This window comes from Cupressus sempervirens, chromosome 11 (assembly GCF_028749045.1).
Source record: "Cupressus sempervirens isolate cs-2001-9-10 chromosome 11, ASM2874904v1, whole genome shotgun sequence".
Lineage (NCBI taxonomy): Eukaryota > Viridiplantae > Streptophyta > Pinopsida > Cupressales > Cupressaceae > Cupressus > Cupressus sempervirens.
The window spans coordinates 464,064,699-464,208,877 of NC_143128.1; positions in this window are offsets into that span (position 1 = coordinate 464,064,699).

Here is a 144,179-nt window from a genome sequence, read left to right on the forward strand (position 1 = left end):
ACTCAGGGGCCTTCCCCTTCAGTGTCACTTTTTTTGAGATTCTCCTCATAGAATCTCCTTTGCGATAGTCATTGGTCATTCTGGCTATGTTTTCCTACTATTGTTAGTGTCACTCTTTTTGAGATTCTCCTCATAGAATCTCCTTTGGGACAGTCACCAATGATCCTGACTGTGTCTACCTATTGTCACTAGTGTCCCTCATTTTCAAGATTCTCCTCATAGAATCTCCTTCGCGATAGTCATCGGTCATTTTGGCTATGTCTACCTACTATCACTAGTGTCACTCTTTTCAAGATTCTCCTCATAGAATCTCCTTTGTGACAATCACTAGTAATCCTCACTACGTCTGCCTATTGTTGCCAGTGTCCCTTATTTTCAAGATTCTCCTCATAGAATATCTTTCGCAATAGTCACCAGTTGTTTCAGTCATGTCTACCTACTATTGCTTGGGTCATGTCTCTAGATTCCTCTATTTAAGATTTCTCTTGCATTAGTTACCAATCATCCTAGCTGTGTCTATCTTTTGTCACTCAGTCCTTCTTAGGTTCTTTATCATGAAGTTTCCTCTTTGACCTTAGTCACCAGTCATTCTAACTGCATCTGCCTACTATTGTCACCCTACTGAAGAGATTTCTTTCAAACATGTTCTGGACACTGACACTTGACATCAATCATGTAACATAAAAATGAACTCAAAATGATATACTTGTTTGGATATGCTGAGCATTTTGCTTTGTTTTCTTTTTTTTGCTTTGTCATATCTCCTCTAGAAACTTGATGATGTCATCTTTGACTAGAGAAGTAATGACTAGGGGCATCATCTTTTCTTTTCTTTATGTCTATGGTTTAGTTCCAATAAGTTGATATATTCTTATAAAAGGGGTGTCCACTATAAGAGCCTCCATCTCGTATTGGATGGCCGTGTGTACCTCGACTCCTCTTATACGAATAAGTCAATAACATTGGTTCTTCTCCTTGTTTGTTGGAGTGAACTCTTCATGCTATAGTAAATACTGATACTCGTCCTACTAAGTGAATGTACGAGTCACTGCGAGTATGCTTAACACATTTTAGTCTTAGGTTACAAACACAAGGGTTGTTGCAGATAGAATACTTACTTAATACTGAGTATAAGATGGATCTCCCATGTGTTTGGTGTGCCTGTCATGTAAGCAACATTTCAATCATCCTAGCATTTATGCTTTGATGCTTATGTTAACTTGCTACATTAAAAGGGACAAATGTTCTAGTCATTCTAGCTTCTTGTGCCTCAAATGCTTACATTTAATCCTAACAAACCTATAACATATGTTCTATTCATATTCTCATGATTGTAATGTCTATGGGAATTGTATAACATATGAGTTTTGTTCTATATCCAGTGATGATAAATTTTCAAGGCTTGGTATCTAGACCTAGGGTTGCATTTAATATTATCTTGCATTACATAATTCACATGCATAAGCACACAATTTGGTTGTGATTCTATTTCTCCACTGTGTGAGGAATGATTGGGGGCATCTTCAAACATATCAAGTCTCTCCACAAATGCACAAGTGTTTGGTTCATCAATTTGCGCTCCTCAATGGAATACCTATCACTATCAAGTAAAAATACGCAACACTATATGAGATGTCAATCCATTTCCATATGCATTGCATCCATATACTCATAATATCAAATCTACATGCTCATAATCACATCACATCACATCAAAATGCATACGCATTCATATCAAAGTACAACATACATCTCATAATCATCATATTGACATCTCATGTACATCAAAGTGAAGCAGACACAGATAATGACATGTACACACTAATACTCAGCTCAAAAATCTCGTATGTATATCTCTCAAAAAAATGAGGTCAGTACAAAAATGGCACTACTTGAGTGCTATCAATCAAATAGATACAAAATGGTGCTTGCACACCAATAAATACATAGCCAAAGGTCAAAAATCAAGAACCAGACACATAGCATCTAACTCTACCCTATGCTTTCATCTCCGGGAGGAGTAGGAGTAGGAGCCACAGGTGAAGGAGGAGGTGGTGGCATATCAAGTCTAGCAAGTGGTCGAGTACCTCCTGATTCTCAAGCATACTATGAAACTTGCTACACCTACACAGCCTCATTAGGCACCACTATTGAATATGCAGCAAAGTAGTAAGCTGCCCGAGCTGACTAAAGGCAGATCTCCTCCTGCACAACCTCCAATCTCTACTCAGCAATCTCGGCGTGCTCTCTCCACCAATCAATCTCTTGCTTCTACTCCACTAGCTATGAGTCCTAGACAGCTACTTGTATCTATAGATCCTCCAATTTTTGGGAGGCCTAATGAATCAACTCTTAGTAGTGTCATACTGTGTCTTGCACCCCAGCCGTAAGCTAATCTAGCATATCCTCATCAAGCATCTTAGGTGCCTGCCACTATGGTGGTGCCTACTACTATGGTGGCACCTATTGTTGTGGAGCCTCCTATTGTGGGGCCTTCTCCTCTATCCTCTGCCTCCATTGTTGACCATGTCCTATCCCACTACCCCCAGCACTTGGGTCTGATCCCATCTATCATGGGAGAATTTGCAACTATTGTACCTAGTGCCAAACTTGTGGCTGCACCTATGGCTGTGGCTAAGTCTCTTGCTGCTTCTAAGGAACCTATCCTTGTGCCTAACCTTCCATCCCCATTGGATTAGTAAAATGTGGGAATGAATGGCTAATCAAATAAGCCTAATAAGTAGGCGTCATCCCTACATCTTGTACATCTGGAAGGTAGTCCCACTAAATCACAGCTAGGTTGCACACATCTATCATGGATTGGCCTGGATCCATATGTGGAGGCAATCCCCACCCTACATCTCTCACCAATCTTGTGTATGCACAGTACTCTTGAGAAATATCCTATGGATGGTTGTACTGCGGCCACACCTATGAAATCACAAAGTGCTTTGTGATCTGCATCATCCTCCCCAATAGTGGTTGCGAGCTAAATACCTAGGGTAGCTCTCTAGGGGCATCATCTTAGTCCTTAGTCTCTCACCAAGGTCACCATATGATGGAGACCAAGTTATCAAGATGCATCCTCCAATGCTCTATCTTACCCAGGAAAACTTGGGTAATTATGTGCCCTCGATATCGATAGATGTAAGGCTCCATCGGCTCTCTGGCATCCTCAAAAATTTCCCTACATATGGAAAGATGTTCCTAGGCCTATATCTAATGCATGTATACTCTGGAAACCATAGTCTTCTTCTCATGGAAGAATATGTTGTGCATCTCATGGTATAGGTGGGCCAACATGCACTGACCCCACCCAAAAATCTCCAGTTCCTCCATCATCTTGTAGAGCATGACACCCCACCCACTCTCCAAACTGTGTTGTCCTCTATTAGGACACAAGAAATAACTTAAGAATATAGCTAGCATAGATGCCAGCCTATGTGTCAGCCCGTATGTATGCATCAGCTCATCCCAACTGATGGCTCTACCTCACTATAGCTCTCTACCAAATACAGTAAACAATCCCTCTGTAACTTCTCAGGGCACTGTATCATACACCACTTGAGCTCCATGGAAAGGAATCTACAAGATCCTCCAAATGTCCTCTGGGGTGATCGTCATCTCCCCCACTAGAAAATGAAAGGTGTTCATCTCCAAATGGAAATGCTCCACCAAAGCTATGAGTAAGTTGTGATTCACCATCATGGCTGGGATCTAGCATAGAGAAGATAAACCCAATCGCACAATGTGTGCCTGATTAGCATCATTGAGACTCTGCAACAACTCTCCATATGGCAGATAATGCGATCTGAATGAGACATTTTCAAAGACCTCCTACACACACAAGCAAAAATGACAAGCAAATGATCAGTACCAAAATGAAAGAGCGAAACAAAGCTAATAAAAATGCAAGTTTTACGTACAAAATTGAAAATTTTCAACCTTGCTATTACGCATTCTCACGTGAAGATCTTCATATCTCATGCAAAGAACTCATGGTCTCACGTGAAGTTTACCTCTTTCGCACAAAGAATCTCTTTGTCACATGAGAGACGAAGTTCTCACATGTGAAGAATCTCATTCTTCATGTGAAAGGTGGGTATCTCTCACATGAGAAACCTCATCGACACATGCAAAGAAATAGTGCACCTATTTCTTTGTGCGAGAAGAGATTATCTTTGCATGAGAAAAGATAATCTTGCACAAAGACCATTTTGAAAACTCTAAAGCATGTTAAAACACACAATAAATGACCCCAAACTACGTAAAAATGAAAGTACAAAGATGGGAAATTGATGACTCACCAGTGGTCTGTAGTCTATTGGTCGACTGTGTCATTTGGAGTGCTCAAAATGAAGATATCTCATGTTCACTACCATGTCTCTCTTAGAGCTCAATTCACTACAAGAAAAAAGCACAAATGAATTAAAAATGACCCTTTGGGCCCTTATATAGCTGTTGACCAAATTTTTCAAAGTGCTCCAATTTGCGCAAAAATTAGTAATCACCCCCTGGCTAATTTGACCATTTTGAATCCATTTTCAGGATCGAATTCAAAATCTAACACACCTTAGTGCCTCAAAAATGCATTTTAAAATTTTGGGGACTGACGCGATCGAACGCTTATGCAGCCCAAATCTTTCTAATACTTTGTGATTCTTGGAATTCTTTCAACTCAAACTTCATCATATTTTCAAAATCCATTTTCAAAATTTATAATTCAAGTCAACTGTGGTCAAAACTAGCCAACTTTTGGTCAAACTTGGTCTTTGGGACCTCAAAATCATTGCAAATTAACTCTGAATCTTCTTCTAGTTTCTTCTACATTCTGTTGAATCTCAAATTTCTTCTACTGCTTTATGTCACATTTCTGGTGTGTCATCTTTCAATTTTGCTCCCGAGGGGGTAGGATGATTACATCATTGAACTTGAATTTCAAATCACTCTAAATCTTCATCACTCATGGCATCTCGTTCCCATTTTATGTCCTCATCACTAGGGGCATTTCACCACTCGAGAAATCTTGTTCCCTTCTATCTAGCATCTTTGTTATCTATCTTATCTTTTCATCAATTGATCAACCTTATAACAGCTCTTCTCAGAGTTCGATGGACAAGTATTGGGATAGTCTAAACCTTGACTCCTAAGGATCATGCCTTGTTTTGGGGATGATTATATGATGTATAATTTGATCTTGCTATATTTTATTAATTTTAGGTATCTAGGTGTTCTATCTAGATCCTTAAAGGTTAAGCTCCGTTCTAGAGATAATCTTTTAAATGCTTTCAATCTCAGGTATCTAGGTGTTCTATCTGGATCCTTAAAGGTTAAGCTCTATTCTAGAGATAATCTTTTAAATGATTTCAATCTCAGGTATCTAGGTGTTCTATTTGGATCCTTAAAGATTAAGCTCTGTTCTAGAGATAATCTTTTAAATGCTTTCAATCTCAAGTATCTAGGTGTTCTATCTGGATCCTTAAAGATTAAGCTCCATTCTGGAGATAATCTTTTAAATGCTTTCAATCTCAGGTATCTAGGTGTTCTATCTAGATCCTTAAAGATTAAGCTCCATTCTAGAGATAATCTTTTAAATGCTTTCAATCTTAGGTATCTAGGTGTTCTATCTGGATCCTTAAAGATTAAGCTTCATTCTGGAGATAATCTTTTAAATGCTTTCAATCTCAAGTATCTAGGTGTTCTATCTGGATCCTTAAAGATTAAGCTCCGTTATAGAGATAATCTTTTAAGTGCTTTCAATCTTGGGTATCTAAGTGTTCTATCTGGATCCTTAAAGGTCAAACTTCTTTCTAAAGAAATCTTTTAAATGCTCATTAATTTTGGGTATCTAGGTATTCTACTTGGATTCCTTGGGATTAAGCTCTATTCTAGAGATAGTCCTTAAAAGCTTATCAATTGGTCTCCATATCATCAATTTCAAAACCAATCTCATTTCTTGATCTTCGCATCATGCTTTCTAATTTTCTTTGAATTGAATGTGCTACTTGCACATTCATTCAAAGAGGGGCAAAATGTAATACCCCAAAATTGGCTCATTGCCATGATACCAATTCTGGTCTATTTGGATCAATTCTAAGACCTATTCTAATAGAAAATTCTCATTTTGCTACTCGCTACCTGAATTAATTGTCAGATACAAAAAACCCTAATCTGCATTCATCATACTCATTATTTATTCCCTATAGTATGCACTCATATTACCCACGTTAAACCTATTTGATTTCAATTTAATTTAATCTAAAGTATTCATACTTTATTAAATTAAATTATCTCCTAAGGCTAATGTACTATGGAATTAAATTTATTTAATTTAATAAATATGCCTATTTTGATTAATTAAAAAAATTATTTAATTAAATAGAAAAGCTATTTCTAATTAATTAAGAAAAGTTATTTAATTAAATAGGAAGCCATTCCTAATTAATTAAATGGAGTTATTTAATTAAATACGAAAAGTGTCTCTAATTAATTAAATAAAATTATTTAATTAAATAGAAAAGGTATTTATAAGAGCATATCTCATTTTATTAAATAAATATTCTTTCTAATTCTTATCTTCAATTCAAAAATAGAAATTCCCAATTTACTGCTGATCAAATTAGAAGTGACCCAGATCACTTTCTTTCACACTAAAGTCTATCTAAGCTAACTGACTCGTACACTCAGATCTGAGTTAGTTAACTCCCTCTAATTTGGGAATCTTCCACCTTAACTGAACCTCATCTTCAATCCTGACCATTGATTGAAATTGATCTCAACCGTTGATGGATTCCAGGAAAATCTATTTAAGAGACCCTCATTTCTTGATTTTGGGAGGAGAAATTTGAATAGACATCGAATTGCTACTGCATTTTGCACTCACTTAGCTCATTGCTATCTTTCATACATTTCTTAGCTTAATTCCATATAGTTTTAGAAATGCATACATTTAGCGTAATTTGCTTTACATGTTCTTAGATTAAAATGCATATCTCATTCTAGATTACTTTGCATTTTCATATAAATTAGTTGCATATCAAATCCTTCATTCTTAGAGGGCCTGGTTGCCTGCACCTTGATTTTGAGGATATTAACAGGCAAAAATCCCTTTAAATAGAAGGAAACAAGTCGTCTTGCAGGGCTAATCTTGGGTGAACAATCTCATGTTCATTCCAAGATGAATCTGCATACAAAGATCATGTTGAAGTGTGTGTGTTAAACAGAGGCCACCTATTCATGCATACACATACCATGTCCTTTTGTTATATTAAAGTAAATCCTTCAAGTTGCTCAATGTGGACTTCTTCTTCAAGTTCTCTATTCAGAAATATTGAATTTACATCTATTTGATAAACTTTGAATTTCTTATTTGTTACATACTCTAAGAAAATCCTTATTGCTTCTATTCTAGAAATAAGGGAAAATATATCTTCATAATCTATACCTTATTGTTGTGAATAGCACTTGCATACCAATCTTTCTTTATGTCTCATAGCCTCACCTTGTTCATTTATCTTGTTTCTAAAAACCCATTTAGTTCCTATAGCATTATTTTCTTTAGGTCTAGAAACCAATTCCCATGTCTTATTCTTCATGATCTAATTCATTCTTCCTTCATTTCTTGAATCTAATGATCATCCTTTCATGCATCATCTATATTCTTTGGTTCAACTTGTGAAATCAAATATAATTCTTCATGTACTCAATTTCTTGTCATAGCTCCTTTTTCTTTTCTTTCAATAATATGATTAATAGGGTAATTCTTTATCAAATTCTATTTAGGTGTAGGTGTTACTGACTCAATTCTTACTTCTTCTCTAGGTTTAGATCTTGTTTCTTCTCTTTGTTCAATCAATTGAACATCATTCTATAAATCATTGTTAGTCTTGACAAAAAATTCAATATTTTTCTATAACAGGTTTAGGTTTAGTTTCTTCTTCATTAGAATTATAATCCAACATTCTTTCTTGAACTTCAAGATTGTTATCCACTTTTACATTTGTACACTCAACAATATTGTTAGTTCTTTGATTAAAACACCTATAAGCTTTTATTTTCAATGAATAACCAAGGAACATACCTTCATTGCTTCTTGCATCAAACTTGCCAATATCATCATCTATATTTATGTAATACTTCCAAAAAACTTGAAATAATTCACTGAGGGTGCATGTCCAAACCATAATTCATAGGGAGTCTTCTTTGTATCTTTTTTGATTTGCACTCTATTCATTGTGGGTACTATTGTGTTGACAACTTCTCTCCAAAAATTCTTTCATACACAATTCTCAAACATCATGGATCTTGTTTATTTTATTACAAACCTATTTCTTCTTTCAAAAATACTATTTTTATCAAGGGTCTTAGGTGTTGATAGTTATCTCTTTATGCCATTTACTTCACAAAATGTGTTAAACTCATTCGAGGTAAACTTTCCACCTCTATCTAATCTTAAACATTTTATATTTACTCCAGATTCATTCTCAATTATATTCTTAAATAACTTAAACTTTTCAAATGCCTTATACTTTTCTTTAAGAAATGCTACCCACATCATCAACAAAATTTATGAAGTACCTTTCACTATAGAATCCTCTTGTTCTAATAAAACCACTCAAATATATATATGGACAATCTCCAATTTCACTATGATAGTGAACTTCTTGCTAGGAAAGGAAACTTTCTTCTACTTAGCCATAACATATTCTTTGTGAACAACATTAGTGGGCTTCACAATTTTATGTAAACCTCTCATAGCAAATGTACTACTAGTCTTTAAAATATTATCAAAGTTTATATGAAAAAATTTGCTATGCCACAGCCAACTTGTATCCACCTTTATAACCAAACATGTCATCTTTGTATCTAGTTCAATTGAAAAACATTACCTCTAGATCTTGTACTAGTTCCAATCAACTTATTGTCTTTATCCTTGATAATGCATGTCTTCTCTGTGAATTTTAACTAATAACCTTTATCAACCAAGTGTCCAACACTTAATAGGCTATGCTAAATAATCCTTCAACAAAATAGAAATCATCAATATTAGTCTTTGCATCAAGAGTAATAGATCTCATTCCCTTGATATGACAAGTTGCATTGTTAACAAATCTAACAATTCCTCCATTATAACTATTAAACTTAACAAATTTATTTATGTCACCAATCATATGATTCAAGAAACCACTAGCTATGATCCAAACAATTTCTTTTCAACCTATGAAACTGGGGCCTTTCTCTTCTCTAACTTCCTTTTCAAGGCTTTCTTCTTTTATTTTCACTTTGAACTCTTTTTTTAGACTCATCATCTTCATTTCCATACGAACAATCTCTGGGCCTTCTAGACTTGAAATTATTCTTATACTTTTTCTCTATTAGGACACTTAGAAACATAATGGCAAAATTTATTGTAAGTCCAACATTAAAGATTCTATTATGATATGGTTCTCTCCTTACAAGAAGAGAAATTCCTTCTTCAATTCTTCTATCCTCCTTAGATCTGGATCTATTACTAATAACATAGTCTCCACTAGTGCTTGCACTTCTTGAAAATGAAGGGTGAATAGTTAACATAGAAAAAGTTGTTTCCACTTTAGGAAAATCTCCAAATTTCTTCAAGCTTTCTTTGGTTGCTTCCAATCTTCCAAGTAGAGTTTCTCTAGTAAACTTCTTAGTGTAGGGTGTCACTATCTCAATCATTTGCATTGTCTACTTGAATGGCGCTGTCAAAGTTTTCAAGATCTGCCAAATAATCTCATCTTCATTTTTTGATCCATTACAACACTTTATTCCTACAGCAATTTCTTATATTCTACCAATATAGCTTCTTACAAATTCATCTTCCATTATCTTAGAATCTTGAAATAAACAAATCCAATTCTATAATCTGATTGTTTTATCATGTTTATCACCTTCAAAATTATATTCTAAAGCTTTCCAAATTTCATAAGATATCTCTAAGGATTTTGCCTAATTATATTCATTTTGTAGAAGAGATGACAATAAAGCTTCTTTGGCAAGCATATTCCACATAAACAAATCTCTTTTGACTTCACTGCAATCATCAAGTTTTCTTTCCTCCAAAATATTCTTTCCATTCTTTGTCATTAGCCAATACCCTAGACCCATACATAGATATGAGTCTTCATCTTCTCCTTCCAGCTATCATAGTTAAATCCATCAAATTTATGACTTTCTTTTATGAGGTTACTCATTATTGATATCCTTAAGTTGTTAATATTTTCCTTCAAGGACTTGATGCTCTGAAACTAAATGTTAGAAAGTAAAATCCACCAAGATAAATGAGAGGGAGGGGCATGAATTAGTTATCTAGCTATTAAAATTTTTATCAAACTTATGAATCCTTAACCATGTGAATAATATAACTAGCAACCATAAGAAGATACACATGCACAATAAAACTAAATATGTTAACTAGGGAAACCCTTGATCCCAACTCTATTAGGAATTTTAGAGGTAGAAGGCCCCAATGTCCAAACAGTTTTAGGGGCAAGATCACTGAACTCACTATACAATTGGTCTTTGTATTATTCCTTACAAAATAATATAAATTAATAACCTAAACTCCTTGGTCCTCTTGACCAAACCAATCCTCTTTCATATCTCAATACCAAATCACCAACTTCACATTCAATAATCCCTCAGATTGCTTACATACATTTACCAAATTCACATATACACTTGAATTTGTGCTACCTTGCTCACATCATGATGATGAGAATAACTTTCCTCTAGACCACATTCTCAAAATAATTTCTTGAGTCGGCCTTGAGGATTTCCCAATTAATTATAATAGGACCTCATTAAGATATTATAATCATTTTACAACTACACAACACTGCCAGCTCACAATCTTTACAACTTCTTACATGTGTGACCTTTGACCTTGTGCACTATCTAATGTCATCATTAAGCTATCTACTATGACTATCATTTTTCTCTTATCATGATTCTATCCATGTTACAAGATACAATTCGAACACCAAAAAGTACTTATTAGGTACTCTATCTGCACATTGTCCTTTGTGATTCTTCAATAACTTTTGCATGGCTTTGATTCTTTATACACGCACTTTTGAACTTCATCAAGATACAATGTAGAATATATCCCTAACAAAACTTGACCTCATACTCAATACATAGTCCATATGACCTCATTCTATGTTTTCTACTATGTCAGTCTTCATAGAAATTATACTATGTTGACATCAATGGAAAACATAATCATGAATGCAATATGTCAATCATGATAACCATCTCTCCAATGCTTATGGTACTCCCCCAAAGGATTAATATTAACATTCATGCTAAAAAATCCACAAAAAATAGCATAAATTACTTTCCAACATAATAACATTGCACTCCTATAGGACCACATAAATTAGTATGTACCAAATCCAAAATATCATTAGAAGAATAGGTCTTGCTCTTAAAACTAGAATTTATCAATTTTCCCATTTGACATTGTTCGCACATCATTTGATCAATTTTTCTTAATCTTGTTAATCCTCTTACTCTTTAGATCTTACTAACACTTACCAAATTATCAAAGGTCACATGACATAACCTCTTATGTCATGACCAAACATTTTCAAATTGTGCAAATAATCATGCATTTTAAGATAGGTCTAGATAGAAAAAGTTACCTCTTGTTTTCTCTCCACTTCCAATTAGGTCATCAGTAGCATCATAGATTTTTTCCCTTTTTGTTTGAAATTCAACTCAGTATCCTAAATGTTCTATTGTACCACATTCAAAAAATTATATTTCAATCTATCAACCCAATATGCATTTTCCAATCTAATCTTTTCATTCAGTATAATAGATCTTTTACCTTTCACATAACATGGTGCATAATTTCCAAACTTAAGAAAACCTTCATTATAGTTGACTAGCTTTTCAAACTTACTTGTATCACTAGTCATATGATGTGAGCAACCACTATCAATTATCCTTTTATCATTCTTACTCACATGTGAAATAAGATAAATTTTCTCAAACTTTTTATCTTCATCAAATTCATCTTTCATTGCAACATAAACAACTTGTTCATCATGTTCATCATAATCACTTGAACAGAACCATCTTCTTTAGCAATGTAACAATATTTTGTACCTTTTCCCTTGTAGTCTTTCTTACATCAGTTGTCTCTTCTCTCTCCTTCCTTTGTATCTATTTTCTTTCCTTTCCTCCTCATCTTTTTTCATGGTACCTTGCAATAATATGACCAACTTTGTAACAAGTAAAATAGATTATAGGAATTTTACCTTTGTATCTATCTTTTCCTCTCTGTAGCCTTCTTGTAAATAATTCTTCTATATCATCAATTTCACCTTCTAATTCACTATCATTATCCCTAGACATACTTTTTGAACTTTTCCTTCTTTTACATCCATCAAGGTTTAGTTGAAACCTGAAAGAAAATTCAACACTAGAGTTGTATAATTATCAAAATTTGACAATTCAAATGCAGTGAGTCTACCAATTAGACTATCTAGGGTTAGATTATTACTAGGTGTACATATCAATTCTTGTATTGTAGATACTCTAATGGCATAAATAGGAAGTAAAATCCTTAATACATTTCTAATCACAATTTCTTCAAATATGTCTACTCCAGCACCTCTAATTGCATTCACCACTTATTTGATTTAGCCACAATACTATTCAATAATTTCTCCTTCTTTCATTCTCATGTCATCAAAATTGCCTCTCAAACTTTCAACTTTAGCCCTTAACAATTTTTTGTCTCCTTCATGAATTTGTGCCAACTTATCCCACATTATCTTTGTAGTAGTGCAATCCTTCACATTATTAAACTCAATATAACTCAAGGAACATGTCAAATTTATCATTATTTGATTATGCTCTTTCTTTTCTTTTATTTGCTTAATTGTCATGGGTCTATGCACTTCTATGTATTCATTATCCAAGTAGTATAGTTAATAATCTTCAACTCTCTGTATAGATACAATCTCATCAAATTTTTCCATGTTGAGAAGTTGTCTTTGTTTAGTTTGGGTACCTCTCTCTTGTATATCTTGATCTTTAGCTTAAGTCCCTTCAAAATTTCCTTACAAGCACCAAAGATCTGATACCAATTTTTAGAATGATCATAATAACTACAAGGGGGTGAATCAATTATCCTCAGGTCCATATATCTACCAATTCAACTTTTAACAAATTAATCAAACTCGTAAATGCATTTAGTCCATACACTAGTTTATTAGTGATCCAACTTATCATATCATCACTTAGCTCTTTGTTTAATGTATGTTGAATAAAAGAAACATATAACACTAAATAGCATGAAACATGAAAATATTATTCACACAATTATAATGCCAAGATTTAACATGGAAACCCAATTTGGAAAAACCACCATGTAACATGCTACCACCTGTTATTCTTTTGAAGTGAGCTCAATTAAGAGCCAACCCTATTAAAGGTTACAAAACACAGTGTTAGGTGTGACCGTGTTAAAGGATTTAATCATCCTACTAGGAGTGGTCTTGTTAGAGGTCTTCAAAACATCCTATTAGAATGTCACCTTGATTAAAGGATTTATAATATGATTGTTAGGTCAACCTTGATTATAGGATTTTACTTCCAAAATGGTTAGCAAATAACAACTAGGTTTATTTGATCAAATATAATTTGCTTTGCAAATTCAAATCTCCATTTGGCTCATTCCTAGTTCATTGATTGCACATCATCACATTCTTCATCTCAAATCTACTTAACAACTCTTCAAGAAATCTCACTTCACCAACTTCCCACTTTTCCTATGCAATTCTATTCCTCACTTGTTCATAAATTTTTTAGTACAACAACCAACTATAAAACATCTATGTATCTCCTCAAATAGATAAGTTTAATCTTTTTCTGCTTAAACATAACCGTAGATCTTAGGGTTTGATCAGATTCATTAAATCTACCCATTGTTTTGTCCTTCTAATTTTTTCTTTATTTTTTTGGAAAATTCTCATTGAATCCTCACCTTAGATGGTTTAAAAAACTCAATCCATGAATTAAATAGGTCATCGCATCAATCCTTATCTTGTACAAATTTTGACTAATCTATAAATTCAATTGTGTTAGCCACAAATCTTGATCCTTTCAAAAATTGTTAATTTATTGACACTTATTCATCACTATGTTCTTGAACTTAATCATCAATGTGTATATCAATCAGTATTGATCTATCTTGCTCGGCTTACACTAGATCACTCAACCTTTACTGTGCTCGCTCATTACTTTACTTTACCTTTCATCTTGCTCAATCTCTACTATCATTCGGCTAATACTATTTTTCTCAAAAATAACTGAAGTTCCTTAATCTTCTACTTCAACTTCTTCATTGACCTAGTAACCTATTACTTGGTCAAGCTTAGTGTTTTACTCAGCTCATTGACTTCTATCAATCATTTCTTCTACACTTGAACTCGTCTTTCTTCTTCATGTAATAAAATGATCAAACAACACATTATCTTGCAAATTCTAACTGATCAAGTGTCCATTGTAATTCCATCATACTTACTATTCTTTACTCAAGAACCTTACTAGTTCATCTTATTATCTCTTTTTTCAAATCCTCTTCATCAATCAACTAATATGGTACTCTACATTGCTAGAAAATATCTTACCAGTAAGGTTTGACATCAATGACAACATAACAATTTCCCCATTTATAGTTTCAAATGCACTAGTGTTATCATTTATATTTATCAAACTAAAATGCCAACATAATATATCCACCTATCGTTGCCAAGATATTGGGAGCCAAAAATAATAACTATTATTGATGCATATCATCATGCAAATAATCACATATAAAAAGAAAACTATGTCTTGAATCAAAATAATCATGGAACCAAAATGCAAACACAAGAGGCATTACAATCCTAATGATACACATCCCTCTAGTTTTCCCTAAGTGCACCATAGATATAATAAAAAGTAATACATTATAAGCATCATACAAGGTTTACAATACCTTATTCAAAAAACTACAAAGGATTCAAGGTAAATGAGTTGAATTCAAATTTTCAAAGAAAAATAGAGATTGTGTGTTAGTTAAGGGATGCCTTATAATTTGACACAAAAAGATTTAAAAATATTTGGGCTACGCATAAAATATCTAAAATATTGAAGGGAAGCATGATGAGATGGCTAAACTAAAGAGCTTGGTGAATAGAATTTTAACTTGACTTGTACACCAAGTTATTAGGGGTAGGTGATTAGGGTTTTGATAGGAGAGTTACCAAAGGAGAACCAAGTTTGATACTCTAATGAGAAAAAACATTTCAATGGATTAACACATTTTAGAGTTTGGACTATTAGCTTTACAACCACAACATGCTTTGTAGGCCAAAAAATTATACACTTACACAAATTTTACAAACTTTATTGGATGGATTATTGGGATCAATCAAAATCATATGCCATAAAGATGAAACTTGGTAAATTGATAAGTAGAAGAGAAGTGGAGTTGAGAAGGGTGACATATCGAGAGGGTCAACAACCCCATGGTTTTGAAACTTAAACAATGTTACAACCCATTTAAGCATATGGTAAATAAAGAACATTTTTCATTTCTACATGGATTAATGTTAGAGGTAAACAATGTTGTTTTCGAATACAAATTCTATTATATACTATGGATCATGCTTTTTGTAAAGGAGATATATCTAGAAACAATGATCTTGGATTGAGGAAATTTCAAAATAAATGGTGATCGATATATTGGGAATGGGGGTAAATAAGATTAGAGATGGAGGAAGTGTTCAACTATGTATAACAAAAGGAGGGATAAGGAATTTCCTTTTACTTTTAGGGAGACTTGAGAGGTAGTTGGGCCTTTTGAGATCATCTAGCTGCTCTGAAGAAAGCAAATTCTTTAGATTCTCAAGATGAATTGTAGATTTCATTTAAATGGATAATGGATCGTTGATATTTTAAAAAATCTTCTCTAATTTTAATTATTAAAATGTTAATATCACTTGGGGCCTTAATTATTTGGTTCTAAAATCTTTCAGATGTTCCTACATTGAGAATCGATGGGTCAATCTGAAATTTAAAACTAGTCTTGGTCTCCTTACCCATATTGTTTTCAATAACATTTTTCTTTATTTGTTTTTATGGAGTATCATCAATGGTGAGCTTAAAAGTGGTATTTTTCTTTTGGAAATGGCTCTCTTAACTTAACTTTACTTGGAATCTTCACTATTATTTTTCTTTTAACATTGCATGTATTGGAGATTTCTTTAGCACTAACTAAAGTTTCTCTCTTATGCAATAGTCTGATGGTGGCTGGAAGTGACATATTTGGTATCAATTTCTTGTTGTGATTAACTTTGGCACTAGCCACTATAAATTTTCCTTGACACAACATTTCCATCTTGATGTAAACTTACCAAATCTCTTATCACTGCTAGTTTTGGACTTTCTAAAGAAATTGATTCTTTTGAATTAAGTTTTGAATGATGAATCTTCTTAGAGTTTCCTCCTTTAACCCTTGTACCATGTCAACATTGTCAATTCCCCCTCCTCTTGTAAATAAATCTTTTTCTCATTTTAATCAAGAAAACATCACTTGGATATAGTTGCTTTCATTCCATTTTGTTGATTGTTATCTTACTATTGTGCTGACAGGCACCTACAACTTTTACCTTTCCCCTATCATCTTTGGTAATCACTAATCCCATTGGAGAATTGTATGTAAGTTGTTGTTTAATTACTTTTTTAATGCCTTAATCATGTTATTCTTCTTCTCATACATTATTGTGAGAAATAAATTGCAACCTTTAATAATTTCACTTGGCACAAGAAAATGTCAAGTGAAAGTTTTCTTGAAACAAAAAGGATGTTGAGTGATAGGCAGTAGGTGTCAAGTATGCTCATTATATGAAGGAGCCAAGTAGCTTAGCACAAAAGAGAAACTTGACATAGTGTATGTCAAGTGAGCTCTATAATATAGTTTTTTAGTGGGGTCAGTTACCACTGTAAGTTGGAGCTTAGCAATAGGATATCAAGTGAACTCGATAGGTACAACAAAGAGAGAAATTGGTTCAAGAACAAACTGAGTGGGTTGTATTATAGACTTATAGCCTAGATATTTCCACCATTAGAATGCATAGAGCCAAAGGATGAAGCTTTCAAATATGAACTTCTCAAATGCAAAATACCATGCAATGATGAATAGAAGAAGGGAACAAAAAGGAATTTGTATGTTTTCTTGCTTGCTTGCTTACTATTCAAATAAGATAAAACTATTACAAAATCTGAGAGCATTTGGATTCAACCAAAAAACTCTAGAAATTTTCAAATTGATAAAAGTTCAAATTTTAAACTTACAGAACTAATGGCTGCATACAACAATGCCTAGAGCAATCACTACTTCATAGGACAAATCAAAAATGAACTTAAAAAATAAAAAAAGGATACAACATGTGCAACTACAAACACGAAACTAAAACTTACTTTTGTCTTTTGAACTTTGACTTGATCTATTGATCAACTTCCTTCTTTGCTCTATGCTCTTACACTTCTCTCCTCTATTCTACAACTAATCCAATCTTTCTGCTCTGATTGAATGAATTATATTCATTCCTTTTTGTCTCTTTGGCAAGGATAGTTTCCCTCTTATTTCAAATTTTAACTCACCTATCGAGTTGAAATCTATTAGGTAGGTAGGTGGACATTTGGCTCCAAGGGCAACTGACCTACTACATTAAATTTTTGACACTCCCCCTTTATCTTGAGTCAAACAAACAAGGATCACTCATGATCCAAATCAACAACACCAAGACTCTTTCTTAGGTACACAAAAGATCCAATGCCTAAGGGTGTAGTAAACATGTATGCTAGTTGCTTCTTAGATTTGCAAAATTCCATCTTGATATCCCCATTCTTCACCAACTCTCTAATGAAGTGATATCTATCTCTATATGCTTGCTTCTCCCATGGAAGATTAGACTCTTAGATGGTGCAATTGAGGAAATGTTGTCACAATAAATTGTGCTTCTATCCTCTTTTCTTTCATTCAAATTTGTCAAGATCCTCCTTAACCAAATATTTTGACATACTACTACATTCACTACTATGCATTCAACCTCTTCTATAGATTGAGAAACAATAGGTTGCTTCTTGGATGCCAATAAAATTGCACCTGATCCCATATGAAACATGTACTTGGAATTTCTCTTCCTATCATCTAAACTTCTAGCCCAAACACTATCCATGTAACCAGCCAACTTAAAATCATTTTCTGCAATATACAAAATCCCAAATCCTTTGGTACCATTCACATACCTTAGGATTCTCTTTCTTGCTTGCCAATGGGAATCCTTTGGTGTTTCCATAAATATGAAAATCAAACTTACTACATGCATCATGTCTGGTCAAGTTATAGTCAAGTACATCAAACATCCAACCATACTCTTGTATAATGTTGGATTTATACTTTTTCTACAATCTTCCTTGCTCAAATTTAGACCTACTATTGTTGGTGTTGGGGCTACTTTGTTTTTCTACATTTTGAATCTCTCCAAGATCTTCCTTGCATTATTTTCTTGAGAGATGAAGATGTCATTGTCATGCCCATAATTATAGGTCAAAGATATGACTTTTTTTTTTTGAAAGCTAAAGTTAAGGTATCACAACTTGATGTATGCATATTGTAACCATGTTATCAAATAGTTTAGTGACATTGTCAAATGATTCACTCATTTGAATACTTATGTATCACTACTTAGATAACTTAATGGAAGATCATACATCCTTTATTCAAGTTTAGGTTATGACCCATGGATCAGATTATAATTGCTTCTTAGGCAATAGGTTTTCCCTAAGGCCTTGTTGTACATGTGTTACTATGTGATATCACTTTAATTTCATAACCTATCTTGAAAGTAGCATTGTATTCATAAATGTGGGATATCAAGTCTTTATATAGATTTAGAACTTAATAAATGAAATGTATTGAAGATAATCCTATTCATTCTAGTATATATATATATATATATATATATATATATATATATATATATATATATATATATATATATGTTTCCAACATTTTTAAGGAAACCTCAATTCATTATTTTTCCATTCCAATTTTCATATCTTAGAATGCATGCATAAATGAACTCTTATATTCTAGGTACACATTTTTTAGGTTATTTCATGTATAGTATTTGCATGTAATTTTAACATTACGACACTAAAGTATAGAATAATTATCATGACAATATAATATAACCCTTATGTTACTATAGTGTTTTTGACCCTTTTATTATGTACTACTAACATTTAATAGTATTGATACACTTACACCTTATTATTTAATGAGACTCTAACCACCCTAATAAACTACTAGCTATGCAATGGAAGTTATTTACTAATTATTTCACAACAACTACTCCTAGCATTATCAACTAGCAAAATCCAGTTGTTGATTGACACATAATTATTAACTATGTTGTGCATTTAATATCAAGGAAGTATAATTTTATTTAACTATGAATACAAAATATTAAATGTATTCAGAACAAGTTGGAGAAATATTAATTGTTATGCAACATATACCTTATACTACAATAAATTACTAAACATCCTAAACCTTGTTTAAATCATATTAGTCATTTACAAATATTATACTACTAAAAGTAAACCTAACTCTACTACTAACACACTCTTCAAATAAGAATACTTATCACTTTCTAAACGTGATTAACTATTCCCTAAGCATTAACTTTATTACATACTAGCTAACCCTTAAAATTTGCCTCCTAACTACACTAATGATTTTCCTACTTTACTAACCTTTCCCTCACCACCACCCAAACCTACATTAAGATTTATTTCTAAATGATATAATATCCAAACCCTCCCCTTACCCATGTTTTTTATTTAACTCCCTTTTGGCACATGAGTGGTGGGGGGTGTTTGGGGAGATGGGCCCATTTATGGCAACCTTGGGAAAAGTTTGGTGGGGATTTTCTTACTTGTTTGCTTTGCTTTTCACCAAGCTTCCCTCTTTTTCACATTTGTTTTAACCATGCACTTTTTGAAGATGGGATCCCTCCCACTTGTGAGGCAAGGGTGTAGGAGGTGGTCAGCCCTAGTGGAGAGTCTTTTACTTTTTAGAAAGTTTGTGATTGAATGGGTTTCTTTCAAACTTTATGTTGTTGACTATGTTTTTGAGTTTAGTGATATGTTTTGGGTGTGATGGACACACCTTAGGCTAGGTTTAGTTTTATAGGAGTTTTCCATTATCATATTATTATTATTTATTATCTTTCTTAACATAGGTCTACATATCCTAAGAGAGTTTAGGAGATATAGGGTTTAATTAATTTTAAAACAAGGAAGCAGGGTCTCCATCATTACTTGTTCATATGATTAGTATGTCCTTGTTTTATTGACTTGACTTAGTTTTAGATGTTTATGTTATAAGTATTATATATAGGGAAGATTCCAATGAGTATCTCCAAGAATAAAATATTGAACTCTAATTGGGAGAGAATTTATTTGCCTCTCCCATACAAATTCCAAAGAGTAAAATGTGCATGTACAGGCTTATTTACTCATGGTAATTTGTGACATGTGATTGATTTGAGTTATCTCCTTTGCTTATCTATGAGCTTATGAATATTGGTTTGATAGGGATTGGAGGTTACTTATAATATTCTAATATAATTTTCAAGGATTATGACCCTATTTAAAATCACCCAAACAATGAATTTGACACATGAACTATATTTGAAACAAGATCAATATGAACTAGTAGATCAATTTTTCCTAATCAAACTTGAAATGAGATTGTTTATTAAACCAATACATCATGAAATTACTTTATGTGAACAATCTTTGGAAACATACTTTCTTATTTTGAATTGTGAATCCAAAATGGATAAGATCCTACATTTCCATATTCATCTTGAATACTATAGAACAAATTTCTTATGAGAAGAAAACTCTTATGCATTTAACCACAATTATCTTCCATTTTACTACATCTAATACATGACATTTAATCTTACAACCCCAATACATACTATACTATCCAAATCTCTTCATTTCCTTCATGAATCCATTTCTCACAACAATGCATATAAAATGAAGGTCTCATTTTTACCATTCAATACACAATGACAAAATAGAATGGTCCAACTCTTACAATGCAATATACAATTACATGGAGGAGGATTCTATCCCTTCCAATACATTATAAGATTTCACATCCCTTCCTTTCTACTATGCAATCATTCATTGTAAAAACATATAATAAGATGGAGAGAGATTCTCCAATACATGTACAATGCACAATGATAAGTTTTCTCCTTGAAGCAACATCTACAAGATGATCTTTCCAAGCTTTTTTCATTGCTTCCTTGAGCAAAAAATTTGTAACTAAATCACAACAAATAGCAAAAACCATGGGTAATCTCCTCCCAACCATAGGCCTCCAAAGAGACCACCCTTGAGGTAGGGGTACAAGACTCAAACTAGGTTTTTTTCCAATTTTAAAAATGCATACACATCACATTACAAAGTTTAACAATTCCATCCCAAGGATAATTCACAATGGTTCACCTATGGAACCATGAACATAGGGTGAAGGTGTGATTTTAAAATGTAGACTTTCCATATCACAAAAATACCTACAATAAATAATTTTCATACCCTTTCAGGGCTTTCACAAAATCAACAATTCCATGTCCTTTTGGGGCTTTCAAAATCACCCTCCAAAATACACTACCATCAACTCTAGCTCCCTTGGAGCTCATATTCCATAAAAATCCCTTTATACACCATACTTCCTTGATCACCCCCTGTAAGATATGAATGAATATGGCATACAATGGGGCCCATGATCCAAGGTTCTCAATACATTTTCAAGCCCAACTAACCCCTTCACCCTAGACTTCTCTTCCCTTCCTAAAGGGTGAGTGAAGTCCTTACACCCATAAACAACATACATAGCAAAATGGAGAAACAAAGAGAAAATCAAATGAAACAACATATTTCATCTCAACCCCACAATACCACAATCTTCCCATAACATGGAGCATCATTCAAACATTTACATGAATACTACATCACAATACAACACCATGAATTCTACTTACAATATGAGCTCTCCTTCATGCTCATGAATGCAATGCCATTATGCAAGTTTGAAGAAAAATACTACATCGGCAAAAAAACCAACCAACCTTGAATCCTTTTGCAAAATGGTAATGAATGGTTGTAGAAGAGCTCCCTCCTAGCTTCCAAACTCTAAGAGTCTCTAAAATTATAGAGTGGGTAGACAACCCACAAATTTCATCCCAGGTCCTCTAAAAAGGATCCCAAAACCTCAATATCTAAAAATGGTCATAACATGAGCTGCATTTTTCTTACCCTTGTCTCCTTTTAAAAATGTAGCCTTGACCAACTAAGAGAGTGTGGAAGAAGTCATATGACTCTCAAATTTCGAATTTCTTTGAAAGTGACTTGTTTGGAGGGTTCTCGAGATCATCTAGGCCTACTAAAGGTTAAACTTAGACCCCCCAACCATACTACTATCATGTGAGAACATATTTTTCACCAAAATGATCACCTTGGACCACTTTTTGATCCCTAAAAGCTATCAAGAAGTTGGAATTCGAATTTCCCTTGATGGAGACTTCTCCTAATACTCTACCATAAGAGGTTAATTTCGGTACTGCATTGGGTTAGGTTTAGGTTAGGTGACTTTTTCCCAAAACCCTAAATGACATGTCATCAACACATGGACAATACAAGTGTCAAGTGACACAATAAAAGAATGCACTAAATTTATAATAACATGTCTCTAATTATATATATATATATATATATATGAATTAGACTATTGCACACACATACAATTCACATTTATGAAACAAGACACATTTCAATGAGGTTTGAATATTTTCCACCAATTCAACCTTGGTTATGTCATTTTATTAGTGGTTTGAGCCTTGGTTCCCTGTTAAACCCCATGGTTAAAATCCTACACACTACACTCGAGCATTAGTAGCTCAAGAAAACCATATAAGCAATATATAAATAAGTGCAATAAATCACTTTCGCATTGAACATTAGGCTTGCATATTTTATCATTTCCAATTAACTTTCTCTTTTCTAATCATTTTCATATAAGATATTCAAAACATCAAAATATTAAATCTACATATCCACTTTCATTAACACATTTAAGTCCACATTCCTAAACATAATACACCATGATTATTCTTACGTACTCCAAATGTAAAATCAACTTACATAAACCAATGTAGGATTTAAATGAAAAATAGATAATTAAATTACTTCACATTAAGAATAATGATATATGAATTATAACCCCAAATGCACAAGTATGCTAAAATATAAATAATTAACATCACTTGGAAACCATGTCTAATAACCAAATTATCACAATTAATATATCAAATTAGCATCATCATGGTCTATAGAATATAAGGTAGTTGGATAAGCATATCTTAAATATCATCACATGAAAGCATCACATAATCTAGAGGATCCAAAATATCAATTTCTATAAAATTTACTAAACAAAAACACATGAGATCATCATGTCATCCAAATGAGAAAAAATATCACTTCCCTCCAATAAAAAAATATGACATAAATAATTTATATTGGAATCTCACATAATGTTGAATTCCTTGCCATTTTAGAATCCTTCAATCTAGTGCACACTCTTCTTGTCATACTCCCTTTCCAAATTAATTATTTATGATAATATTACTAAATCATCTCATTATTATCTTGAGATGAGGCATAACCCTAAATTTACTTAAGTCAACTAATCAAATTTCATAATATTTGTGTCATCATTGATTTTGTAATTGTTCATAACATCTAGGGTAGATGAGAACAACTTCGACCAGCATATCTAGCTTGACTATTTATTTTAGTTAAACTCTAGTTCAATTTCTATCAGAATCAAATCATCTATTCGCCCGAGCATGTATGAAAGTAAACTAAAATTACATTTGTTTTTAGTTATCATTCCTATATAGATAATCCATACTTACCATAGTATATTACTATAAAATTTTACCACATGTAGCCCTACAAATTTTATGCATATTAATTTATCTTAACACCTAAGATTATGTTATTTCATTATGGTGTTTTAATTCCTCAATGAAAATTCCCATGAAGGTATGTGTAAGACCATTGTTACCAAAATCATCCTTTGGATTTGAAAAACTATGGTTTTATTTAATGCATAAGAGTAGGGGTCTTACAACCATTATGCATTTGTTTTACTTCTATGACTAGAAAATACTTCAAGAGACCTAGGTCAGTCATTTCAAATTCATTCTTCATAGCCTTTTTGAACTCACCAATTAGGAAATTATCATTTCCAATGAATATTAAGTCATCTACATAGACGAAAACAATCAACACATTACCATTTGTTGCCTTAATATAAAGTGTGGGCTCACCGTTGTTTTTTCTAAGCCATTGCTCATCAAATATGAGTCAATCTTGTTGTATCATGCCTTGGAGCTTGTTTGAGCCCATAAAGAGCTCTCTTCAATCTGTACACTTTGTGTTTTTCACCTATAACTTCATAACCAAGTGGCTACTCCACATAAACCTCTTCTTTCAACACTCCATTCAAGAAAGCAGACTTCACATCCATTTGATATACCTTCCATTTTTTTTGGACTACAATTTCTATGACAACATTCATAGTTTCCATTCTTTCAATTGGGGCATATGTCTCATCATAATCTCTACCATGTATTGCTACTTGTACCCCTTAACCACTAATTGTGCTTGATGCCTATCTATTTTTACTTTAGCATTGCACTTGGTCTTGTGAACCCATTTCAATCCAATTACTTGTTTCTTGGGAGGTAAAGCAATTAACTCCCATGTCTCATTTCATTCAATAGCATCTATTTCCTCATCCATGGCATTACACCATTTTTCTTCATTCACAACTTCATCAAAATAAATTGGATCACTATTAGAAAATAATGTAAAATTTACACTCTCATCATAGTCATCCTCATACCTTTCATCTTTGTATATCTCCCTTAGACTTTTAGTCTTTCTTGGAAAAAGGGAGGTAAGAGTGGGATCTAAATTCTTAGTATTATTGTTGTTATTGGTTTGTATACTAGCTTGGGGTTGTGCTCGGAGCTGTTGCTCGAAATGTTAAGGGTTGCTTTCCTTTCTTCCTTTGTCTGTAATCCATGTTTGCTGCTCCATCTTCATGTTGATCACCAACATCATCTTCTTCCTCATTAATGGTAGGCACCTTAGTAGAAGTGCTTGAGGATTCATCTACCAAGGCATCCCATGACTAATTTTCAAGAAATTTCATGACTCTTGAAATGATGATCTTCTTATCAATTGGATCATATAGTCTATAAGCCTTTGATTTTGAGCTATAGCCTATGAAGATGCACTTCACACCTTTTTCATCCAACTTTTCCCTTTTTTCTTTAGGCACATGTGCATATGCTACTGTAGATGCTCAAAAATGGTTCACATCTATGATTTCATCACTTCTTCATACTAATTCATCCCATTTTTTCATTCCACTAAACCCAATCTTTTGGCCAACTTGATCATATCTCAACAGTGTCTATCATCATTTATATCCTCTTTTACATTAATTTCATATCAACTTGAAATCATATTAAACCAACTCTGAATTATATCAAACCAACTTGAAATTAGACAAAATCAACTCAAAATCACCTAGAATTAGTCTTAATCAACCTAGAACATGTCAAACATCCCAAATCTATCATCATTTGTCTAATCATAGGTGTTGTTGTGGCTTTTAGTGCCTTGGAAACCTATCAATTTATCAAATCTTATTAATCTAACCTTAGTATTGTTATGGTTCTTAGTGATAGGTCAAACTGTCATTCATGTCATCCGATCTTTGACATTGTTGAGTCTCCTAGTGTTGGATCATAGCATTATCAACCATTTAATAGTATTGACAGTGTCCGTCGATGTTATTATGATCAACATTATCAACCAATCTTGATCCTATAGTATTTTAAAATGTTAATTACATGTTACATATCTCTAATTCATGTCATGTGTCTTTGGCATGTTATCAATTTTGATCATTTGATCAATTTGACCATGGCTTTGGTTTACCTATAATCATTCTAGTCAATCTCCATTATCGTCACACTTCATCAAAGGATATTGTCGCACTTATCAAATCAAACTAGCCAATCATCTCCTAATTGTCTCTATAGGATTAAACAACCCATAATTTAATCCTATGTCATTACTAATTATTATTTCTAACTAATCTCCTCAATTAATTGATATATTATTAATTAATTGGTTCATCATTCAAAAACCATGGGAATTCTCAATTCCTTAAGTCATATTTTCCTCCATTAATTCCATTTTCACTAATTTCTATTTGTGTGGAATAATGGATTTTTAATTCAAATATTTCACAAAATATTGACATCATCATGACACATGGGTGTGACACCTTACAAATTCTCCATCAACACTTGGTTAAGATATGTCATTCTCCATATATTCTTATTCTCTTACACACATCCATATTTGACTTCCATTGTCATAGATTCTTGGCTTTAAGTGGGTTTGAGGTGTCATATGATGCATCATAGATCCTCTTCCATCTTTAGACAAGTTTTACTTCCAAGTGTCATACAATCATACACTAAGCATCTTGTGTCATATGTTTCATGGGTTTTGAAAGAAATCTCTTGCCATGTCACATATCCAAGGTGACAATTCCAATTATCTCATCTTCCATGTTGATTATAAAATGAGCATTCTTTCTCTCATTTTCGGTCTTAATTCTTAAGTCTTTTGAAGTCCCCTAGTTTCTCAGATTTTCACTCTTGATCTCACACTAAAATCACATCTTCTAGTATTCTCCTGACATTATCACCATCCTAGGCTTTTGCTTCAAAATTGTGTGCACTATAGGCAATTTGGAGCTACATCATATAGAGAAGAAAGAAGGACATGGGAGCAACAAATGAAAGAGAGAGTTTTAACTTTGTTTTCTTCTTGTATTCATTTGGTTTTCATGGTAGACTAGAGGGTGTCAATGTTTGCTAGTGAGTTTGTGATTTTCTCATAGTATGTTAGACATTAGCCCATTTTTTCTAGTCCTAAAATTGGTGAACCTAACGTGAACATGCTTAACTAATTTGGTTTTCTTATCTTTGTGCTTCTAGGTGCAAGGAGGAGCTCACTTGGAGTGATATAATCCTTATTCTCTCTCCTTTATCACACTTAGTCTAATTAGGCTAATATGGTTTTATTCTCTTGTTTTATGCATTCTAATAGCTTGTTGTCCTAGGGTGCACTTGGGACCCCTAAGAGGTAATTTTAGGACTCTAGGAGTGACCATAACTCCTATTTGTTGTTCCTAACTTACCAATTGTTCTTAGAAACCACCAATTATGCCCTTCTAGGCCCCAACTACACAATGGGCATAGTTTGCACTATATGAGCACACTTGGGAGGTAGAGTTCAAAAATTTGGTTTCTGGGTATTATTCAGGGCATAATTCCCCATAGTCTACGCTTGGGCTCCCAACTACACCCAAAAACTACCAACTGCACCCTTATAGGCCCCAAGTGCACCATGGGTGTATTTAATACTATTTGAGTGCACTTGGGGGCATTTTGAGCCATTTTGGCCTCCTGGGGCATAGTTTGCTCTATCAGAGCACACTTTTTTCATAAAAAACACATACATAACTCAAAATCTGCATCTAAGGCTTCCATTTGCTTCTAGCGCATAGGTTAGATATTTTTGTCTTACTAATGGTCTATTTGTAGCATGTGGTGATTGTTAGATGAAGACTAATCATTGAAAAACTAATAATGCTTATTTGCAAGACGTTGTCAAAGACCTTGTGTGTTTGTCAAAATGATGTGTGTGGATTTCCTAGATTAGATAACACTTTTTTTGGTGCATAAAATGAACTTTTCCTTTTCTTCTTGGCATGTCTATGGTGTTTAAAACCCTAGGGGTTACATGGACATACCCTCTCCCCTTTCCATTCATGGATCTTTGGTGTAAGAGAAATCTATGTGACTTCAATAAGAAGCATGCCTTGGACAAAGATACTCGATATTGGGTATGCCAGGGGATGACTTCATAGTGATAATAGGCCAAAAGCCAAGTCCACATTCTAGTTTATATATAAAGCTCAATTATGTTGAAATTTGTCTTGACAATATTATTGTGTGATAGCTCTCCTCTAGTGCCCTTGTGGTGCATCAAACCCTAGTTCTCAAGGCTGGGAGACCTTCTGAGGAAATTTATCATTCACTTGCCAAATAGAATGCCCTTACTAAAAAATATGTTTTAGTGGCCAAAATCCTTTCTATCCACTAGCTCAAGGGGTCACCTATGCTCATGAAGACATCCTACATTCTTGTAGTCCTTAGTAGAGACAATAGTCCCTTGGGAAGTCGTGCTCCTTAGCAAGCATATCTTGGTAGCCCTGAGAAGTGAGTGCACTATAAGGGGGAGCCTATGGTGCCAAGATCCTAGGTTGTCCACTTTGGATAAGTGCAACTGAACTTTTATTCAAGTAGGAATTTAGTGGATATAGTCTTAAAGCCTAGGTTGTGGTGTGTTTGTTCACTTTTAACAATAACTATTATTGTCTTAATGTTTCTTGTGTGTGTGTAAAACACTAATCAAGATAAATGACAACATTCAAATTTACACCTTGGATATTGTTAAAATCTTGTCAAAACATCAAACACTATCTAAACATATAACCTTGGTCAAAAATTTGTAAACTTTGGTACAATACATTCAAGGCTTAGAAAACATGGCAACTTGTGATCCTAAACATGCTTGGCATGACATAGGTTTCATCCTTGCATAGAACCCACTTGCATTCACCCTAGTTTAAGCCTCATACTTGTATCATCTAGGCTTCATCTTGCATCTTTTAGTCCTTACTTAGTATCCCTCATATCTCATATTACATTCATTAGGGTTTAACCTACATTCTTTGCATTTCAACCTCAAAATCTGCACTTTTCATTATCTATCTTGCATCTTTGTGATTCAGGAGCATCCTAGGTTGCCTTGTTATCCTACTCATTTTTGTTCATTTTGCATATGGATATCAATTTATTATAGCTCTAGTGGATGTCGAGTTACTATAGCTCTAATGGATGTTGAGTTACTATAGCTCTAGTGGATGTCAAGTTATTGTAGCTCTAATGGATGTTGAGTTACTATAGCTCTAATGGATGTTGAGTTACTATAGCTCTAGTGGATGTTGAGTTACTATAGCTCTAATGGATGCCAAGTTACTATAGCTCTAATGGATTTTGAGTTACTATAGCTCTAATGGATGTCAAGTTACAATAGCAATCTAGTGTTGACCAAGCATTCCTTCATGTATTGAGTTACCCAATGTATGCCAAGTGACCCTTCATGTGTCGAGTTACCTAGTGTATGTCAAGTGACTCTTCATGTGTCAAGTTACCTAGTGTATGCCAATTGTCAACATTTGGACATGATTTTTGTGGCTAGCTTGCAAGATTTATTTTGATCATGACATTTATGTTAAGATATTTTCTTAGGATGCATCCATACTATTGTTGGGTCAACCTTTCTCTTATGTAATGTTCTAGAATAATATGTAAGCCATTTTTGGTAAGTATATATAGTGTTTAGGCTTAGATTTAGGTAAATTTTTTTTTGGGGGAGGAAGAGGAATTCTAAGAGCAGAACTAAAAGTGCAAATTTGTAGTTGGAGCTTTGAATGTGAATGTATTTGTAATTGGTTGTAACCTAGAAGGCCTTATAGTTGGGCATGTATGAAGATGTTTTGATGAATCAATAAAAGTATTTCTCTCTCTTCTTCCTTTGGTTGTTGTTCCTTGTGTTTTCTTTCATTGTGTTAACTCTTGCAAGGTGGTTTGGATAGTTGGATGAACCTTTGGCCCTAGTTATTCACCCTTTTCCTCATCACTTTGCATACCCAACCCTCATCTTGAATAATTTAACCATCATTCTAGGTGTCTTAGCATTGTCCTCTGCTATCTAGCTCACTGTGACATCAATCTGGAAACCATAGCACCTAAAATTGTCTTAGTTTCAACCTAGCTTCCCAACTATGTTCTAAAACTACCAACTACACCCAAATTGGCCCCAACTACACCATAGGTGCATCTAGTATTATCTAAGCACACTTGGTAGTCTGAGAACCTAGTTTGAGCTTCTAGACAACATTTTGAGGCTTTAGAGGTGTTCATAGGTACCTGTATAGGTCCCCCTGTAGTAGCATGCCTTGATTTACATTCTGCACCCCATAACCTTCTTTGTCTTCACTTAGGACATCATTCCCTACATTACTTCATTCTACATCTCCTAATCCATCATAATATCAACTCGAGCATCCTAGCTTCCTAGCATAGCAACTTGACAACCACCCCACTCAGAATTAGTAACCCTTCAACCTAGTCTCCCAACTACGCCATGAAACTACTAACTATGCCCAAACTTGCCCCAACTACACCATAGGCATAGTTGGTACTATTGGAGCATATTTGGGCACCTGTATGACCATTTTGTGCATCCAAATTGAATTTTGGGACCCTACAACTGTATTTAGATGCCATTTTAGGTCCTTATTCTACATCTCACCCAAAAATGACATCTTGCACCCAAAATCCCATTTTGCATCTTAGGAACTTTGCATATTTCCTATTTTCTATCATCATTTTGAGCCCCCTAAAAGTCATTTTGAGCCCCAAAACCTTTGAATTTAGTCAAAAATCTAAACAACGTATGAGTCCTAAAGTATCTCCTAGAGTTGATGGATGATGGATCTTGACTAGTCCTTTTGTCTTTTCTTATCATTTTCTTTGGTCAAATTCTATCTATGTCTTGATATATTTTACCTTGTCATCTTTATCAATTTTATATTTTTGTCTTTTATTACTTTTTGGTCAAGATCCAAAGTCCATTCTCACAAGGTTAAACTCCTAGACAAAATACTTGCTAAAGATTTCACCTAAGTTCAAAACCTTGCATATACCCTTATCATTAGCATAATAATATTCCTAGTCCCCCTAAATGTCATTTTTACTTACCCTAGTGGCATATCTCCTCATCTTGCATTGTTCAAAATCCTAGCATAATTTCCACTACCAAACTCTATCAACTCACATATCAACCAAGTTATCTCCTTGGTCACTTATCCTCATTTGGCATATCCCAAATGTCATTATCAACCCTATCATAGCATCCCTTGCTTAGTCCCCCTCACATAAATCAACCTCTAGCATTATTACCAAGTCCAAAATCCAACCCTAACCTTCATTTTTCATACTATAGGGTCATTTTCATCTACTCTAGTCAACCTCCAAAACATCCCTTTGCATTTGCATTTGCATAATTTCCCTAGGACATTTTCACCTTTCATATCAAAACCCTACTTCATTTGGCATTTTCCTAGGTTGCATAACATCCGTAAACACATAAAATTCCCAAAAAAACACTCATATCTTGCATACCCACATCCTAAGTATCAAGTATTGACCTATTTTACCAACTGCACACTTCAATTGCATAGTTGGTAGCTTTAGAGCACACTTGGTAGTTTCAGAGTGCACTTGGTAATTAGTGGTTTCATTCTAGGTTTGAGAACACTAATACAAACTTCCATAGCCCTTATAGCATCCCAAAACCTTAGAAAACACTTAAAATCACTCAAATAATCCATATTCTACATTTTAGGTACCCTAGCATCTCTATTTACCAACTACATACCTTTTGCTTACCAACTACTTACCTTCAGGGCTCCAAGTGCACCAAGGGCACACTTGGTACTATTTAAGGATAGCTGGTAGTTTAGGTGTGCACTTGGGAGTCAAAAAGTCCATTTAGGTTTCTGTCCACTACATCTGCATCCTTAGGTATCATGTCAGCACTTACTAGGACACAATCAACTCAGAAACTTGAAGAACTTTATCAACCTTTATTTTTTGAGGCACCAACGCAACCAAAACCTCATCCAAGAAAAAAAAAAGAGCAAGATAAACCAACAAACATTTGATGAAGATCAAATTGAGGCATCACAACCTTTACTGGCAGACCCCTTAAACATGTATCTGCAAAATCACCATAATCAAGAGATGATGCAAAAAACCCTAAGCAATGTGCTTACCATGAGGTTTCCTTCAAAAACTTCCCCAACACATGGGTTGGTTCAATGTAGCCCTAAATTTGAACCTATATTTGTGCCAATAGCACCCAGAGGTGGAAGTATACCAACCACACTTGAGGATGAACAAACACATTCCTTTGAATTCAACAAACCCAACATGAGTACCTTCAACCCTAATGCATCAAATAAACAATAAGGTATTGTACGGCTAAGTGATGACTCTGACACTAATTATAGCATCATTGACTAAGAAATGGCTAGGGCATGTCAAGACAAAAATTTCCACAAGAACTTCAAACTTTTGGCAACCTAAGAAATTGTCAAATTCAACCCAAACTTAGAGGGACCTAAGTCCAAACATCAAACCAACACAACAATTGAAAACATACAACCCATGATCAATTTGGACTTAGATAAGGGGAAAAAACCTTTGGACTTTTTGAACACAATAATGGTGCCTATAAGGTCCCATCAAGAATCAACCATTGAAATCCTCAAAATTACATTTGAACACATCAACTTTAATCCCTTGTTTGATGAACCACAACCAATGAAAGGAAACATGACTCTTCCTAAGTATCCCAAAAGGACATTAAGGCATGATCTCAATCACATGGTGCAGCAACAAGACATTTCTAAAGGGACTTGTGCTTTAGGGATGCCAAACATACCTCCTTTAGAGGCAAATCAACAAAGTACACCTTTGCTCCTAACTCTACCAATTGTCATGACGTCAAATGTTATGGAGCCTCCCACAAGTACACCATGTGAAACATCAATTGCAACAATCCCTAATGATGCACAAAGGAAAAGTTTTATTGACATTACACCTATTTCCAAAATAAATGTGCCTCATTGTCAAGTCAACATGACATCCCAAGGGGAAACCTCTAACACACAAAGGTGCTGAACTAACAATACCAACATGGTGATCAATTCTCAAGGACATAACCAAATACCCTAACAACATCATCCTACAATAGTCCAAGGACTTAAAATTTCCAATACATATTTGACATACCAACAAAAACATCAACCACAACAATAGCCTCAAGTGGTGCAAAGATCCAATGTCCCCAACACACAATCTAATGTAAACCCACTTGTATCAACAACAATTCCAACAACAACAAGCCATGTTTTCTAAACAACAAGAGTTAGAATATCAAAGATTCCTTGAGCAAAAAATTGCCTACCAAAATTTGTTACAACAACATCATGTGCCACTACAATCACAACAGATATGTCTACAACAACAAACCCATAAATGGCCTCACATGCAACCAATAGAGGTATTGCAATAACAACTACAACAAATGGCACAACAACAATGCATGGTACATCAATCACAATAAATATCACAACAAGTACGACATCAAATACCACAAGTCCCCCAATATGTATCACAATAGGAGCCTTTTTGTCTTCAAGGTGCTAACATACCTCCACCACCTAGTGAAACATCACCAAACTCATCAAATATAGAAATATAAGAATTAAGTAGACATACTTCTCGCCATAGAAAATGGTCTACTCATAGGCACAAAAGACTTGAAGAGAGGACTATCATGCCAAAACCTAATGAAGATCTATTACAACAATTCAAAAAACTTTCCAAACAAGTCAAGGCATTAGGAGTCCAAAAGAAACAAGCTCTATATACAAAAAGGGACCCACACCCTAATCCATTTGATAAAAGTTTGTATATGCCTCCATTTCCATAACACTGTGAAGCTCCAAGATTCAAAAAATACCAAGGAAAAAGAAACCCCATCGATCACATTTGAGAAATCTATGCCTCTTGTACCAAACTTAGTAATGAGCCCACTTACCTCATGAGATTGTTTTCTTGTTTTCTAGGTGGGCCTACACTTGAATGGCACTCCAAACTTCTTGGTACTATCATATCTTGGTCAGAAATTGCAGAAAATTTCATCTCCCACTTTGCCTTTAACATTACAATTGAGGTGACGCTTTTCGATTTGTGCTCAACCAAACAAAAGATGGGAGAATCATTCATCACATTCTTACTACGCTAGAGAAGCTTGGTTAGTCAATGCTCACTAGACATTCCTAAAGAACAACAAGTTAACCTATGCATTGAAAACCTAGTTCTCGAACTAATGTATGAACTCAAAATCAAAATTCCAAGCATCATTTCTAAATTGATGAAAAAAGGGGCTAGTATTGAAGATGCACTTATCTATAAGGGAATCCTCAAGACAAACAAGGAAAACACAAACACCAATTCATCTAATGACAAGGAAAAAAATTTCTCCAAAAACAAGAATGTGACTAATGATGGCATTGTGGATGCATGTATGATTAGCACAACACAACCTCAGCTAACTTTGAAAGGTGCAAACCCTACAAATTCACAAATTCCTAATCAAACACCACCTCCACAATAGAAAACTAAGACTTCCATGCAAGATGGACCTCATAGACATCCTAGAACAAAAGATAGAAAATCCACACCACTGGGGATACCTCTTGAAACTACACTTAAACAATTAATTAGTAATAACTTCCTATAATTACCCCCAATCAAAGATGAGCTACTAACTAAAGCTTCTTGGTGAGATGACAAAAAATTCTGTGATTACCACTGCACCAAAGGACATAAGACCTCATCATGTTTCCAACTAAAGCATGCAATAAAAGACCTCATTGATGATGGTGTAACCACAGTTGATCCATCACTGGTAGCATCCAACTCTGATCACACTATCTTCAAAGATTCTTTGGGTAATCATGATAAAGAGAAACCCTCTAGTTCAAAATCAAACTCACAAGGTAATGTGAATTATACGCACACTGGATATGACTACACCATCAACTATTTCAATGAGTTACATTCTCACATATCCACATTCACCTTAAAGGTTGAAGACCCTTGTTGTGTTGTCACCACATGCCATACCAAGATCACCCTACCTAGAGCTCCATCTAGACCTACTACCTCTACTATACCTATACCCCCTAGTAGATCTATTGCTCCTACTTCATCTTATTATAGCCTTGTTGAATAGATCAGAAAGACCCCTATGAAAATATCCATCTTGGACCTATTGTGTGCATCTCCCCAACACCAGAAGATCTTGGATCAAGCCCTTAAAGAGTTAGTAGTTTCAAATAACATTGACGTTGCCCAGTTCTAAGCCATGGTGGGGAACCTATCTGCATCACAATAGATCACCTTTTCCCCTCAAGGTATTCCTAAAGATAGACCCAACCACAATGATCCTCTTCACCTTGAAGTCTTTGTCCATATTGTTAAGGTCAGACGTGTCTTGATAGATCAAGGAGCAGGATTGGATATCTGTACACTTAAATTTGTCAAGGGTTTGGGTTATTCTAAGGATGATGTGGATCCCTCTTGAATAATAACAATAAAATCCTATGATGATGGTGAATGCTTCTCCAAGGGTTTCATCATATTACCCATTAGAGTTGGTCTAGCTACTGAAGATACATTGTTCTAGCTCCTAGATATTGAATTGAAGTACAACATGATACTAGGATGCCCTTGGCTTCATGCTATGAAAGTAGTTCCATCTACATATCATCAATGTCTAAATTTTTCCTATAAAAATATGGAGGTTACCATCCTTGGCTATCTAGACCCTTTCCAGTTTTGTGCTAATCTGAGAGATGCTACTGCATACCAAATCCTAGTAAACAATGAAGCACAACCCATAGATTCCTCTAAGTATGTGGATATTGATATACTCCTCAGTAAGGCCAAAGAAAATATGAAGATTGAAGACAATAGGTGTGGAGAATACTTTATGTCTCAAGTATCCCACATTAGGGAGTCACCAATTTCTCCCCAATCTCATGGTAAATCACAACCATTTCAAGCACAACATTTAGATATCAATACACAAAATACCACTTCTATCAATTAGAATACATGTGTATGTATTGAGAAAGGAAAAGTAGAACAAAAACCCACTTTAATATATCCTAGCAAGTATGGACTTGGGTTTACTATCATGTAGAAACAAGGCTATGATGGCTATAGTCTTGGATATTAGAAACAAGGAATAATTGAGCGTATCACTGCAAAAGGACAACCTCCTAGTTTGGGGCTTGGATTCAAACCATTACAAATAGGTTCTCCTAGTACTACGGTACCTATGTGTAAGACTATGGATGTTTTGAACGATGAAAAGGAATCTAAGGATACTCCACCTAAAACCAATAGTCCTCCAACTTCTAAGAATAACCCCAATTATTCCATTGAATTAGATACCCATATATCTACCTTCATACAAAATTTGTTCAACACTGATGATGACATCCCCTCAAGATATCTTGAACTATTGGATTGGGACCAATGTGGACCATTGATCTTTGATCGATTTGAAAATGATGACGCTCTTGTAATAGACTTTGAAATCTATGAAGGCATTAAAATTGGTGATCATAAAGAAGCAATTTCTCCTAAAGTGAACACATTGGCATATTTTGGAGAGCCAACTCTACCTTCTAGTTGCAAAGCAAAAAGAGAAAAAAATGACAAAAGTAGGTCTCTTGGTGAAAACTGAAAGGTGTCATTAGACCGTGAAAAATCAAAAGCTAAGCAGCTTCCAAGGATACAAGATAACCAAGATGATGCCATGAATATTGGTGTTCCAGTATTCAGCATGCCACAAAGACTTTTTGAACTCTCTTGATCAGCCTTCATGTGGGAAGTTGTTGGTCTCAATCCTCCCAATCCTTCCTTATATCTAGCTATTTATCCCCCAATCCTACTAGCTAATTTTTCCAATAACCCAAATACAACCTCTATCCAACAAGCCTTTGAGCATGTCATCATCAATGACATCCCACACAACATATTTGTTGACCCATTTATCCTCAGATGTCTTGATTTGCAAGAGGCAGGCACAATCTTACATATGGTACACAATGGTATATCTCAAGGCCTTTCTAGTAGTTTAACTTTAGCTACGGACTTGGAACGAATCCTATGTAGTTGTGGTCAATCATGGGTCCAAAAATCATCAACTAGCAGCACCAACAGATTTCCTCTTAACATTCATCAATAGCATTTGTGATTCCATCTTTAAGAGTCCTAAAAAAATCAAAAAAATTGAAAAAGGTCCTAAAAAATATCAAAAATAAATAGCAAAAAGTCATGAAAAAAGACAAGAAAAAAATTGAAAAAGTCTTGAAAAAATATCAAAAAATAGCAAAAAGTCATGAAAAAATGGATGCCTTGATGAAAACCTGGCACATAAGCATCTTGGCACAAAAATTTGAGTCAAGAAAAAAATTTCATCTAAAAGTGAAAACTTGGCAAATAGGCACTTTGGGCAAGTACCATGGTGAAAACTTGGCAAATAGGTGCTTTGGGTAGGATTCCATCTGGTTTTCTCCCCTCTTTGTCATTCCTGGATCACATCCTTCATATTACAAGACATCCCTACTCCTTGATCATGCCCCACAAACTGGTTAATCTCCATTGTTATCTTACCTAAAGTATCACCAATCTATGCATACTCTATCATTGGCCTTTGTACATAATTTGTGTCTTGTCTGGGGGCATATTACCTACATAGTGCATGAGTTTGAACTTGAACTGGGGGCATATCCCTAAGTACTTTTTATCCATTAGAGTTATCATATAACAGATTGGAGCTAACACTTGTATATACTTTTTACAATCCTTAAAAAATCCTAAAAATTAAAATATGATCCTAAAAAAATCTGAAAAATTCAAATATATCCTAAAAAATTCACTAAAAATCATAAAATGTCCTGGAAAAATCCCAAAAATTGAAAAATGTCCTGAAAAAAGCACTAAAAATCATTAAATGTCTTGAAAAAAATCCATAAAAATCATAAAATGTCCTAAAAAAATTACTAAAAATCATAAAACATCCTAAAGTAAACGCTAAAAATTATAAAATGTCCTAAAGAAACCAATCACACAAAAACATCAAATATCTTCAAAAACCCTAAAAATCACAAAGCCCATCAAAAATTTGTAATAAAATTTGTCAATAGTCACTGTGGAGAATCACCCCTTTTGTGTGAACACTTGCACTTTGCAAACTATAACTCAAAGCACTACACTTCAATGACAATCACACTTATCTAAGCAACGTGAACCAAAAACCAATCCAACATGTCACTATGAATGTATCAATTGAATCAACAATCAAAACCATCACATGATCAACCTATCAAAAACTATCTGAAGACCTCAAACACTAAAAGGCAAGTAATAATGGACAAGAATAGATGTTGGCTCATGCTATTTAGTGAATGATTTATTTTTGCTTTTTTTTTCTTCAATCATATTCCTATGCTACTCAACGATATAAACTAATCTATGAGAGTTGTTGGGATGGTTCATGGTCATTTAAAAAAAAATTTGTCTATTACAATGTACCTTTGAGCATCTAGGGCATGTATATATTCCTTAGGAAGGACAAGGCCTTTTTTTTTTCTCCATTGTGCTTCTTTACACAAAAGGCTTGCATTTTCACTCTGGCCCTTTATGCAATGATGTGTTGCATTCCATTTGCCATATCAAAATAAAGCTCCATTTGACATATAGTGCACTTTACAAAAGGAAAAGTCTTCTCATCATACTAACAATTCCTCATCTCATCTCTTCCATCTTTGGTGTCTTCTTCATCCGCCACCATGGTCTCGTACTCTAATACATCAAATGCATTGTTGTCCTGCATTCCTGTATATGTCAAAAGTCCAAAACAATCCAAAGAAATGCATATTTGCATAAACATGGCATTTATATTATCTTCACATTTCATTTACATTCATTTTACATTTCCTTTGCATTCATCCCATATCATTTTATATTTCATTTGCATTCATTGCATATCATTTTACATTTTATTTGCATCCATTTCATTTTACATTCTGCATTCATTCATGAGAAAAAAATGTGGCAAACATAAAGATGTCATTTTCTAAGCATAGCATGTGATAAACCAACGCATGATGTCATCATATAAAAGCCCACATAAAAAAGCATAAATGCACCCATATAAAACATATGCATAAACCATCTCATATAGTCATCATATCATAGAACCGCATCTCATAAGTGTCTCAAAAAGTATCAGAGTATGTGATCATGGTTTACATCAATATTAATCACCCGTAGGCATGAACCATGAAAGAGCATAACAGAAAACCAAAAAGAAAAATCAAGAAGCCCCTCTATACATGAGCATGTCAATGTCACCCTATGTTGTCCCTAGCCTCACCACCTCAGTCCAATCTCAAGGATGATCCCTCTACTATCTGTAATGGCCTCATAGGCCCCATCAACCCTACACTACTCTATGTTTTATATATTCAATGGGAGTGAGATCTTGATGCACAGAAGCTCTCTACTCACTACCCTAGTGGCACCACTCTCTCATACTAATCTCTCCAATAACGTGCCTCCATGTGTTCCCTACTCATCATTGTTGCCATCTCTCAAAAGTTTTCATCTTTGGTGCTACTAATGAACTCTTGAGACTCCTACACTACCATCTCTTCCCTACACACCATGACATCTCTCTTAGTCATAACCTGATCTCTCTCTATTGTAACTACATCCCTCTCTCCTATCACTGTGTCTCTATCTGCTACAACCTGATCCAACTGACTCCATAGACCCCTAATCACCTCCATTAGCTCTAAGTAGCTAGGTCCTAACTATACCAGTACAAGTGTCTCATCAGTGTAGTTCACTAGATCCCCCTCTGCATCCATCACAACTACATCTACACCTGTGTTATCCTCATCACCTCCCTCACCACCATCATCCCTAGCCTCCCAATAGTAATCCTAATCCTCTCCCTTGTCACCACCTCCAACACTATCCCCACCCCCACTATCTTCACCCTCCTTATCACCATCTCCCTCATCCTCTCCCTCAGTATCCTCCACATCCTCTCCCTCCTACCCCCCTCATCATCCTCATCATCATCCCCTGCCTCACCCTCCTCCCTATCATCATCCTCATCTCTCCCATCCTCATCATCACTCTCATCTCTCCCCTCCTCATCATCACCCTCATCTCCTCCCTCCTCATCCTCTCCCCCATCCTCCTCCTCATCATCCTCCTCATCTTGCTCTGCCTGAGACCTCACTCATGGTACTAGTACTGTTGGATCTGTCAAGGGCCTCAGATGATGCCATGCAAACCATTTGTCATATGCTACTATTGTACCTATATCCACTACATCTGCTGCTACCCCCCATATCCTTAGTTGTAGCTCCTCTAGCATTACATAAGCCACATGGGTCCTTATAGGTGATACCCACTCCTAGACCTCCACTCTAGACTAAGCAAACAATGCTAGACCAATTGGTACATCTTGTATCTCATCAAACTATCTATGTACCTGCTCTAGTTGGTACATCTCTATCACCAAGTGTGCAATTACTATGCACCGTATGAGGTAGCACTCCTACCTACAGTATGGTAGATGAATATCATCATCATCCCATCTAGGGCAATCCCTATAACTTCTCTAGATGAACTGTGTCATAGTGTCTAGCTAATGTCAGAAGTACCTCGTATATCCTAGTGGTCCCATGCTAGTATGCCTCTATAACTGTATGCATATGACATGTCCTCTACTAACTCCCTCTCCACAAGTGGTCAGAATACTACAATGTTCTCATAAGCCCAAATCTATAACAATGTGCCCTTGGTACTAAATGACAAACCACCTCTATATGCCACCTGATGTAGATAGTAATACAACATCCCTAACATGCACGGGCCCTAGGAAAACATAGTCCCCTCCATCACCATCCGCTCTAACACCCAACCTCATCCAATGGGAAATCCATGTCCCCACCTATCTGGTATCAATAGCCCATAGATCACCCAGAAAATCACCATTATCAACTACTCATAGCATGCCACTAATAGGTCTCATCATATCTCATAATCGCAGATGCCTAGCTCTGCATTTTTGCATCCAAACAATTAATGTAATGCTACGTGTCCAGTCATCAGGTCATACACTACTAATTCCCCATAAATTAGTATCCTCAAGATGCACCATACATCCTCAAGGGTCACTGTAACCTCTCCCATTGGTAGATGGAATGAACTCCTCTTCAAGTGCCATCTCTCAATCAATGCTATCAACAGGGCTTTGTTGCCCCTCACCTCCGGCATAAAAGTAATATGATATAACCCCAGACCAGCCAAGATCCCCTACTCATGAGCTATTATCTAGTGACATAACACAAGACTCTATGGCCTATGTCCCCTCATCCATAATAGGGGTAGCTCCTCCTACATAATCATATAGCTTATGTCAACCTCTTATGGCTTTGTATATAGTTTACCCTACTTTTGACCCCCATTTGACCTCGTTTGACCCTAACTAGCTCCTAGGTGCCTAAAAAGTAGAAAAAAGCATGAAAAAACATAAAAATCACAAATATGGTCTTGATGTACTCACCAGAGGTCCTGTTTCTACCCGTCATTGGAAGGTGTGCACTTGTTCGCCCTGGTGTTGCTCCTTGGGTAGCCAATCCATTCTCCTTGCTCCAAAGCTCTTTTCTTCCAAAAGTGAAGGTGAAAATGACTTTCAAAACCCTCTCTAAGCCCTTTCATAGTGTGTTTTTTCCTAGATGGATATGCAAGAGGCCTTTTCTGTGTTGGTCACGATGCCCTTTTACACTCTGGAGCCCATAACTTTCACATTTTAGCTCTTATTTTTTATTCATCAATTGGCATGGTTTTTTTTCTTGTTGTCAATTAAATTGACCTATCATATGCCTATGTTGGTCAATTTATTGATGGGGCATAAATATATACTACAATTATTGGGGCATGCATTTATGACTTTTTTTGTTAGCATTCTTTGACACAACGCTCTAAATCACATTGTATCAAAGAGGGGCAAAATGTAGATGCTCAAAAATGGTTCACATCTATGGTTTCATCACTTATTCATACCAATTCATCCCATTTTTTCATTCCACTAACCCCAATTTTTTGGCCAACTTGATCATATCTCAATAGTGTTAGTCATCATTTATATCCTCTTTTACATTAATTTCATATCAACACAAAATTATATCAAACCAACTTAGAATCATATCAAATCAACTTGGAATCACCCCAAATCAACTTGAAATCACCTTGATTTAGTATTAATCAACCTAGAACATGTCAAACATCCCAAATCTATCATTATTTGTCCAATCCTAGGCATTGTTATGGCTTTCAGTGCCTTGAAAACCTATCAATCTATCAAATCTTATCAATCTAACCTTAGTAGTGTCATGGCTCTCAGTACTAGGTCAAACTATCATTCATGTCATCCAATCTTTAACATTTTTGAGTCTCTTAGTGTCAAATCATAGCATTATCAACTATTTAATAACATTGATAGTGTCCATCGATGTTATTATGATCAACCCTATCAACCAATCTCAATCCTGTAGCATTTTACAATGTCAGTTAAATTTTACATATCTTTAATTCATGTCATGTGTTCTTGGCATGTTATCAATTTTGATCATTTGATCAATTTGACCATGGCTTTGGTCTACCCATCATCATTCTAGTTAATCTCCATTATTGTCACACTTCATCAAAGGATACTATCATACTTACCAAATCAAATTGGTCAATCATCTCCTAATTTTCTCTATAGGATTAAACAACCCATAATTTAATCCTATGTCATTACTAATTATTCTTTCTAACTAACCTCCTTAATTAATTGATATTTTATTAATTAATTGGTTCATCATTCACAAACCATGGGAATTCTTAATTCCCTAAGTCATATTTTCCTCCATTAATTCCATTTTCACTAATTTCAATTTGTGTGGAATAATGGATTTTTAATTCAAATATTCCACAAAATATTGACATTATCATGACACATGGGTGTGACACCTCGTGGATTCTCCATCAACACTTGGGTAAGATATGTCATACTCCATATATTTTTATTCTCTTACCCACATCCATATTTGACTTCCATTGTCATAGATTCTTGGCTTTAAGTGGGTTTGAGGTGTAATATGATGCATCATAGATCTTCTTCCATCTTTAGCCAAGTTTGACTTCCAAGCATCATATAATACTACACTTGACATCTTGTGTCATATGTGTCATGGATTCTCAAAGGAATCACTTGCCATGTTGCATATCCAAGGTGACAATTCCAATACTCTCATCTTCTATGTTGATTATAAAATGAGCATTTTTTCTCTCATTTCCAATCCTAATTCTTAAGTCTTTTCAAATCCCCTAGTTTCTTAGATTTTCACTCTTGCTCTCACACTAAAATCACATCTTCTAGTATTCTCATGGCATTATCACCATCCTAGGCTTTTGCTTCAAAATTGTGTGCACTATAGGCAATTTGAAGCTACATCATATGGAGAAGAAAAAAGGACATGGGAGCTACAAATGAAAGAGGGAGTTTTAACTTTGTTTTCTTCTTGTATTCATTTGGGTTTCATGGTAGACTAGACGGTGTTAATCTACATTAGTAAGTTTGTGATTTTCTCATAGTATATTAGACATTAGCCCATTTTTCTGGTACTACAGCTACACATCCAAACACTCTCAAGTGTTGTTCATTTGTTCTTTAACCAAGCCTTAAGAGGTATCTTGTCACAAACTAATTTTGTAGGACACCTGTTAATCAGATATATTGTTGTTGTTATAGCTTCTCCCCAATATTTAGTTGGGAGTCCCTTTTCTTCCATCATGCTTCTTCCCATTTCATCAATGGTCCTATTCTTCCTCTGAACCACTCCATTTTGCTATAGAGTATAGCTAGTTGTAAGTTATTTCTTTATGTCATTCTACCTACAAACATATTTTAGTTATACTCCCCACCACTATCTGATCTAAAGACCTTTACATAGTGTCCACATTCTTTTTCTGCTAGGGCTTTAAATTCAACAAATTTATCAAATGCTTCAAATTTGTTCTTTAAAAAATATGCCCATATCCTATAACTGAAATTATCTATGAATATCATAAAATAAGTACTCCCCTTAATAGAATTAGTTTTCATAGGACCTACCAAATCATAATGCACCAATTATAATGGTGCTCTATACCTTCTAGAATTCTCAGAAATAAAGGGAAACCTATGTTGCTTACCCAAAATGCAAGCCTCACACTTGTCATAAGAATCTACTATGCTTGGCAAACCATCTGCCATTATTTTCTTGGACAACAAATTTAAACTAGTAAAATCAAGATGTCCATATCTAAGATGCCAAAGCTTGGAGGGGTCTTCAATCATGCTCCTAAGAGCTGATTATTGATGTACTATTGTACATGCATGCTTGGGAGGTGCAACACTAACTTGAGAAGAGAAACATGTCTCTATCTTCAATGGGAACATTTGGTTCTTTGTCATTTGCACTACTACAACTAATCTATTACTCCCATCCTTCTTATAAATGACACACTTGTCATTTTCCATCAGCACCTTGTATCCATTTTGAATGAGTTTTCCAATACTCATCAAGTTCTGCTTCATACCAGGGGCAAAATACACATTCTGTATCTCCCTCTTGTCACCTTGCTTGGTGCAGACCATGATAGATCCTTTTCCCACTATGGGAATGGTTCCATTATTTTCCATCCTAATTTTAAACTTAAAAGTCTTATCAATGAAAGAGAATAAACTTTCATTACCACTCATGATGTTGCTACAACCACTATCCAGGTACCATATCTCAAGGCTTCCTTCTTCACCAATGTTACACATGATGAAGGCTATGGGATTGCTTGAATTTACTATGTTCACATCAACCACATTAGCATTTTGCTTTGACTGATCGCCCAACTTCTTCCATCATTCACTTGCATAATGCCCATACTTATGACAGTAGTAGCATTCAATATTTCTCTTACTGGAGTTGTACTTCTTCTTACTTCCTCTAGAATTGCTTTGAGAGGTGCTTGCTCCCTCTTGGTTTTTTTCTCATCCTGAGCTTTCTACACCAGCATTTCTTTCACCATTCCTTCCATGACCTCTACTTCTTGAGCCTCCACCAAATCCATTTCTACCTCTCCCCCTACCTCTTAAATTCTCTTGAGCGTTGAAAGATTACTCTTGGGAAGTAGTTCTTGATCTATTTATCCAATGCTCATGGATTTTAAGAGTTCCCATTAACTCATCCATGGTCAATGTGGTGAGGTCCTTTGCTTCCTCAATGGCCATCACAAGGTTGTCATATTTCTAAGCTAAACTTCTCAATATCTTTTCCATGATCCTCTGCTCTTCATAATCTTCTCCATTTGACTTGAGTTGGTTTATCAAAGTGGAGATATATGAGTTGAACTTTGCAATAGATTCATTGTTATTCATTTGAAGGTTCTCAAACTCTCTTCTGATCATCTATAGCTTCACTACTCTAACCTTATCAATCCCCTTGAATTTTTTATCAAGGATATCCCATGCTTTCTTTGCATAATTTTCCACTGCAATCTTGGGAAAAATTGTCTCTATCATTGTTGCCTTAATCAAACTTAATGCCTTTGCATCCTTTATCCTTGACTCTTTCAATTGAGTCTCCTATGGGTTTGTGAGGGCAACATGCAATGCTAGGATTCTAACATCATTGAATCCATTTACCACAAACTCCCACAAATCATTTGCTACCATTATAATTTCCATCTTCTTTTCCCATGTGTCATAATTTTGTCCATTAAAAGATGGAGGCTGCTACCATATCTTTCCTACATCTCCTGCCATGTCAACTATTCCAAAAAAACAAATTCCCTAACTCACTATGGATGTGGGGCCTCAAAGCTCTAATACCATGTGAGAAATAAATCAAAACCTTTAATAATTTTACTCAGCATAAGAAAATTTTGAGTGATAGTTTGCTCAGCACACAAAGGATGTTGAGTAATAGGTAGTAGGTGTTGAGTAAGTTTGACACATGAAGGAGCCAAGTATCTCACCACAAAAGGCCAACTCAGCATAGTGTATGCCTAGTGAGCTCGATAGTATAGTTGTTGAATGGGCCCAGTCACCACTACAAGGTGGAGCTTGGCAAACGGGATACAGAGTGAACTTGGTAGGTATAGCAAAGAGAGAACTTGGTTAAAGAAAAAATTGATAGGGTTGTATTACAAAATTATAGCCTAGATATTTCCACCATTAAAATGCAAAAAACTGAAGGATGAAGCTTTCAAATATGAACTTCTCAAATGCAAAATATCATGTGATGATGAATAGAAGAAGGGAACAACAAGGAATTTTTATGCCTGCTTGCTTGCTTGTCTCCTATTCAAATAAGATAAAAGTATTTCAAAATCTAGGAGCATTCGACTTCAACCAAAAAACCCTAGAAATATTCAAACTAATAAAAGTTCAAACTTCAAACTTACAACACAAATGGCTACATACAAAAATGTCTGAAGCAATCATTGCTTCACAAGAAAAATAAAAAATGAACTTACGAAATAACAAAAGGATCCAATGCATGCAACTCCAAACATGAAATTGAAACTTCCTTTTGTCTTTTGAACTTTGACTTGATCTACTAATTGACTTCCTTCTTTACTTTGTGCTCTTGCACTTCTCTGCTCTATTATGCAAATGATCCAATCCTTTTACTCTAATTGAATGAATCAAAATCATTCCTTTTGTCTTTGTTTTCAAAGATGGTTTCCCTCTCATTTCAAATTTGAATTCACCTACTAAGTTGAATGTTATCAGGTAGTTAAGTGGGTGTTTAGCTCTAGGGGAAACCAACCTACTACATTAAATTTTTGACAATTATCCTCTATGTCTCTCAAGAAGGTAATATTAGGAATTGACAACTTAATTTTATCAAGGATTCCTCACATTTTGTCCAATTTGTTAAGGATAGCAAGGTCAAGCAGGGTGATATCTTGGTTAGTTTTGATGTGGTCTCCATCTTCACCAAAATTCCTATTTTGGACTCTATTCAAATTATAAAGAATAAGATTGGTGATGAGATCACTGACTTGGTTGAATTCTATTTAAGATCCTTTTTTTTTTTCATTTCAAAATGTTATCTATAAACAAGTGGATGGGGTTGACATTGGTTCCCCTCTCTCACCTATCATAGCAATCCTCTATATGGAGCACTTTGAGGAGTCGGCCCTCCACTCTTTTCCCCTCAAACCTAGATGGTGGAAACAATATGTAGATGACACCAATGTGTGTTGGCCATATGGCCTTAACAAACTTGAAGAGTTTCACAGGAACATCAAAAACTTGGCCCCCAACATATCATTGACCATGGAGCTAGAGTCAGATAACCACTTATCCTTTCTTGATGTTCTTCTCATCAAGAAGCATGATGGTACCTTTGGTAGACATGTTTATCATAAATCCACCCACACTGACTTATATCTCCACTCATATTCCCACCACCATCCTAGCCAAAAGTTAGCATCCTTAAGACCCTTTCCCTAAGAGCCTTTAGAATCTGTGATGATGAATACATAGACCATGATTTGGCTCATCTTCGATAGGTCTTCTCCTTGAATGGGTATTCATGTAAGAAAAATTGTAGGGCTCTTCACCAAGCCAAGGCCTTTTTTCTTTCTAACTCTAGGCCTAACCCTTCTTTGAACCTCCTCCCTTTGCATGCTTCCATTCCTTTTGTGGATGGCATCTCCCAAAAAATTTCCAAAATCTTAACAAAAATGGGCCTCTATATTTCCTTCAAACCCCTTTCTAAGTTAATTAATCTTTTCCCCTTGCTCAAGGACTCCAAAGACTCCTTTCTTGACTCAGGAGTTTACAAAATAGAGTGCTCATGTGGCACCCCCTACATAGATGAAACTAGTTTTTCTTTTCATACCAAGATCTATGAGTATAGTGCAGGCATTAAGCATGATAGGGTCTACAAATCTGCTCTAGTAGAGCATTTGTCCTCAACTAAACATCATATCTATTTGGCGAAGGCCCAAATCCTTTACAAGGAGGACACCTATTTCAAGATGAAGCTCAATTAAGTCATTGAAATTAACCATCATCCCATCAACCTCAATCGAGATGATGGGTGGAGCTTGAGCCCCTCATGGCAATCATTGCTAAGATTGCATGATTGCCTTCAACATCATTGATGGTACCTTGCCCTATTTTTGGTTTGGTGTTCTTGCTCCATTGGCTCTTCTCTGTCTTGGGTATCCTTAGTCACCCTTCTCTTCGTCCTTAGGGGTCATCTCCCCCCCCACTCCCATCCACCTCCCCTCCCTCCTTTAGCTCTTTTCTTGGTCCTCTTACTCTTTTTCATTTCCTTCTCCTCTCTCTCTCTAGGGGTTGGTTTCTTGAGGTGTTTCCCCCTTTCCCTCCTTTTCTCTTTCTCTTGTTATTCTTTTTTTTTCTTCTATGTCTGAGGTATCTTTCTACATGGTTTTATTTCTATTTTTGTTTGTTAATAATTTCCTCTAATTGGTTTTGTTCCTCATATCTTTTTACTTTTGATTAGGTGGTTACCTTTGTCCTTCATCTTGGTATTGGGTTGTGCTCTCTTAGATTGTGTGGTAGGTTGTTCTCTTCTTCTTTTTCTTATTATGGTCTTTTGATTGTAGTCATTCTTATATATGTGTGTGTGTTATATTTATATTTATATTTATTTATTTACATAAATATGTGTTATATATTTATACATATATAAATATATAGATATGCACTCATACATACATATATATGCATATATACACACACTCACACACATATAGATAAATATATTTATATATATTTACTTACATAAATATGTTATATATATATATATATATATATATATATATATATAAATTTATGAATATATATATATATATATATACACGTGTGTATATGTAAACATATATATACATACATATATATATATATATATGTATATATATATATGTATATATCTATGTATATATATATGTACATATATATACATATATATGTGCATATATATACATATATATATGTACATACATATATGTACATATATATATATATACATATATATATATATATATATACATATATATATATATATATGTATGTATGTATGTATGTATATATATATATATATATATGTATGTATGTATGTATGTATGTATGTATGTATGTATGTATATGCACACACACACACACACACACACACACACACAATCCTTTGCTTATTTACATTGCATCTCCTTTTCATCTATTTGTTCATTTTTATTGTTCTTTAACTACTTTAATTTGCCCTCTTAGTTGTATTTTTACTTTCTTTCTTACTTGCATTTTTATTCTTCATTTTGTTTCTAATTAATGATTTAGAGGTATTTTTTGTTAATATTTCTACTTTTTATCTCTCTTTCTCTTCTTTTTGTTGCATGCTCTAGTCTGCATTCATCTTACATCCTTTTCTCATCTTGATCATGGATCACAAAGTGTAATCCAAAAGGTTGATGTTAAAAAAAAATACACAATCAAATCCAAAAGCAAAAATAAATAATTTAAACATGTTAATAATACTTCTAAACATATTCATTTTTAAAAAATTATAGAAAATATTATTTAATCCCAATACCCTAAAACAAACTCTCTTAATAGTTGGACTTACTATAAAAGGGAGTTTATGAAATGGATAGATCATTCTCATCCTTACACAAAACCCAATGTAAATGGATAGTCTATATATATATCAAGTGCATTCCAAGAATATTTCCTTTCCTTTTGGCATTTTACTTCTCTTAATCTTCTTCTATGTGCAAAAAAAAAAGCAATAAAATGTCTCATGAAATGATGGGTTGCTTCAAATTTTGCATCATAAAGTTGAATGGTTCATGACTTCATGTAATGATAAATCCTAGAAATACAGGCATGCTTGTCATCTTGATTGAAGCAAAGACAAGTGGAGCAAGACAAGAAAACCTTGGGAATAATGATGTTGCCTTTTTTTTCTTCTCTCCAATGTAAAAAAAAATAACACCATGATTATTCCATCCACACTCATGAACTTGTGTCAAATAAAAAAAAATCCCCATTTGGATCATACACACAACAAACTATTAAGTCATGTATTTAGAAATATAAGCATGGGCTCTATAGAATCCAACATTAACAATGGTAGTTGTTGTCCAACTTTCATTTTCTAGCCACATTCTCTTTCATAAAGAACATGCTTCAAATCTCTCAAAGAAAGAACCCATTTTTATCTTAATCCATGCAACAACTGCAAGAGCCCATTAATCTTGCATGTAACAAGTGGGAACCCATTAATCTAGTGTTAACTAGTGGCCACTGCCAGGTGCCAGTCTATCAATAGCGCCCTACTAGCTTTACCACATTTATAGATTTATTTAATATATTCAACAAGTACAAAGAGAAGGCACATACTCTCTCTGACCTCTTTGATGTGTTTAGTACCAAATTTTGCATCTGTTATTCAATTTCCTTAGGTATTCTCATATTTTACTCTTTCTCTAAGACCTCCAGTTGGATGCACTTTTCTTCCCAACTTGACCAAAAACAAGAAAATCCCATGAAAAGTTATTTTTGCCTCTCTTGTGTTTGGCAGCTGGGTTTTTGAAGCCTACAGAATAACTGACAGTCCTTTTCCTCTTCCTTTTGCATTTCTCATGCCATTACCCATAACTACTATTTCAATGGGACAAATGCTTTTACTTATAGTCATACATTGGTAAGATTTGTTAGTGGAGATCACATTAAACTTTGGTAAACATATTCTGAGATAGAGTTTATAGAGGCATGTTCTGGTAAACTTGTTATATCTCTTAGCAGAGTTGTTATTCTGAGAAGTCAAAGTTAAAGATGCGAAGAAGACATGTTGGTGATGACATGGCTAATCTCACTCATCATAATATTATGTGTACAGAATGTTATTTATGTTGCAAGGAAAAAGATTAATGTTATCACTAAATTTAACATGTTCTTAATGTGGTCCTATAATAATTAATTGAGAAGGTGTAATAGCCAACTCAGGGAATTATTTTATGGATTTGGTATAAAGGAAGGACATTTTCCTTTATTGTGTATGATGAATGTATAGATGAATGTGAATGATTGTAAGTAGTACAAAGAGTGGAATGTGAAGATAAGAAAAGTAGAGTGAAGGTGAAGGAAACTTCCTTGCTAAGGTTTTATTGTGTGATCCAAAGTTGGATACTTGGATCTAAGGTTTGTGACTTGGTCTACAAGGTCTGATAGTGATTAGTCTAGTTGATAGGATAGAGGAAAGAAATTAAAGTATAGTAAATCCAATTATTTTTCTAGGAATAGTTGAGAGATGAGTTGGGTAGTGAGTTCAGTGATCTTGCCCTAGAATGTTTTGATCATGGGTCCTTCTATCTTCTACAACTCCTAACAGGGTTGGGATCTTCTAAAAAGGATTCAAAGTCTCCTAATAGGGACTCATATGTACTAAATGTTGTAATATACTCCTACATGGTCCATCCTCTAATGAGGAATATTTATATTAGTACATCATCTTGTGGAAATCATTCTCACCAGGGATTTCCCTCTAATCAAGGGTTTCCCTAATTAATATGTTTTGTGTAATTGTCTATGTGCATCTTTTTATGGTTTTTGTTTACTTTGGTTGAATGGATAAGATTGTTTAAGGTTGGTAAATGTTTTAATTATTGGATAATTAATTCTCCTCCTCACCCCCCCCCCCCCCCCCCCCCCCCCCACACCTCATAGTTATCTTGGTGGACTATTGTTTCTAACATCTATGATAGTGAAACCTCCACAAAGGAAAACTCTCTTCAAGACCAACTATAAAAGCCATGGAAAGGTATGTAAAGTTTTCATTGATTCTAGTTTTACTAAAAATCTTATTTCCAAGGAAATGGTATAAGATTTGAATCTTCAAAGGATACCCCACCCAAACCCCTCACATGTATCTTGGTTAACAAAAGGCCAACAAACCCTGATTAATGAACAAGCTTGGGTAGATTTCTCAATCAAAGACTATAAGGATAGGGTTCTCTATGATATTTTAGACATGGACATATGTCACCTTCTTCTAGGTCATCCATGATAGTATGACCTCAAAGAAAAACATGACGGGGTCACAAGCAAATACCAAAGTACCAAATTGTGAAAGATGGTCAAAAGTTCAATCTTCTTCCCAACCCTGACTCTCACCAAGAGAAGTCCAAGGAACAATTAGTTGTTATGGTAGGTGAACAACAAATGTCAAAAACCATTTAGGACTCTCAAATTGGGTATTCCCTAGTTCTCAAGCCAAAGAAAAAAGAAGTCCATCAAGAAGTACCAAAAGAGGTCAATAACCTACTATAGAAGTATAAGGGAATCTTTGTAGGAGACACACCAGATGAACTCCCACCATTGAGTGACATTTCACATCAGATTGAATTCATATCAAGTACTCTCTTGCTAATAAGGTTGCTTATAAAGTGACCCTTGATCAGAATGTAGAGGTGTCAAGACAAATCAGTGATCTACTATCCAAAGGACTCATTCAAAAGAGTATTAGCCCTTGTGCAATCCCTAGTGTCCTATCCCCTAAGAAAGATAGAAAATGGAGGTTATGCACTAACTCTAGGGATATAAACAAAATAAATATCAAATATAGGTTCCCTATACCAAGAATTGAAGATCTACATGATCAACTAGGAGGAGCATGCTATTTTACAAAAATAGACCTTAAATCAAGCTACCATCAAATAAGGATCAAGCCTAGAGATGGGTGGAAAACTACATTTACGACCACTAAAGGGTTGGATGAATGGCTTGTCATGTCATTTGGTCTAAGAAATGGCTCTAGCACCTTCATGAGATTAATGAATGAAGTGTTGTATGATTTTATATGAAAATTTGTAGTTGTCTATCTTAATGACATATTGATCTTTAGTAGCACTAAGGAAGAACACTTGAAACATGTTGAACAAGTCCTCAAAAGGATACATGATAAAAAATTGGAAATCAACCTTGAAAATGCTCATTCCTACAGACAGAGTTGACATTCTTGGGTTTTGTCATCTAAAAGGGTACATTGAAGATGGATCCTGAAAAGGTAGAGGCTATCCTCAATTGGCCAACACCTAAGACATCTAGAGAAGTTAGGAGCTTTCATGGATTGGCAACATTTTACAAAAAAATCATCAAAAACTTTAGTCACATTTGTGCACCTCTCTTGGATACAATAAAAGTAGGTAAGAAAATAAAGTTTCAATGGAGCACTCAACAAAATACATTATTTGAGTATTTAAAAGGTAGAGTCACACAATATCCTATCTTGGCTCAATAAGCTATTCAAAGTAGAGACTGATGCTAGCAGCCTTGCCATAGGAGTAGTTCTTAGTTAGGAGGGGAGACTAGTTTCTTTCTTCTTAGAAAAACTTAATGATGCTAAGAAAAAGTACAATACCTATGACCTAGAACTATATGCTATGGTTTAGGACCTAAAGAAATAGAGGCACTACTTTCTTCCTAAGGATTTCATCATCTATACAGACAACCATGCATTAAGATTTCTCAATAGCTATGAAAAGTTGAATTGCAGAAATATGAAATGGGTGGAGCAACTTCAATCTTTCACATTCTCCATCAAACACAAGAAAAGGCATTGCAAACAAGGTAGCAGATGCCCTAAGTAGGAAAATCACCTTGGTAGAAGAAGTGCAAATGAAAATTATGGGGATTAATGCCCTTAAAAACTTACATACAAGGATGATCCAAAATTTGGAGAGAACTACAACGTCTATTCTACATTATCTGATGCCTATAACATCACATATTTAGAGTACTTGTTGTAGAATGGCCTTCTATTTAGAGGACTCAGACAATATTGCATTCATAAGTGCTCCATGAGGGAAACCCTAATTAGAAAGAAACATTATGGCACTTTAGGAGGATATTTTGGAATCAAAGAAACTTTTGAATTGGTAAGAAGAAACTACTTTTGGCCCAAACTACCTACTAGTGTCAAGAAATTTGTGGAATGTTGCACAATATGCCAAAGAGAAAAAGGAGTAAGGATAAATTAGGGACTTTACCAATCCCTACCTATTCCAAAAAATCCATGGGATAATGTGTGTATGGACTTTTTCTTAGGCCTCCCAAGGACAAGATAGGGATTTGATAGCATTTTTTTCATTGTTGATAGATTTAGCAAAATGGCTCACTTTGCTCCTTGTAAGAGACCTAATGATGCTTCTCATATCACTAACTTGTTTTTTAAGATTTGTTAGGATACATGGATTTCCAATATCAATAATATCAGATAGAGATGTTAAATTTGAGGGTCATTTTTGGAGGACCTTATGGAAAAAGTTGGGGACTAACATATCCTTTAGTTTTGCCTACCATACACAAATAGATGGGAATAAAGATGTAGTAAATAGATCACTGGGAAACCTTTTAAGGTTCCTTAACAAATAGCATGAGAAAACATGGGATGTCATTCTCCCTCAAGAAGAGTTTGCATTTAATGATTCAATCAATAGATCCATAGGGAAAACTCCATTTTAAATCAATTATGGCTTCCATCCTAGAGGATTCATGGAACTAAAACACTTTCCTAATGATGTAAGGACCACTACACAAGGTCAAGAGTTCTCAACATGGATAAAATAGATCCATGATCAAGTTAGAGACTCTCTCAATCAAAACATGCCAAGTACAAGCAGTAGGCAAACAAGAAAAGAAGACATGTATATCATTTAAAGTGGGAGATCAAGTATGGGCATATCTGAATAAAGTAAGGTTTCCAAGGGGACATACCAAACTATAGGTGAGGAAGATTAGACCTTTTCAGATATTCCAAAAATTTAGGGGGAATGCTTATGAAATTGCATTGCCTCCTACAATTGCCATTTCTCCTATTTTTAATGTTTTTGATCTAACCCCTTTCAAGGGCAATACAGAAACTAATGATCAATTGCAGGATATTGATGACACATAGGTTGTATAGATTAGAGACCTATCACCTAGCCAACCTCTATAATTGGAGAAAAATTTGGACTCCAAGTTGCTCAAGAAGACAAGGAAGAAGCTTGACATAGACTACTTGGTCAAATGGAAGGGTCTTTCAAACATAGATGCTACTTGGATGAGCGAAGAATGCATAAATAAGCATGACACTTTAGTTCAATAACTATCCTCAAGTAGGACTTGAGTTTTTCAACCAAGGGAGCATGGTGCAAGAACACCTACCCTTTCTCTCTCCAAGGCATCATCATGTTCAAACTCTTTATGATTTCTTTCTAAGATAGTAAATCATCTTTGGATTCAATAAGCCAATTTTGTAAAGCCAAGTCCCCATTTGGTGATTTATAAACCATGGGTTTTGACTTTGGTCAAAGGGCATATTTTGGTCCTAGCATAGAATAGGAGTAAGATATGGTTTCCTAGTATGTTTCAGGCCTCTATTGTACTTAGTTAAGGTCCTAGTTCAATCATATTGCAAATATTGCATAAGATGTAAAAGTTGCACTTTTGCATAAAAAGTTGCTTGACAGCTTTTGCAAAAAGTTGTCAACTTATGTAATTTGAATCCCCAGCAGTCCAAAACCCCCCCAAAATCTATTGGATCCATTGGGAATTGTCTTCATATAGCCCTCATAGGAAGGTGGAAGACAAACAACATCTAATCTTGTTTTGAATCGATAAAAAACCCAATTTTCCTTGCAATTTTGTTGTAGATTCACACTATACAAATTGGTATAAATTGGTGGAGGAAGATGAATTTTTGATCTAGATTCCTAAATTTTACAAGTGGTTTGAAAGTCTAAACTAATAGGAGTTGTGATAAATCATCAAACCCTTATCAATTGACGAAATCATAGTTTTCAGTGATAGATTTTACGAAAAATGCCCTAACTTGCAAACCTGCCATAGGAGTTCCTTGTTTCTTTAGGGAATGCAAGTGAGGACCATGTACTATATGTTTTCAAAAGCTTTGGACATGGGGATTTTTTCTTCTATTTTTACTCTCAAGCCTTAGGTCAAACATCCATATGTGTTTGAGAGTCCAACAAAAGATTTGAAGTGACACAACACTATGAGCATGGATAAACCCAAACCAATTGATGTCTCCAATTGTAAATTCATCCCTTTTAATTTTATAATAGGTTTTCAAGTCCAATCAATCCTCTGGTTAAGGCTTCCTTCTTTAACCCTTCCAATTAGGCCTAATTAGGTCTATTGCAATATTGTCTTTGCAAAGAAAATCTTGAGGCTTCAAGACCTGAAACCTTGGAATTAGTGGGGTTATGTTAGGGCACAAATAATTCTATAATCAAGCTGGTAGGTCATTTGGACAAATTCCTTGTGAAGTCCAAATTTCTTATGTTTAAGGATACTGGGACTTCTAGGCCTAAAAGCTAGAATTGTGCAAATTGATGAAGGGCCACACCACTCTACCAACTCATAACCAAGAATGCAACAATATGGAGATAAAGACAGATAAAATGCTTCCCAAGAAATTTTATTATACTTGAAAATGCTTACAATATTCTCCAAATGAGAGAACTCCAAATTCTTACACTATGAGAGAGCTTCCAAACCAAGAGCTTCCAACTAGCTTGTACACCAAGAGCTTCTACAAGAAATTAAACTTGAAGACTTCTACTTCCTGAAATTGATTACAAATGATAATAAGCATTCCTTAAATAAGCATTTCCAACCCAAGACATTACAAACACAAGCAATGTGGGATAAAAGGTAGATACAACTAACTACCTTAAAACAAATATTAAATTCCCACCCAAATACAACTTACCACCACTATGTGGCCCAATTCGAAACTTATATTTCCTTTGTGGATCACAACAAATATTAAATGCATGATTTAAGGAACTTTCCACAAACTTCTAAGATGCCACCTACATACCTCGATTAATGGAATGAAAACTATTTTTCTTATTTTTCTATTTATGCCACCTATGCAACTTGAAAATAAAAATTCCTCTTTCTCATTTTTTTTATTTTAATTTATTTTTCTTTCTATTTTTGTCACTTTCTCTCTCCTCCATAGTTTTTTTTTTTTTTTTTTCCCGTGGTGCAAGATGCTTTTGCATCACAAATAGCCCCTAAAACCTATAAGGTTGGATAGATCAGTATTATATGAGACTAATGTGTTGTAAGGAACCTTTCCATCCCCTCTATAAACTTGTAGGTTCCCAATAAGGAAAAATCCTTATTTTGATGTTTTAGGCAAATAGGCCTAGTAAAGCAACTATGGGTGCCTAGGCTATTTTGTCAAGTAACCTCTTTTTTTCAAAGGTGTAGAGCCTCTCTTGACTCCACTTTAGGGTCCTAAACAATGATCCAAGGCCACAACACAAAAAGTTTCCTATGTTAGGGAGAGTTCTACATCAACCTTGTTAAAGGATTTAATCACCCAATTAGGAGTGGCCTTGTTAGAGGTCTTCAAAACATCCCATTAGAATGTCACCTTGATTCAAGGATTTACAATATGATTGTTAGGTCAACCTTGATTATAGGATTTTATTGAAAAAATGGTTAGAAAGTAACAACTAGGTTTATTTGATCAAATACAGTTCACTTTGCAAATTCAAATCTCCATTCGGCTCATTCCTAGTTCATTGATTATGCATCATCATATTCTTCATCTCAGATCTACTTGACAACTCTTCAAGCAATCTCGCTTCACTAACTTCTCAATTTTCCTCTACAACTCTATTCTTCACTTGTTCTTCATAGATTTTTTAGTCCAACAACCAACCAGAAGACATCTCTATGCCTCCTTAAATAGACAGGTTCAATCTTTTTTTCTTAAACATAACCATAGATCTTAAGGTTTGATCAGATTCATTAAATCTGTCCATTGTTTTGTCTTTTTAGTTCTCTCTTGAAAATTTTAAAAATTCTCATTGAATCCTCACCTTAGATGGTTTAAAAAACTCAATTCATGCATTAAATAGGTTAGCTCATCAATCCTTATCTTTTACAAATTTTGACCGATTTGTAAACTCAATTGCGTTAGCCTCAAATTTTGATCCTTTCACAAACTATTAATTTGTTTACACTTGGTCATCACTATGTTCTTGTACTTAATCAACATTGTGTATCTCGGTCAGTACTGATCTATCTCGCTTGGCTTACACTAGATCACTTAGCCTTCACTATGCTCGGTCATTACTTTAGTTTACCTTTCATCTTGTTTGGTCTCTACTATCACTCGACTACTACTATTTTTCTTGACTATAACTTAAGTTTCTTAATCTTCTGCTTCAACTTCTTCATTGGCCTAGTAACATATTACTCAGTTAAGCTTAGTGTTTTACTTAGCTTCTTGACTTCTATCAATCATCTCTTCTACACTTCAACTCATCTTTCTTCTTCACATAATACAATGATCAAACAACACATTATCTTGTCAATACTAACTGATCAAGTGTCCATTGTAATTTCATCATACTTACTCTTCTTTACTCAAGAACTTTACTAGTTCATCTTGTTATCTCTTTTTTCAAATCCTCTTCATTAATCAATTGATACAGAACGAGCTACATTGTTAGAAAATATCTTATCAGTAAGGTTTCATATCAATGACAACAAAACAATTGTCCCAATTATAGTTTCTAATGCACTAGTGCTATCATTTAGATTTTATTAAACTGAAGTGGAAATGTAATATACCCATCTATCGCGGCCAAGATATTGGGAGCCAAAAATAATAACTATCATTGATGCATCTCATCGCACAATAATCACATATAAAAATAAATTTATGTCTTGAATCAAAATAATCATGGAACCAAAATGCAAACACGAGAGGTATTACAATCCTAATGCTACACATTCCTCTAGTTTTCCCTAAGTGCACCATATATATAATAATAAATAATACATTATAAGCATCATACAAGGTGTACAATACCTTATTCAAAAAACTACAAAGGATTCAAGGTAAATGGTTTGAATTCATTTTTTTCACAAAACAATAGAGATTGTATGCTAGTTAAGGGATGTCTTAAAATTTGAAAAAAAAGATATAAAAAAATATTTGGGCTATACAGGCAATATCTAAAATATCGAAGGGAAGCAATAAAATGAGATGGCTAAACTCAAAAGCTTGGGGAATAGAAAATCTTCACTTATACACCAAGTTATTAGGGGTAGGAGATTAGAGTTTTGATAGGAGAGTTACCAAAGCAGAACCAAGTTTGATACTCTAGTCACAAAAAAACATTTTATGAGATTAACACATTTTAGAATGTGGACTATTAGCTTTACAACCACAACATGCTTGGTAGGCCAACAAATTATACACTTACACAAATTTTACAAACTTTATTGGATGGATTATTGGGATCAATCAAATCATATGCCATAAAGACGAAACTTGATAAATTGATAAGTAAAAGAGAACTGGAGTTGAGAAGGGTGCCATATCAAGAAGGACAACCCCATGATTTAATTTTTTTTTGATGAATAGTCCTGTTCTATTAATAAATAACAACCCCATGATTTTGAAACTTAAACGATGTTACAACCCATTTTAGCATATGCTAAATAAAGAACATTTTTCATTTCTAAATGGATTCATATTAGAGGGAGAAAATGTTGTTTCCCAAATACAAATTCTATTATAAACCGCGGATTATGCTTTTTGTAAAGGAGATAGATCTAGAAACAGTGATCTTGGATTGGGGCAATTTCAAAACAAATAGGGATGGATATATTGGGGATGGGGGTAATAAGATTAGAGGAGGAAGTGTTCAACCATGGATAACAAAAGGAGGGAGAAGGATTAGTGTTCAGGGAGAGTTGGGGGTAGTTGGGCCTTTTGAAATCGGCTAGCTGCTCCGAGGAAAGCAAATTCTTTAGATTCTCAAGTTACATAAAAAATATTATAATGCATAGATGACTTCTAGATTTAATTTAAATGGATAATGGGTCATTGATATTTTGAAAAATCTGCTCCAATTTTAATTATTAAAATGTTAATATCACTCGGGGCCTTAATTACTTGGTTCTAAAATCTTTCGGATGTTCCTACATTTAGAATCGATGGGTCACTCTGAAATTTAAAACCAGTCTTGGTCTCCTCACCCGTATTGCTTTCAATAACATTTTTTTTATTTGCTTTTATGGAGTATCATCAGTGGCGAGCTTAAAAGTGGTAGTTTTCTTTTGGAAATGGCTCTCTTTACTTTACTTTACCTGGAATCTTCACCAATTTTTTCTTTTAACATTGTATGTATTGGAGATTGCTTTAGCGCTGACTAAAGTTTCTCTCTTATCCCATAATCCGATGGTGGCTAGAAGCGACATATTTGGTATCAATTTCTTCTTGTTGTGATTAAATTTGGCACCAGCCATTATAAATTTTTGAGTTCGTTTGGCAACTGGAATATAAGTGGAATAGGCATATGTATATTCTTAAAATTTTAAATTTTCTGTTTGAATGCACTAAATTGGAATTGGAATAGGAATAAAATTGGAATACGTATTCCAATTTTGGTCCAAAAATGAGCATTTGCTATTCCACCTAAATAGGTGGAATAGGAATACAAATTCCTACTCCAATTTTTTAAAATTTTAGAAAACATAAGTTTTTGAGTCTGTGAATTCCACATCAAATTCTGAATGAACCAAACAAGAATAGGAATACGTAACCCCATTTTCTATTTGAGAATAAATATTCCTATTCCCGTTTTTATATTCCTTGACACAGCGTTTCCATCTTGATGTAAACTTACAAAATCTCTTATCACCACCAGTTTTGGACTTTCTAAAGAAAGTGCATTGGGTGATTCTTTTGAATTACATTTTGAACAATGAATCTGCTTGGAGTTTCCTCCTTTAACCCTTGTACCATGTCAACACTGTCGATTTCCCCTCTTGTAAATAAATCTCTTTCTCATTTTAATTAAAAAAAAATCACTTGGGTATAGTTGCTTTCATTCCATTTTGTGGATCGTTATCTTACTGTTGTGCTGGCAGGTGTCTACAAATTTTACCTTTCCCCTATCATTTTTGGCAATCACTAATCCCATTGGAGAATCGCATGCAAGTTGTTGTCTAATTACTTTTTGAATGCCTTAATCATGTTATTCTTCTTCCCATACATTATCTTCTATGTCTCTCAAGAAGGTAATATTGGGAATTGAAAACTTAACTTTATCAAGGATTCCTCACATTTTGTCCAATTTGTTAAGGACAGCAAGGCTGAGCAGGGTGATATCTTGGTTGGTTAGTTTAGTTCCTATTCTAGACTCTATTCAAATTATAAAGAATAAGATTGGTGATGAGATCACTGACTTGGTTGAGTTTTATTTAAGATCCACTTTCTTCTCCTTTCAAAATTTTATCTATGAGCAAGTCGATGGGGTTGCCATGGGTTCCCCTCTCTCACCTATCATAGTGAACCTCTATATGGAGCACTTTGAGGAGTCAACCTTCTACTTCTTTCCCCTCAAACTTAGATGGTGGAAACGATATGTAGATGACACCAATGTGTGTTGGTCGCATGGGCTTGACAAACTTGAGGAGTTTCACAAGCACGTCAACAACTTGACCCCCTAACATATCGTTCACCATGGAGCTAGAGTTGGATAAACACTTATCCCTTTTTGATGTTCTTCTCATCAGGAAGGGTGATGGTAAGTTCAGTAGACATGTTTATTGTAAATCCACCCACACTGACTTATATCTACACTCATCTTCTCACCACCATCCTAGCCAAAAATTCTACATCCTTAGGACCCTTGCCCTGAGAGCCTTTAGATTTTGTGATGAATGCATAGACCATGAGTTGGCTCATCTTCGGTAGGTCTTCTCTTTGAATGGGAATTCATATATAAAAAATTCTAGGGCTCTTTGCTAAGTCGAGGCCTTTTTTATTTCTAACTCCTAGCCTAACCCTTCTTTGAACCTCCCCCTTTGCATGCTTCCATTCCTTTTATTGGATGGCATTTCCCAAAAGATTGTCAAAATCTTAACAAAAACGGGCCTTTGTATTGCCTTCAAACCCCTTTCTAAGTTAAGTAATATTGTTCCCCCCCTCAAGGACTCCAAAGACTCCTTTCTTGAGTCAAGAGTTTACAAAATAGAGTGCTCATGTGGCACCCCCTACATAGATGAAACTAGTCATTCTTTTCATACCAAGATCCGTGAGCATAGTGCAAACATTAGGCATGATAGGGTCCACAAATATGCTTTGGTAGAGCACTCCTCCTCAACCAAACATCATATTTGTTTGGAGAAGGCTCAAATCCTTTACAAGGAGGACAACTATTTCAAGTGAAAACTCAAAGAAGCCATTGAAATTAAACATCATTCCATCAACCTTAACCGAGATCATGGGTGGAACTTGAGCCCCTCATGACAACCATTGCTAAGCTTGCTTGATTGCCTTCAACATCTTTGATAGTGCCTTGTCCTATTTGTGGTCTCGTGTTCTTGCTCCATTGGCTCTTCTCAGTCCTAGATATCCTTAGTCACTGTTATCTTTGTCCTTTGGAATCATCTCCCCCTCCCCTGTTCTTTATCTCTTTTTTTGGTGCTCTTACTCTTGTTCATTTCCTTCTCTCTCTCTCTAGGGGTTGGTTTCTTGAGATGTTGCCTCTTTTCCCTCCTTTTCTCTTTCTCTTCTTTATTCTTTTTTTGCTTGTGTCTAATGTAGCTTTCTACACAAGTTTATTTGTATTTTTGTTTGTTAATAATTTCTTCTGATTGGTTTTGTTCCTCATATCTTTTTACTTTTGAGTAGGTGGTTACCTTTGTCCTTCGTCTTGGTATTAGGTTGTGCTCTATTAGATTGTGTGGTAGGTTGTTCTCTTCTTCTTTTTCTTATTCTGGTCTTTTAGTTGTAGTCATTCTTGTGTGTGTGTGTGTGTGCGCGCGCGCGCGCGCGTGCGTGCATGTGTGTGCGCATACATATATGTAGAGTCAATTTTTGGATTTCTTTAACTGCATATAGATTTATATTAAATTCTTCTTGTCAATTTCTCTATATAGATAAATATATTTATAACATATATATTTATATATATATGCACTCATATATATACATATGCATACATACATACATATATATAGTATGTACACACACACACACACATAGATAAATATATTTATAACATATATATATATATATATATATATATACATATATGTGTGTGTATATATATATGTATATTATATATACACATATACATATATACACATATATATATGTATATATGTATATATATATATATATTTATTTATTTATTTACATAAATATGTTTTATATATTTATACATTTATGAATATATATACACACTTTTATATATATAAACATATATATGTATGCATCTATATATATATATAGAGAGAGAGAGAGAGAGAGAGAGAGGTATTTTTTAATTAATATTTCTATTTTTTATCTCTCTCTCTTCTTTGTGTTGCATGTTCTAATCATTCATCTTACATCTTTCTTTCATTCTGATCGTAGAGTATGATCCGAAATGTTGATGTCAAAAAAACATGTAAAATCAAATTCAAAAGCAAAAATAAATAATTTAAACATGTTAATAATACTTCTAAACATATTCATTTTTCAAAAAATTATAGAAAACATTATTTAATCCCAACAACCTCAGAGAAACTCCCTTAATAATTGGACTTACTATAAAAGAATTTATAAAATGAATAGATCATCCTCGTCCTTGAACAAAAGTCAACGTGTATATATATATATATATATATCAAGTGCATTCCAAGAACATTTCCTTTCCTCTTCGCATTTTACTTCTCTTAAATCTTCTTCTACGTGAAAAAAAAGAAAAGAAGCAGCAATAGAATGTCTCATGAAATGATGAGTTGATTCAAATTTTGCATCATAAAGTTGAATGGTTTGTGACTTCATGTAATGATAAATCCTAGAAACACAGACATGCTTGTCATCTTGATTGAAGCAAAGACAAGCAGAGCAAGACAAGAAAACCTTGGGAATAATGGTGTTGCCTTTGTTTTCTTCTCTCCAATGTAAAATAAAACCAACGCCATGATTATGCCATCCACACTCATGAACTTGTGTCAAATCAAAAAAATATCCCCATTTGGATCATACACACAACAAACTGTTTAAGTCATGTATTTAGAAATATAAGCACGGGCTCTACAGAATCCAACATTAACAATGGCAGTTGCTGTCCAGCTTTCATTTGCTGGCCACGTTCTCTTTCATAAAGAGCATGCAACCTCCGCATGCTTCAAAGCTCTCAAACAACGAACCCATTTTATCTTAATCCATGCAAAGAGAATGCAACAACCACATGCAAGAATCCATTAATCTAATCCATACAAAGATAATCTTAAAGAGAATAGAGAATGCTACCACATGCAAGAACCCATTAATCTAATCCATGGGGCCACTGCCAGGTGCCAGTCTATCAATAGGGCCCTGCCAGCTTTACCACATTTAATAGATTTCTTTAATATATTCGACAAGTACAAAGAGAAGGCACATGCTCTCTCTGACCTCTGTGATGTGTTTAGTACCAGATTCTGCATCCGTTATTCACATTTGTTAGGTATTCTCATATTTTACTCTTTCTCCGAGACCTCCAGTTGGATGCACTTTTCTTCCCAGTTTGACCCAAAACAAGAAAAACCCATGAAAAGTTCTTTTTGCTTGTCTTGTGTTTGCCAGCTGGGTTTCTGAAGCCTGCAGAACAACTGACAGTCCTTCTGCTCTTCCCTTTGCAGTTCTCATGCCATTACCCACAACCAGTGTTTTAATGGGACAAATGCTTTTATTTCTAGTCATACATCGGTAAGCTCTTTCAGTGGAGATCACATAAAACAATAGCAAAACAATAACATTTATTAGAGGTTGGAAACTTGCTAGAATCTCAATGAATGATTTAATCATCATATTGTTTTGATAAAAATAGAAAAACTGTTGTCTGCACATTTAATCAGTTATAGAGAGATTGCATTGGCAATATAAACATTAACAATAGTATTTCAGTAGAGATTTGAAACTAGTTAACAAGAGTCGCAACATAACTATTTTATTATCATATAATGTTAACAAAGAAAACATGCTGCAACAATGTTATTTCAGATTTGATCAGCTATTAAAGGAAGAAGATCTCATTGTCAATGTGAGCAAAACAGTAAGATTTCAGAAAAGATTTGAATCTTATCGACAAGAATCAGTGTAATGATTTAACTATCATATTATATCTACAAAGAAAACATAAAAAGTGTCATTTGAATACCTGATCAGTTATAAAAGAAGATCTCATTATCAATATGTATAAAATAAAAACTTATTTCTATATAGAAATTTGAATCTTGTTTGATAAGAATCACAAATAGATATTTACCCAGTCTTGTTGATAAGAATCCCGATGTAACTATTTATCCATCATATTATGTTGACAAAGAAAACATTAAAAATTTTTATAGAGGAGGATCTCATTGTCAATATGAACAAAACAATAACATTTCGATGGATATTTGAATCTTATTGACAAAAATTACAAACATAACGATTACATTCATTTTATGTCAATAAAGAAAGACAAAACTACTGTTATCGAGAATATTTAATAATAATTGATATTAGAAAGACCACATCATCGATATGAACAAGACAACAATAGCCTAATAGAGATTTGAATCTGGTTAAGCAGAACCACAAGTACAATCATCATATTAGACCGTCAGAGAAAATTAAAAACTGTGTTATTTAAACTTTTTATCAGTAGAAATTTATATCTTATTGGCAAGAAGAAAACGGCTTATTTGGGCATTAAGTGGATTGTATTTAGTGCTGTTTTGCTGTCTTTGACGATGGTGGGTTTCCGTGGAAATATGTGAGTGGAAACTGCAAAACAGATTGGTGTCAGAAATATGATGAAAAGGAGCTTCCTCATTGTGATTGCAGGAGGCAGTTTTGCTGGAAGACAGCCAGGTTTCACAGTTACTTGGTGCAGTTATGATTTGAATGAAAGGATGGCATCCGAGGAGCTTTTACTCTTTAGTGGAGGGAAAGGGCTTGAAATGACCATCTTTTACTAGATATGACGTTGCAGAGATGGGTGCTTTTACAAGATTTGCCAAATCCATGAAATCATTCTCAACAACTCTTTACAAATCCTTAATACATGATAATAACTAACTGCAATAAACAGCTATATTATGGTACCTTTTAAGATTTGAGAGACTTTTGATGGAAAAAGCATTTGGAAAGAAAGGAGCTCACCGAACTTAGTCTATAGGGATGCTGATGATGGTTATGATTTAGTATAAAGAAATTTAAGGTAGTTTATGTTCATCAATCTTTATGATGTTTGACTTCTCCAGAAGTTTCTTATATTTTTAAATATAATATTAAAACTATTTTTAATTATTTGAATTTTTTTTCTAGAGTCATGTGATCTTAATTCTTATAGTCAAGGTTAGGGCTGAGTATAACTCAAAGATTCAAGAATGAGAATCTATTAGGAAATTGTAGAGATAGATCTTCTTTGTATATAACATAGTGTTGTTATTTAATTAATGCAATTGGAATGGAGGATTGGAAGTGACTCCTTAACATTCATTTTTATAAGTACTTTTTCAATAACATTTATGGTTGACTTTTTTCTCAAGGGTCTGTTTGGTTTGTGGAATTTAAAAAATCCGGATTTCTACAAACCTTGGTTTAGCCAAATCAAGATTTTGTATATCTTCATTCTAATTTTTTTGATTTTACTGAAACCGTTTGTTTGACTCAGAAGATGCGTGTGAAGACACATTTTTATGTGTAAGCCTGGAGTTGAAGGAAAATTTCAAAAAGTAGTACAATCTATTGTTTGTACACTCCTTAAAAAACAAAACCAAGTTTTGATTTTCAATTCCTACTTTTTTTAGGAAGTTGGAAAACCTGGTTTTGAGACAAAATTGGAAGTTCCATATGCTAATTCCATTTTGCAAATTTTGAAACAAATGCACAAATTTTCAAATCCGAGTTTTGAAAAAGCCAATTCCTATCATCTTCCAGAAACCAAACAGACCCTAATTATGGTGCAAACATTGAAAAAGATGTGCTCTTTCTAATCCACCCCATAGATTTGGAATCATAAGTTTAAAACTATTTGGAAAATCATTCCAAAACCAAAATTTTCTCATTTTGTAGTAGAAACCTTTCTTTCTTTTTGGAAAGATAGAAATTATATTCCTTTTCTATTCTCATTAATAAACATATTTTTTAATATACTAAATTAGCCACAATTTCTAGTCCTATTTTGCATAGTCAAATTGAGGCTAATGATTAATTGCTAAAAGTTGCATATCTACATAAGCTTCTTGATACTAGAGGCAAAGCTCCTAGCACCATGTTTAGGGGTCCCCCTAGCTTGCCTCCTTGTGCTTGTACTCATTTTCTACCAAGAGACCCAAATGAGGACATAATAATAGCTTGTGATGGAATTCCAAAAGTCATATTGGTTGGTCTCTACTTCCTTAGGTAAGTTGCAGTAGTTTGTCTCTTACTTCATTGTGTATAGTACTCTAGAATGCTTGGTGTGTTGTAAGAGAATTAAACATGATTTGATATTTATCCAAAGTCAAAATTATCCTCATAACTTAGACCCTCATATTTGTGATCCTAAACTTATGTGCACATGTTTTAAATTGCAGCTCATGTTTAAAAACTAGCATTTCAAGATGTTTTGCTTTCCAATGTCTATTCCAACTAGGTGATGTTTAAAATCATTGATAGGAGAAACTCTTAAGTGGGATATTTTTAGTGGATTATATCAAGAGGGACCACGTCATGTTATAGAAATTAAATATTATTTAAACTAAATTACAAGCATACAATGAATATAGTGAATTGTAATATTGTGTGTGTGTGTGTGTGTGTGTGTGTGTGTTATTATGTATGGAAATATGAAATCTTTTGATGCCTAGATATGGCTTTGGCCTTTTATCTATTTTTACAAAACCCTAGCATTCAAATTAAGGGTATGTGCAGGATCATGGTCAACCAAACTATGCTCTTAAGTGGCAATAAAATTTAATCAAAAAATTAGGTATATGTCGACTTGATGTGCAATTTTCTACTTATTATTAACTTTATATTAAAAAGTTGAGAGAAAAGAATATCTAGGAAATTGAATCTAGTTTCTAAACTACTAGCACTTATCTCAAAAAAAAAAAAATTGATTGGTCAAAATTTTGAATTTTAATCCAATATTACAAAATTTTTAGAACAAAAATAAGAAGTCTAAGACGTATGTCTGACCACCTTAATCAAAATTTAATAATATTCTAGATATAAGTAGTAGACTCATGCCTAGATGTGACACATATTTTTGGGTATTTTTATTCTAAATAAATAATAATTAATTAATTTTTGACTTCAGTATTTTTGGAATTAAAAAACTCTTGTGTCTGACCACCTTAACTAATTTAGAACTCTACAAAATTTAATTTTTCATTTTTTTCCTTATAGTGGAAGAAACATAGAATGTGATGCCTCTTTTGGATTTAAAAAATGTTGTACCATTTGAAAGTTATAATTGTTTTTCAAGTAGTGTGTCAGTCAGCACTTTATACATAACTCCATTAGAAAATAAGTAATAATTATTTACTAAAGTCATATTTTAACAAACCTTACATTTATGGAAAGATAAGAACATTCTTAAGAAACCCTTTTCATTTCATCAAATTTTGGTGAAAAAAAGTCATCAGCTACACATGTTTGAAGTAAAAATCACATAAAAACAAGCCAAAAACACATTTTTAGGATGTCTTTAAAGTTGACCATATAGGATTGGTATCAAAAGATATATTAGACCTTATAAAGATACTAATTATTTGCATTAATATCAGGGTGGATGGGAAAAAGTTAGAATAGATTTTGAAGTGGTTTGAGGAATTTCAGAACTACATATTTTTCAGATCGCCACTTTTTGGCACACCACGATCCTACACATATTCTTAAAAAGAAATCTTAAGATTTAATGAATGGTAGCTAGTTAGGATCAAGTTATCTTAATCTCATAAGGAAAATTGAATTCTATAAATTTGGGATATGGCATTACTCAGCACCCTAATAAATGAGCATGTGAAATCTTAACCTTAGGTTATGAACAAAAAGGAAAAGGAATGCTTATGAACCACTAGGGTTTGGAATTTAGGTTTAATTTAAGTACACACCAACTTCCAAGACTTTGCACATACTAAATTCAATTTCTTGGCTATATTTCGAAAGGGGAAAAGGTAAAGAAAGTCAAAATAAATTGGCAAAATTTTGCGGGACATGTTTTTAACCTCTATATTTTACCTCCACTTTACCCTACATATATAAATGTTAAAGTGAATTAGCATCCAAGGTTAAAGAAAATGAAAAGCACACACTACAATATAAATAATAACTTCTTTATTCTAATTAGAATTGTTAGAAATATGGATTACTGAGAGGGGGGAGAGGGGGTGAATCAGTAACCTACAAACTTTAGTTGCCCACTGGATATTATTACTTACTTTAAACCATGCATAATGAATCAATAAAATAATTCTGAATAGTAATAGCAACAATGCACAAAGATAACTCATGACACCATATTTTGTTAACTAGGGAAACCCTGGCCAAGGGAAAATCCCAATGGGGATGATACCCACTAGATAATTTAATAATATATATGTTCCTTGTTGGAGGATGGACCTTGTTAGGAGTCAATGGAAAAATTTAGTATAACAATCCCTATTAGGAGACTTTGAATCTCTGTTAGAAGATTCCAACCTTGTTAGGAGTTGTAGTGTAATGTATGCAAGATGAGCCCACTACCCAAACATGCAATTTCAACTACATGAAGAGCTCACTACTCAAACAAGTGATCTATTATTACTTGCCTTCCTTCAACTTGATCTTGAATCACCAGATAGCTCATACAAAACTTCACATATATTGCTTTCACAAAAATTCTCTCACAAGTTTTCTCTCATGATACATCAAGATTATGCACTTCTTATCGCAAGAAGTCACTTGCATAAATGCCATGCCTTTACATAAAATACTGCTGGGTCAACTACAAACACAATTCATTTTTCTAGGTTGGAGTAAACATTTAGGATGTTGGCCCTAATTGGACAAGTAATTGTTTTGCAACCAAAACAATTATTTTCTTCATTTTCGCTATCCTGCTTCATTAAAACATGATTAACTTTATTTCATACAGTTTGTACAAACTTCTAAGGTTATACATGTCATCGCCAACATATATACTATCTCCATGTAACTTTGCTAATTATCATAATATGACATCTACAACATGTTATAAGCAAAACACTATACCATTGTAAGCCAAATTCTACACTTAGACAATTTTCTGATCACCAAACATTAAGTATCTTTATTTTTGAGGTTTCATGTAAACATGTACATCATGTGTTACCATTAATGATAACAATTACATATCACCATTAGCCAATTTTCAACAATCTCCCCCTTTGGCATTGATGGCAACAAAATAGGAAAAATTGGCTAAGTGACAAAAACTTAACTAACAAAATAAACATTACATCTATTACAACTTTACAACTTTATATGTATGCCCCCCCTTACAATATACTTCATACTAAAGAAGTATTTCTTTGCTTCACAATTTTCTTTTCTATTAATCCCCCTTTGACATCAATGGCAAAGGTCACAGAATATCAAGATTTTATCCAAAAACTGTCAATACTATTGTCCTTGCCTTTATGCTGTAATAATCTTCATACAATCTTCAAAATTAGTTTTCAAGTTGTCCATGCCTTTTTTCTATGTCTCTTTTGTAGATTGTGCTAATGAGAGAATTGTACATAATGCATATGATGCAATCTCAACTGCATTGATATCTGAATACAAGAAGTTAGTATATGTGTCCTTGGCCTTGACACATTCTTCTAGCTACTATTCAACAAATGATAAATTAAGAGCAATGGATTCTCTAAAATTAGATGTTCTCCTTAATATTTGCTCTTTACAAAGTTCCAGTTTCTTGATCTCACTATGAACACTGGCAACTTGGCCTTCAATATCATCAACTTTATTTGATGGGTGCTAGATTAGGTTGGATAAGGCCTCTAATTGAATCTCCAAATTCTTAGTTAGTTTGTATGATAAGGTACACTTAACATAAAAGAATTTCCCTTCTTGATGACACTTCTAAATTTCTTTAATACATGTATCAAGGTTGACTTTTAAGAATATTAATCAAATAACCTTCAAGTTTGATAGTACAGATCGTACTTCCTCTTCTTATTATAATATATCTCTAAACTACCAGTATATTATATATATATATATATATATATTTATTTATTTATTTATTTATATATACATATATATAACTCTTCAGAGGAGTTAGTGACTTCTCATGAAGCAATAGTATGATGCTTAACTAAACTAACACATAGTTAGTTAGGTATTATTAATTTGTCTTCCCCAAATTGCTGACTTAGAGGGAGTTTAGTTAGTGCTAGTTTAGGAAGAGTTATGTCCTTGAAGTATATATAGGGAGGTTATAGATGCAGATTAAGGACACACAACTACAACAAAGTCTTCCCCTCTAAGTATCTATATCGTACAAATTATATCAGAGATACTCGCTCATGCAATCAAAAGTCAAATATTCATTATTGGATCTACATAAAATTAGGCATTAAATCCATCAATATTCAGAATTCTTAGAAGACCATTCTCAACATTTAAAGACTAGACTAAAAGTCTAATTCAGAGATAAGGAATTAGCAAAATCTTTACATGGTATCAGAGCTCTGGTAGTCAAACCTAGGTTCTACAAAATTCAATTTTTAGACTCTATATATATCTAGCAATTATCTTCTATCTTCAATGGCATACACAATCAGACCCGAGAATAGGTTTGATGGGAAAGAGCACTTTGAAGCCTAAAAATTTAGAATCATGATGATTCTTGAAGAGAATGATGTAAAACAATTCATTGATGAAGCATCTAAACAACCTCCAGTTGAACCTCACAAATCTATCTAGAGAAGAGAAAATAGAAAAGCTATTCAAATCATCTTGGATGGAGTGAAAAATGATATTGTACCTATGCTTACAAAACATCAAACTACCTTTGATATGATGATTGCATTACGAAATTCATATGAAGTAAACAATGCAACTAGGGTTCTCACACTATAAAGGAAACTAAATCACATTCAGATAAAGAAAAAAAAATCAATAAATTCTTACTTCCTAAGAGTTGTCAGAATTAGAGATGAACTATCAAGCATACGAACCACCATTAATGACATATAATTAACACTTATGGCTATAGATGGATTACCAGATTCATGGGAGACATTTGTACAAGGAATAAGTGAAAAAGATAATCTTTCAGACTTTATGATTGTCTTCAAGAGGAATCTAAAAAATTAAAGAAAGGAGGGAAACCAAAAGAAAAAGATGAAGAACTTCATGTTCTTAATACAAACTCCTACAAGGGAAAGAAGAAGCATTTAAAGAAGAAAAAGAGAAACCAAAAGAATGGAAAACCCAAGAAAGATCTATCTAAAATAAAGTGTTTCAAATGTGAAAAATTTGGACACTATAGATCTAATTATCTTGAAAATTCCAAATGAAAAGAAAATTGTACAAATGTTATTAGAGAAGAAGATACTTATGATCTTGAGAATCGTGTTTTGTATTCCTCTCTATCAAATGAAATATCAAATAAAGCATGGGTAATTGATAGTGGATCTTCTAGACATATAATGAGATACAAAGAAACTCTAGATTCTTTATTAGAGAAAGTTAATGGTGAAGTTACCATTAGTGATAACTCAACACAATCCCTTGAAGGAATTGAAAATTGTACTTTGAAACTAAAATTAGGAAATACTCTTCTTCTTAAAGGTGTACTCTATGTACCAAGAATTAAAATAAACCTAATCTCAATTACAACACTTGATGGGCACAATGTTGCATTCATGGATGGAAAAGTATTAACTTGGGCTAAGAACTCCTCCATCAAGAAAGCAAAGTTAATTGGTCAAAGAAAAGGATATTTGTATGAATTGAATACAGAATCAAGTCGATCTATTCAAGCCCTACTTCATGAAGTTGCAGATATAAATGAAATATGGCACAAAAGATTAGGGCATCTGAATTTCAAAACTTTATCAACTATGGAGGAGATGGTTATTGGATTACATAACTAAATAAAGACCACCCAAGTATTTGCAAAGGGTGTGCTCTAGGTAAGAACACTAGAAGTCCCTTTCATGATAGTACTAGGAAAAACATAATGTACTAGAATTAATTCATTCAGATTTATGTGGACCTATGTCTATTCCTTCTCTTGGAGGATTTTGGTATTTTATCTTATTCATAGATCACTTCTCTAGGAAAAAATGGATTTAATTTTTTTAAATGCAAGGAATTAGAAGAAATCCTACAAAGGTTTAAAGAATTCAAAACATTAACTAAAAACTTTTTAGGGCATAAAATTAAAACCATTACAACTGATAATGGAGGAGAATATACCTCAAATTTGTTTAAAAGATTTTGTAAAGAATTAGGGATTAAGAGGGAGTATAATGTTCCTTATAATCCACAACAAAATGGGGTAGAATAGGACAATTATAGAAGCTATTAAAGCTATGATTTTTAACCAAAATCTAGAATATTATCTTTGGGAAAAAGCCTCTTGTACTATTATATATATTCAAAACAGAAGCCCTCACTCCTATCTTAAAGATAAAACCCTTGAAGAAGTATTTACTAAAGTAAAACCAAATATAAGTCATCTTAGAATTTTTGGGTGCCCTGTATATATCCATGTTCCAAAAGAAAAGAGAACAAAGTTAGAACCCTTTGAGAGGAAAGGTATTTTTGTAGGGTACAGTGAAACATCTAAAGCATATAGGATTTTCATACCCAGACAAAAAAATATTGAACTTAGTAGGGATGTAATCTTTGAAGAAGATTTTGCATTCAAAAGAGATGTAAGTTATGATGAACCTTCTCCTTTACCTAGTTCTGAAAGAAATAGTGAATCTGGGTCCCAAAGGGAGAATTTAGAAGAAATAGAAGATGAAATTGAAAATATGAATCTTGAAGAAAATTCAAAGAAAAGACCACTTTGGGCCATTAAAATAGTTGAAGTAGCTCAAGACTTTGTTGCACCTTCCAGAACAGTTAGAGAAAATAAAAGACCTAAAAGATTCTCTAGTTATACAACAAGCATGAGTGATTTATTCAAAATAGAACCTATCAATCTTTCTTATGCTATTAAACATACAGCTTGGAAAGAAGCCATTAGAGAAGATTACCAATCTATTATGAAAAATGATGTTTGGGAAATTGTTCCAAGACCTAAAGAAAAATCTATTGTTTCTTCCAAGTGGATATTTAAAATAAAGCATGTTGTTGATGATAGTATTGAGAAGTATAAAGCTAGATTTGTAGCTAGAGGATTTTCTTAGAAAGAAGGAATTTATTATAAAGAAACTTTTGTTCCTATTGCTAGATATACCTCTGTAAGAGCAGTCCTAGCAATTTCTTCATCAAAGGGATTGAAGGTACATCAGATGGACATAAAAATAACATTCATAACTAGAATTTTTTTAGAAGAAGTATATCTGGAGTAACCTAAAGGATTTGAAACTCATGATCCTAACACTTTTGTTTGCAAGATCAAGAAAGCTCTCTATGGGCTTAAATAGGCTCCCAGGGCCTAGTATGAAAGAATTGATAAGTATATCACCAGCTTAGGATTCTCCAAGAATGAAGATAATCCAAATTTATATTATAAAAGAGATAAAGATGATATGGTAATTATAATACTATATGCTAATGATTTACTAATAACAGGTGATGATCATCTCATAGATCAATGCAAGAAAGATCTAATTAGAGAATTTGAAATGAAAGATTTGGGACTCCTTCATTACTTCCTAGGATTGGAAGTATGATAGAATTCTAACAGTATCATACTTAATCAAGGAAATTATACATTAGACATTTTGAAGAGATTTGGAGTTTGCAATTGTAAACCTATGTCTTCTCCAATGGAAACTAATCTACATAAACTTAAGGAAGCAGTAGTAGAATCACCTTCCATAGATTCTACTCTCTATAGATAGATGATTAGGTCACTTATGCACTTAGTAAATACAAGGCCAAATATTTTCTATGCATTTAATGCCTTAAGTTAGTTTATGTGTAAATCAAAGGAGATTCACCTAGTTGTGGTTAAACACATAATGAGATACTTGCATGGATTCACCGACTCAGATTGGGATGGAAGTGTCAAAGATAGAAAAATTACTTCAAGATTTTATTTTAGATTAGGATCAGCTATGATATCTTGGATTTGTAGAAAATAGTCTTCAGTAGCTCAGAGCTTCATAGAAGCTTAATATATTGTAGTAGCAATGGTCTCTCGAGAAGCAGTCTAGCTGAGGAAGTTACTTGTGGGATTATTTGAGCAAACCATGAATCTTACAATTATTCACTATGATAATTAGAGTTCTATCAAGCTCTCAATGAATCTAGTTTTCCATGATAGGTCCAAGCATATTGAAATTTCTTACCATTATGTAAGAGATATGGTAGACAAGAATTCTATAAAATTGGAATACATTTGTATTTTAGATCAGACAACAGACATACACACCAAACCTCTATCTAGAGTGAAGATAGAGCATTTTAGGAGGAGACTTGGTATGGTTGAGTTGTAATCTATTTGTACTCTTTTGATTATTAATAAAATAATTTTATTTTGTCAGGCTATTGATTGTTATGGGCTCCACCATGTGTATTCATTATTTAAAGAGGTGATGATCTCTAAAGTAATGAACACTTGTATAAAAGGCATTATGAGAGATGATGATCTCTTAGATAATGTTCTAAACAATAGATTTTACTATTAGATCTAGATGAGTTTTAGATCATATTGTGATGTTGACATTGCTATGTTCATGGGTCACAAATTGGATAAAGGAACAATCTTAGCATTCTCCAAGTTTATCCTGTATTCTGGTAGATCTTAAAACTTAGGATCTTGTTGTGATATTTTTGTGAAATCACATCTTGGATAAATGAAGAGATTACTCTCCAAATTTATCATGTATAATATCACTAGTAGCAGTGGTTTGTCATATTATAGGTTTGGTAATATGACTTTGTATTATGTGTTCTATGATAACACTTACTAAGAAGAAACAGACTGATATAGGGTATTAATTCTTGCTTATTCATTTGTAATGGTATTGATAGATATAATATCTCTCTGTAGGATTATTAGGTTAAGAGAAAGTGTTAAGAATATTAACCAGATAACCTACAAGTCTGATAGTACAGACCATACTTCATCTTCTTATTATAATATATCTCTAAACTAGTAGTATATTATATATATAAGTCTTCCTAGGAGCCAACGACTTCTCATGAAGCAATAGTATGATGCTTAACTAAACTAACACATAATTAGTTAGGTGTTATTAATTTGTCTTCCCTAAATTGTTGACTTAGAAGAATTTTAGTTAGTGCTAGTTTAGGAAGGGTTATGTCCCTTTCAGGGGCATACCCTTTAGAAAGGATATATAAGGAGGTTATAGATGCATATTAAGGACACACAACTACAACAAATTCTACTCCTCTAAGCATCTATATCCTACAAATTATATCAAAGATACTCCTTCACAACCAAAAGTCAAATATTCATTATTGGATCTGCATAAAATTGGGCATTAACTCCATCAATATTTAGAAATCTTAGAAGACCATTCTCAGCATTTAAAGACTAGATTAAAAGTCTAATTTAGAGATAAGGAATTAGTAGAATATTTACATTGACTAAGTTATTCTTGATATTTTGGTAGATGGTGCTAAACAAGTTAGCATCATGGGAAATCTAAGCTTTTGCCTCTACAACATTTAGCAAATTTGTAAACTCTTTGTCAAAATACTTTAACACTTCCCGTGCTCTTAGTTTGGGATCTAGTTCTGAGTGTTGAACTGTGAATGTATTGTGTAGCCTGTCTGTCACTTCCATTAGTGTTATTTGTAAACTCTTTACTTTCCTATTTTTCTCAATTAATTTGGTTGAGGATGAGAACACATCTATTTGATCATCATCATTGGTAGATAAACTAGCAAGAGAGAGTGAAGCAGATGAACTAGAGGGTTTAGTTTCATCCTCCCTCTATTTTTTTGTTGCTTCCTTGGCTTTCCTCTCTTTCTCTTCTTTCCTTTCTTTTTCTTCACTTTCCTTCTTCTCTTCTAATCTTTTCTTTTCTTATTCCTCTATTTTTCTTTTATTATCTTATTCTTCCTTTCTTTTCCTTTCATACTCAAGAAATTGTTTCTTGGCTTCCTCTATCTTTTGCTTTTCAATTTCTATAAGCCTCTTTTCTTCCTCAATTTTCTTCAACTTATCTTCAACATCCTCAGTATTAGGTATATTTGGTTTGAAGCCACCAAATGGATCGGTATCATAAATGTTCAGAGTAATATTGGTTTTATAAATCTTCATAGTATCACCACTTACTAATACTTTCATTATTTTAGGGGGTGGAGGAGTTGTTGTCTGTGATTTTGACAACATCTTGCTAATAGCTACTATTGTCTCCTTTCTTAACTTATCCTTCTCTACAAATATAAATAAAAATGGTCTTAATTTATTTTGCAAGTATGGGGTAAGGTTATTCAACAATCTCTTAATCTCATCTTCATCATTAATCTTGTAGATTGTCCTTAAAATAGACTTCCAAAGTTCAAGGTCTTCTTCCCTTGCTGGAGTCTTCTTCTCTATAAGTCTCTCATAGAATTTTTGGTTCACTACTCCTTTGATATCCTTCATACTTAGATCATTTGCAATGATATGCCTTACAGTAGAAATATCAATTTTACCTTTCTCTAAGTTATTATAAAGATCATAAAATTTATTCATCTAACAAAATTTTCCTCATTTGCAATTGTTGTGTTTATCTTTTCAATATTTGGCTTCCATGGTTGTTGAGCTTTTCTTGGTGCTTATTTAGGTGGATTCACCTTGATTTATTGTTCCTCAAATTCCTCATCACTACTAGATTCAATTGTCAACAATTCTTTATGCTTCTTTCCAAGTCTTGAAGCCATCTACTTGACTCTCTTTGCCTTTGTTGGCACTACTTCGGCTAATCTTTATGATTTTCTCTTATGTTCACTGGGTTGAACATTGGATACTACTGCATAAGGTCTACTCTATCCCAAAGTTGTCTCTGCAACTGAAACTGAAAAGTGTTGAACATTCAATACACCTTGTTTCAATGTTTACCTCACTGCCTCAAACTCACTTTCTATCATTTCAACCTCAGATAATGCCTTCTTCATAATTGATTCAACCTTCTTATGAGATGCCTTCTCTAAGGTTGCTTGAAGAGCATGCTATGTGATCTCATCAAATGTACCAAATCTATACTTAGCTTTCTCTATCTCATACTTCAATAATAGATCAATGCAGCCAACTTCAATATCATCACTCAACTAATAGCTCAAAGCATCCAAACATGTTTCTCAAGGTTCTACTGCTTGAATGTATATATAGTCGGTATTAACTAAAATACATATGTCCTCCTTGAACATATCCACAATAGCAAGTGAGATCCTAAATCTCTATTTCATCTCATTTTGGAATGTTCTCATAATCAAATTACCACTATCCAATACCTTTTCTATAGGGTGTCTTCTGCATACCTCTGATATCTTTTCCATAGTGCATCTGTAACTACTCATAATATCCATTACTGAAAAGTAAGGAAATCTCTTTAGCACATGAAAGAATATTTGATTAATCAATGATTAGAACCTAAACACACCATTCTTTATTCTTTTAATCTTCTCAAGGTTCTCCAAGAGTTGCATTTTTAGAATCTCACTCAAATTCACCTATTCTTTCTCAACACAAATCTTGTAAGTTGTATGTATAAAACCTGCTAAAAGTTCATCTATCTTAGAACTTGCACAAAGTGAATAAGCTATTATTCTGCTAAGAAATCTCACATCATCCTGCTTGATGGAGCTTATTACCATAACCTTCCCATTGTAAACTACCTTAGTGTAGCTTTCTACCTTCTTCTTGACCAGTTTCTCTCCTATGGGTACACTACCTTGTTTGCTAAGACCAATTACCTCATGTATAAGGTTAGTAGAAATGTGTACTACATTATCTTGCATCCATTACTTTCCATCATGTATTCTCCTTAATATAATTTGTGTCCATTCATTTGTATCTAGTTCACAGTAAAAATGATACTTAAACAAGTAAATGCTAAAATCTGGTCTTTACTATCATGTCATGGTTAAAGATTATTTTCATATCCTTATTCATATATTCACTAAAAATAGATTCAAACTTGCAATTCATATAGTTTTCTATATCTTCCAAATAGACTACATTGTTTAGGGTGATAGACAATGTAGAATTAGGGTTTGAACCATCACTAGGTTTTATGAAAACTACCTTAATCTCAAGTCTATCCTTATTCTTGATACTATGAACAACTAACATATCCATGATTTTTGTCAATAATATCCTTTATCAAATAAGTATTGTGGAAAAACTATAAAATACCTCTTTCCAAAAATAGGGTTTTCTTCAAAATTGCTCTGAAAAGTCGCTTCAAAATGCACTTCACTTTGAATGTGTCCGCAAATGAAGTGAAATCAATTTTGTATCCATTAATGCATCAACTTGAAATTGCATCAATTGTGTACTTTGCAAACATGAAAAAACTACTATTTTTCTTCTATAATTAGATAACTATACAAGCTAATCTATCTGATCTTCAAATGTCATTTTAGGTTTACTATAGCCTCCTTTCATCATGAAAAACATGCTCAAAACTTTGCATCACGAGATTCTTTACAAAAATTTACTTTTCATCTTCTAGTATAGAATCAACTTTTATTGTAATACCACTAACTTTTAATTTCAGCATAACTTGTTCAGATGAGCTCCAAATTACAAGTAAGCTTAGGTACCATCTAAACACAACTAGATACACCTTTTCCCAAATTTTCTACCTCTAATTTGGTCTCTGACTAAAGTTTTCAAATTTTGATGCTATGAACAAGCTTAATTCAACTTAATTGAATCAACTGACTTCGATCTTTTTGTCTCATCATCATTTAACTTTTCTTTTGAGATATTTGTTCCTTTTACAAATGTTTCATTAAGTTCTTCTCAAAGCTCACTTAGAATTTTTCTTTGTTCTTCATTTCTTTTGCTAGTTCCAAAGTTCCTTTCTTGGTTCCTTCTATCCTTTCCAGAGTTTCTTCCATCATTCCTTCTATTTCCGAAGTTTCTTCTATTGTTCCATCTATCTTTGAAGTTTATGTCCATTCTTGTTGTGTGTCTAAAGTTATTACATAAATGACATACAAGTGCTCTACTTCTTAGATGATGTAGGAGCATCCTAGGCTTCCTTGCAATCCTACACTTTTTCTCTTTCTGCCAATGACTATCGAGTTCTTAGTTGCTATCAAGTTCCTTTGGTTTCTAAGTGAACTCTTTAGATGATGAATCATTCTTAGTTGTTGCTGAGTTCCTTTGGTTTCCAAATCAATTCTTTAGATGCTGAGTGAATCCTTTAGTTTCTGAGTGCCTTTGGTTACTGAGTGATTTTCTTTGGTTTTTGAGCATTGGAGGATGTCGAGTTCATAGTTGCTACCAAGTGATTCCTTTGGATGTCAAGCTTGTATGGATGTTGAGTGCCAGTTTTTACTTTGTCGAGTTGTCTATGTTTGGTTCTAGTTTGGGCTGACTCTCCTTGCATTTAATTTTTGTTAAGTAGCTAATATTTGTAAAGAGCTAACTTGAGGACTTTCTATGTTCTAGAATCTTCTACAAGCCATTTTGGAAAATATTAAAGGAATTCTAAGGTTAGGTTTTAGGGAAGTTAAAGGAGAAGGAGGGAAGCTGGAGGTCAAATTTCTAAAAGAAGATATGTGCTTGAAAGTGAGAATTTGAAGATTGTAAATTGTATTGACCATAACCCAAAAGGCATTGTAGCTGGGCATGTATGTTGTTTCCTTGATGAATCAATAAGATATCTTGTTCTCTCTCATTGGTGTTGTATTTGTGTTGTGTTTTCTATTGTGTTAACTCTCGTAGGGTGGATTTTGATAGTTGGGTGTGCCTTTTTCCCTAGTTATTCATCCCTTTCCTATGCCAAGTGGTATTAGGGCTTGAGGTTCATCCTTGTGGAGATTGGATTGTGTAGAACCCTAATTTAGATTTGGTTGTAGGGTTGCAAATCTACATATTTGACCTATAACTTATAGAGGGTTATGATCTTGTAGGAACCTAATTTATAAATGTGGTTTGTGGTAGAGGAAATAATTTTGATAATGCTATATAAATTAGAACCAAATTAGATGCTATAGAGATAGCCAAAAGGATATGAGCACATCTTGATGATGAAGCAGTAGCACCAAATCATAATCCAAAACCTAAAGAAGATCAAGATGAGGAAATATTATTGTGAGTGTTGTCTAGAGCAAGTTCAAAGCCTATTATAGAAGTTGTTCCTTATGATGGAAAATTGGATACCAATGTTGTGTTGGATTGGATCTCAAATATGGACTTCTTTGAGTATGTATCACTCCTGATAATAGAAAGGTGAAGATTGCAGTCACTAGGTTGAAAGGTCATGCATCACTATGGTGGGGACATTTTCAAACTAATAGACAAAGGAGAGGAAAGGAGAAGACCAGAACTTGGCCAAAGATGGTGAGCAAGGTAAAGAATAAATTCCTTCCTACTGATTACCAAGTTAGCTTGTTGAGAAAGATGCAAAATTTGAAACAAAAAGGCATGACTACAAAAGAGTATACTAAGGAATTCTATAGAGTGGACATTAGATTTGGACATGTGGATGATGATGTTGAGAAAATTACAAGGTACATAAATGGATTGAGATCTGAAATTCAAGATGAAATAAGTTTTGTGATGTTGGAAAGTGTTGAAGAACCATATCAATATACCTTGAAAGATGAGGAGATCTTGACAAAGAAGGATGAACAAAGACAAAGAGGTATAGGTGGTAGATTCCAGAGAGGCAGAGGTAGATCTTATGGTGAAGGTAGTAGATCTAAAAAAAATGTATAGGATAAAAGCATATCTGAATGGAAGAATGATGACAAGGGCAAGACAGAATGGAAAAGTTGTAATTCTTACTGAGGAGGTACTAATTCAAGGAAGAGGTAATTCTTATTGTAGAGGTGGATTTCATGGTAATTGTTTTAGATGTGGTAAACGGGGACATAGGTCTTTTGAATGTAGATCCTCTAAAAGTGGGCAAGGTAACAGAAATGTTATGATTCAAGGAGATGATGAGGGTTCACCAAGTGGACCTAAGGCTGGAGAAAATCTAATGGTGAGAAGAACCTTATGTAATAAGCTAAGTGATGAGGAATCTATTTTAAGGAAAAGTCTTTTCAAGACAAGATGTAAGATGGCTAGAAAATGTTGCAAAGTGATCATTGATAGTGGAAGTCCTACAAATTTGGCATCAGAAGAGTTGGTTACAAAGTTACAATTGTAGAGGCTGAAGCATCTCAAACCTTATCACGTTTCATGGATCAAAGATGAGCATAAGATACTAGTAAGTGACCAATGCCTTGTGAAGTTCAAGATTGGACATTACTTTGATGAAGTTTTGTGTGATATTATGCCTATGGATTGTTCTCATATTTTTTTGGATAGACCTTTGCAATATGATAGATATGTCATACATAATGGAAGATTGAATCAATATACTCTTTGGGTAAATGGGAAGAAACAAATATTGTTTCCTTTTAATTGAAAGTCTAGATGAGGTCAGTTGTACTGCAATAAAAGTTTGTATGGTTAATGGGAAATAATTTGAAAAGGAAGTGAAGAAGAATCAAGTCTGTTTTGCCGTAGTTCCTAGAGGACCAAGTGTTGGTAGTAATGATCGAGTAGAAAAAGTTGGTAATGACCGAGTGACAATAGATAGTGATAGTGGAGTACTAGTAGAAATTATAGAATCACTGAATGAGTATAAGGATATTGTTGCTGAGGATATTCCTGATGGTTTACCACCAATGAGTATTATAAGTCATTATATGGATCTAATTCATGGAGCTAGTTTTCCAAACAAAGAAACATATAGATTGACACCTACAGAGAATGACGAACTTAATAAACAAGTGCATGAGTTGTTGCAAAAAGGTTTAATCAGAGAAAGCTTGATTCCATGTGTTGAACCTGCTGAATTAGCACCTAAAAAGAATGGAGAATGGAGAATGTGTACTGATTGCAGAGCTATTAACAAGATAATAGTGAAATATAGGTTTCCTATGCCAACGATGGATGACATAATGGTTTGTTTGAGTGGAGAAAAGTATTTTACCAAGATTGATTTAAAGAGTAGCTATCATCAGGTTAGAATTAGAGAAGGTGATGAATGGAAGACTGCTTTCAAGACAAAAGATGACTTGTATGAATGGTTGGTTATGCCTTTTGGTTTGACTAATGCACCTAGTACTTTCATGAGGTTGATGAACAAGGTTCTATTTTTTTTTTTTGTGTAAGTTTGTGATTATGTATTTGGATGATATTATGATATTTAGTAAGAGTAAGGAAGAACACCTTGAGCATATTAGACAAGTATTGTAGAGGTTGAAAGAGGAAAAGTTGTTGATTAATCTGAAAAAGTATTCTTTTATGCAAGAGGAGATTGTGTGTTTGGGATTTTTTATTTCAGCTGATGGATTGAAGATGGATCTTGAGAAGGTTAAAGAAATTTTGGAATGGCCTACACCTGAAAATGTGGGTGAGGTAAGATCATTTCATGGTTTGGCTAGTTTTTATAGAAAATTTATAAATAATTTTTGTGCTATTTGTAATGTTATGACTGAGACAATGAGGGGAGATAAAAAGGAATTCAAGTGGACACATGGAGCTGATAAGAGTTTTTAGACTTTGAAACAAAAGGTTGCTAAATTACTTGTATTTCCTTTGCCTAATTTCAACAAAGTATTTCAAGTTAAATGTGATACAAGTGGTAATTCAATAGGAGTTGTATTAAGTCAAGAAGGTAAGCCTATTGCTTTCTTTAGTGAAAAGTTGAATGATACTAAAAGGAAGTATTCTATGTACGACCAAGAGTTTTATGCTATTGTTCAAGAATTGAAGAAGTGAAGACATTATTTGATTCCTAAGGAGTTTGTGTTGCATACTAATCATAAATCTTTAGAATACTTGGGAAGTCAACATAAATTAAATCAAAAACATATGAAGTGGGTTGAGTACTTGTAGAGTTTCACATTTTTTACTAAGCACAAGAGTGGGGTTACTAATATAGTTGCTGATGCATTGAGTAGAAGACGTTCTTTGTTGACTGAAATGAAGGTTGATGTTCTTGGTTTTTATGAAATGAAAGAGTTGTATGATGCTGATCCTAATTTTTCTGAGGTGTGGAGAGAGCACAAAGCACCAAATCTGACTTATCACATAAGTATGATGATTATTTCATTAAAGAAGGTATGTTGTTCAAAGGCATTTAGTTGTGTATTCCTAGAGATTCTATGAGGTTGAATTTAATTAAGGAAACGTATAGTGGTGGATTGGCTAGACATTTTGGGATTGATAAGACATTGAGTTTGTTGAGAGAGAAGTATTATTGGCCATAAGTGTATAAGGATGCTTAGAAATTTGTGAAGATTTATGGAGTTTGTCAAGTTGTAAAAGGAGTAAGTCATAATACTAGTTTGTATACACCTAAATTATTGTTCCTAAGAAACCTTGGGGTTGTAATCACCTAAAAATGGTCATCTAGACTATTAGCCCTCTTTTCAACATTTTGGCTAAATTAATTTAATCACTTACCTAAGCCAAATTGCTAATAATAAATTTATTTGATTATAACCTATAGTTTGACTATGCTATCCTAAGTTCATTATTTGATTAAAAGAACATGTCCCCTTTTAATTAAATAAAAGACCCCATTCTTCTAACCCACTTAAAGTGCACACATAAAGTCTTTTTTCTATTTTGCAATTAAAAGAAAAGGCTTTGTGACTTTTGTCTTATATGACAAGTCAACTTATATTCTATTGGTTGATTTGTGTGTGCACATGGATCACTCCTCTTTTCAAATTCCACCGTTGATCATCCACCATCTTCATCTTGATCTCTACCGTCCATACATCTTTAAAAGGGAGAGAGCTTTCCCCCTCAATGAATTTTTTTTTGAATATTGTTATGCTGCAGGTTTTCTAACAGGTTTCTTTGGAGCTTTGTGGAGAACTTCTATTTCTTGTCTACATTCTCTCATACCATAGCATCTTAGCTTAGCTTTCATTTTTACATGTAGCTTAATCTCACATAGCTTAATAATGGTATTGTAACACTCTCATACATGTTTTAGCATAGCTGCATTTTGCATTATCATCCTAGTTTAATTTTCATTTGCATTGCATTCTTGAGGAACTCCTTGGGACATTTGCATTCTTGCATCTTGTCTTTGGAACCTCCCATTGCATGGTTTACTAGCAAGAAGAGTATCTCTAAGGCTCATCTGAGAGCCCTTGAACTTGAAATACACTCTCTTGCACTCCGTGGATAGGGAGCTCTAAGCCAACATCCAAGCATTCCAAACTCATGGAATCGTTTGGATAGAAGGGTTTAGAGTGGGACACTTTCGAGTGTACATTTTTGGCGCCCATCGTGGGGCTTGAATCAAGTTCTAGCTCCATTTGCTTTCATTTTTTATCTCTAATTTTTTACAGCAGCATATTGGATCTAATCAAGTACTTTTGTAGAATTATCACTTTGGTTTTAAGGCCAACCCATAAGTAGATTGATTTGAAGGCCAAAAATCTAGTTGGTTTAAAGATTTGATCATATCTTTTAAACCGCTTGGAGTCTGATTCTGAAATTTTTTGTGGACGTTGGGTATGTGTTTAAAATGTTTTAGTTCAATTTTCAGAGAATTTTGACGTGATTTGCGAAAGTTATAATATTTTCTTATTTTTTCATAAAAAGTCGTTTTTGATCGCACATCAGCGTTTTTTTCAAAAAAACTTACATTTCCAGAAAGAGTTTTCAATTCTAATGGGGGTTCTTTTTTTGTGTTTTGAATTTTGAGGTCATATTAAGGATAAAAAACTCAATTTGATAAATTTGGCCTGTTTTGACAAAATCAATCTTTAGAGCGCAAATGAAGAGATTTTTTAAAATTTCTTGCATTTTTGGAAAGCTCTATGATTTTTAATAGGGGTCTCTTCTTTTCATTTTCATTTTTGGATACGAAATCATAGCAAAAAAATCCAATCTTGTTGACTAGGTCAAAACCAAAGAGTAAAAATGAAAGCATTTGTGATTAACTTGCACTTTCTTTGCATGTATTTGGTTGGAAGATAAATTAGATTTTTGAAGCAACTCACCACTTTTTATTGCAGATTTTTATGTTATTTCACACTAACTTTTGTTGCTAACTGTAATCACCTAAAAATGGTCATCTAGACTATTAGCCCCCTTCTCAGCATTTTGGCTAAATTAATTTAATCACTTACCTATACCAAATTGCTAATAATCAATTTATTTGATTATAACCTATAGTTTGACTATGCTATCCTAAGTTCATTATTTGATTAAAAGAACATGTCCCCTTTTAATTAAATAAAAGACCCCATTCTTCTAACCCACTTAAAGTGCACACATAAAGTCTTTTTTCTATTTTGCAATTAAAAGAAAAGGCTTTGTGACTTTTGTCTTATATGACAAGTCAACTTATATTCTATTGGTTGATTTGTGTGTGCACATGGATCACTCCTATTTTTGAATTCCACCGTTGATCATCCACCATCTTCATCTTGATCTCCACCATCCATACATCTTTAAAAGGGAGAGAGCTTTCCCCCTCAATCAATCCATCTTTTGAACATTGTTATGCTGCAGGTTTTCTAACAGGTTTCTTTGGAGCTTTGTGGAGAACTTCTATTTCTTGTCTACATTCTCTCATACCATAGCATCTTAGCTTAGCTTTCATTTTTACATGTAGCTTAATCTCACATAGCTTAATAATGGTATTGTAACACTCTAATTCATATTCTAGCATAGCTGCATTTGACATTCTCATTCTAGCTTAATCTTCATTTGCATTGCATCCTTGAGGAACTCCTTGGGACATTTGCATTCTTGCATCTTGTCTTTGGAACCTCCCATTGCATGGTTTACTAGCAAGAAGAGTATCTCTAAGGCTCATCTGAGAGCCTTCTTATTCTTGAAATACACTCTCTTGCACTCCGTGGATAGGGAGCTCTAAGCCGGCATCCAAGCATTCCGAACTCATGGATTCGTTTGGATAGAAGGGTTTAGAGTGGGACACTTTCGAGTGTACATTTTTGGCGCCCACCGTGGGGCTTGAATCAAGTTCTAGCTCCATTTGCTTTCATTTTTTATCTCTGATTTTTTACAGCAACATATTGGATCTAATCAAATACTTTTGTAGAATTATCACTTTGGTTTTAAGGCCAACTCATAAGTAAATTGGTTTGAAGGCCAAAAATTTAGTTGGTTTAAAGATTTGATCATATCTTTTAAACCGCTTAGAGTTTGGTTCTGAAATTTTTTTTGCAAGTTTAGTATATGCTCAAAATGTCTCAGTCCAATTTTCAGAGCATTTTGACGTGATTTTCGAAAGTTATGATTTTTTCTTTATTTTTCATAAAAAGCCGTTTTTGATCGCAAATCAGCGCATTTTTTGGAAAAACTTACATTTTCAAAAATGTTTTTGAATTCTAATGGGGGTTCTTTCTTTGTGTTTTGAATTTTAAGATCGTATTAAGGATCAAAAACTCGATTTGATAAATTTGGCCTGTTTTGACAAAATCAATCTCTAAGGAGCAAATGAAGAGGATTTTAAAAATTTCTTGCATTTTTGGAAAGCTCTCTGATTTTTAATAGGGGTCTCTTCTTTTCATTTTCATTTTTGGATACGAAATCATAGCAAAAAAGTCCAATCTTGTTGACTAGGTCAAAACCAAAGAGTAAAAATGAAAGCATTTGTGATTAACTTGCACTTTCTTTGCATGTACTTGGTTGGAAGATAAATTAGATTTTTGAAGAAACTCACCACTTTTTATTGCAGATTTTAATGTTATTTCACACTAACTTTTGTTGCTAACAAGTTGTGATTTCAGATTGCCATCTTTGTGAAAAAAATTAAAACATTGCATAAAAAGAACGCATGTCAAAGCTTCAAATGCACAAGGGATACTAACATTGTTTGCAGGGCTGCCCAAAGCATAAAAACCCAAAATTTCTTGCTTTTTTGTTTTCATGTGTGGCATTGACTAATTGTTCATTTTTTATAGGCACATAAAACTTGCAATTGGGATCTTTTGGTAATAGGAGAGTATGCTCTTCACCCTTGTGGTGAATCAGAAATCTTGACTTGCCATTTGGTTTCAAAAGTAAGGGGTAACTGAATCTTCTTGGCGTGTTTGGGAGAAAATGATTGGAATAGGAGAGTATGCTCTTCACCCTTGTGGTGAACCAGAAATCTTGACTTCCAAAATTTGATCCACTTTGTGTAGTTAGAATCCTTTAGAGGGCCTGCTCTCGGACAACCTGAGAGGAACGACCCAAGTGGGAACAAGCCGATTACCTGGCTCTTCCAACCCACTATAAACTCAAGGCTATCAAGGACACAAAACCTTGGTAGACGTAGTGTTTATCTTCGTCTAGTGTGATCGCTTATGGGATTTCGACCATAGGGAGATCACTAGGCAAGAATGCTTAAGGTACTCTTGTGATCGCGAGATCGGTTACTCATCGCAAGGTGAGGTGTCCCGTAATTGGGAGCAAGAGGAACACTATGAACGGAAGCCCGATCTAAAAACTCTAAGTTAGTAACTACCCTTTTTTAGCCACTCAACTTCTTGGTGCAAGGATCGATCCTAGTGGACTACCCGGATCACCCCAAGATTTACACTCACCATATGTGTTCCCTTGGTTATGCTTATGGCATTTCCATGACAAAGCCAATATCTCTTGTGGGAAACCACTTGATGTGAGGCAAAGGAGCATCAAGCGTGGGCCAAGTTGTTGAGTAATGAACCATGACTTCTAGGTAGATATTGCTTGATGTGTTCTCGAATGTGGTATACTTGTGAAAATCTTTTGAACATACACATGATGATAATTCTAGGGAATTCTTTTGAGACGTCACATATGCTTGTATCATGCAAGGTTGCTTTGTCCCTTGCTTGATTGTTTGAAGACTACTCCATGTGTCACTATCTTGCTTGGAAAGAAATTGCTTTTGAACATCAAACTTGCTATGCTATCAACTATTGTCAAACTTTATCAACCAAGTCAAAACATCAAATGCAAACATTTTCTTGTGTTGCTTGCTAAGAGGAGTCTCATCATTTGACTTTTCTTTTATATGTCTCTAGTGCTTGAACATGCTTAAAGTGAATCTTTGGTCTTAGTGCTCTTGGTCTTTTTGTCTTCATGGTCTATGTTTGCTTGCTAGTTATCCTTTTGCTGAAATGGTTTCCTTGATTTCTTGACTACACTCTTGGGTTGGAGTGTTGTTCACTTGTCACCCCGCTTGCTCTATCTATTTGGCTATTTGGGCATCTTGCCTAGCTATTGACTTGAGTCATTCATGTCGTAAGTTTCTTGGACATATTGTTTGACAAGCTGCTTTAATCTCTCTCTACTATCTTGGCAAGTGAACACTCTACCTCTCTAGTTTGGACATCAAGTTATCTTGTGTCACCCTATTAGCTTCCTCTAGTCTCCTTCATGCTTGATTATCTATCTACCACTATGGAATTCAAAGCTTGTGCTACCAAACCTCAACCGAATCTAGATGATCATGATATCCTCCATGTCACTAAAGAGTTTCAAGATCTATATGCACAATACAAAGAACTAGAAGAGACAAATGATCTTTCTTACCTTCATCTCTCTAAGCGCATGATAGAAATGAAGTCTAAACTTGAGAAAAGGTTGGAGGAGAAGATTGCATCATTACATGAATCTTCCTTAAGGTCTTTACATGCATGTGAGTCACCTTCTTTGAGGTCATCCTCTTCTTCTAGGTCTACATGCTCTACTTCAAGACATCAAATGTCTTCATCTTCTAGATCTAAAGACCTCTTTAGAGAACAAGCAAGTGATACCTCCTTTGAGCCTATGCTAAAATTTCATGATGGACCTATCTTTGACCAAGATAATGATAAAGACATGGATGGATACCATTCACATGAGAAACAACAAAAGGACTCTAGACATAATTTTGATAGAACTTTTGCTCCCTTGGAAGATTCTTATGATGACACTTTGCAAAAACTTCTTGGCAATAAGATCATCATGTTACCTAAGTCTAGCTCATATGGAAACCCATTCTTGGATATCTATTGTGCTTATCATCAACATAATGAGCATAGTACTTCAGATTGCATTGAGCTAAAACATGAAATCCAAGATCTTATTGATAATGGAATTATTGGAACCTCTAGTGACTCATTTGTTGAGGATACTTCTCTTGAGCAAGATTATGTTGATGAACCTATGTCTAGTAGTGGCTCCATTACATCTTCCACTTCTTCCAACACTCATGCATCTCCCAACACTTCAAAGCTTTCCAAAATGCCTCCATCAAATAAAGAACCTAATGCTTTCCACATAGACTACATGTATCCTCAAGGGCTACCTCTAAAAGAAACTCAAGCTAACCTTCACTTGGCTGCAAACCTTTTCCATGCTACTAATCATAAACATCCTCAACCTTCATACATTACTATGCCTAATCCAAACACTACTCCATTCACTCTTCATTCTCTCTTGTCCTTAGAAGTGGCTCCATGTCAAGAGGACTCTCAAAAAGAAAAAGCTACAAATTTCAAGAAAGATCAAGATCAAACACCCTTTCATCTCCTTCAAAATGTCACTCCTCCATATCCTATGTCTTTTCCACCTCCTAAGTATGATGAAGATACCACTTCCATTATCTCCCTTGAGCTTACTGAAAATTATGAGAAAAGTTCTCTTCATATGCTATCCAAAGATACTTGTCAAGATCAAAGCATCCCCTCATGTTCTACTTCTCCATATCCACTTCAAAATTGTGCTCAAGATTCAAGTGCTCCTATTAAAAATGGTGTTCCTATCAAAGGTACTCATGAATCTATTGATGGCTTTGACCACGTTGCTCACTCTAAAGATGTTGATATCTCTTTTTACTATCCATTTGCATCTCCTAAGTCTATCCTTGGTCCGTATCCATCAAAGCTAAAGCCTTCAAACCTTCCATCTATATTGGGACCTTATGTTCCTCCATCTCCTACATTTACTCATAGCTCATTCCCTAGCTCTTCTATATTACCTCAATATCAACAAAGACACTCATCCTTGATGACTTTTCACCCATCTATACATCTAAACCAGTCATATCATCCTTATTCATCCACAAATCCCAAGTCCTTTGGAAGTGAGAATAAACATAAGAATCCATTGAAAAAGAAAGATCACTATGTCCCATCTAATCGACATGTGAATGCTAAGAAGGAGAATGCACAAAAGAGACTACAAAGGTCCACTATTAAAAAAGCTAAATCAAAGAAAATATGGGTTCCTAAACCCATTATTAAAGAAATGTGTTTTGAAGTATCCAAAGGAAAATCTAAAGCTATATGGATTCCCAAGTCTCTTTTAAAAGACTTGAATATTGAAAATACTTCAAAGTTGACATTCAAGCTTCCAAAGGATTCCATTCCATCTTCTTCCAAAAATATTCCAAAGCCTTCCACTCCACTTTTTTCCAAATCTCTTCTACCAGCTCATACATCTAAATCTCAAGCTATTTCATCCATGATTCCTCCATCATTCCAATACCTTTCAAGGTGTGTGTCAATGTTGATCTTGTCCAATATTTCAACTACCCTCATGAAATCCTCTAAAGCTTACACTAACTTTCTATACATGAACTATTATCCTCCATATACTCTTCCTACTACCATTTCTCTTTCATCACCCTATCAACATCTTTGAGCATACCTTTCTATGGTCTTGGCTTATCATGGCTTATCTTTCCTATAGGAGCATTATCTAAATTCAAAAAGCTTGAGCTCTTTCTAAAAATTCAAAAAAAAGAAAAAGAAAAAAATAGAAAAAAATGAAAAAAATGAAAACGTGCCTCGGTGAAAACCACTTCTTGTGGCACCTTGGTAGCAAAAGTAAAGAGAAATAAATCCATCCTATGGTGAAAACTACTTCTTGTGGCACCTTGGATAAGTACCATGATGAAAACCTGGCAAACAGGCATCATGTGTAATTCATCCATCATCCATCTATCCCCTCTTCTCTCTTTGATCTTGACAATGTTGAGCTATCTTTGCATATTGGCTATCTTATCCACCAGATTTTCTATTGTGATCTCCCATTCACTCATAGCCTCTATCTTGAGCTTTATTCTTATTGCTCTATCCCATTGCTATACTATCTAGTTGACCCCTTGGTCTTGATCATAATAAATGAAACATGGTTCTCATAGGTCTCTTGACATGGCTACTCTTTTGGACTACACACTTCATGCTATCTCACTTGTTGGCTTCATTGCTTATCCTACATGCTATCTTTCTCATTTCTTCCATTGCTTATCCAAAACATGCTTCATATGACTATTTCACCTCTTTTCCTAGCTTGGGTACTCTTGAGGAGTCAATCCTTGAGGATCACTTTTACTTGCTTCATACTTTTTTCTTATCCATCTTTGCTTATCCACTAGCTTGTTCCTTCATCGTGTCCTATACCTTGCTAGACATTGGGAGAAAATGATGTGATCTTGCTTAAGAACTAGAGATCTCCAAAATCTTCTAAAAATTCCAAAAAAAATCATATATGATGCTGAAAAAATCCTAAAAATCAGAAAATGTCCTGAAAAAATGATCATCTTAGTGAAAACCTCACTTTGATGTATCACCAAAAAAAAAAAAAAAAAAAAAAAAAAAAAAAAAAAAAAAAAAATCTGTCAAAGTGGTGAAAACTTGGAAACAGGCGCTACTTGAAACCCTTGCACCTATGTCTATCAATCTCAATCATCCACTTTGCTACACATTTCCTAGCTTGGAATTTTTTCTTGTCCTCATCTTGGGGGCATAGCTACTTAGCCTATTGAGGTATTCTTGTGGATTAGGGTTTCTTTGACAACTCACAAAATAGTGTTTCTCAACACTTCCCCCACTTTGACATCAAGTGTTTTTTAACACTTTACAGATAGTTTACCTACGATCTCCGATGTCGCGATATCTCACTATCAGAACCAAGTCTGGAAGAAATGGCCAAGTGACTTACACACACGCACTTTAACACTTAAATGACTGAGCTATGCTGACATTTATCTATTTTGTGTGCTGTCTATGATGATTTCTTTGCCATGTATTCCCTCCCTGATAGTCTTTCAAGGATGTCATTGACTAGAAGACTGGGGGCATGGGACATATTTTCTTGATTTCTGCTTGTGGGTATACTTTTGTTTGTCTATAGTGTTGTAAGCATTCATGCTTGTCCTATTCAACACTTTGACTTATAAATGTATCATCCTTGATTGTTTTGCAAGACCGCACTCAGGGTTTATCCTAGCACTTATGCCTTGATACAGGTGTAATCTTGCTAAATTAAACTTAGGGAATCTAATCGTGTAGTTATCTTGACTTACATGTCTCTGATGCTTAGATTGGATTTCCACATACCTATCTAATATCGATCATATTCATATCCTCATAGTTATACTAGTGATGGTTGTATGATCTCATGATGTCCCTAATAAATGCTCAATGATGAAATTAAGAGTCTAAATGTTATGCACTTCTTGCTGGTAAACCACTTTGCATATTAGCTTGCATTTTAGGTTCATTTTATAGCTTAGTCTTGCATTCTTGCATATGGGGAGAGCTCTCTCTTCATCTTTTTGTGGACATATCAGCTAACTCCTTTCATATATTTCTTTACTTTCTTCTTGTTCATGTCTTTTCACCTTCTTAATCTTTCGCTTCATCTCTTTTCTATCTTATCATCACATTATATAAAATTTTTGACCTCTTAAATAATTTCAACGTCCTAGATTCATTTTCGGGATCGAAATCCAAATTCGAGTTCACCTTGATGGTCAAAATTTTCTTTTGAAATTCTACTTTCTTCTGAGCAGTTAGCTGACCTTTTGAGGTCTAATCTCTGAATCATCACTGGGGCATCTTCATTTCTTCATGTCTTCATCATTTCCATACTTCATATCTACTTAAATTCACTGTTTCATGTCTAAAATCACCTTTCTACTCGTTTTGACCTAATTTTTATGATATATCCTTCAAGGTCAACTCTAGTCAAACTGGGGCATTTTATCAATTTTTTTATATAGTCATTCTTGAGTTCTAATCATCTATCTATCATCTTGGACATTGCTATATTCTAATTTTCTCATTTCTAGCCAGTTTTTGCATCCCCTTACCTCATTTCAATTTCGATCCCGAGGGGGCAGAAATACTCTATCACTGCTTAGGAGCATTTGTTTGATCTTCTCACTTGCTCTCACTCTATCTGCTTTTCTAAGTGTTAGTATTCTTCTTGAATTCTGACATCATCTCTTCCTAGTGTTCAGTACTACTGCTATCAGGCTGTGCATTTAGGACTTGCTATCTATTTCTGCATTTCACTCTTCGAAATCAGACATCTATATCTACCACTACCTACTTGGCTTTCTATTTTCTTTGACATAATGTGTTCCCAGATCGATCACACATTAGTCAAAGAGGGGCAAATGTAATCACCTAAAAATGGTCATCTAGACTATTAGCCCCCTTCTCAGCATTTTGGCTAAATTAATTTAATCACTTACCTATACCAAATTGCTAATAATCAATTTATTTGATTATAACCTATAGTTTGACTATGCTATCCTAAGTTCATTATTTGATTAAAAGAACATGTCCCCTTTTAATTAAATAAAAGACCCCATTCTTCTAACCCACTTAAAGTGCACACATAAAGTCTTTTTTCTATTTTGCAATTAAAAGAAAAGGCTTTGTGACTTTTGTCTTATATGACAAGTCAACTTATATTCTATTGGTTGATTTGTGTGTGCACATGGATCACTCCTATTTTTGAATTCCACCGTTGATCATCCACCATCTTCATCTTGATCTCCACCATCCATACATCTTTAAAAGGGAGAGAGCTTTCCCCCTCAATCAATCCATCTTTTGAACATTGTTATGCTGCAGGTTTTCTAACAGGTTTCTTTGGAGCTTTGTGGAGAACTTCTATTTCTTGTCTACATTCTCTCATACCATAGCATCTTAGCTTAGCTTTCATTTTTACATGTAGCTTAATCTCACATAGCTTAATAATGGTATTGTAACACTCTAATTCATATTCTAGCATAGCTGCATTTGACATTCTCATTCTAGCTTAATCTTCATTTGCATTGCATCCTTGAGGAACTCCTTGGGACATTTGCATTCTTGCATCTTGTCTTTGGAACCTCCCATTGCATGGTTTACTAGCAAGAAGAGTATCTCTAAGGCTCATCTGAGAGCCTTCTTATTCTTGAAATACACTCTCTTGCACTCCGTGGATAGGGAGCTCTAAGCCGGCATCCAAGCATTCCGAACTCATGGATTCGTTTGGATAGAAGGGTTTAGAGTGGGACACTTTCGAGTGTACACTAACAAGTTGTGATTTCAGGTTGCCATCCTTGTGAAAAAAATTGAAACATTGCATAAAAAGAACGTATGTCAAAGCTTCATATGCACAAGGGCTACTAACATTGTTTGCAGGGCTGCCCAAAGCATAAAAACTCAAAATTTCTTGTTTTTTAGTTTTCATGTGCGGCATATACTAGTTGTTTATTTTTAGACACATTAAAACTTACAATTGGAATCTTTTGGTGATAGGAGAGTATGTTCTTCACCTTTGTGGTGAATTAGAAATCTTGACTTACCATTTGGTTTCAAGAGTAAGAGGCAATTGAATCTTCTTGGCATGTTTGGGAGAAAACAATTGGAATAGGAGAGTATGCTCTTCACCCTTGTGGTGAATCAGAAATCTTGACTTTCGAAAGTTGATCCACTCTTTGTGTAGTTAGAATCCTTTAGAGGGCCTGCTCTCGGACAACCTGAGAGGAACGACCCAAGTGGGGACAAGCAGATTACCCAGCTCTTCCAACCCACTATAAACTCAAGGCTATCAAGGACACAAAACTTTGGTAGACGTAGTGTTTGTCTTCGCCTAGTGTGATTGCTTATGGGATTTTGACCATAGGGAGATCACTAGGCAAGGATGCTTAAGGTACTCTTGTGATCGCGAGATCGGTTACTCATCGCAAGGTGAGGTGTCCCGTAATTGGGAGCAAGAGGAACACTATGAACGGAAGCCCTATCTAAACACCCTAAGTTAGTAACTACCCTTTTTAGCCGCTCAACTTCTTGGTGCAAGGATCGATCCTAGTGGACTACCTGGATCACCCCAAGATTTACACTCACCATATGTGTTCCCTTGGTTGTGCTTATGGCATTTCCATGACAAAGCCAATATCTCTTGTGGGAAACCACTTGGTGTGAGGTGAAGGAGCATCACGTGTGGGCCAAGTTGTTGAGTAATGAACCATGACATTTAGGTAGATATTGCTTGATGTGTTCTTCAATGTGCTAAACCAGTGAAAATCTTTTGAACATACACATTATGATAATTCTAGAGAATTCTTTTGAGACATCACATATGCTTGTATCATGCAAGGTTGCTTTGTCCCTTGCTTGATTGTTTGAAGAATACTCCATGTGTCACTATCTTGCTTGGAAAGAAATTTTTTTTGAACATCAAACTTGCTATGCTATCAACTATTGTCAAACTTTATCAACCAAGTCAAAATATCAAATGCAAACATTTTCTTGTGTTGCTTGCTAAGGGGAGTCTCATCATTTGACTTTGATTTTCTATGTCTCTAGTTTTTGAACATGCTTAAAGTGGCTCTTTGGTCTTAGCGCTCTTGGTCTTTTTGTCTTCATGGTCTATTTTGCTTGCTAGTTATCCTTTTGCTGAAATGGTTTCCTTGATTTCTTGACTACACTCTTGGGTTGGAGAGTTGTTCACTTGTCACCCTGCTTGCTCTATCTATTTGGCTATTTGGGCATCTTGCCTAGCTATTGACTTGAGTCATTCATGTCGTAAGTTTCTTGGACATATTATTTGACAAGTCACTTTAATCTCTCTCTAATATCTTGGCAAGTGAACACTCTACCTCCTATAGTTTCAACATCAAGTTATCTTCTAGGCTCTTTTATGCTTGGCTTTGCATCTAAAACTATGGGATCTAAACCTTGTGCTACCAAAATTCAACCAAATCTAGATGATCATGATATCCTCCATGTCACTAAAGATTTTCAAGATCTATATGCACAATACAAAGAACTAGAAGAGACAAATGATCTTTCTTACCTTCTTCTCTCTAAGCGCATGATGGAAATGAAGTCTAAACTTGAGAAAAGGTTAGAGGAGAAGATTGCATCATTAAATCAATCTTCCTTAAGGTCTTTACATGCATGTGAGTCACCTTCTTTGAGGTCATCCTCTTCTTCTAGGTCTACATGCTCTACTTCAAGACATCAAATGTCTTCATCTTCTAGATCTAAAGACCTCTTTAGAGAACAAGCAAATGATACATCCTTGGAGCATACGTCAAAATTTCATGATAAACCTATCTTTGACCAAGACAATGATGAAGACATGTATGCATACCATTCACTTGAGAAACAACAAAATGACTCTAGACATACTTTTGAGAAAAATTTTACTCCCTTGGGGAATTCTTATGATGACATTTTGAGAACACTTCTTAGAACCAAGCTCATCATGTTGCCTAAGTCTAGCACCTACGGAAATCCATTCTTGGATACCTATTGTGCCTATCATCAATCTAATGACCATGCTACTTCTAATTGTATAGAGCTGAAACATAAAATCCAAGATCTCATTGATGATGAGATTGTTGATCTTGGAACCTCTAGTGACTCATGTGTTGAGGATACTTCTCTTGAGCAAGATTACATTGATGAACCTATGTCTAGTAGTGGCTCCATTACATCTTCCACTTCTTCCAACACTCATGCATCTCCCAACACCTCAAAGATTTCCAACATGCCTCCATCAAATAAAGAGCCTAGTGCTTTCCATATGCAATATGTGTACCCTCAAGGGCTACCTCTAAAAGAAACTCAAGCTAACCTTCACTTGGCTGAAAACCTTTTCCATGCTACTAACCCTAAACATCCTCAACCTTCATGCACTACTATGCCTAATCCAAACACTACTCCATTCACTTTTCATTCTCCCTTGTCCTTAGAAGTGGCTCCATGTCAAGAGGACTCTCAAAAAGAAAAAGCTACAAATGTCAAGAAAGATCAAGATCAAGCACCCATTCATCTCTTTCAAGATTTTTCCCCTCCATATCCTATATCTTGTACACCCCCCAAGTGTGATGAAGATACCACTTCCATTATCTCCCTTGAGCTTACTGAAAATTATGAGAAAAGTTCTCTTCATATGCTATCCAAAGCTACTTGTCAATATCAAAGCATCCCCTCATGTTCTACTTCTCCATATCCACTTCAAAATTGTGCTCAAGCTTCAAGTGCTACTATTAAAAATGTTGTTCCTATCAAAGGTACTCATGAGTCTATTGACGGCTTTGACCACGTTGCTCACTCTAAAGATGTTGATATCCCTTTTCACTATCCATTTGCATCTCCTAAGTCTATCCTTGGTCCTTATCCATCAAATCTAAAGCCTTCAAACCTTCCATCTATATTGGGACCTTATGTTCCTTCATCTCCTACACTTTCCACTCCTAGCTCTCCCATCATACCTCAAGATCAACAAAGACACTCATCCTTGATGACTTTTCACCCATCTATACATCTAAACCAGTCATATCAACCTTATTCATCCACAAATCCCAATTCCTTTGGAAGTGAGAACAAACATAAGAATCTATTGAAAAATGAAGATCACTATGTCCCATCTAATCGACATGTGAATGCTAAGAAGGAAAATGCACAAAAGAGACTACAAAGGTCCACTATTAAGAGAGCTAAATCAAAGAAAATGTGGGTTCCTAAATCCATCATTGAAGAAATGCACTCTCAAGCACCCAAAGAACGAGGAAAATCTAAAGCTATGTGGATTCCCAAGTCTCTTTTAAAAGAATTGAATATTGAAAATACTTCAAAGTTGACATTCAAGCTTCCAAAGGCTTCTATTCCATCTTCTTCCAAAAATCTTCCTAAAAATATTCCAAAGCCTTCCACTCCACTTTTTTCCAAATCTCTTCTACCACCTCATACATCTAAACCTCAAGCTACTTCATCCATGATTCCTCCATTGTTCCAATACCCTTCAAGGTGTGTGTCAATGTTGATCTTGTCCAATATTTCAGCTACCCTCATGAAATCCTCTAAAGCTTACACCTCCTTTCTATACATGAACTCTTATCCTCCATATATTCTTCCTACTACCATTTCCCTTTCATCACCCTATCAACATCTTTGAGCATACCTTTCTATGGTCTTGGCTTATCATGGCTTATCTTTCCTATAGGAGCACTATCTAAATTCAAAAAGCTTGAGCTCTTTCTAAAAATTCAAAAAAAAAAAAAAAAAAAAAATTTGAAAATGTGCCTTGGTGAAAACCACTTCTTGTGGCACCTTGGTAGCAAAATTAAAGAGAAATAAATCCATCCTATGGTGAAAACTACTTCTTGTGGCACCTTGGATAAGTACCATGATGAAAACCTGGCAAACAGGCATCATGCGTAATTCTTCCATCATCCATCTATCCCCTCTTCTCTCTTTGATCTTGACAATGTTGGGCTATCTTTGCATATTAGCTATCTTATCCACAAGATTTTCTATTGTGCTCTCCCATTCACTCATAGCCTCTATTTTGAGCTTTATTCTTATTGCTCTATCCCATTGCTATACTATCTAGTTGACCCTTTGGTCTTGATCATAATAAATGAAACATGGTTCTCATAGGTCTCTTGACATGGCTACTCTTTTGAACTACACACTCCATGCTATCTCACTTGTTGGCTTCATTGCTTATCCTACATGCTATCTTTCTCATTACTTCCATTGCTTATCCAAAACATGCTTCATATGACTATTTCACCTCTTTCCCTAGCTTGGGTACTCTTGAGGAGTCAGTCCTTGAGGATCACTTTCACTTGCTTCACATTCCTTACTTATGCATTATTGCTTATCCACTGGCTCATTGCTCCATCATATCCTATACCTTGCTAGACATTAGGAGAAAATGATGTGATCTTGCTCGAGAACTAGCAATCTCTAAAACCTTCTAAAAAAATCCAAAAAATCATATATGATCCTGAAAAAAATCCTAAAAATCAAAAAATGTCCTGAAAAAATGATCATCTTAGTGAAAACCTCACTTTGATGTATCACCAAAAAAAATAAATAAATAAAAAATCTGTCAAAGTGGTGAAAACCTGGAAACAGGTGCTACTTGAAACCCTTGCACCTATGTCTATCAATCTCAATCATCTATTTTGCTACACATTTCCTAGCTTGGAATTGTTTCTTGTCCTCGTCTTGGGGGCACAACTGCTTAGCCTATCGAGGTATTCTTGTGCATTAGGGTTTCTTTGACAACTCACAAAATAGTGTTTCTCAACACTTCCCCCACCTTGACATCAAGTGTTTTTTAACACTTTTCAGATAGTTTACCTACAGTCTCCGATGTCACAATATTTCTCACTATCAGAATCAAGTCTTGAAGAAATGGCCAAGTGACTTACACACACGCACTTTAACACTTAAATGACTGAGCTATGCTGACATTTATCTACTTTGTGTGCTGTCTATGATGATTTCTTTTCCATGTATTCCCTCCCTAATAGTCTTTCAAGGATGTCATTGACTAGAAGACTGGGGGCATGGGACATATTTTCTTGATTTCTGCTTGTGGGTATACTTTTGTTTTTCTATAGTGTTGTAAGCATTTATGCTGGTCCTATTCAACACGTTGACTTACAAATGTATCATCCTTGACTGTTTTGCAAGATCACACTCAGGGTTTATCCTGGCGCTTATGCCTTGATATAGGTGTAATCTTGCTAAATTAAACTTAGGGAATCTAATCGTGTAGTTATCTTGACTTCCATGTCTCTGATGCTTAGATTGGATTTCCACATACCTATCGAATATCGATCATATTCATATCCTCATAGTTATACTAGTGATGGTTGTATGATCTCATGATGTCCCTAATAAATGCTCAATGATGAAATTAAGAGTCTAAATGTTATGCACTTCTTGCTGGTAAACCACTTTGCATATTAGCTTGCATTTTAGGTTCATTTTCTAGCTTAGTCTTGCATTCTTGCATATGTGGAGAGCTCTCTTTCTTCATCTTTTTGTGGACATATCAGCTAACTCCTTTCATATATTTCTTTACTTTCTTCTTGTTCATGTCTTTTCACCTTCTTAATCTTTCACTTCATCTCTTTTCTATCTTATCATCACATTATATAAAGTTTTGACCTCTTAAATAATTTCAACATCCTAGATTCATTTTCGAGATCGAAATCCAAATTCGAGTTCATCTTGATGGTCAAAATTGTCTTTTAAAATTCTACTTTCTTCTGAGCAGTTAGCTGACCTTTTGAGGTCTAATATCTGAATCATCACTGGGGCATCTTCATTTCTTCATGTCTTCATCATTTCCATACTTCATATCTACTTAAATTCACTATTTCATGTCTAAAATCACCTTTCTACTCATTTTGACCTTATTTTTATGCTATATCCTTCAAGGTCAACTCTAGTCAAACTGGGGCATTTTATCAATTTTTTTATATAGTCATTCTTGGGTTCTAATCATCTATCTGTCATCTTGGACATTACTATATTCTAATTTTCTCATTTCTAGCCAATTTTTGCATCCCCTTACCTCATTTCAATTTCGATCCCGAGGGGGCAGAAATACTCTATCACTGCTTAGGAGCATTTGTTTGATCTTCTCACTTGATCTCACTCTATCTGCTTTTCTAAGTGTTAGTATTCTTCTTGAATTCTAACATAATCATCTTCCTAGTGTTCAATACTACTACTATCAGGCTGTACATTCAGGACTTGCTATCTATTTCTACATTTCACTCTTCGGAATCAGACATTTGTATCTATCATCGCCTACTTAATTTTCTTTGACATAATGTGTTCCCAGATCGATCACGCATTAGTCAAAGAGGGGCAAATGTAATCACCTAAAAATGGTCATCTAGACTATTAGCCCCCTTTTCAACATTTTGGCTAAATTAATTTAATCACTTACCTAAGCCAAATTGCTAATAATAAATTTATTTGATTATAACCTATAGTTTGACTATGCTATCCTAAGTTCATTATTTGATTAAAAGAACATGTCCCCTTTTAATTAAATAAAAGACCCCATTCTTCTAACCCACTTAAAGTGCACACATAAAGTCTTTTTTCTATTTTGCAATTAAAAGAAAAGGCTTTGTGACTTTTGTCTTATATGACAAGTCAACTTATATTCTATTGGTTGATTTGTGTGTGCACATGGATCACTCCTCTTTTCAAATTCCACCGTTGATCATCCACCATCTTCATCTTGATCTCTACCGTCCATACATCTTTAAAAGGGAGAGAGCTTTCCCCCTCAATGAATTTTTTTTTGAATATTGTTATGCTGCAGGTTTTCTAACAGGTTTCTTTGGAGCTTTGTGGAGAACTTCTATTTCTTGTCTACATTCTCTCATACCATAGCATCTTAGCTTAGCTTTCATTTTTACATGTAGCTTAATCTCACATAGCTTAATAATGGTATTGTAACACTCTCATACATGTTTTAGCATAGCTGCATTTTGCATTATCATCCTAGTTTAATTTTCATTTGCATTGCATTCTTGAGGAACTCCTTGGGACATTTGCATTCTTGCATCTTGTCTTTGGAACCTCCCATTGCATGGTTTACTAGCAAGAAGAGTATCTCTAAGGCTCATCTGAGAGCCCTTGAACTTGAAATACACTCTCTTGCACTCTGTGGATAGGGAGCTCTAAGCCGACATCCAAGCATTCCAAACTCATGGAATCGTTTGGATAGAAGGGTTTAGAGTGGGACACTTTCGAGTGTACAGGGGTGACATCAATATAGATTTTTTTCTTGGATTACCTAAGATAGTGAAGGGTTATAATTCCATATTTTTTGTAGTGGACAGATTTTCTAAGATGGCTCATTTTATACCATGTAAGAAGACATCAGATGCTGAGCATGTTGCTACATGGATTACCAAGAAGCATTATTTCTGACAGAGATAGTAAGTTTGTTGTTTATTTTTGGAATACTTTGTGGAAGAAGATGGGTACTGAGTTGAAGTTTAGTTCTACATTCCATCCAAAGACTAATGGATAGAAAAAGGTTGTAAATAGAAGCTTGGGTAATTTGTTGAAATGTTTAGTTGGAGACAAGCTAAGTAATTAGGAGATAGTATTGGTACAAGCTGAGTTTGCATATAATAATTTTGTGAATAGGAGTATAAGGAAGACATCTTTTGAGATTGTTTTCTAGAATGTGGCCTAGAGGAGTATCAGATTTGAGGGATGTTGTTGGTGAAGACAAGAGAAATGTTAAAGGGGAAGCATTCGTTGATTTTATGAAGTCTTTACATAAGGAAGTGAAGTTGAGATTGGAAAAAAGTAATCAAAAATATAAAGAGAATTTTGATAAGTCTAGAAGACATCATGATTTTGAAGTTGGTGATGATGTGATGGTTCATTTAAAGAGAGGAAGATTCCTAGTTAAAACATACAGTAAGATGAAGATGAACAAGTTTGCACGTTGTAAGATGTTGAAGAAGTTTGAAAGTGGTAATGCTTATGAAGGTGAGTTACCTGATGACATGGATATATCTCCTATATTCAATGTTGTTGATTTATACATGTATTATGAGTTAGATGATAAAGTTTTTGTACTTGATGATTACCCTAAGAAATTGATTGAAGAAGTTGAATTGATATTTAGTCAAAGAATTTGTAAGAGCACAAGAGGAAATGATTACTATGAGTATTTGGTAAAGTGGATGAATAGACCTGTTGAAGACGCTACATGGATTTCTCAATCTAAGTTGGATTCAGCTTAGGTTGTGACACTTGCATGATTTGGGAGAATCATTTCTTCCAACCCTAGTTGTCTGATATAGGAGCATCCTAGGTTTCCTTGCAATCTTGCACTTTTTCTCTTTATGTTAGTGACTACCAAGTTCTTAGTTGATGTTGAGTTACTTTGGTTGCCAAGTGAACTCTTTGGATGCCAAGTCATTCTTAGTTGTTGTCGAGTTCCTTTGGTTGCTGAGTGAATTCTTTGGATGCCAAGTGAATCCTTTAGTTTTTGAGTGCCTTTGGTTATTGAGTGATTTTCTTTGGTTTCTGAGCATTGGAGGATACCAAGTTCATAGTTGTTGTTGAGTGATTCCTTTGGATGCCAAGCTCATGGGGATGTCGAGTGCCCATTTTCATTTTGTTGAGTTGTCTATGTCTAGTTCCAGTTTGAGCTGACTTTTTTTGCTTTTAATTTCTATTAGGTAGCTAATATTTGTATAGAGACAACTTGTGGCCTTTCTATGTTCTAGAATCTTCTGTAAGCTATTTTGAAAAGTATTTAAGGAAGTCTAAGGTTAGGTTTTAGGGCAGTTAAAGGAGAAGGAGGGAAGCTAGAAGTTAGATTTCTAAAAGAAGATATGTGCTTGAAAATGAGAATTTGAAGATTGTAAATTGTATTGGTCATAACCCAAAAGGCCTTATAGCTGGACATGTATGCCATTTCCTTGATGAAACAATAAGATATCTTGTCTTCTCCTTGGTGTTGTATTTGTTGGTGTTTTTTGAAAAAACTACTGAACAACAAAATGTTCAATACCAGAATGATAACACTCATACAATCTAAGAACTAACCAATTCCTATTAACAATTATATGTGTAAACCATTTTGACCCAACTTCAACAAAACCAAGGGTGGTTTTCTACTCTTTTGGCTTTGCAAAACCATGGTGGGTATACCCAGGGATGATTTAAGACTGGGAAACATTGTATGAGAATTATTTTAGTTTCATTCTGATTCTCATCTCACATCCTCAAATACATGCATAATTCTTGACATTTTGATAAATACATCCCATATTATTGATCTAGCAAAAAATCTTCTATAGATCTACACGAATTCTCAGCAATAGTGGCTAATTGAAGCTAAAACATTCCATGCAAACAAGTATAGGCCAACTTTGAAAATCTTTAGGAAATAAAAGTAAAATTGATTATAATTCTGCATTTGAAGACTATTTATGAAACATTTCTCTTCTAGTTGAATCAATTTGACCAGTGCCTAATCTATTGGGCTTTAGAGTCTACTACAAATCCTTAGATCTAATTTGTAGCCTTACGACAAATATTATGAGCAATTCTTATCAGAATTCATCTTTCAAAAATCTTTTCCATTACTATAGTAACCTTATCAAATTCATCAAAGCTTTTATTTAATCCATTGAACTAATAGCAGTGATGAACTGATATACAACCTAACTAGAATGCATTCAATTGCACAAGCCTTTACTCACACAATATCAAGATAACTAGGTAATCAACAGGAGACAAAATTCAGAAAGAACTGATATGGGGACAACTCATAATTTGTATTCATTTTCCTTAAAAATTGTATACATTTATAGTAGACTTAGAATGACCTTAGGAAGAAACATAGAGATCATTCTATTATTCATGTATTCTCAGAAAATAACAGAGGAAATACATCACAAAATTGCTCAAATATTGGACCAAAAATAGACTAAGTATATCACTTAGAAAACAATAGAATTTAGACCCTTTTTCTAGCCCTAGAATCTCACTTATATAGTGTGAGATGCAACAAGCTTCAGGCTAAGAGAAATTGACAAGTGTCCTTCAAAAGTTTTACATACATCCATCACAACAAGACAAAATTGCGAATAACAGAAAGACTAGTACATCAAACATTCCTTTGTGGGTCCACTTTTGTTATTCCCTTTAGAAAGATAAGAATATTATGATCAGATTCCTTTAGTGCTCTGGTTCCTTAGGATAAGTGGCCATCAAATGTGATAGTGATGAGTCATCTCCTACTACTTGAGGATCCTCTTTGTCTTTATCATCAGTGGCCAAGGTGGCTTCTACTTTTGTACCCTCTTCTTTGTCGTCATCCTCCACCTCATCATCTCCTTCTATCTATTCTGAAGAAAAAAACTCTTCCTTCCCCTTATTATAGGTAGTATCTTCCAGCCAATCAAAATTTAGGGCTTCTCTTTGTACAGTTATGGGGGAATTTGCAATTGCCTCCATATCAGCTAATTCCTTTTTGATGGAGTTATAGAATATCTACACTTTAACCAACTCCTCATTTTTCATAGCCCATAACAAGTGTCTGGTTTCATTTATAACTTTATTTATCCTTTCACAAAAAATCTCATCTAACTCCCTTTTCCATTCCTCCTTTTCCTTCACTTTATCAATAGTTTTTAATACACAAGGGAATAAATCAAACTTTTCTACAATATACTTGGAAAGACAAATAGTTAGTCTTTTTTGAAAAGAATTTTGCTTATCATCAAATCCTTGCAATTTATTCAACAAGTCAAAGATTTTTTCTATTTGATGACAAGGCAGCTGGATGACAGATATACACATAGTAGTGATATCTTCATTTCTTTCTGTCCATTTTTGTACAAGAGGTCAGAATACAACTTTATCTTTCTTCAATTCATCCTTGATGGATGTAATCCTTGCCTATAAATAAAAAAATGATGACCATTCAATTCTATCTACTAAATACATTATACCCTACCTTATTTTCTCCTCAAACATATTATTTAGTTCTACATGCATTACATACAACTTATTCTTTTCTTCTTCAAAATGCTTTGAAGTGTAGAACTATGGCCTTTCAAGGGTATTTGGTACCTCAATAATTGGAGTGGACTTGAAAGGTTCAATAGTCAGCCTAGGAGGGTATGCAATCTTGGGTTTTCTAGTCTCTCCTATTTTTCTTTTCCCAGTATCTTCTCCATTTGGGATACTTTGTTTTCCAATGATTGTATCTGCATACCCCTTTCCTCATATGCTTTCAAAACTTCTTCAAACCTAGCATTGAGTTGGGAAAATATATGTTCTTTTTGGCCAGATAAAACACTACCAAATTTTAGCATTTTTTAGGCCATTCCTATTATCTGCTTACTGCCTACCTCACTGGCCCTGAAAACCATCAATGCACTAGTATGCTCTGCAGTGGAAATTTCCTGCATTCTAGTCTGGTCTCTTTTTTCAATTGACCAAATAACAAGGGCTTGGTGGTCATCACTAAATTTAACTCCTCTATGAGCCTATAGTACCTCTTCTTCAATTTTAAACTGTACATCCTTTCACTTCCTAACTAAATCAAAAACCATGGCGTTCACTATATCCCATTCTGGCAAAATAAGAACTCTAGACTATCTAATTACTTGCCTACCGGCCTTAGGGGTAAATTGAGAAAAATCTTTCAAAAATTTAGACTTTACCTCCTCATTAATAGAAAAATCTAATTTATCAGGTTGTTTTGCCTTTATTTTTTCACAAGTCTTCTCAAAATTTCCTATATTTAGCCTCCATAAAAATTGTGCAAATGCTCTAGACTTCACAAAATTTTCATCATTAATAAACCTCTCAGAGCCTTGGGCAGCTATAGGGCCAATTTCCTTACCTTGGTAATCGTCAACAGTTAAATCCAAGGAAGGTGTAGGTGGTTCCTGAGGCTCTCCAATCTCCAAATCTGTGGAGGTAACAATCACATCTCCATCTCCACCATTTTTTCTAAGTTGTTCTCTCAAAGATGTTTCATCATCAATTCCGATTGGAGACTAGCTTGGGGAATATTGTTCCATTTGGGAAGAAGACCCTTGCTCTAATTTTTTCCTTTTTGGAGAGTTGGCTGCAGATGGACTTCTTGACCTTGGCCTCTGATGAAGGGGTGCCTATTGCACACATTGAACCATGACATAACCTGCCCTTCTCTATAATGTATAATGGCTAGGAGCCACTATACTTTTTCTATTTATCTTCCTTTGTACTTTTGCAGCCTTGTTTGGATATGCCTTGACATATGCATCCTTCTTCTCATTCATGGCTTGTATTATCACAGCAAAGTTATTCATTAATGCCTGCATCTTGGCTCCTCGATATTTCTTTTCTTTCAATGGATCATAATGGAGGTCAAAGGAATTAATAAATTTTAGGGTTTTGCTATATACTATCCATTTCTCCTTTCTCAATTCCTGCTCTTGCAGAGTAAAAATATTTTTGATCACATCCTCTAGATAGTATACTTGTTACACCATGTGGGAAGCTTTTATTCTCTCTCTTAAGAGATCATAGAATCCTTCAGGGTCAGTAAACCTAGCATGAGAATCTGCCATGCTATATCTGTCTAGGAACAAGTTTAAATGCTTCCACCCTTTCCTTACAAAAACATAATCATGTGCTACAACAACAATTGGAAAAAATGTACCTTTCTTAGGCAACTCCCTCTCATCTATAGTGCCTATTTCCATAACAACTCAGCTATTCCTACCTTCAAAAGAATATGAAATGGTAGCACAAGAGGCTTTCCTAGGAAGCCATATACTCTTATCATTGTTGAAACATTATAGGGAATAATTTCCCCCCAATTATGACTTACCAGTAACCCTTTTGCATGGTCCTTAGGCCTGACCATTCTAACAATGTTTGTGGAATTCTAGGGCTGTCTCCTCTCAAAAGAAATCTAAGCCTAGATGCAAAATATCTGTCAAATCTCACATAACTGGCATATGTGGCTTCTGAGGTCATATCCACACTCCACAACTACACTAGATTCCTTTCTCCATCCCTAGTTGTTTCCAGCTCCATACCCTTAGAGAAGAATGCATATCCCTTATACAAGCATACATGCATCAACAATGAATACCAACAAAATGGTTTGTTCACTTTTCCATTTGCTATTCCCACCAAACCATTATGAATCTCTTTTGCAAGAAAAGTGGCAAAATCTAGAATAGTACTCATTCCAAATTGAAGAGTTTGAGCCATTATGAGAATAGTCAAGCCTGGGATCTACTCAGCTTCATCCATTCCAAGAATTTTACAAAGAGAAGTATATAATGCCTAAGCCTTGGGGTTAAAATGTCTTTTCAATAATGGCTCGGGTGTGGTAGCAATAATCACAGACAAAGTTCCAACTTTAGCAGCATGCTCCAGCAATGGCCCTGTCCTCAAGTACATTCTTTGTGCATCATATCTCACTTGTAAATCATCCATATCAATGATTTCATGTACAATGTGGTTAGGGTTAAGGTTGAAAACTTCACTGAATAGCTCAAGGAAAACCCTAAAAAGATTAACTCTAGAATGATTCTTCACCCATCCCATAATAGGATCATATTTCTTAGCCAGGTCAGTCAATAGATCACTGTCAAAGAAAATTGTAGGGACTGTTAACTTTTCAATGTCAAATTCCCAGACATTACTCATGGCAGTATCTAAATTCCGTTCTGAGAACCATTTTTTGAATAATTGCAAACCTCCCATAGATACTTGGGCATCTCTTACCTAGTTTTCTCTATCATAGAAACCCTCAGCCACAACTACCTTAGGGTTCTTAGGAATGAGTTCCCTCCCTTTAGTTATTTCATTTATTGACAAGGGAAATTTTTGTAGGAAATCATCATGCACAACCCTCTTTAAATAGTCAGTTTGCCCAAAAAATTCCTTCTGTGCAGGCATTTTGAAATTCCACACTCTTACAATAGCAAATTCTTGATTTCTTATGGTCACAGGTTACTTACCAGCTAGATTTTCCCTTCTTTCTTTGCAATTTTCTCTACAAATTCACTGAAACCCTTAAGAAATTCTGTGCCCTAGCTCTAGAAATCTTTTTTTCTCTAAGAAAATCTGCGATTATGTGCTTCAACAATGGAGATTCTTCATATTATACCAGTGCATTGAGGTCGCACGAAGGAAACTTTGAGTCATATTAATTCCTATAACCATTAGTTTTGTGTTATATTTCAAATTTGAATCTGACTCGTCAATCTCCCAAAGATCAGACGACTTTATTTCAAAAATAGAATGCCTTTTAAAAGATTCAAGCCCCAACCATGTGTCAAAACGGTGCATTCCTACATTACTTAAAATTCCTATAGCTTCTTATTGTGGGCATGTGTTATCCATCGATCTTTCCTAGATCGATGGTGGGCCAAAATCCTTTTCTCTAACAGCCCACTCAACTGATTTAACCAATAAAAAATCATCCTTTTACAACATGCTCTGACAGATTTGACTATGGTATTTAAACCTTCAACATCCATGACATCACTACTTTCAACTTGGCATACCTGTTACATTCCACCAATGAGTGCACTTACTTCATCTGACCTTTCTAGCATGGCATGACTTAGCATTCCCTTTAATTCTTGGTCCCACTGTGCCTGCTTGCCTGCATTACTTAAATTTCTTGCACCTTAGAATTGCGGGGAAGCACCACCCGTTGATTAAGACAAGATCAATGATCAAATCAATTAATATTTGAATAAGGTCCAGTTAGTTATTTTGACCAATAGGAAGCGTTTATATGAATTTGTGCCTTTTGACAACTTCCTCACTAGTAGGTCCCATTTCTTCTTATGAGCGAGCAAATGCTTGACGTCACTCTTTCCACATGTCAAGCTGGTGCATTCCCACTTTACTTATTGATCAAGCATTTCCTTATTGCGAGATTGAATCAGTTGTTGATTTTTGAAAGATCAACGGTGACAGTGATTATACCCTATGGAGCTCTTGAGTTATGAATTTAGACGTCATCTTGGACACGTGTTAGCAAGATGCATACCCACTTTACTTAAACTTCATTTAAGTTCTTAATGTGGGCAAGTGTCCCTCGTTGATCAAGATAGGATCAATGGTGTGAAATTTTTCTACACTTTATAGTTAGTCATCCACTTGGACCAATGAAATAACCCTGCTCAACCCCTTGTGCTCTAACCCTCTTGATTACTGCATTAATTTCTAAGGTTTTCATGCCCATGGCATAAGTACTTCCAACTAAGCACAAGTGGTAGACCACATGGCGTAACTCAACATTCCTTTGTAATCTAGCTCCACTATGACATGCATCACAAAGGCACATGCCTGCATTCCTTATTTGACTACCAGCTTCATAATGTGAGATTGCACTAACCCTCAATCTTTGAAAGATCTACAGCTGATGAGGCTTCACTTCCATCTAGCAGACAAACTTCCTTAGTGGTACATCTGGAAGTACATGTCAGTGATTACTTTACAATGTGGTACACCACAGTATATAATTAAAATTTCTTGACCCCACCTTGCCACACGTCCAAAACTACTTAACTACATTATTTATCTTTCTTGCAACTTCAAAATGCAGGCATGCATTGGCCTTTGATCTCTGACAGATTAACAATTATAAAATCAAGCGATTTGAATACCACGTTGGTTGCAGTGTCGAATAAAATATCTCCATCCATTCCAACTCATCTGACACTTGCCATAGAAGATATCTCATCATCATCCTTGAGAATGGTGGGCCCATCTTGTCAGACTGTGACACGTGTCACCAAGTCGCATGCTCGCATTATTTAAAAACTTAGCAACTTGAAATTGCGAGCTGCGATACCCGTTGATCTGAACAAGATCAATGATTATAAAAACTTTTTGTCATCAAAGGAATTTCCTAACAGAATGATTTAGTAATTTTCTAGCTGGCCATGTAAGGTTAAAACAAAATTATAATGAATTCATACTTGTGCAAGCCCTTCCTTTGGTAAAATGATATACCATTAAAAAAAATTTTGAAAATATTTTTGAGGGTTTTTGAAACTAGGGAAATCTAAAAGTTTGAAAATTACAAGGAAAAAAACCCTAATTTTCAAGATTTTTAAGACTCAAATGATTTTTCACTAATTTTTTCTATAATTTCTGCATTGTGAAAAATCAGACCAACAGTATTTGTGTTGTTTTTTTTTCTGTGCTAACTTTCACAAGGTGGATTTGGATAGCTAGGTATTCCTTTGGCCCTAGTTATTCATCCCTTGCCTACATCATCAGATTCTATTGATCATCAAGTACATGACAACTTTGAGCAATGTGTCCTAAGTTGTTACACTTATAGCACACAATTTTTCTTCTATCATCATAATATCTTCTTTCTCTTAGTGTCCTTTCATTAGATCTTCTTCTATCTATAGGGTTAGTATTTCTAGACATTCTACTATTTCTTCTATCATTATCATACTTAGGTTTCCTAAAATCAATTGCAATATGACCATACCATGACAATTATGACAATAAAAGTCCTTAACATGATTAAATGACTTATTAGTACAATCTCTTTTTATATGACCTATTTCATTACATAAAAAGCACTTGCCTCTAAATTCATACCTGGTTGTCTTGGGAGCCTCAACTTGCTTTGGTTCATCCAAGATTTCAACTTCATTGATCTGCTCAACTTCTTTAGGTTTCTCAAAGGATTGACTTGACTCAATCTTATCATCAAATTTTTCTTTTTCTTTCAGATCCGATCTAATCTCAGGTTTCTTTATAGACATGTTAATCAAAAAACCAAGACAAGTCTTATCATAAGAGGGTCTTTGTATAGAAATAGAATCATCAAGTTTTTGTCTACTAGAAGAGAGATTCTCAAGTTCTTTTTTACACTGTGTTAATTCACCTTTCATAATAGTATTTTAGTTATGGAGTTCTTCATGATCTTCTTTCAATGTTTCAAACTTAAATGTTTTCTTTGCTAGACCTTCTCTTAGATCTACATTTTCAGTCTTCAAATCATATTCAATTTTTCTAGGATCACTTCTAAAAGTCAACTTCAAATTTGTAATCTTAAATTCATGCTTCAAGATTTTGTATTATGTCTTTAACTTTGAATAGTCATCATTAGTAGTTCAAGATTCAGTAGATTCATGATTGGATTTTAGATGTTCAATCTTGTCCTTCAACTGACCAATCTATACTTTGGAGTCTCCATATCTATCATTCTCTTTCTTCAGTAAGGAGATCAATTTTTTCAAGAGCTTCTTCAAGGTTTTTCATCAACTATTCCATATCCATAGGGATCTTACTTAAGCTGTTAAGCTTCTTCAAAGTAACTATGCTCTAATACCAATTGTTAGAAATAAGGATTACTAAGGGGGGGAGGGGAGTGAATTAGTAATCTACAAACTTTAGTTGCTAACTAGATATTGTTACTTACTTTAAACAATGCATAATAGATCAATAAATTAATTTTGAATAGTAATAATAACAATGCACAAAGATAACTCATGACACCATATTTTGTTAACTAGAGAAACCCTGGCCAAGGGAAAACCCAAGTGGGGATGATACCCACTAGATAATATATTGATATATATGTTCCTTGTTAGAGGATGGACCTTGTTAGGAGTCAATGAGAAAATTTAGTATAACAGTCCCTATTAGGAGACTTAGAATCCCTGTTATAGAAGATTCCAACCCTATTAGCAGTTTTAGTGTAATGTATACAAAATGATCCCACTACCCAAACATGCAATTTCAACTACATGAAGAGCTCACTGCTCAAACAAGTAATCTACTATTATTTTCCTTCCTTCAACATGATCTCAAATCACTAGATAGTTCATACAAAACTTCGTATATATCACTTTCACAAAAATTTGCTCACGATTTTGCTCTCATGATACATCAAGATTACACATTTCTTATCTCAAGAAGTCCTTTGCATAAATACCATGCCTTTACATAAAATATTGTTGGGTCAGCTAAGACCATAGCTCACTTTTCCAAGTTAGAGTAAACATCTAGGATGTCAGCCCTAATTGGACAAGTAATTATTCTGCAACCAAAATAATTATTTCCTTCAATTCTGTTATCCTGCTTCATCAAAACATGATTAACTCTATTTCGTATAGTCTTTACAAACTTTCAAGGTTATAAACATCATCATAAACATGTCTAGTATCTCCATGTAAGTTTTCTTATCATAATATGATGTCTACAACATGTTACAAACAAAACAATATACTATTGTAAGCCAAATTCTATACTTAGACAATTTTCTGATCAGCAAACATTATCTTTATTTTTGAGGTTTATGTCAACATGTACATCATGTGTTGCCATTAATGACAACAATTACATATCACAATTAGCCAATTGTCAACAAGAATTGCATATTCTTTTATTTTATTAAGTGAAAAGGAAATAAATAATATTGTGAGTAGAAAGCTATGGTAACTAATCAATACTAGAGATAGGTTTTACATAGAGAAATAACTAGGTTATTAAAATAATAATGAAGTAAAAAGGAGTGTCTCCACTTTAACGATTGTAGCAAAAGAATGTTGATAGAAGTGGTAGAACACTATAACATTGATGCATAAATAATACACTAAATGTCTCAATGTAATTATACAATATTTTAGTGGAGTTGATTCTAGTATAATTACATGAGCGTATAAAAAATATAGTGAATAAAATGGAGAAATGGTTTCAACACTTAGAAAATATAACTTGTAATAGATACTATATTTCAATGATTTTGAAGGGTTCAATACATGGCCTTGACTTTTCAGTATAAAACCCTTAATATTTTAAATTATAACAATGTTAATTTATTTATCACCATGATGCTTCCATGTTCATTATCTAATAAATCATTAGAAATCATTAGGTCAAAGTTTATATAATGGGTAGGAAACTAGCATATCTCCTTTGAAGCTTGCATCATACAAGTCTAAATATAATTTAATTCCATCTCAATTTGGAAAAAAAAAGATTTGCAAGTGTGTTTTTTCCCAATAAATATAAATACTTAAATGATTATAAATCTTAAAGTAGTTCTAGGGAATGTGATGATCCCATAGAGCATAGAAAATAATGTTGGACATGGAAGATTCTTGAGATACAATAATCTAGAAAAGGAGATTTAATGTACCTACTGATATGGTATTTGAATGCATTATTTAGGTTTTGTTAATGAAAATAGTGACTAAATATATTGTATTATAGAGATGGTGTTTTTCCACAACACCAACCAAAAATGAAGCCCAACATTTCTTCCTCACTATAATACCTTTGATGAAATGATTGTACCTTTGGTATAATTACTATCTAGAAAAAATATGCATTTAGACCCAAATAGCAATGCCAACAAACCAAATCCCATTACCAAGACAAAAATAGAGCAAGGCAGAGAATCAATGTAAATTAAGTTATGTAAACTGGGGACAATACAGGCTCAAAATTAATATACAATATGTCATCAATGGGATTATATTCCCTAACCACTTGGCCTAACATCAAAATGGCCCTATTGGAGAGAAAAAACTTCATAACAAGGAACTTATTGAAGAAGATAAATACTTAGTGGTTTATCATATTAATGCACAAGGTTTCCAATGAGCACATCTAAGCCAATAAAATTATTTGCAGAAACCAAGATGATGTTAAAGATAAAATAGTTATAGAGACCATTTTTTCAAACATTCTACAAAGGACTAGAAAATGAGAAAATAGAAAAGAATCATATATATGTCAATGAGTTGTCAGCCACAAAATCATAACAAAGGTTATCAAAAGGTGGTGGAGGGAAGAGGTTCCCCTAGAAAGAATCAACAGTTCAAATTGTAAAAAAATTGTAGAGCACAAAAGTTGCAAAGTGAACTTTATGTATCTTAGACATGCTTTGAACCTATAATTGTCAATACAAAGGCTATGAAATTCCAAACATGAGAAAAAAAATTGTTATGTATTTCATCTCTTTATAAGTTAACATTTCATCTTGAATCATGGAAAAGACTCAAGAAAGTATGGAAGACTCTTGAAATTTTTATACAATTAACATGATTAGGAAATTGTGATATTACTATCAAGAATTGACTATGTAGTTTTTTGAGTCAAACTTTTTGACCCATGTTTCATGAGTAGTGTTGATAACTACTTGATGTATCTTGATCCTAAAGGTTTTCATCACATCAAATACTACATCTCAAAGACTAGGACACTAAATATTATCTAAATGATTGCGAGATTACTAAGATTGTTTTAATATTAGTTTTAAGTGAGTTTGAAAAGCTTAGTGCTAAGTATTCAACATTTGTTTTAATTTTCTCACCCATTGGCTTTTTAAGGTATTTGTATATCTTAAGTCTAATTCTAATGTTTTGTTAAATCTTCTAATCCAAGAGGAAGAAAAGGCATTTCAAATTGGTCTCATCATCTCTTCTAAAGTATGACTATTAATTGTTAATGAGTCTTGGGTATATAAATAATTGAGAAATCCAAAAAATAAAAAATCAAATAAATATTTAAAATGTATTCAACTCACAATGATAATAATATAAAAATGAGTATGTTCTCATATTTCAATTGATTGAGATATGATGAGAATCAATTTTTATTCAAGATATAGGGTATGTGCAAGATCATGGTCAACCAAACTATGGCCTTAGTGGCTGTGAAAAACCAATAAATTAGGGTTATGTCAACTTGACACATAATTTAAAAGTGGTTTTGGACTTTATATCAAAAAATTCTAAGAAAATAATCTATGTGAAATTGAATGTAGTTTCTAAACTACTAGGCCTTATTTGGAGAAAAAATTATTTGATTGGTCAAAAGTTTGGATTTTAATGCAATACTATAAAAATTTTAGGTCAAAAATAAAAATTAGGTGTATTTCTGACCATCTTAATCAAAATCAAATGATAATCTTTTTAAATATAATTATAGATATAAAAAGTAGACTCATGCCTAGATGTGACACATATTTTTGGGTATTTTTATTCCAAATAAATAATTAATTATGAATTTTCTACTATACTATTTTTAGAATTAAAAAACTCCCATGTTTGACCTAAAAAAAAAATTCAATTTTCTTTTTCTTATACTAGTAGAAGCATAGAATGTGACACACCTTTTGGATTTCAAAAATCTTATAGGGTTTGAAAGTTATAGTTATTTTTCAATCAATATGTCAATCAACACTTTGTAGCTAACTCCATTAGAAAATAAGTAATAATTACTTACATAACTCATAATTTGATAGAAGCCAATAGTGGTATGTTGTGATGGTTAAGTTGTTGAGTTGTTATCCTTGCCATCAAGGTTCAAATCTAATGGGGATGAGGTCCCCTATTCGTGGCCTCATTGGTTCATAGCTCCAGGTCAAAATTTTTACCCCTCTTTAAAAAAAAACTCATAATTTGATAAACATTATATCAATGGAAAGCTAAGAAAATTCTCAAGAAACTCTTTTCATTTCATCAAATTTGGATGAAAAAAGTCATCATCTACATCCTCAAAGTCAAAAACACAGAACAACATGCAAAAAACACATTTTTTGGGATGTTTTTGGTGTTGACCATGGAGGTTTGGCATCTAGACCAAAACCAAGCCTAACCGGGTACCCAGTAGTATTAGGTATCCATTCCCAAATCAGATACCCATTCTCAAATTAGATACCCGTTCTCAAATTGGATACCCTTTTTTTTTTTCTATTTGTTTTTCAAACTTTTCTTTCAACTTTTTTTCTAATTTTTTTTCAAATCTCTTATAATAGTATGACCCCTTTTTAGAATAATATATTTTCTAAAAGCTTTAGGACCCTTAACCATAAATATAATGGTTCCAAAGGATCAAAAAGGGTCATAGGGTACCCTTTGACATTGTTTAACCCATTCAATCACAATATGTGTTCTTATGGTTCCTAGGACCCTTAACCACATAAATGATGTGATTTAATGACTCAAAATGGGCCTTAGAATACCCTATGACACTTTTTGACCCATTCGAAGACATTAAGTGTACTTAGGGTCATAAGATACTCTATTACCCTTTTCAACTCATTTGAACACATAATATATATTCCTAGGACCCCTAACAATGCATTTTCATATTTAATGGGTCAAAAGGGGTCATAGGGAACTTTATGATCTCATTCAACCCATTTAAACACATAATGTATGTTCGTAGGGGTCCAAGGACCCCTACGAACCTATGACCCCTTTGGACCCATATAAATGATTATAATATGTCCCTAGGGGTCATAGTACACCTAGAGACATATGTTATCATGAAATATGTCAAAAGAGGTCATAGGTTATCCTATGACTCCTTTTGACCCATATAAATCATTATAATATGTCCCTAGGGGTCCTAGGACCCCTAGAGACATATGTTATAATAAAATATGTCAAAAAGGCTTATAAGTTATTCTATGACCCCTTTCAACCTATATAAATGATTATAATATGTCCCTAGGGGTCCTAGGACCCCTAGAGACATATCTTATAATGTAATGTGTTGAAAGGGTGCATAGGTTATCATATGACCCCTTTCAACCTATATAAACAATTATAATATGTCCTTAGGGGTCTTGGGACCCCTAGAGACATATGTTGTAATAAAATGTGTCAAAAGGATTCATAGGTTATTCAATGACCCCTTTCAACCCATATAAATGATTATAATATGTCCCTAGGGGTCCTTGGACCCCTAGAGGCATATGTTATAATAAAATGTGTTGAAAGGGGTCATAGGCTATCCTATGAACTCTTTTGACCCATATAAATAATTATAATATGTCCTTATGGATCCTAGGACCCCTAGAGACATACGTTATCATGAAATGTGTCAAAAGGGTCATAGGTTATCCTATGACCCCTTTCAAACCATATAAATGATATAATATGTCCCTAGGGTGTTGGGACCCCTAGAGATATATGTTGTCATAAAATATGTCAAAAGGGGTCATAGATTATTCTATGAGCCCCTTTGAACCATATAAATGATTATAATATGTCCCTAGAGATCCTGGAACCCCTAAAGACATATGTTGTAATGAAATGTGTCAAAAGGTGTCATAAGTTTTGTTATGACCTCTTTCAACCAATTTAAATGATTCTAATATGTCCCTAGGGGTGTTGGGACCCCTAGAGACATATGTTGTCATGAAATGTGTTGAAAGAGATCATAGGTTATCCTATGATCCCTTTTGACCTATATAAATGATTATAATATGTCCCTAGGGGTCCTAGAACCCCTAAAGACTCATAATGTCATGAAATGTGTAGAAAGGTGTCATAGGTTATACTATGACCCCTTTTCAACCATAGAAATGATTATAATATGTCCCTAGGTGTCCTATGACCCCTAGAGACATATGTTATAATAAAATATGTTGATAGGGGTCATAGGTTATCCTATAACCCCTTTTAACTTATATAAATAATTATAATATGTCCCAAGCGATCCTAGGACTCCTATAGACATATGATGTATTGAAAGGGGTCATAGGTTTGACCCATGTAAATGATTATAATATGTCCCTAGGGGTCCTAGGACCCCTAGAGACATTTTTTGTAATGAAATGTGTCAGAAGGGGTCATAAGAGGTTATCCTATGACCTCTTTCGACCCATATAAATGATTATAATATGTCTTTAGGAGTCCTTGGACCCCTAGGGTCATATGTTGTCATTAAACATGTTGAAATGGCTTATAAGGTTATTATATGACTCTCTCAACCCATATAAATGATTATAATATGTCCCCAGGGGTCTTGAGACCACTAGAAACATATTTTGTAATGAAATGTGTCGAAAGGAGTCATAGGATATCCTATGACCCTTTTCGACCCATATAAATGATTATAATATGTACCTAGGGGTCCTGGGACCCCTAGAGATGTATGTTGTAATGAAATATGTTGAATAAGGAACATATGACCCCTTTTGACCCATATAAATGATTCTAATATGTCCCTAGGGGTCATGGGATCCCTAGAGACATATGTTATCAGGAAATGTGTTGAAAGGGGTAATAGGTTATCCTATGACATCTTTCAACCCATATAAACAATTATAATATGTCCTTAGGGGTCCTAGAACCCCTAGAGACATATTTTTTCATGAAATGTTTCGAAAGGGGTCATAGGTTATACTATGACCCCTTTCAAACCATAGAAATGATTATAATATGTCCCTAGGGGTCCTACGACCCCTAGAGACATATGTTGTAATAAAATATGTCAAAAGGGGTCATAGGTTATCCTATGACCCCTTTTGACCCATATAAATAATTATAATATGTTCTTAGGGGTCTTAAGACCCCTAGAGAGATATATTGTAAAGAAATGTGTCGAAAGGGGTCACAAGTTATGCTATGACCCCTTTCTACCCATATAAACAATTTTAATGTCCCTAGCGGTCGTGGGACCCCTAGAGACATATGTTGTAATGAAATATGTCAAAAGGGATCAAAGGTTATCGTATGACCCCTTTCAACCCATATAAATGATTATAATATGTCCCTAGGGGTTTTAGGAACCCTAGAGACACATGTTGTAATGAATATCAAAAGGGATCATAGGATATCCTATGACCCCTTTTGACCCATATAAATGATTATAATATGTCCCTAGAGGTCTTAGGACCCCTAAAGACATATGTTGTAGTGAAATGTGTTGAAAGGGGTCATAGGTTATCCTATTACCCCTTTTGACCCATATAAACAATTATAATATGTCCCTAGGTGTCGTAGGACCCCTAGAGACATATATGTTGTAATGAAATGTGTCAAAAGGGGTCATAGGTTATACTATGACCCCTTTTGACCCATATAAATAATTATAATAGGTCCTTAGGGATCATAGGACCCCTAGAGATATATGTTGCCATTAAATGTGGTCATAAGGTTATAGGTTATAGGTTATACTATGACCCCTTTTGACCCATATAAATGATAATAACATGTTCCTAGGGGTCCTAGGACCCCTAGAGATATATGATATCATGAAATGTGTTGAAAGGGGTCATAGTTTATCCTATGACCCTTTTCAACTCATATAAATGATTATAATGGCTCTAGTGGTCGTAGGACCCCTAGAGACATGTTGTAATGAAATGTGTCGAAAGGGATCAAAGGTTTTCCTATTACCCCTTTTGACACATATAAATGATTATAATATGTCCTTAGGGGTCTTGAGACCCCTAGAAACATATGTTATAATGAATTGTGTCGAAAGGGGTCATAGGTTATCCTATGACCCCTTTCGACAATATAAATGATTATAATATGTCCCTAGTTCTCTAAGGACCCCTAAGGATATATGTTGTCATAAAAATATGTCAAAAGTTGTCATAAGGTTGCCCTATGAATCCTACTGACCCATATAAATGATTATAATATGTCTCTAGGGGTCTTGGGACCCCTAAAAACATATGTTATCATGAAACATATCGAAAGGGGTCATAGTTTATTCTATGACCCCTTTCAACCCATATAAATGATTATAATATGTCCTTAGGGGTCCTGGGACCTCTAGAGACATATGTTGTAATAAAATGTGTTGAAAGGGGTCATAGGTTATCCTATTACCCCTTTCAACCTATATAAATGATTATAATATGTCTCTATGTGTCCTAGGACTCTTATAGACATATGTTTTAGTGAAATGTGTCAAAAGGGGTTGTAGGTTATACTATGTCCCCTTTCGACCCATATAAATTATTATAATATGTCCTTACAATCCTAGGACCCTAAAAGACATACATTGTCATGAAATATGTTGAAAGGGCTAATAGGGTACTTTATGATCCCTTTTGACTCATTCGAATACATGATATATTTTCCTTGTGATCCTAGGACCCTTAGGAACATATGTTATCATTTAATGGGTCAAAATAGGTCATAGGTTACCTTATGGCCCCTTTCAACCCATTTAAACACATGATTTATGTCCCTAGGTGTCTTGGGACCCCTAAGAACATATATTATTATATAATGTATTGAAAAAGGTCATGGGATACTCTATGACCCCTTTTGACTCATTTGTATGCATGATATATTTTCCTAGGGGTTCTAGGACCCATATGAACACATGTTATCATTTAATGGGTCAAAAGGGGTCATAGGGAACCCTATTACCCCTTTTAGCCCATTCAAACACATGGTGTATGCTTTAGGGACATACATGATGTGTTGTAATGGGTAAAAAGGGGCCTTAGGGCATGCCATGACACATTTTGACCTATTACATGACAAAATACATTCATAGGGTTTGTAGAACCCCTAAGGAGATACATGTTGTGTTCCAATGGGTTGAATTGGGTTAAAAGATATCCTATGACCCCTTTCAACCCTTTACATGACAAAATATGTTCTTGTGGGTCCTAAGACATCTAGGGACAAGCATGTTGTGTTGAAATGGGTTAAAAGGGGTTATAGGATAACCTATGACCCATTTTAATTCAATACATGACAAACTATGTTCTTGGGGATCCTAGGGCCCCTAGGGACATTTATGTTGTGTTCCAATATATAGAAATGGGTCATAGGATACATACCTCTTATATTCCAATGGGTAGAAAGGGGTCATAGGGTATTTTATGACTCCTTTTAACTCATTACATGAGAAAATATTTTGCTAGGGGTCCTAGGACCCTTATTATCATGTGTGTTATGCTCCAATGGGTTAAATTTTGACCCATTATATGATAACTTATGTTCCTAAGGGTCCTAATATCGTAGGGCCATACATGTTATGTTCCAATGAGTCAAAAGGGGTCATCAAATATCTTATGACCCCTAGGAACGTATGTTGTCATGTAATGGGTTGAAAGGGTCATAGGATACTCTATGAACCATTTTGATCCATTGAAACACATCATATATGTCTATAAGGGTCCTATTACCCCTACGAACATATGTTATCATGTATTAGGTTGAAAGAGGTCATAAGATACTCCATAACCGCTTTCTACCCATTGAAATGCAAGATGTATGTCCCTAGGCATCCTTTGACCCTTAGAAAGATATGTTGTTGTATAATGAGTCAAAATGGGTCATAGGGTATCCCATGACCCATTTGGACTCATTGGAACACATGTATATCCGTAGTGAGACCCCTAGGAACACACATCATCATATAGTTTATTAACTTAGATTACTGATATATATATATATATATAAGAGTATCCCATGACCCATTTGGACTCATTGGAACACATGTATGTCCCTAGGGGGACCCCTAGGAACATACATCATCATATAGTTTATTAACTTAGGTTAATAATATATATAATATATAATAATAATATATATGATATATAATTATATAATTATATAGTTATATAATTATATAGTTATATAATATAAGTAATAACTATATATAAAATAATTATATAATACATAATAATTATTATTTAATACTATATAATAAATTTTAATAACTATATATAATAATTGTCCCCCCCCCCCCCTCCCCCCCCAATTATATTATAACTATATTATACTAGGACTTGATATAACTTAAAAATTGGTCCCCCCTTTGAGTTTGGTAAATAAAAATCAATATTTATCTTAAAAATTGGTCCCCACTCCCTTTACATTTGAATTTGGTGCCATGATTTGGGAACATAGATTGGGTACTCATTCTCAAATCAAATACCCGTTCCCAAATCAGATACTCGTTCTCAAATTGGATACCCATTCTTGTTGATCTCAAAGTGGTTTTGACAAGTGAGTGTCAACACACTTAAGCCATTTGCTTAGTTCATGCCGAACTAGTAATACATGTTGAGCACAACATGTGAATATTAGACCATGCCAAGTTATAATGAGTGTTGAGTCACTCAGATGCTAAGTAGATAGACCATATTGAGTGCTTCAAGAGCTGAGTGAATAGTGAATGCTAAGTAATGTAGGTGCCAAGTCATAGTGTATTGAAAAATGCATGCCGAGCATTAGAGACTTCATATGTTGAGTGACATAGTTTTGACATTTTTGTTTGTAATGGCACAAACAACTATGTAAACCATTTTTTAGCCGCCTTAAAGATTATAGTTTGATATTATGGAGATAAGGATGAATGTATATTTGAATTTTCTATGCAAATAGATTCAACCAATTAGAGTAAGGGAAGGTTTAAGTGGCAAAATGGATGAATCTTAGCCATAGATTCATACCTAACCCTAAGTCACTAAGTCTTCTCAAGGAGGGTGAATCCCTAAACTCTTTATGATGATGATAGAGGAGAATGGATGTGGAAGGAATTGAAGGTGCGAACAAGATAGTTTGCAGAGCATTCAAGATGACTTAGAAGTGAAAATGAATTGCAAAATAAAGAACAAAGGATAGAGAAGAGGATATATCATTGATGCATTTGATCATAAAGGATCAATAAGATATTGTATAGAGATGATATGTTATCAAGCAAGCAAGTGCCAACCATAGGATCTATGCTGAGACATTTTAACAGTTCATTTTATTTAAATCTCTTAACAAAGTAGTCCTAATAGGTTGTATGAAATCCTTTAACAGGGTGCTTACTTGGTTGTAAGTTGAAGTCCTTTAACAAGGCACAATTCTAACAAAATGTTGAAATCCTCTAACAAGGTGAGAACTAATAGGCTTTGTAAGCCTTTAACAGGGTAGACCTTTCATAGGGTAGATCATGTTTCATGGTCAAAAAATTGCAACCTTCATTATATACACTTTATTACTATAGTAGTGAAGATTTATGGGTGTCATCCCCACCCCAGTTTTACCTTCTCACTTGGAGGGTTTCTAGGTAATCATATCAGGTGTTATGTGTGTGAATGCTTAAATGGTTATGTGATTTAGATACATATGTTTTACATGTTATTTTAGCTTACTTATGCATGTAATGAATGAATGGTAAAAATTTTATGGGTCTAAGGTTAAACTATGGATTCACCCCACACCCACCCCCCCCCCCCCCCCCAAGTGTTTTCTCTTTCCCCTTGTAATTCCAACAATTGGTATCAAATCCTAGTTCTCTAAAAGAGAATCTTTGTAGCTTTGAGAAAAGATCTTGAAATGGAAGTCTATAAGTTGGGAAAAACTATTGAGAACTAGGAGATTGAAATACATCTCATACTTCATTAATTGAATGAGCCAAGAGAGGAACTAAAGAAATCCTTGAAGAGAAGGAAAGAGATTGCTACCGTGGAGAATAACACGCTATATAAAAATAGACACTACCAAGTTGTTTGTAGATGGTGAATCCAATAATTTGATGTAGCAGTTGCAAATCTAATAAAAAAAAAGAATAGAATCCAAGCTAAGGAAATCAGAAATCTCAAGCTAGAGCAAGAATACTACTATACTGCTATGTGAGATGACTAAACAAAAGAAGAAGACTATGGAAGACAGCCATGATTGAAGAAGAAAAAATAATTTTGGACAATAGATTAGAAGAGAAGTCAACATAATTAACCAAGATTTCCAACATGCAATTGGATACTCTATGTAAAATAATGAATGCCAACTATGAATTGAATGTCAAGGACATTGAGATAACTACATTGAAGTTGTAGAATGAACAATTGCAGAGTGAACTAAAGAGAGAAAAGGAATTTTTTGAAAGGTTCAATAAGCCAAATGAAGCCATCAAATATGTTGAGCAAATATTGAGGTCCCCTAGACCCAACAATGATACATCAAGATTGGGCTACACAAGCATTGAAAAAGGAGAATCATCCAAAGTTGCAGAAGAAAGGAACATCAAAGGTAAGAACTTCAAACCTACTTATCATAATTGTGATAAGAAAGGACATACTACTAATCTGTGCAGGAGAAAAAGTACAAATCAAAATCTAAAGCCTAAGAACATGACTCATTATCATATGTGCAACAAGCAAGGTCATCAGGCACATGAATGCAGAACCAAGACCATGCATACACTAAGATTTGAAGGTTATTTCTACAACTATCAGAAGTATGGACATAGAGCTTTTGAATGCATATCCAAATCCATGTGGTCATCAAACAAGCCAATAAATATAAGAAATAATGGGAACAATACATGATATAGCTATCATTATTGTCAAGAATATGGACATGTTCCCAAGAATTGTATTAGGAAACATTTTAGTGGTAACTAAAAAAGGTGGTTGAGTCAAACCACATGCTTTAGTTGTTTGAAGACTAGTCACATCATTAAATACTATCCAACCAGGTCAAAGAAACCACGTTGTAAATTTGATAAGGGTAAAGGCAAGATAGATGTTGAACACATTAAAAATGAGATGAACAAAACATGGAAAAAGAAAGATGATTACATCACATCAAATGGAGGAGGGATCACACCTCATCAAGTTAGGAAAACTAGGGGTGTGTGGGACTGACATTTAAAGGTTATATCATGCATTAGTTCCAAAAGGATATAGTACTAAAAATGCTAAATTAGCATGAATAAAGATGCAAGATGTTAAAAATCTAAGATAAATCTTTAAGTTTCTCATGTTGTTGTCGAGTATGTATGTCAAGTGGAATATAAGAAGATGTTGAGATAGTAGTCTAACTAGTTGATGCCAAGTGCATAGTAGCTTCTGAGTAATGGAAACATCAATGGATGTCAAATCAACTTGAAATTGGCTAATGCTGAGCTTATATCTGTGTAAGCACTCAACATTAAATGCAAGGTTTTCGTAGGGTATATGATCAATTTTTTCTCATTCTTCATCATTTTGAATTCAATAAAGAGTGAATAGAGAAGAAGCCAATTCAAAAACCCATTCAATGCATTTGTAGAGATTCTAGTAGTGATTTCATGCCTGTTCATTATATTTTACGAGGTATTTATCAAAATCTAAGCTACGTAGTCTTAATCTTCATAAACCCTAGTTTGACAAGATGGCATCTAGTTTAAAAAATGTTGAAGGGAAGGAAGTTTTAAATGTTCATCTTGTCAATAATGAAGTTAAATAGCTCATGTTTAAAGCCATTCCTAACATATCCTATAACTAATACCCTTATGGTGCATTATCCATGATCTCACCAAATGTAATAATGGTGCAAGATGTGAGGAGATTCTATAACTAAAAAATTGGTAGCATTGGAGACATGGAAATAAGGGATGCATACAACAAGTTGTGTGAAAATGGTTTTTTGAAGAAAGAATATAAAATCATAGAGAGAAAGGGTTTAACATGAGCCCTAGATTTTCCTAATGTATTCAAAATGGAATGGATTCAAATTGTATTGAGCCGAATTCATGATGGTTCTTTATGGCTAGAGGGAGTACCTATGAAAAATATCCAAAAGAATAATCCATAGGATTATTGGCTACCCAACCCCAGATTAGCCAAAGACACCCAGGAGTGATTCCAAGGAAGTCATTGAAAAGAAAACTGGAGCAAAATGGAATAAGAGAGGCATGACAATAGATACAATTGCTTATCCATTGTTAAACTTTTTGGTAAGGGTAATTTCACACAAATTATATCAATCTAGCAGATTGAATAGTGTACCCTACATCACTATGGATGTTGGTTACAAAATTGTAAAGAAAGATCATACATATGATCTGGCACAATTACAATTGCAACAACTAATGGAGAATCTTGGAGCAATTAGAAAAACCAAGAGTGCACTGTGAAAATTTGGTTCCATGCTAGTTTGTATATGCTTCTATGTATAGAACACATTTCTCTCATTTGGTATAATAGGATGAAAGACAAATAGATTAATTGGAGTGCAAATTAATGAGTACATTGAATAGCTAGGAGAAAACTTTGAATCAATAATGACAAGTTACTTTAAAGATTTAAAAAGTCAATGAAGGAAAGAATGAGGATACCAGTTTCCATAGTAGAAAAACATTATAATGATGTATGTTTTCTTGTTGATGCTAATTTCACATTTGTACAAGCTACCACACAAAGGGTAAGATGGTTGAGACCCTTAGGGTATGAGATAAATGTTGATGAAGCCTCGATAGCCATCACAACTCTACTAGCAAAGGAAGTAGATAAAACTAATAATTTTTTTGGAAACTAGATGGTAAAATCAAAGATTGCCATGGTACTAAAGACTACCTCTGCAATCAAGAAAAAGAACAAATTGGTAAAGAAATTGAAAGCCAAATTTGGAGATTTTGTTGAGGAGTAAGAGGAAGAAGAAGAATAGGATGAAGAGGAAGAAAAAACACAAGCACAACATCCTCCAACTCTGATTCAAGTAATGGGAGAGAAGATAAGGAAGAAGAGGAGATTGCCGATGTTGAGGGAGAAGAAGCCAAGGAAGCACCTACTACTATTGAGTAAAAGAAAAGGAAGGCTAAAGCACAACCTATGACAAAGGCAAAGAAGATTGTCAAACCTAGTCAAGCCAAGCCCACTGCACCTACCACCAGAGCCAACACACATGAAAATACTCAAAAGGCGAAATAAAAGTCAAAGAAAATAGAAAAGACAGAGAAGGAAATATGTGGCAACTAGATTTTTATGAAGAGAAGACATAATTAGATTATAATAGTCAATTCAAGGTGGTAAGTCACAATCCTCTCTCTAATCTTGAGAACTTATGTGAAAATGTCAAGAGCAATGTTGATTTGTTTGGTTTTAGACATTGATTTTGATAAACTAGGAAAGGAAGATAAAAACCAAGTAGAAGAGGCATTATATGCCATGATGTCAAATTTTAAGATCACTCCACTAGAATTTTCCAACTCAATACCAAAAGGCCTATATGATATTGTTGAGTCTTCAGAGGGTAAACCACTATGAAGCAAGGAGAAGTTGACCATTCAAAGGGTAAAAATGATGATAAGGATGATGATAATAATGATAACAAGGAAGATAATGACAAAGAGAATATAGTTGGGGAAGAGATAGAGAACCAAAAGGATGATAAGGCAACAACTGAGCAACAACAAGATGAATAGAGTGTGTAGTATACACAAGTGTCGAGCATCAGTCCTCCCCATGACACAACCAAAACCATTGAAACTGTAACTGTTAAGGATGTTTTGGATGCATTAGCTTAGAACATAAATCCACATATTGTAGAAGATTTAAAGAAGATATTGGATCAGTCTACACTTCAAGCTAAACTTTTTGAAAATCTAGTTTTGGTTAGTGTAGAGGAATTGTAGAAGGAAGTGACTAAAGTCAAAAGGGAAAAGGTGAATCCACAAGAACCTCCTTCAACCATCCCTTTAGTCACCAATGTACAACCTTTAATTAAAACAACAATAGACACATCCACCAAGGTTGATACTATAAGAGTTGATAATATCCAACTCCATAATGTGCCAAGATCACCTGCATGCAAATAGCTTGCTGAAGAGAAACCAAAGGAGCAAGAGCTTGAAGCAAACAATAGAAGAGAAAATATTTCACAATAGGAAAATAAAATTTCTATGTGAATGAATGAATTTAAAATGAGAGAGAGACCAAATATAAAGGCCTCAAGGAAACTTGTAGAACAAGTTGGAAAGTGGTAGAAGATAAGGTTGACAACTAAGCACACTTCCACAAAAAGGTGGAATACACTAGAAGGGAACAAACTCCTATGTTGTCAAAAACTCATCAACTAAAATTATTAAATAATGAATTAACCTAAGTAAATTTAATTAATAGAATAAATAAATAATTATTAATTATTTACTCTAACACTCCCCTTGAGTGCAACTTAGGGGAATGCCTTAAGCTCACAAAACTAAGAGAAAATGCATAATGGGTCCCTACAACAAGGCCATGTTAGGTACCCATGAACAATGTGAAGAAATGCAACCTCTAAAATGAAGAAAGAGGGAAAACCTCATGGGAAAAACCCTCCCCCAAAAAGAGGTAAGAAACATGCTGAAAAAAAATGAAGGAAGGAAGCCCTCAACTAGTTGCCCTAAGGAAAACTTCCATAATCCCAAGCATAGACCACAATTGAAGATAGTGTAGTGATGCAAGAGGTTTAATGAAGATGTTAGCAACTTGTGCATTGATGGGAATTTACTCCAATGTAATAAAACCATCCTAGATCAACTAACAAATGAAGTGCATATGTAGCTCAATGTGCTTGGTACATGGAAGCTTCACTAGGTTGTGAGAAATGTGGATGACACTCTAATTATCACACCACAAAATAGTGGGATGATCAGGAGGAAAACAAAACTCATTCATCAACTGCCAAAGCCATAAAGCCTCCTAACTAGCAAGTATTGTGGCCTAGTACTCAGTCTCTATACATGAAAGTGCTTGAGCATGTTGCTTCTTGCATGACCATGTGATAGGACTAGATCCAAGACAAAACACGAAGCCAAAAGTAGACTTTCAATCACTGTCATCACTGACCCAATATGAGTCATTGTAGCCAATAATGTATGGAGTCCTTATGGTGTAATGAAAGTCATACATGAGTGTGCCCTAAAGGTAGCACAAAATATTCCTGAGAGCTTGTTAGTGACTCTCATGAGGGTCCTAAAAAAACTAATAGACAAGGCCAACTACAAAGGAGAGATTAGGACAAGTGTGTGTCAAGTACAACAAGTTGCCAAACAACTATTGATACAAAGTAGCATCTATGGAAGGAAAAGAGTAGAAGGTAGACAATTTGACACCCGACTAAAAAGGTGTGGGATTAGGCTTGTAATCAAGCATGTCAAAGTGACAAAGCATGTCAAGAGCATACTTCTATTGATACACAAAAATCCCAATAGAGGACTAAATAATCAAGAGTCCAAGAAAATAGTGTAGCAAACCAAGATCAATCATCTCAAACTAGTCCATCAATGCACACTTAATATCTTGAAGCATAGATGATGAGCTACCCATGAGAATAATATCATCAACATATAGAACAAGAACCAAAATCTCATCTCCAAGATGCTAAATTTACGTTGTGGGATCAAAATTGTAGTGAGTGAAGCCTATAGAAGGAAAAAAAGAATCCATCTTCTCATACCAAGCCCGAGGGCTTTTCTTGAGACCATACAATGAGCATTAAAGTCTACAAACCAAGAAGGAATCCTACACAAATATTGGAGGTTGCTCCATATAAATCTCCTCAGTGATATCACCATGTAGGAAGGCACTCTTTACATCCATCTAATAAATAGGCCATCCATGTGAAGATGTGAGGGATAAGTCAAGGTGGATAGAATTCATCTTGGTGATAGGGGAAAATATCTCAATGTAGTCAATACCCTCAACCTATGAAAAACCCATCGCAACAAGATGAGCCTTATGCTTATCAATCAAACCATCAATAGCATATGTAGTATGACAGATCCATTTGCATCACACTAGTCTTCTCACCTTAAGAAGAGGACAAAGCTCCCATGTGTGATTCTTCATCAAAGAAGAATATTCCTCCTCCATTGCACTATCTCATTTAGAATGTCCTATCACTTCTGCAAATTTCTGAGGATCATCACTGATAGCATGACTAAGAAGACTAGAACCCATAGTATGAGAATGGGTGGGATGAGAAGTAGAAGGGTCACCAGCTAGAGATCCTATAGCCTCAATTCTAGCTCAAGCTCATTTAGGCATTTAGGGAGGATCCTATGGTGGAGGTAAATGGGGATCACCATGATCATCATCCTCATCATCTATGGAACAATCTAGAAAAGACGAGGGAGTAGTGGGAGGTGAAGTAGGCATTGGAAGCAAGGTATGAACTGCAAGAGGGCTATCATCAAACTGGACATCCTAATGAAATAGGACATCTCTAGAATCAGGATCAAACAATCTATAAGCCTTAACATCCTCATAGTAGCCAACAAAAATGAGTGGTCAACTCTTCCACTCCATTTATTTCCTCTAAGCATCAGGTACAAATTCCCATGCCACACTCCCAAAGACTCAGAATGACGATACATCAGACTTGACATGAGACCAAGCCTCCTCAGGAGTCATATGTCTAAGTGCCTTATGAGGCATCTGATTCTAAATATAGTTGGCACAATTGAATACCTCTACCCAAAAACATGAATCCATGGACATGGACTAAATCATACAATTATCCATCTCCCAAAGTGTTATGTTCTTTCTCTTGACCTCACCATTCTACTAAGGAGTGTAGGGCACTAAAAATAGATGCTAAAGACCATGCTCAAAACAAAAATCTCTAAAAGCTTGGTTCACATACTCCCCCCATTGTCCTTGCATATCCACCAAATAGAAAGACTAGACTGCTTCTCTATAAATGTCTTAAAGACTCAAAATGAATCAAAGACATTAGACTTATATTTGAGAAAGTGCACCCATGTGCATCTGAAGAAGTCATCAATGAATGGAAGCACATTACTAGCACCCAAAAAGGAAGGAGTGGGAAATGATGTGAGGTCACTATGAATCAACTCCAAAGGCACTAAAGCATGAGTGACTCATCCATGTGGAAAAGAATCCCCATGTTGCTTGCCAAGTGCACAACCTTGACAAACACCATCTGGACAGGAAATCTAGGAAAGCCCAAGAAAAAGTGCCTATGTGCTCATCTGCTGAAGATATCTATAATTGACATGCCCAAAATGTTCATGCCAAAGTTTGCTTACTGAATCTACATGTGCAACTAAACATGAACATGTGTCATTAGAAGACTCAAATCCATCAAATTTTTAGAGGCGAGATGCAAAGTCAACACTCCTAGTAGCCATAATCATATTAGAATCATGTAAGTCCCAGATAACCACATCATGTGGTGAGAACTCAACTATCTTACCAAAGCCAAAGTGGCAAATCTGATAGATAAATAATAGGTTCATCAAAATGTTAGGGACACAAAGAACATCCTAAAGAGAGCCCCTGGCTAGTGTAATGAACCAGAACCCATAATTGAAAGTTGTAAAGAGTTCCCAACAAAAATCTGTGTGGTAACACAAGGAGCAAGTGAAGTAAGAAACTAAGGAGTGTTTGTCATATGGCGAGAGGCATCAGAATCAAGAATCCATGTAGGCCCTAAAGTCATAGCTTGAGTAGAAAGAGCATGACCTTTCCCTATAGGGGGGGATGAAGACTAAGGACCTAAAATATGATTCTCCTTCATGGCTTCCTCTAAAGCCTCCAAATGTTTCCAACACCTAGAAATGGGATGTCCATTCTTGCCACAAAAACTATAGGTCTCACTAGATTTCTTCTTAGCCTTGGAGGTAGACTCAGTAGACTTTGAAGAATCCTTACCCTTTGAAGGGTTTTTTGGAGGAGTAGCTAGAGGCTTAGGATCAAATTTTGATATATCTTTCTTCAATTTTCCTTTCTTCTTTGATTTCCCCTTAGAATTTTGAGCAACCAATGCTTGGCTAGAAGAGCTAGAGGCATCCACCTATTGGGTCTTTGCCTGTTGCCATGTAAAACAATACAAAATGTCTCAAATGTAGGCATCCTATGACTATCACCAAGGGCATCCATAGTGAAGTAAAAATTAGAAGAAGAAATTTGATACTATCCCCACAACTTTGAGAGTATAAAAAAAATGCACTCATCATCTGTTTTGGTTTTTGTACATCCCTATAAAATAGCATGTAGAGATTTGAACTTCATCAATAAATCTTCAATCATGGGAAAACCTACTAGTGACAAAGAAGTCAAATCTACATCAAGCTAAAGTGTGTGGAACTCATTCACTGTGCCAAACAATGTCTAAAATTTGAGCCAATGAGCCCGTGGAGTGGTCAAACCATCCAAGTGAAATAGTAGACTGTCAGAAATATTTAGTGCAATCAATCCCATGGCCTCGTCCATTTTATTCCTATGCTAAAGAACCTCAAAAGGGCATGTAAGAATAGGTTGATTCTCATAAGACATGACCATAAGCCCCTTGACATGAGAAGCCAAGTCATTTGTGCCTTCCAGGTGTGATAGTTGTGTGGTTTGAGATAGGTCATAGATTGATCTGCCATTAAGAGAGAAGAAAAAAATAGAAGGGTCTTATTCTGAATTAAATTACAAAAAATAAAATATTGCCCCCCACAATAGATAATAAAATCCCTCAAATACCACAAAAAATAACTATGGAAAGCAAAAAAAACTAAAAAGGAACCTAGATTTTGGATGCAGAGAAGGAGGAAATAGAAGACTCTAATTTGATGCCAAAGATGGTAGCTCAAATGAACACAAAATGTAGTGAAACTATCACCATTGTCTCCATCTCTAAGTTACCTTTTGGGTGCTTCTTTCAGATTGGAAAAATACCTTTGTATGCTCAAGTTATGGCTAAAAGCCTAACTGCTGCTCCAAAAGACCACCTGGCTAGAGAAAGATGGTCACTAAATTAAATTTGACACTCGTACGACCATCAACTGGCTATCACCAAGAAAAAATCCCACCTTGAGTTTTCTAATGTCAACAACAAGAAAATGAGATCACTGGCTGAAAAATGACATCAACACAGGGTTAGTCGACGATGATGTTAGTAGCCAAAAATGTGTGACATGGCACTGGAAAGGTGATGTCAGTTGCCAATTTGCTAACATAGGATGGTTACAGAGTGACATCACCCACTAGAGCCTGCCAGCCATGGTGACACCCAAGAGGAGAACCTGGTAGTGCAGTGGCCATGCCACTAGTAGAGGTAGAGTGGAGGGTGGCATGTGAGCGGTAGCCTAGGCTGGGTGTCATGTGGCTGGTGCAACTGACTTCAATGAGGCATAGGTGGCATGTGGGTGGTCGTGCAATGGCATGTGAGTGCTGCTGCAGTGGTGTAGCCCTTTTTTATTTTATTTTTATTTTTTTTCATTTGTACGGCCATATAGTCCTCCTAGGGGGCAATAATTTTTTTCCCAAATGCTCAGAGGCCAAAATCAAAAAGTTTTATATGAATCTTGACTGTAACCAGCCTTCTGGATCTAATGGTAGTGTCCTTTTAGGCTGATAGTGCCTCAAAAAATTGCTCTACCCTCATATTGAAGAAAAATGCACAAACAAACTAGGGTTTGTGTCTCCAAATCATGGCTTCAAAAATCCTTTGAACAAGAAGTAGTAGGGAGGCTCTAATACTATGTAGGAGTTGATAAAATCCAACTCTACAGTGCACCAAGATCACTTGCATGCAAATAGCTTGTTGAAGAGAAACCAAAGGAGCAAGAGCTTTAAGCAAACAATAAAAGAGAAAATATTTCACAATAGGAAAATGAAATTTCTATGTAAATGAATGAATTTACAATGAGAGAGAGAGAGAGAGAGAGAGAGAGAGAGAGAGAGAGAGAGAGAGAGAGAGAGAGAGAGAGAGAGCAAATATAAAGGCCTCAAACAAGCTTGTAGACCAACCTGGAAAGTGGTAGAATATAAGGTTGACAACTAAGAACACTTCCACAAAAAGGTGGAATACACTAGAAGGGAACAAACCCCCATGTTGTCAACAACTCATTAACTAAAATTATTAACTAATGCATTAACCAAAGTAAATTAAGTAATAGAATAAATAATTAATAAATAATTATTTACTCTAACAGATACAAGTATTAAAATTAATACAATTATGAAGAAGGAAAAAGAGAAAGACACTACTATAAGTCAATAATGGGAAAAATGATAGATAGATGCATCTGTACCTACAACATAGGAACAAGGTGCTAGCCAAGACATAGTGATAGACTAGGGAAAGCCTGAAGAGAGTGAGCCAACACCAAAGGTGAAGGAACAATCATCCATCTAAGCACTAGTAGCCTTACTAGCATCTGGCACTCCTCCACAAGCTCTTCAGAAGCCAAGCATATAAGACATTCCGTTGTAGATTTTAGTGCCAAACCCCAACTCATCAAAGGTAGAAAAGGTAATCCATTAAGCAGGTATAAGTCTTGATGAAGAAATTTTTATTCTAAAATTATGATTGTGATTCTATGACATTAGAGAAAATAGGCATTTTACAACAAGCCTTAGAAAGGAAAAAGCATCAAGAAATGCTTAGGAGAGAACACAAGAAGACGAAAGCACTTCAAGATATCAAGGACATCTTTTTAGATGCCTTTAGCCTACCAACTCTTGAAGAGACCAAGCCACTCATAGAACAACTGACTGATATAGTAGAAAAGGTCACTAATGAAGACCTTAATACAAATGCAAAACTCTTAGAATGGTCTGAAAAGAAGTTTCAAGGCAAGGTAAATGAGAAAATATCTAGTGAGGTATCACTACAACAAGTTGCATTGGTAAAAAAGGTTGAGGATGTGAAGAAGGTACTTGAGAATATATTCTCACTATAGACAAAACTATGTAATCCAACACTCTTCACCCAAGAGACTAGAAGTCACATTCTGAGTTTGGAGAGAAAAATATTTGCATCAGGTGCAAGCCTACCATCAAATCCAGCTTAGAGTGAAAAGAATTTCAAAACATTTCTTTAGACACAAAGTTAGTTAGCTATTTTAACAGTAGTTGAGGCTAATATTAGAGCCAAATTGACAAGTATTTAGGCTAGCCTCACCCCACATATGGAGATAATGCACAAGGAGCTAGGCTATGCTCAGACTTTATTAAAGAAAGACCCTGATCCTTCTACTTTAGATGATCTAGTACACCTTGCTATTGAGCTTGCAATCCAAATTAAATCATTAGATGTTTCATGTGATAACTAGGATGTATCTCTAAGGATAATAATGGATGTCAATAAATCTTTTTTGGACAAACACAACACAGGTGTATAACCTATTTGACATAAGTGTCAAAAAAGGGGAGATAAATAAAGACAAAGGGGGAGATAGAGACTATAGAGATGATAGAGAATATAAGGAAGATAAATAATAGAGGAGATGTATGAACAAAAGAGTAATAAATAAGAAAGGGGGAGTATAGTATCACAGTTATATCATCGAGGTGATATACATTTTTTAGAGAAACCAAGCAAATAGGGACAAATATCAAGTAAGAGAGAGCATGTCAGATGAAAGAGTATGAGATACAATGTATTGAAGTCAAAGGGAGCACATATTTTGGATAAAAATTACACACATTTACTTAGGGGGAGTTATAAAATTTTGAGGTATACAAGTTAGTGCAAAATTTTGAAATTTTGAAGTTTTGTATATATGCCAAGTCATGGATATGTTATGCTCAAGAAATCAAGAATAATATTCTATATTAAGTGTTTTTAGCACTCATGTAAAAGAGGTAGATTGTTGATCTCAGATTGGTTTTGACAAGTGAATCTCAACACACTTAATCCATTTACTTAGTTCATGTTGAACTAGTAATACATGTCAAGCACAACATGTAAATATTAGACCATGCCAAGTTACAATGAGTGTCAAGTCACTCATGTGTTGAGTCAATTAGATGCCGACAAGGTAGGCCATGCTGAGTGATTTAGGAACTAAGTGAACAATGAATGTTGAGTAATATAGGTGCTGAGTCATAGTATACAAAATAGTGCATGCTGAGCATCAGAGACTTCATATGTTGAGTGACACAGTTTTGACATATTTGGTTGTAATGGCATAAACAACTATGTAAACCATTTTTGAGCTGACTTAAAGATTATATTTTGATATTATGGAGATAAGGATGAATCTATATTTGGATTCCGTATGCAATTACATGCAACCAATCAGAAAAATGGAAGGTTTAAGTGGTAAAATGAATGAATCTCAGCCATAGATTCATACCTAACCCTAAGTCACCAAAATCATCTTAAGGAGGATGAAGCCCTAAAATATTTATGATAATGATAGAGGAGAATGAATGTGTAAGTAATTGAAGGATTGAACAAGATAGTTTGCAGAGCATTCAAGGTGACTTAGAAGTGAGAATGAATTTGTAGAAACAGTTAGAGAAGAACAAATGATAGAGCAGAGGATACAACATTGAGACATATAATCATGAAGGATAATAAGATATTATGTAGAGGTGATCTATTATTAGATAAGCAAGGTCCAACTGCAAGATCTATGTTGAGACATTTTAACAAGTGATTTTAGTTAAATCTCTTAATAGAGTAGTCCTAACAGATTATATAAAATTCTTTAACACGGTGCTTACTTAGTTGTAAGTTGAAATACTCTAACAAGGCACACTTCTAAAAAGGTGTTGAAATCCTCTAACAATGTGAGACCTAACAGTCTTTGTGTTGGGACTAAAAATTGCATGGTCAATTTTCAGTCACATTTTGAAAAATTTGAAGAACTAATGCCCTATGGATGCTTTTTATGCATATGTATCTAGTTGTTAGTTTGAGGCCTAGATGGTGTTTGAGTAGCTTAACACATTTAATTTGACATATTAATGTGATCCAAAATGATATTTTTCCATCCTGAATCATTCGGTGAAGTCCCATTTTGAGCTAGTGTCAAAATTCACAATTCTGCCCAGGTGTCAAAATGCATACTATAGCCCAGTTTGTCTTTGAATATCTTTTACCCAAGAATTTTTCATGACCCACAACTTTAGGTATGTTTAGTATGTATATCAAAGAGTACGTGTTCCAATTTTCAGCCCATTTCAAATCCATTTGACTAGGTTTCAAACCCCTCAAAGTTGGTCATTTACCATTTCATGCATTTGTGTAGTTGTTCAGAATTCTGGGAAGCCCTGTTCAACCAATTATATCTTTGACCCAGTTGACCCAAATGAACAAATTATTTTTTCATTGTGTTCTAGAGGTTAAACAATTCATTTTTTCCAATTTTGAGATCATGATGAATCTATTTGGTTAGTTTGTTAACATAATTAAAAAACCAGTTTACATTTTTTTGTTATGGCTAAGGTATCCAGATTGATTCGTACCCCTGTTAGGCACATTATAACTTTGATCCCATGATTGGTAAGCCTAAATGGATTATAGCATCATGTTGTGTCCTAGAATTCCTTGAATTATTCCAATTCTCAAGTCATGATGAATCCATCTACATACTTTCTTATGTCCATCCATTTATCAAAAATTACTTTGTGACACATTTCCCAATTTAAAATTTGAGCGTAATTTAGAAATTTTCCAAATTCGTCCTATTATTTTTCATAAGCCCTATTTATGTATTATTATCCTTTGAATGGTAAAGAACCTATATCTTTGTTTTCAAAACCCCAAGTGATCAATAATCCAGTTTATAATGCCAAACCTGAGCCCAGTTTATGTTTTTTTAACACTGTTTGCTTGCAGGATAATTGTCATATGGATGTTCAGAGATTAAAATATTTTGACTTGGAATTCATCATGGGATGAGAATTTTTAGTATGGTAGAGTGTGTAGGATTGAACACTTGTGCCAATTTTTGTGGCCTGGTTACTTGATTGAATCAATTTTTAAGGCCAGCTAGAAGACCTTCTAGACACAAATTCACAATTTGTAGAATTGATTAAAAGAAAAACTAAGACTAAGAAACTGAAGCAATGCAGTACAATCATGTAGTGAAAACACAAGAACAAGAACAAAAAACACAAGGACAAGGATAAATAATGCAAGATCTGATACCAAATCATAATAATATATTCATAAAATATAACTAATTACATGCAATGTGCCAGGCTATAAGGCCTTACTGGTTACGGCCAAATACAAAGCAAGTAATAGTTTTACATGATCCCTCAAGATCCAATCCCAAACCCTCACTACTAGCCCTTCTCAAAATTTTCTCTTCCAAGCTCCTCTACTTCTCCTTGTTGAATGATCATGCCTAAAGACTTCCCCACAAGCCCTACTTATTATACCAATCTAAGCCATAGGTCAGTCTAGAACACAAATTAAATGCCAAAGTCAGCCTCCTACAACAATTAAATTCCCAAAATTTATGTCTTAGTAAACTTGTGATATCTCTTAGATCCTAATGAATTAGAACTTGTACTTCAAACCATAGATAGAAATCTAGGCCCTCTTCAATTACTAAAATTTTAATTCTCTAACTCATTATAGAAAATTAGTTACAAAACTTGCAACAAGCACCAAATTTACAAACCATGTCGAGCAACAAAAGACCATGCCAAGTAACCAAGACCATGCCGAGCTCCCAAGACCATGCTGAGCTACCAAGGACCATGCCAAGCTCCCAGACCATGCTGAGAAACCATAGACCATGCCGAGCTCTCAGTGTATGCCATTATCCCAGTGTATGCCGAGCTCTTAGAGCATGCTGAGCACCAGTATTCACCAAGCTCCATAATCTTTAAGAAAAATCCCTCTCAAACATGCATGATTGCAAGTGAACACAAGATGCTCCTACATCAGACACCCTAGGTTCAAAAAGATGTTCTAGTAACTGGAAGAACATCTTTTGGGATTCAACACATAAATCCCAAACTAGTTCTCCACATACATATCCTCTGAGTCTTTAACTTGTACACTCTTTCCCTTATTTTTCTTCTGCACATCCACCATAGGTGTTCCATAGGTTTAATTTTCAAGCTGATCTCTAACTTTCTCAGAATTTGCCAATTCAACTCAACTGCCAATACTCAAGTTCCTCCTACTAAGCTCTTCATTCTACAAAGGAATTAGGGAAAACTTCCTACCACCTTTTTCAATTTTAAACACATTCTTGACACAATCATGCACAACCCTACAATCATATTGCCAAGGTCTACCAAGCAAGACATGACAACTGTTCATATCCACAATATCACACAATACTTGATCCTTATACTGCCCAATCTAGAAATCAACAAGGAATTGCTCCCTCACTTCTAAAGCATGCTCACCTTGCAACCAGCCAATCCTATAAGGATAAGGATGCCTCATTCTCTTCAAACCAAGTTTCTAAACCATCTCTTCAGCAACAAGGTTATTAGTACTACCACCATCCACAATCACTTTGCAAACTTTACCACCAGACTTATAATTAGTTTTGAACAAACTAGTCCTCTGAAAAGAATCCAATGTCCTCTCACCAACCAATACTTGTCGAGCCAACAAACTCTCTCCTTGCTCAAGCTGACTCTCCTGGATTTCAACCTCATTCACAATAGTAGTTGTCCTACCAACTAGACATTCAAAAGATTTATGCCCTTCTTGACCACACTTGAGACAATTACCTCTGAATCCACCTCCACCTACCCTTCTTTTCTGTTCAATAGGTTTTGGTTTACCTTCTACTTTTGGTTTAGCATGTGTTGAACTATCCTGCTTCTCCTTTCCTTGAAAACCACCTTGATTCTTCCTCTTTAGCTTCTCCTCTTCTCTCAAAGCATACTGATAAACATCCTCAACTGAAGAAATGTTTAGCATACCAACCTCATCTTGAATATTGAATCTCAAACCATTAATGTACCGAGCTACCTTCTCTTTTGACAATTCTCTATGACCAGACCAAATAGTCAACTTATAAAACTCCTCTATATAATCCTTCATAGACATATCCTTTTTCTTTAGATTCTATAATCTTTTAAACAACTCAAGTTCATAATCAGCAAGAATGAACTTAGACTTCAACTTAGTCACCATTAACCTCCATCTAGTGAACTTCATTTCACCTTCCTCTTCTCTGTCTCTTTGTAGTTCCTTCCACTAAAGAGAAACATGTCCCTTCAACTTTGTTTATGGAAACCTCACTCTGAGTGGGTCCTTAATATCCTCAAGCTCAAAGTAGTCTTCCAATTCACCAATCCAATCAATCAAGTCCTCAGGATTCAAAGTATCTGAGAAATTAGAAACCTCCATCTTATGCCTCAGCTTTAACTGATATCCAAGTCTAGCAAACTGACCAACCCTAGTTCCAATAGGTCTCTCCACATGATCAATTTTGTCCTCACCACTAGATCCAGCAACTTCAAAGTCTTCTGCAACTTCCTCATAATTGCCTTCAGTACCCACATGTCTAGGTACACCACCTAAAGCACTCACAATTTCAGCAATCATGTCACACTTCATCAATGCTATCTGAGATCTAAACTCTACCCTAACCTCCTCTATTTTAGATTTGAAATCTTCTTTAATCTTCTCTAAGAGCCTTTCTTCCATAGCATCATCAATCTCCTTAGGGTTTGATCTTTTTGGAGGCATCTTCCAAATTATTAGAAAACCCTAAGAAACAAATCCATGACCAAAATCTATCTCTTCAACCCAAGTCTTGGTGCAAACTGCCTCAACTTCAGTGATCTATCCATACACTCAGGAACAACCTTGGCTCTGATACCACATGACGTAATGCAATACAACTACGCAACAAAAACACAAGAAAAAGAAGAAACAAAAAAAGGACAAGGAGCAATAATGCAAGATCTGATACCAAATCATAATAATATATTCATAAAATATAATTGATTACAAGCAATGTGTTGAGCTGTAAGGCCTTCCCGATTACGGCCAAATAGAAAGCAAGTAATAGTTTTGCAAGATCCCTCAAGATCCAATCCCAAACCCTGGCTACTAGCCCTTCTCAAAATTTGCCCTTCCAAGCTCCTCTACTTCTCCTTGCTAAATGATCATGCCTAAAGACTTTCCCACAACCCTTACTTATACCAATCTAAGCCATAGGTCAGCCAAAACACAAATTAAATATAAATACATAAATTAAATGCCAAAGTCAGCCTCCTACAACAATTAAATTCCCAAAATTGATGTCTTAGTAAAATTATGATATCTCCTAGCTCCGGATGAATTAGAACTCGTGCTTAAAACTATAGATATAAATCTAGGCTCTTTTCAATTCCTAAAATTTTCATCTTCTAACTCATTATAAAAAATTAGTTACATAACTTGCAAAATGAACAAAATTTCCAGACCATGCCGAGTAACCAAGACCATGCCAAGCAACCAAGACCATATCGAGCTCCCAAGACCATGCTAAGCTCCTAGACCATGCCAAGAAACCATAGACCATGTCGAGCTCCCAAGACCATGCTGAGCTACCAAGGACCATGTCGAGCTCCCAGACCATGTCGAGTAACCATAGACCATGCTGAGCTCCCAGTGTATGTCAGGCTCCCAATATATGTCGAGCTCCCAGAGCATCCCGAGAACTAGTATTAACCAAGCTCCATAACCTTTAACCAAAATCCCTCTCAAAAATACAGCATTACAAGTGAACCCAAGATGCTCCTACATCAGAAACACATTGGATAAAATAGGGACTGCACTATTTTCTTAGTGAATGACTCCAAGTTGGCAGAAGAGAATATTTAGATGATACCCATAACTCATTGGACAAGTATTTGTTGTGACTCTAAATTTTACATAGAAAAAGAGAAAGGAGATCATGCCTCTGATTACTATTTTTCTAGTGTATTATTTCCTCCTCTTGGGGAAAGAGGCCACATTTAGAACCATATAAGAAAATATATAATTCCTCCATATGATTCTACTTACGGGTGGTGGGAGACATTTTTGATTGCTTTGGTTGCATACTATGCATGGGTATATCCATTTTAGATAGGCTTTATTGATGTACAAAGATTGGGGAAGCCTTGCATTACTGACACTATTGTAGACACATTTTTTTTTGTTATTGAAATTGTTGTCACATTCTTTGTGGCATACATTGATGAGAATTCATAGACCATAATAGACAATTTGGCGCTTGAGGGGAGTGAAATCCCTTTTCATGAAGCTTGAAAAAGATATAAGATTCAACTACTTTTGCATTAGATGTGCAAGGCTAATCTGTGTGACACTTTTTTTGGTACACTATGTTGGGTGTATGTATTTTGTAAATTCTAAAGTTTCTATTTATGTAGCATTTTTTGAGGCATTGTATGTTCTACATACACAATTAAATAATTTAAAAGGGGCTCTGAATGAAGTGGATTTCATGGAATTGTGGCGAAGCTTAGCTAGTAGTTTTAACCAGTTACTTTTTACCAACATTCCTTCAAGCAATATTACATTTTCCAATCATGGTGCTTCCCAATTCAAGGTTGATGTTCATGCATTATTCCAAGTTTTTAAGCCATTTTTTGCTCGGCCTATAGGATTTTTCCCATATCTAAGTGATTTCTTACGATTACTTCTCATGCCTCCTAATGATGTAGAGCTTTTACAACATTTTTATCTGCTCCATCTTTAGCTGTGAAAGATGGAAATGATGGGACTAAATTGAAACACTTGAGACAATATGGAATAAGGAAAATATCAATGGGAAATGCAAAAAAAATACTAAGACATAGCAAATGAGATAATTGATAGTATTGATTGGGATGCAC